The 144,179-nt window shown below is 43.5% G+C and overlaps 1 protein-coding gene across 4 annotated transcripts; it reads left to right on the top strand.

Annotated features, from left to right (window-relative positions):
• Positions 1–24,190: 24,190 nt before the first annotated feature.
• TSC22D1 (TSC22 domain family member 1) lies at positions 24,191–104,553 on the top strand. 4 transcript variants are annotated; one of them, XM_048933408.1, is made up of 4 exons: positions 24,191–24,619; positions 25,097–27,960; positions 102,567–102,618; positions 103,181–104,553. In XM_048933408.1, the coding sequence occupies exons 2-4, from the start codon at positions 25,130–25,132 to the stop codon at positions 103,436–103,438; spliced, it is 3,141 nt and encodes a 1,046-aa protein (XP_048789365.1). In that variant the 5' UTR covers positions 24,191–24,619; positions 25,097–25,129; the 3' UTR covers positions 103,439–104,553. The 4 variants fall into 4 exon arrangements, with proteins under 4 accessions (XP_048789365.1, XP_048789367.1, XP_048789366.1 ...); XM_048933410.1 differs by lacking the exons at positions 24,191–24,619; positions 25,097–27,960 and adding an exon at positions 92,417–93,433; XM_048933409.1 differs by lacking the exons at positions 24,191–24,619; positions 25,097–27,960 and adding an exon at positions 102,205–102,436.
• The last annotated feature ends 39,626 nt before the right edge of the window (positions 104,554–144,179 follow it).

The raw sequence follows: 144,179 nt of genomic DNA, 5'->3' as shown, positions 1-144,179 counted from the left end.
ATAGATAGATGATAGATAGATAGACAGACAGACAGACAGACAGACAGATAGATAGATAGATGCATGCCCACGGGTGAAGTCATTTTCTCTAACCTAAACAGCCAAGAATTGAGTGTTCTAAGTTACCTAGCCAGGGTATTTTCAGACATGTGAACTTTGCATGTGAACTGCCCCTCCACTCGGCTCCTGTGAGACACCACAGTTCTGGAGCCTTCAACACAAGAAGGACATGGAGATGTTGAAGCAGGTCCAGAGGAGGGCCATGAAGATGATCAGAGGGCTGGAGCACCTCCACTATGAGGACAGGCTGAGAGAGCTGTGGCTTGTCAGACTGGCGAAGAGATGGCTCCGAGGAGACCTTATAGCAGCCTTCCAGTAGTGAAGGGTGCTTAGAGGAAAGCTGAGGAGGAACTTTTTATAAGAACATGTAGCGACAGGATGAGGGGAAGTGGTTTTAAACTGGAAGAGGGTAGATTTAGATTGGATATTAGGAAGAAATTCTTTATTGTGAGGGTGGTGAGACACTGGAACAGGTTGCTCAGAGAGGCTGTGGATGTGCCTTCCCTGGAAGCATTCAAGGCCAGGCTGGATGGGGCTTTGAGAAACCTGGTCTAGAGGGAGGTGTCCCTGCCTATAGCAGGGGGTTGGAACTACATGATCTTAAAGGTCCCTCCCAACCCAAACCATTCTATGATTTCATGATAATTAGCACTGACTTAAGCCACAGAAATCTCACAGCACTGCGTGAGAGCAGTGCTGCAAAAGGGAGGAACTGTGCTGAAAGTTTGATGTTTACTGGTGTGGGTTGCTTTGGTCTCATTCCAGTCTCATCCCATTGTCACATCAGATATGTCTCCAGGGAACATCTTTTGGTTTAGCTTCATCAGCAAAGTATTCAGCTGGTGGCTCTGAGGCCGCTCCATGGCGTGAACCATAGCATAGTCAACAGGGGTGACAGGGAGATGTATTCCAGGAGTACTCCATCACTCCAAACAAAAAATATGCCATAGACATATCCTGAGATGAGTAATTTTTGTACAACTAAAATAGCTACCATTATACCTATCTCCCAGTCTGAGTAGTCCAGCACAACTGTGAGATCTGAGACAAAAGCAAGGAGATCAATGCCACATTGGAAATCTGAAAAATATGTAGGTTTTCCCTGTCATATTTTCAAAGGAATACAGAGAACATTTATTTCACAAGAGATCATCTGTAATTCTTTTTTCTATTTTTACACTTGCAGGTAATTAAAATAGCTGGCTATTTTGCTTGAGGCAGATAATCAACATGAAGAAAATCTGCATTGTAACCACTGTCACAATTTTATTTAATGAGAAGTCTTGGGCAAGCTTAACAACAGATGGATCTCCCAGACTAATGTAATGCAATACAGTATAAATGACCAGAAAGTGTGCATTTAAATACATCTCCTCTTGGGTATATTAAATTGGCTATTTACATTAATTATGAGTTTAATTGCGAAAGATCACCAGCTAATTTAACGAGGAGTTTAATCTAGCTTGTCACATATAAGGAAGAAGCACAGCAGTTGTGCAGGTGCTGTGCCCTGTTAGTTGGTTTGGGTGGATCTGCTTGGCAGCTGGAAAGGCTTCTTTGAGAAGCTGCTGCACAGGTGGGCATCAGGAGGAAATGCTGGGACAGCCAGCACATTTCCTCCTAGCCCAGCTCCTGGTTGAAAACACTGACAGCGTCCTGCAGCCAGGATCCTTCCAGCTCATGACAGTCTATTGTTTCAGGATTCCACGATTTACTGCTTGATCCCATGAATGATCACACTGGTGCAAATAGGGGACAGTGAGTGGTGGCCTGGGTTAGGTGTCACCGAAACCAGCCTCGTTGCACAAGGACCTGGGGAAGCGAAGCAGTGATGAGGTGAGAAACATCCTTTGCTGAGGCTGGAGCTGGAAAGGCACCACTAGTCCTTCAGCAGCTTGTTTAGCAGTCTTCCTGCGCACCAAAAGGATTTGCTGACTTTTGGAGCACATGGAATAAATAATTGATACCTCATGAAGGGGACTATAAGGTCTCAGCATCAAGATAGGAATTATCCTCTTTGCAGGCCAAGGCCAGGCTGAATGCAATTCTGCTGCTCTGTGTCTGACTGTGACGTAACGCAGGAGTTAATGATGTGTCAATATTTTCATATACCATTTTACTGTCTCCTCTTCATTAAACCCTTTTAGCGTCTGAAAAATCATTTCTCCCCAGTCACTATGGAACTTGGTAGAGCTTTCCATTCAGGGCTCATTCTTGGAGAGGCTCTCCAGATTTTACTGCTGGAACAAAGCAGTGTCTGTGCAGGCAAGAGGGATCCAGCAAAGGCCACCTCCAGCTCTGCTGTGAAGCTTCTCAGACTTCATAGTGTTTGGGAATGCAAAGACTGTTGCCTAGCAGTTGCAGATGAAAGCCTGTATCACAGAGGCTTCTTCATCTCAGTTAGTCTGGGGAGGCGCTGACCCCTGTGAGGTATGTGAAAATAATCTGTGAACACCACACAAACTGCAGGGAACAGCTGTGATCCACTGGGGCCAAAGCTCGGCGACGAGGGGCAGAATGCCTTGAACCACCATCTTGAGGGCCGAGCAGTCCCAGCACCTCTCATTCACATCTCATGAGCCACTGCTGCAGCTCTTTGCTGTGAAAAGCACCCCAGTCATCCGCCGCACCTGGAGTGTGCCCCAGGGCTTGGCCCTGCATGCCATGCGTGCCTTCGATCCCAGCAGGGGCGGCTGCAGGGGAACCAAGGGTCAAGCCCGTCCCATGAACTGCTAATGAGCAAACAGGCAAAGAGAGGGGCGTTTTTTGGCTTCCTCCCGTGTCGTGTAACTAGATATGAGGATAAAGGTGACAAGGTCACTCCTTCTTTTAGTGGAGACCCGGTCAGCCTCGAGTCACAACTCTTTCCATTGGCAGCCGGTGCAGGAGGGAGAGCCTGGTTAAATCCCTGCATTTGCCTCATGTCAATCACAGGAGGGGCAGAGAAAGGCCATGCAGTCCTCTATGCCATGGGTGCTGGGTTCCCTGTGGTGCTGCTCATCATTGACAGCAATGCTTAGGTGAGCTCCAAAGAGAGCTGGAATCTGAGAGTCATAGAATCGTTAAGGTTGGAAAAGATCACTAAGATCACCTAGTCCAACCATCAGCCCATCACCACCGTGCCTGTTAACCACATCCCTCAGTGCCACATCTCCTTGTTTCTTGAACACCTCCACAGATGGTGACCCCAGCACCACCCTGGGCAGTCTGTTCCAATTCATTACCAGTCTTTCTGAGAAGAAATTCTTCCTAATATCCAACCTGAAACTTTTCTGGTTCAACTTAAGGCTGTTACCTCTCGTTCTGAGATTTTGGATTCAGGGAGATGTGTGTAAAAAGCTGTACCACATCAGGAAACTGTGCCTCTCCTGAAACACTGTCCAGCACCCTCATAGTGACATTAATTGTTATTCCGACCTGGGCTGGGCTGTCTGGGATGGATTTAGTCTGTGATGGAGAATGTTTGCATTTCACAATCTGCCTCCAAATTCTTCCAATAATCCACTATAACCGCTGTAATAGACTCTTCAAATTAAAATGCTGTTTAACAGGAAAATGAAGTTCTAGAAATGTATTGCAAAATTAGAATTACCCACAAAATGAAATAATTTTGACATGACATATCTGGCTGTAAATTTGCCTTGCAACAGAAATATTCATAATTACAGTAATTTGCAGCTCAGCCTCTTACTGTAGTTATATGATCCCGTAATTGCTGAGTTGTCTGCAAAGTGCTGGTTGTGCTAGCTAAACCAGTTTGCAGCTTTGAAAGAACAGACAGCGAGCCACTCCAGAGCATCCTGAAGCCATGAAAAACTTCCCAGCAACTGCAATGAGCAGCAGGCTGGACCCCAGCTGGAAAGGGAGATGCCAGCCTCCTGCAGAATGGTGCTTGGAAGGCCAAAACACTGGGATGGAGGCAGGAACTGCTTAAAATGTACACTGAATCTACTGTGATTTGCTCCACCGTCTGAGTAATTCTGGGTTTATACTAATACAAATGGAGAATACTCTGATAGGCATCACGAATTAACCGGCCTGTAGTTAGGATACAACAAAGCTGTTTCCTCAAATTGAGAACTGAATGTTCACTTCCTAGAAACTGAAATTAGAAGAGATATAATTCAAGTAAATCCTTCGAGCTTAGAGGAAGATGCCCAGCACAATCATGAATGTTCTGGTTCTGCTGTAATTAATGGCCTTGAGAAGAAAGTTTTTCTGTTTCTGACCGTATGTGAAATGGTGTATCTCACAGAGCTACATTCTGAATAACACAGTGAAGAAGGAAAGCATAGGAAAGGAGAGCCTGAGGTTTGAGTCCTTGATGCCAGAGCAGCATCCGCATTTAATGCTGGGTAAAGCAGAACAGCTAACACCTCTGCTCCTAAACCCCAAGTCTTCAGAGCCACCCTTCAGCACTCACTATCATCTTGGCTCCATGAATCTCTATGGCGGAGTGATTCATACTCAGCTAGAATCCTGCAGTCTCTTTGGACATGGACACAATGGCTGTGAACTTCTCTAGATTGAGGTGCAAAAAGATTTAATACACAATGCTGGAAAGACCATAAATAACAGATAGTTGGTGATGGATTCTTTTTTCCTTTTTTTTTTTTTTTTTAATAAAGCATGAAGAATTTTGAGTAGTACTATTCAAGCTACTTTTTGTTCTGGTATAGAAAATAAATCCTGATTACACTCGTTCTCATATTTTATAATATTAGGCAAGAAAATACATGTTTTTATATTTACACCAATGTTATAGCCATCCTTGTTCGGTTATCTTTATGGAGTGCAGTGTTTAAATGATAACTCCTCTACTGAAACATATTGGATAATAAAGATCACCCACTTACAAAGCATTTTTCCTTGTAGCCAACAGCACGAGATGTCTTAGATAAAGTTCTGTGACCAGGGCTGGCAACGTACCAACCTAATTCAGCTAAGAGACATACCCAATAAGAACTGTCTGCTGTGCCTGGGGAAGAGGCAATAACAAGCTAATTTATCAGTGAGTTTAGGTGAGCATCAAGATCCAGTGCCGCCATGCCTGCTGGCAGCCTGAATCTTCCTGCTGATGGGCTGCCTCCCTCCAAGTGCCTTCTCAGTCCTGGCTCACATGTTACAACATTTCATTACATTAATTGTAACTTCATACATCTTGCACTAAGCAGGCTCCCAGCACACAAAAACATAATTGACTTGCATGGACTCTACTGCTACGATGAACCCTGGATAAAGTGCATACTACGCAGTTTATGGCAGTTGGGTACAAATACTAATACCATCAGAGAAATAAAGTATGGCCTCTTCAGATTGTGGAAATCCTCTCAAAACACTGTTTCAGCATGTGACCTCTGAAAGAAGAGTCAGGTGCAGGCATTGCACATCCTCCCTTGCAGTCAGCCAAGCAGGGAATTTGCCAGTCAGGCTTTGTCCGAAGTGTTTTAGAAACACGTTCCTTTCTCTGATCAGTCCCACCAAGCTTTTCTCATCATTTAACCAGGTCTTCTGCTACCACAGCTTGCAATACTTGCAAGATTTGCAAGTGCTGACCTTTCTGTCCAGGGAGCAGTCCAACCTTGGAAGTCAACACATTTGGGATTGTTCACCCACACTCTGCAATGCACTCCTTGCTCCCCAGTCTGCACTGAGAGCTGCATGCCCTTCTCCCTGTTATCCCTTTTCTTCTGGAAACATGTCTTCTGAAATTTCTTCAGGAAGCAATGGTCTTTATTAGGACTCCAGTGCAGGAATGTGTGGGCCTGGGGCACTCCTGCAAGCTACAGTAAGGCAAATCTTCCCACCCTGTTCTTTCCTCCCTGCATGCCCACCATCCCACGTAGTGATGCCAACAGCAATCAGAGCACCATCAAGAGCTGCAGCCTCACCACTCCAACAGAAAACCCTTTTAGAGTATGACCTAACTCAACCCTCATTATCTCTTGTTGGTTTTGTTTTGCCTCTGTTAAGTCTTTGTGATAGCAGGAATCCAGATTCTTCATTTAGGACATTTCCTTCCTCCTCTTCCCCATTTTTTAAAAAAATTTTTTCTTAAGCCACCATTACATCTACAGTTTTTAACTGTAAGAACCTTTCTCCACATGAAGACCCGTGGGTACTGATTCCTGGTGCCTAATACCATGTTGCCTACATGGGGACACACTGGTGCCTGCAGAGACAGAGCTCATTGCACAGCTGGGCTTTGCGATGGGTCCCATGACGACCTGCAGCACGTGACACCAAGGATCTGTCTTCTCAGCAGTTGTCTTGGCTTTATTCCAAATCCCGGCTCAAGTTTATGCTTCTCCATGGACAACCAGCAATCACTGCATTAAGTTATCATCCTGTATCATCTCTGGTTTCCACCCTCTTAAAAAAAAAAAAAAAAAAGAATAAAGAAGAGAAAAGCTACATGACAAGAGGGTTGTTATATCAATAAGGAAAGCAATAAAAACATTGACTTTATGGAGTCTCCTGCCCTGGGGTGTATGTTTTGCAAAGCACTTTTTCAGTCGGTGCCAGGCTGGGATTACTAAATGTGATAACCAGATTCTGATAATCTGTATGTACAATAAGCTGAATAGCTGGATAGTGCAAATTGCACTGATTTTTGTCATACTTAATGAAAGTTATTATTCTGTCCTTAACGCTTCCTTAACTTTCAAAGCAATGTGTGGTGCTTTAGCCTGGCTCCATGCTGTTCCTGTTCAAGACAGTACAAATTTCATCTTTGATTTCAAAGGGAACAAGCTCAGAGCAATGGAGCCAATAGCAACTGCACTACAAGGCTATTCTCCTCGTGGAAAAATAGGCTACTATATCATATTACTTCTAACTGTGAAGCACCACGGTGATGGTACCATTCAAATATTTGCCCTGTGACACACCGTGCAGCTCAACGCACTTCCAGCTGGTGCTGGAGGCTTCCCAGCTAGCATGGTGCAGAGTAGGTGCCCAATTGGGCTCGTTTTCAGGTGCCCATTTCCTCTAGGTCATAGCCAAAGTCCAACTCTGTTGGCAGTGACTCCATAGAATGTCAGTAGAGCTTGCTCTGCTGTGGTCAAAGGTAAATTGAGTCATTCTTGATGAAGTATTCCTTAATTTCCTTTATTTCACTGAATAGCACAGTAAACAAACCATACATTTCAAAAAGAGATTATAGAGAAGGAAAGTTGCCAATGCAATTTGCAAATGCTAAACCTGAAATTGCCTTTTGTTGGCTGCTTTATAGCGCATCTTTTCTTCATGCCCTCTAGAGCTGACAGAACAGCACTTGTTTAAAAAATATGTGACAGAAAATACCATGGGAAGAAATGTATTGTTAAATCTCAGCCAACCCGCAAGAAGGCTCAAGCCGGGACTGTCCCGGCTTGATACAATCCCGATTTAATGTCTGCTCTTTGCAGCAAAAGAAGGCAGGGTAGCTAAGCAGAAATTAATTAAAAGACTGAAAGGAAAGAACAGAGCAAATTTTATTCTTTTCTAATCCCAACCCAAATGCAGTTGGCAAATATCTATCTAGTGCACAGGGAAGTGGCTTCATTCTGTAGTCCCTACCTAGTGAAAGCTATAACCCAGTTTATGGTGGAATCATCATTTTATTTGCAGTCACAAACAAAACTCCTGCTGATTTCAGTGGAGCTAGGCTTTCATTTGAGAAGTTTATCTTGTGCTGTTTCAGCACTTCCAAGAAACCAGTATTAGTATTTTTTTTCAGAATCATGTATTTCTTGGTCCGTATATTTCAAGCAACTCATCATGATCACGCTGCACATACAGTGTGACAATATTTATTTCTCAGAGCTGCAGGATGCCGTTTTACTGCTTGGCCCTCATTTGAAACACACTACATCAGCCAGGCAAAAGACTCTGGCACTTAAACTGACCTTTCCAAGAAGAGATGTGCTCAGGCTCTTGGGATTGCCAAACTCCTCGATGGCTGAAGGTACCCACACTATTGGTCTGCAAATGCCTCTTTGTTTGGCTTGGTTCCACCAGCGAAAATAACATGTGTCACACCTGGTCAGAATCACTTGAATCCATTCTGGACACTCTGGACATTTGCCAAATGAAAGCAGCTAGTTTCACTATAGCAAAGCAGAGGTTTGAACTTGTGGATTGAAAACACTGCAGTGGAAGCAATGAACAAAACCAAAACCAAAACAAGCAAACAAACAAAAAAGCACATTGAAAGTTAAAGGATGTTTGATAGCCACCTCTGCCCATGCCATCACTTAAACCTCCTCTGAAGCATCACTGAGCACTGGAGAATAAGCCCAAAGCAGTGAGAAGTCAGTTTTAGAGGTGCTTTTTTTTTTTGCACTTCAATATTCCAAGATTGCCACTGAACCCAACTGTTTCACAATCTCAGAGTTCACAGGTTCCTTTCTTCTACTGAGCAACTGAAGGAAACCTATGTTGTTTCTGTGAGAATAAAGCATGCTTTAGTAGTGTTCTGGATGGAGGATGTTAGTGCCAGGCTAATGTTCCTGATCCAGAAGTTAAGCTCACCCTAGATTGCCCTTCACTGATGACATGACTTGCCCAGAGAATTTCTGATAGCGTCACAGCAATGTACACTCTGCTTATCATAGAAAGAATTACACACCGTGTTTTGAAAGCCTCTTGGATTTGTAGGAGACTAGTGCTGGCTTTCCATGGACACTGTATGATGTTATGGTAGGTGTGGAGTTGGCTTGTCACCTCCGCACCCACCTTACGTCAGTATTACAGAGCCATCGTAACATGTGCTACTGTACCAGCAATGGCTGTACAGTCACCTTCTGCAGCTGGTGCTGTGCAGGGCTGCAGTCAGTCTGCAGCAGGCTAGGAAAGCCTGGTCCCCTGCAGTTGTGTGTCTTCCAGCTGCAAAACTCCAGAGAGCTTTAATTATAGGGTTTTCATGCAATATCCTTGCCTTTTCTCCCTGTCTTCGACTCGTCTCCATCCTCACGCCGTATCAGAACAAAATGTTGCACTGTAACCCTTTTCCTTTGCACTAAGCTTGTACAAAACAAATATGATTGGGATCTCTATGTTTTTGACAAAAATTGTAGAAATCGCATGTAGCTCAGAAATAGGAGGAAAAAATGGAAAAAAAATATGCATTTATAGAAGACAACTATCCAAATTGAAAGACCTATGGAGAGTAGGTTAAAAAAGTAATATTCTAGAAGCGAGGCTTTCACTTTCTACCATACTGCTGAACAAAGGGAGTAAAATGGTAACAGCACTTTCTTTATAGCCAGTGCTAGGGCAGTGGTGTTCTGTAGAGCACAAGGGACACTTGTGCTCTACAGAAAAACATCAGTGGAAAGCTGATCTTCATCATTTCCCAACAATCCTATTTATTGGACACACCAGAAGCAAGAGGCACAGGACTGTAGTATGTTGCCACCAAAACTTGCATATTGCCATAGCCCACCTTAATAGCTCTATGAAGTTATTCAAGTGTCTGTCTGAATGATGGGCTTTTGCACAAGGCAGGACATTGTACTTGTTCAGATGTGACTTGTTCAGACGAGTGGAGGCAGAGGCTCTAAGTTGCCAAGTGTTCCCAAAGAACTGTGGATACCCCAGGAGTTGCTGCCTACACTTTTTGGTTTTGCTGTCTTATCTACTAGCTACCCAGGTGAGCAGGTAGTCTGCACAGAGTCTGGTGCATCTGAGCAAACAAAAGCCCTCACACAGCAGGAATGGAGCCTGAGGGTTTTGTTTGTTTGTTTGTTTTCTAAATACACACTTTTTTTGTCCATCAGGAATTCAACAACTGATTATGTGGCTTTCTAACAAGTTACTGGCTCAAAAAATATCCAAAGAAGTATCAACAGAACAGACTTCAAGTCCTCTAAGACTCTATGATCTTTGCCAAAGTAGGTCAAAGTGTTGCACGTCAATTTTAGCAAAACTCCTGGAAGAGACCTGAAAGAGGTAAGAAACTGAAAACATTTTATTTCTTGCTGACTTTGCAATCTGCTTTGCCTTACTTAAAGAAGCAGTTAAAAATACACTGTAATAACAATTATGGCAACTGAGGCAATAGCAGTTGTGTTGAAGAGAGAAGCAACACGTTCATATAATTATGCAAAGGTCTAAATTATTTTTCCAGTAGATTGCAAATGCTTCTGATTTAGTCCCAGATGTTTCTTGCATTCATTACAAACTTTTGCCTGAAGATCCAACAGATTATGAGAAATTTCAAAAGCCAACAGTAACACCAACTGCTCTAGAAAAAAATATTTGGTTTACCTGAAATGTCCTCAAACAACAAGAAGAAACCAGAAAACTTCTAAGACGTTTAGTGAAAGATGCGCTGATCCAAATTCCAGTCTGAATCTAGGAGCATTTTCTGCATCCTAAATACACTAAAGACTGGATGTAAAGCACCTGATAAAATACTGTTATACTCCAGCATACTGTGCAAATTCTCCAGTGCCTTCATATTTTTCTCACAAACTTGTATACTTTCTACATAGACTCCTAAATTTACTTCTGCTTTCCCATTCTCCTGCAGCTAAATTTAATACCTTACCTATTTTTTTTTTCGAACTCTGTTAAACAGCTGCAACTCATAGACTGTTATAATTGTTAAGCTGTGTTTTTTAGCTGAAGAGATGGATTTGGGGCTCTGGAATGTGAAAACTCAACCAGGGCATTTGTATCACACATGATTGCAAGCCTTCCCTATAAATAGCTGGTGCAGGAGAGCACCTGTGCTTTTTCCTCCTAGCATTCTGATGGTTAGCATTGTTAGCATCTCTGCAATTGACACTACACTAAATTCAAAAAAGAGGCTGAGTCAGTCCTAAGTAATGGAATGTGTCCAAATTCTCCTTGGCTTTGATTCTAACAGAGAAAGATTTAATTTTCTTGCATCCTTCCAGATTAAACTCCATTCCATTTTCTGCTGCCCTCAAAGATCACTCCTGAAAATCCCACAGATGCATTAACATTCAGTCAATGAGACATTTCTAGCAGTTGGACTACTATGATGTTTAGGTTTTTCTGTAGTTTCAAGGCCTTCATTTTACCCTGTCCTTGCAATGGAAAATTTGTCTTTAATCTTAGCAGTCCATAATGTCTTGTACCCTTGCTGGCTGCACCATCCTTTTAATGCTGTCACTTTGATCTGATGTTGTTTCCTGAACAGAGGTTTCTTAAAAAAAAACCCAACAAATAAACAGAATCACTGTTGCAGTCATAAGGAACCTGGATTTTCATGACTGGTCACGGAAATTCATGAGGAATCTTTCCTTTTTCAAGAGCAGATTGTTTGGAAATTACTCGGAATGCAGCTGAAAAATCACAGTGTTGATGTGTTCTTTCTTTCTCTTTGGGCATGATAAAGAAACCAGACCCAGCAGGCATCAGGGGAAGCAGATGAAAAGAGGGAGAGTGTATCAAGGGAAGCGTGAGAATCGGGTTCAGACCATGAGCAGAAGCCGTATCTGACGAAGAGCCCAGATATGAACCACCTAACATGGCTGACCTTTTAAATCCTCCTTTTGAGGATTCATGTTCTCATGCTACAGAAAGTACAAACTATTCTCCTGATGCTTGAAACCTTTGCTTCAGCTGCCTGCAGACTTGGGAAGATTTGCTGCACAAGGTTGCAGCAGGACAAGGCTTTTCTTTGCAAGGTTTTCTTTTCAAAAAGCAGGAGGGTACTTCAGGCTGCAAATGGACAGCAGCAACAGCGCAAGCTCTGCACTGTGCGGAGGGCTGCTGCTGTCCTGGTGCAGCTCTTTCAGACACTGCAACAGTTCTGCCTTAACTCTGTGTTTGCCATTCTGCATATGCTAACGTATGCATTCACTTGAGCCTGGGACAGGCGTACCAGACAAGAAATTATCCCAACATTCAAGAGTCTTCTACTCCTAGTGCTCGGCTTTAGATTTCTACACTCCTAAGGGCCCCCAAGCTGATTTGGTAGTAGCAGCTCGCACACATGCACATACCCACCGCCGTAGGGATTGTTTTGCTACATAACATAAACAGCACACATGTTCAAAAGCCTGTGTTAGTTCTTAGTGACCTTCTTTCTGCTTAAGATTCAGTTCAATTGATATCATTCAAGGGGCTAGGTGCCATGAGAAATGGCAGCACACCTTAAGCCTGACCTTAACATTCCTACTTCAAACTTTCCCAAGACTGGCACTAAAGTCAGCTGGCAGTGAACAGCCCATGCCACATACTTATAAAAGCTCTTGTTCTCCAGACAAGTCCCCAAATACGGGCTGCCTGTTGGAAGTGGCTTTGACCTAAGCTTCTTCCTAAGCTGTGCTCAGGAATCATTTGGGAGATTGCTGACGAACAGAGGCCAGAACAGTGCCAAGAATCACTTGGACATCTTAATAGCACAGATGACTGAACTTCAGTGGCCAGCAAAGTTCTCTGGGACTATTCAACTTAGTACACTGGCAGAGAAACTCTCCAGGAAAGAAGTAAGGTGGGCCCCATCCACAAGAAAAGCTTGGCTCAAGGTTGGTTCCATATTGGACAATGGAGAACCCAAGTATGAAGTGCAAATCCCCAGGAAATAGGCCTCATTAAAGCTGTAGCTGACAGAATGACTTGTTTGGCTGATGGCACCTTATTTAGAATTCACTCCCACTAGCAACCCACTTTGGATATAATATAGCAACTCTCAGCCCTGGATGCCAGATGCATGAGCCACATTTAGCTGTTCATATTTTGTTCCCCGGTTTCATTTGTATTAGTTGCTACCACAACTGGTGTTTCAGACACTGCAATTATGTGAACCTTTATTGCTTAACATGTGAATCAGATGATTTATCGTATTTGCTATTTGTGGCCATGACTGAGAATTCAGACCGTGACCTCCAAAGCTAAAGCACAAAGATGTTAAAATCTTAGACTATGAAATCTGTTAACCAGCAGCTGCAAAGTCTCATCTTCCACAGCACAAAGGAAGACAGAGGACAAATATTGAGTATCTGGACACTGGATATCTGGATACTAGCCTGTTGCAAGAATAAACAGCTGAAAATTGTTTCAGTGCTGAGCAGAAGATTAAGAGTTAGAGGAGATGGAAACTTGAATGCCCAGGAGGACTCTGAAAATTGCAAGCAGTAGGCAACTTCTCTTGGATACCAAAGGACAGAGTCTAACACTCCTCCTGCAATATTATTAACATCTCATGTTTTTATTTCAGAGGCACCTAGTGACCCAGATCCCAGACTGAGCCATTCAGCTGAAAAATGAATACATACACACACTGTGAGTCTATTACACGCACACACTCTTTCCAAGAAAAGAAAGACTCCTATTTAAAAAAAAACCCTTCTAGCAAGCTTTTTTTCTTTGTCATAAATACATACATTTCACAAACAGCAGCAATAACGAAGCTCAACTGCCTACACAACTTTGTACCCCATACTGAGTAGGTCTCCTTCCTTCCCAGTTTGTTGGTGTTTTTCCATTCTGCAGCAGAATTCCCCTCTTGAAGCTCCTCGTTCCTAGGGAAGGGATGTGTGGTGGCTGACCAGAGCCAACAGCACCGACTGTGAGACCATGGTTGCTGCTGCCCAGAATGGCCGCAGGGATGCCACAAAAGCAGGGTGTTAGGACTTTGTCCACTGCCAAACTGTAAAAGTGCATGAACTTTAGGGTGAGCATACCTTTATGATCTCTCTCTATCCCAGGCTGAAATCAGCCAACAGGTTCAAAGTTATTAAAGAGAAGCTGACAGACAAGCAGATGGACAGCCAGGCAGAACAGTTGTGTAAGCTTTGTTTTCTTAGGAAAGCAGGCTAAAAAAAGAAACAAAATGCAGTATTCACTCATCATTGTCTACAAAAACACTGAAATCAGCTATTTAACACTTTGTAATGAGTGTAATGGCTCAGCAGAGTTATTTATTCTGCTCGAAAAACCTGTTTCTAGGCCTCAGAGGATTAGCTGAGAAGCAGAGAGGCAGCATAACCTCTCTGTGACCCTCTCTGAGAAGAAGCTGGTCTGACTGGAAGTCTGAAAGCAGCACTCTGAAAGTGGTGGCAGCTACGGGTACATGAGGTACAGCTGATCTAAACTGGGGTGAAGTTTTACAAAGAAAGAAAATAACCCAAGCATCAAAAAAGAGAAAAAGAAAAAGTAGGATAGAAGACAAATGAGAAAAAGAAGAAACTAACAGCACAGCAATGAACGCATTTCAGTGTGCTTGGGAACACAGCAAATAATGTAAATGACAGGTAAAATGTATGTTAGGATAGTAGATACAAACTGAGCAATGAAGAAGTTTGCAGAATTCAGATTCAGTCTTGTACAGTCTTTAAATCAACACAAAGCAGCACCTTATTCAAACACAGCGGACGAATAGCAGAGAAGAACAGGCAATGCCACTGAAGCCAGAGCCCAGCCCACAAGTCTGTGTTCATCTACCTGCCAGTGTTTGCTTTGGGAGGTCGTCTTTATGCGGATGGTAGTGAGTTTAGCGTGAATGAGGACAAAAAACAGAGGAAGGAGCTCTCAGGTGTCCAGGAGAGTCTGATCCTGACTCAGAGAAGATGTTTATGACATCTGACAGCACGTGGATTTAGAAGTGTCAGTGAGCTGGTGCTCAAAGCACCACCAAATTGTAGTTAGGAAATTAAAAGTAGGTATCTTTATTATTTATGCAACATTAAAAACACCTTTTTATGTATATAAAATGCGTATGTTTATACATATATATGTTACTGTGTATAAAGAATGTGATTTCATTTCTCAGCACTATGCTGGGGGAATAAAACCACAGTATTTCCTGCACTGGCTAATCACCTGTAATCCTGGTATCAGGCAAGCACCTTTAATTACAGATTATTGTTCTTTCCCAAATAAGATTATTGTATTTATTAATAATATAAATAATTTTACAGGTTATGCAAGATCTCTCAGCACAGGATTGTTCTCTACAGGAACAGGATTATTCTCTACAGCCAGGTATATTCTGGCTGATTTTGGGTGCCTCCATAGTTGATTTTCTATCACTTTCATACAGGCTGTGTTTCACTGTGAGCATCTCTAATGTATTTTCAAAACTCTTTGTTCTGATGTCCAGTTTAAATGCCTCCCACCTTATCTAGGTCCCTGCTTAGATACATACAGGAAGCACCTAATTAGACTGGGATCTCCTAGCAGCTGATGGAGAGAAATGAGCAGTTTCAGAAGATTAGAGGTTGCAGGTGAAGGTTCCTGTCCCTTACCACACATTTTACAGCAACACTGCTCAATTACTTTACTGGGGATGTGGGGCAGCTGAATCTGGGTCTGAAATATTTTCCTGCTTCGACAGATCTCCCCTCTTCTTTCAACAGCCAGAGATTATTATCATGTGGTTGAATGCTTCGACCTGCAGCCACATGCAACACAAACACAGATTATCCCCAGAAAACTCCAGCATTCTCCAACATTGCTTTTACTGCATTTCTCTGGACACCTAGTACCACTATGTCCTTAAATTATTACAATTTATAGGTATACTAGCAACAGCATCTTTGCAGATGTCATCAAACATTATTCTTTAATATAAAATCATATCTAATCTCATGTTTACTAAATGTGTGAACTAAGCAATTGAAATATTTTCCTGGAAATATTAAGTGCCCATGTTTTATCCTGCACCTGTCTGGTTTCCAAACTGCCTCAGCTTCATGTCTGTGAATATCATTTATATCCTATTAACTCCTTCTATCCACAAAGTAAAAAAGTACTGCAACCAACCTGATGGAGAGCTGCTAAAACCCATCTCACCAAGGATTCCCCTTTGATGATCTTCAGTAGCTGCTGGAAAGACACCTACAATTCAAAGGGAAGCACTCTGGGTGCTTCTGAATGAGATTTACCGTGCAAATTGTTCATGTTTGTCTCATTTCTTACAGAAGGTTTGAATGAGACAACTGAGTCACTGGGAGACACCAGGCAGGGAATGATAGCTGCAGAAACAATGCCCTCAGTTAGGGCAATGCAGTATTTTGTCCCACAGGGTAGGTGCAGTAGCATAAAAGTAGGATAGGTTCCTTGATCAGCACAGTTTGAAGCCCCTTTTGACGTCATTTCTTGCTTTTCTCATTTATTATCTAAGAATTCACCTTGCAGAAAGATGTGACAAGTAAGGCTGATGGGTTTCAAACTCTCATCAGTGCTTCTACACTGAACTAGAGGAGGTATTACATACAAGTTGCATACAAATTACATGCAAGTAGGAATAAAGCATTCTCTAATCAACAGGAACACACTTCTTAGTGTGATACTCCATTTAAAAAAGTTGATTTTCAAGCAGTTAGAACACCTTAGTGATTGGTAAAACTGGCAGTGAGGTAATGTGACTTGATGCTAAAGCAGTGAAATATTCAGGGCTGGTTGTTAAGCTAATACACAAAGCTTATATAAAACAAAGAGCTAACATCTTTCAAAAACAGTGGAGAATCCCTGAGCTAAGCAGTACCTCAAGTAACTTAAAAAAGGACTCAGTGCTGTTACCAGCCAAAGATCAGCATAATCCTAAGGCTACAAAAGGCCACACCTAGGCAAATACTTCATCTTTTTGTCTTCTGAGTCTGCAAATATTTACATATTTTATGTTAAGCTTTTAGGGGTTTGGTGACTAAAAATTAATAGTCAGAGACTTCACCTGACTGAAGTTAAGCCTTTGACTACAATGTTTGAATCATCTGGATTTTTTTTTTTCCCTACTGGAGGTAGAGTCAAGTTTTTTTGGTGCTTGAATTGGGAATCCCAAACCTACTCCTCACTAATTTTTATTACAAGAGCATTTAATTCAGCTTTTCAGTGCATGTCAGTGAATATGTGCAGAGGCAAAAATGTCACAGCAATTTAAAATGCGGGAATAATCCAAGAGAAAATGCCTAAACAATTATAAAATAGGGAAGAAAATCAAAGACCTCAGATAAGCAGAGGAATCCAATAGTCTGCTTTTACTATTACTGTGAACAAGGTTGTTTGTCCTTCAATAGTGAAATAACAGTTCAGAAATAGATGATTTTTATTACTTTATGCCCACAAAAATAATATTTATTTCTTCTGTGCTCATGACCAGCCTCTGCTTGCTTTCAGTTAGCTGTCCAGTTATGCTATGACTAATGCATATACAAAATAAATTCTAATTCTCATTCTAATTGAAAATTGTAGATTTGCACAAACAAATATTTGCTTCCACAGAATATATTTTATGTGGGAAGATGTAGTGTTGGCCCAGTAGAAAGGGAGATGAAGATACACAAGTCTCAATTAAATGAGTTCAAGAAGAACTGTTCTGTACCCTTTACAACTAGGAATTATTATTTGCCTCCAGTTACTATATTATGACAGCAAAAATTACGTGACTGTGCTAAATACCAACTGGCATCACATTCTGCTTTTGTAAAGAATTCTGTATCGAACAAGCCTGGTGTTTGAGGGAAAAAATAATAATTCAAAAATCTACTTATTTACTCCTAAGATTTCTGCCTCATTGAAATGGATACACTCACCTCTGATCATTCATCAAGAAGATCACACAGAACCATAAATCATAGAATGGCTTGGTTTGGGAAGGACATCAAGGACCACCAAGCTCCAACCCCCTGCTGCAGGCAGGGCCACCAACCTCAACCATTTAACACTCCACCAGGCTGCCCAGGGCCCCATCCAACCTGGCCTTGAGCACCTGCACGGTTGGGGCATCCACAACCTCTCTGGGCAGCCTGTTCCAGCACCTCACCACTCTCTCTGTAAAGAACTTCCCCCTGACATCCAACCTAAGTCTTCCCTCCTTCAACTTAAAACCATTTCCCCTTGTTCTGCTGTTATCTACCCTTATTACCTTACCAGAAACTGCAGAACTTTTACACATCACAGAATTTCTAGTGCAATCAGTGGAAATGAGCATGTTCTTAAATTAATCATTTTTTTCTGAAATGCTTTCCTCTATCAGTTAGGACCTGCAAGAAGAACAACTGTGCACAGTCTTTGTCACAGAGACCTAAAAGGGCTCCACTTTCCAATACTATTAAATAATCTTGTGAAAAAAAAATCTTTCTGATTAACTCATGAAAACTAACAATAACAAAAAAAAAAACATACCAAAAAACTACAAACCCAACAAACCAAACCTGTTGGACTTTCCACTTTGCACACAGATTTTGCAGAGGTAAAAAAGGGGAGGGCCTATTTAGCAACAGGACAATGTTTCAATTATTTGGTCACTGTTCTATTTGATCTTCAGTTTAATTACATGTACCACTTGGCTGACAAATCAAATATCAAACAGTTAACAATCTACAAACTACATTTTGCAAAAATCTAATTAAATGACCTCAGACTACCATAGAACTGCACTATTACAGTTACAGGTTGAAGTACCTGAGAGAGACGTCCCAGAACTTGGCTCAGCTGACTACAAATACAGGTGGAAATGGAGAAGGAAAGGAAGACAGTAACAGTGATGAAACCACGGCGTTGGTTTGGTTGGTAATGCATCAGACACGGAATGGCAGAGGATTTAATTTATCCATTGTTTCTGTACTGTGTTGCTATGCATGTGGTCTGTACAGTTTCAAGTGATGATAAAAGCTTCTGTAAGTGCTGGAAGAACCCCACGCACCTGTACAGGCTGGGAGGAGTGGTCCTTGAGAGCAGCTCGGCAGAGAAGGACCTGGGGGTCCTGATGGACGAGAGACTGAACATGAGCCAGCAGTGCGCTCTGGCAGCTCGAAAGGCAAATGGGATCCTGGGCTCCATCAGGAGAGGGGTGGCCAGCAGGGACAGGGAGGTGATTGTCCCTCTCTACTCGGCTCTTGTGAGGCCCCATCTGGAGTACTGTGTCCAGGTGTGGAGCCCTCAGTACAAGAAAGACATTGAGATTTTGGAAAGGGTCCAGAGGAGGGCGACTAAGATGATCAGGGGGCTGGAGCACCTCCCCTATGAGGACAGGCTGAGGGAGTTGGGCTTGTTCAGCCTGGAGAAGAGAAGGCTGCGGGGTGACCTCATTGCAGCCTATCAATACCTGAAGGGAACCTACACCCAGGAGGGGAGTAAACTCTTCAAAAGGGCTGACAACAGCAGGACTAGGGGAAATGGTTTTAAGTTGAAGGAGGGAAGATTTAGGTTGGATGTTAGGGGGAAGTTCTTTACTAGGAGAGTGGTTAGGCCCTGGAACGGGCTGCCCAGGGAGGTTGTGGATGCCCCGTCCTTGGACGTGTTTAAGGCCAGGTTGGACGGGGTCCTGGGCAACCTGATCTGAATATGTATGTTTGGTGGCCCTGCTAGGCAGGGGGGTTGGAACTACATGATCCTTGGGGTCCCTTCCAACCCGGGTGATTCTGTGATTCTGTGATTCTGTGTGATTCTGTGTGTAAGTCTTCAATAAAGGCTGAATTTGAATGCAATCCTTAATTAAAATAGAAAGGGACTACTGACTTAGCTTCATTCCCCAAGGGCAGGTATAATGACTGTTTTTAAATGACTTCTCCAGATGATCTACAAAGACACGATTTTGAGGATACTGGCATTGGAACGAACCAACATAAGGGAAATCAATCAATTTAAAAAAAAAAAAAAAGTGCTAAAATTATCAATTTCTGTGATCATTTAATAGGAACTTGTGAGAAAACTTCCCGTTCCAAAAGGTTTGACATTATTTCATAAGAATTAAAATAAAGACTGAAAAACATCTCAGTAGGTGTTTTGGAACCAGTCAATAAACCCAATCAACCAATTAATCAGCCAGCTGAAAACAAAACAAGAAAGGAAGATCAAGATTTGACCTGAACTTTCCAAGAAGACACAGAAAACAGAACTACATCTTTTTCAACAGAAAGGTGAGTTTTCTTATGAATACTACTCTAAGAAGGAAGAAAATAGTTGCACACACCTATGCAAATCAATCAACTTAGGAGACTATAGTCAGCAATATTAATGAACACAGAAAAGCTTTCTGTTTAAAATAACAGTAGATTCATATAATAAAAATTTCTTTGCATTAAAGTTAAAAAAAATACTTATGAGCGGCTACACTTGATTTTAAATGCTTGTCAGATTGATTTGCTGTGATTCTAATTTTATCTTGAGTTAAAAAACCACAGTATTATTCCTGTTTGCTGGTTTTGTAACTACATACAAAAATATAAAACACTGCACACAGCTGGAAGAACACACAACTGCGTCACATAGTAAAGGAGCCAAAGAAAGGAAATATTAAAACACTGCTTCTTCTGGTATCCTTGAAGAATCTGTGGTGGCAACAAGGCTTGTTGTTTCCCGCCTAAAGAAATATTGCATATTTGGAACGCTGAGTTGTAAATATCTACCCTGCGAAGATCTTGCTTTCTTGAACTAACCTCAATTACAAGATTTTAACATTGAAACAGAGTTCTTCCAGACACTCACTCTCCCAGTCTGGCAGCAAGGACTCCATCAGTCCCACCTGCGCTTGCTCATTTGCAAAGTGCATACACGGGAGATGCAATCAGAGGGGATTCCTCTATACTCGCAACCAGCAGTCTTCAGTCTCCAGATGAGTTAATGAAGGCAATGCAGGGCTGCCCTGTAGTCACCAGCACTGACCATGGTGGACAAGGTGCTGGATCCACCAAGCGATGGAGCACCTCTGCTTCCAAAATTAGACTGATAACAGCCTATTAAAAAACAGCAGGTGGACTTCTTTGGAATAACTGCAGAGTAATTTCACTAACAGCCCAACACCCCCTGATTGAAGGTGGTTAATTTTGTTGTTGCCTGATTTTGAACTATCTGGTCTTTTAAATTAGAAACTTCTTTTCCCACTTCGAACAACTGAACAAAATTTATAACAGACAAATTATGAATTTCAACAGTTTATTTTCAATTTCACAATTCCTAATGAATGTGAAAATAAATCTTTTGAACTGAGAAATCCATTTTTAAACAGGTTTGCACAAAAATAGTATACTTGTAAGCGTGTACCCAGATGAAAAATGATAAGCAAGGAAAAAAAAATGTCTTACGTGACATTAATTCTTATGAATAACATTTATAAAATATTTCCATCAGGCTACTTCAGATGAGCTTTGTCTAGTCTAAACTGATATTTGGATTGTTAACTGACCATTGATCATATAATGCAAGTTACTTAACACTTGTCTAAATACCATTTTCTATTTCTTCAGTTCCTCTTGTGGAATAAAATAACTATGTAGAGCTAATCTAAAGATGTTTCACATGCTGTACTAAGAAGCATGTAACCCAAAACGATGACAGGTAACTTACTTGAATAAGCTTTTGCAAGCTTATTGATGTCCACTAGACGCATACGAACTCCATACCTCAATCTGAGTAACTTCTGCACAGATTTTGAAGGTTAAAAAGAGATTTATCCATCTTCATAAACCACGTGCTTTTAGTTGGCCTTTGTTCAAACATTCAAAAATATCATCTTTGAGCTGAGACTAATCATAGAAGGCTTAATCCCTCAAGGAAATTGTTCTGGGAAAGTTGTAAGCAGACAGAACAGGAATTTATAATGGTAGCTGGCTTGCAACCTCAGGCTCTCATCCCAAAAATGTTTACACACACTTAGCATCTCAAAAACTTGTAAGTCCTCAGTGTTGCATCAATTTCCATGTAGATAGACTGTGGGCACCTTTGTGACTTTTCCTGAAATCCGTGAGGGTTACATGAAAATGCCTTCCTGTATGCAACTCACAACATGTTCAGGTAGTTCAATCTGTTCTGATTATCATCTTTAAAAAATAATATTGCCTTGTTCTCAGAAAAGGAAGAATCTTATCTAATTACATGCCAAGTGCTTCAAAGAGTGCACTACTGTCTGTAAATAGGCAGCATGCTAGAGGCATGGAGAGAGCAAGGGCTACAGGTCTACCTTTTAGGCACCTAGAGACATGAGCTGAACATCTGCACAGATATAAAAGCAATTGGGCTGCAAAAGGTGGGATATTCTCAGAACTACATGTCTTCCACTCTGACTGAGAACTGAATAATCTACTTGACAGAGATAGCCAAGACGGAAGGCTGAAATTCAGGAAGGGACAGCAAAAAGCTCCCACTGTGTGTGACCTTGAATCCTCACCCTTTTCATGAAATAGAGCTAGAAAAACAGCTTTTTTTAGTATCTTGGTGATTAAGCACCACGCAGTGAACATGGGAGACTCAAATCTCGTCTCTGCCTGAAGGAATGCACATTTACATCTCCCACAAGAACTCTACTGACTCAGCTATGTGATATCATAGTTTGGACTCTCCCAACTTCTCCCGTTAAAGCCCTACTACTCCTCACAATGTATTTACATATTCACTTGCAATAAACACTAAATTCTTGCCTTTTTCCAATTGTCCCGTTGACTGTCAGGTTATAGAATTAGCCCGAGTCAGTCAAGCTCTGCCCTTCATGAAAGCTAAACAATTTCAAAGCCGTGACTGAGACAATACCAGCTCATGAAAATCTACAATTGAAAATGAGGATGTGCTGCCAGAAGGTGGGAAACATGAGCACCTCTCCTGGCACGGATGTACACTCCATCCACCTCGAGAACAAGAGAATCTTAGATCATAGAGCATCCTGAGTTGGAAGTGAACCAAAAGGATCACTGAGTCCAACTTTGACAAAAATAATCTGCCAAGCCCTTCCACTCCTAAGTGGTCCCCAGTAGCACAGACTCAGATGGGGTAAGCCTAAACCTGCATGCTTTTAAAGGATATCTATCTTCAACTCCCACCTGCAGCCAAGGTGCAGAGCTTTCCCTCTCTGTAGGAAAGCAGAACACCCAATCTATGAAGCTCTGAAAGTGCTCCTGGAGATAGTCCTGCTGAAGAGAGGTGGAGCAGTGACTGGGGTGTGAATTCATTGTGCTTGTGTTGCAACAAGATACCTACCTACCTGCTGGGCACTCACTAGAGCACACTAGCAGCCATGTTGATGCTAAAGGAAACCTCAAGGCCAATACACAAGCACTCAGTGTCTTCAGAGATTTGATGGCAGTCATGTCAGGTTGAGTTTTGGACAGGAGAAGACTAAAGCAGCACCAATGTGACAAGATGCAGGTAGCCCAGGCCCATGTCAAGCTTCATCACCTGACTCCGGGATGGAATAGGAGCTCTTTCTTCCCTGCTGAGACACCATCACTGAAACAGAGACCGCGTATCAGTTGGATGTCACCTCAATTTTATCGAGCAATTTAAAAATATCCTAAGGAGGTGTCATTTTATTTTGAAACATTCCCTCTCGTGCTCTTTTCAGAAGCTCCTGTATACACACTGCTTAAAAAATTTAGGAAGATTAGGAATTCAGGATTTTTTTTTCTCAGAGTGGTGAGGCATTGGAACAGGCTGCCCAGGGAGGTGGTGGAGTCACTGTCCCTGCAGCTGTGCTCGAGAACCGTGTGGATGTGGCACCGATGGTCATGGTCAGTGGGCACGGTGGGGATGGGCTGATGGTTGGACCAGAAGATCTTAGCAGTCTTTCCCAACCTTAATAATTCTATGATCGATTCTACAAAGCCACAGGCGCAATTTCACCCAGAATAGCAGCCTCCAGCTACCCGGCACAAGGCTCACCCCATCAGCCCCGGGGGCACCGAGACACCGTCCCCACGGCAGCCGTTTCGGGGGGCGGGGGACGCTCCGCCAGGGGGATGCGCGGCGGCACAAAGGGAGCGCGGCCCCGAGCAAGGCGGCTCTAGCTTCCCCGTGCACGGGAGGGAGGAGGATGGAGGAATATTCTGGACCGAGGGAGGGGAGGAAGACGAAGGTGATGAATAACTTGAATAAATCTGCGGCGGAGGGGGGGGGCGGGCGCGTCATGTGAGGCAGAGTCATGCTGCGGGACGGAGGAGAGAAGCACCTGGGGCGCGAGGCGCCCGCCCGCCATTTCCACAGCGCGCGCCCCCCCGTCCACCTCACGCCCCCTCCCCACTCAGGAGCGCCGCCACGCGGGGACACCCCCGCCCTTCCTCCTCCTCCCGCACGGGGCTCGGCGCCGCTCGGCAATTTCCGCCACGCGAGCCGAGCCTATTTCCGTCAGCCCGAGCCAGACGGGCTTTATGTCTGCCAGCGGGGCGCGCATGCGCGGCCGCCGCCATCTTACGTTGTCTCTCGCCTGCCCTCCCCTTTGGCGAGCTTTCCCCTCCCCCCCGCAGCCCCGCGCAGCGCCCTCCTCCTCCTCAGCGCTCCGCGAGGAGACGGGGCCGGGCGGGGAGAGACCCGCGGCGGCCGGGGAGCCGCGAGAGCCCGAGGGAAAGAAGAAAGGAAGGCAAGGGCAGGCCGGGCGTTGCGGAGGAAGAGCGGTACCGCCTGTTATAAAGGGGAGGAGGCGGAGGGGGAAGGAAGAGCGTGCGGAGCGGAGCCGCCTCCAGAGACAGCCAGACACAGGGAGGAGAGCGGCTGCCCGCCCGGCTCCCCCTCCCTCCTCCTTTTCATGGACTCTCTCGTCGGGCTGCCGTCGCTTTTCTTCCCTCCTCGCTCTGTCTCTCTCCTACCCAAAATGATTCAGCTCCATGGCTGCCACTGACGGGGATGTCCCTGCCCGGCTCAGCCCGCCGCTGCCGCCCCGCTGTGCGCCAGTCCCGTACGTATCTCCGCCGCGCTCCGGCCGCGCTGCCCCGAGGCCCGCCGGCTGCTCTCGCTCCGCTGAGGCGGCGGCCCCGGCGCGGGGAGGGCGGTTCTGCCGGTTGCCGGCTTGGGGAGGGCAGAGGCTCGGCCCCGGGCTAACGCGGGCATTTCCTCCGGCCTCAGCCCACCCCGCGGAGAGGCGCCGGCGGGGGGTGGGGAGGTGAGGAGGGGGGAGCGAAAAGGGGGTGGGGGATGGCGGGGGGGGGGGGGGAGTGGGGTTGGAGAGGGAGAAAGAAAGTGAATGGCGGAGGATTGGAAGTGTGACATTCAGAGGCGGTGGAGGAAAGCTCCTCGCCCCCTCCCTGTCTCGGAGGAGGGGGGTGGCGGCGGTGCCGGGGTGCTGCGTGGCTCCGCGCCCCGCTAACTGTGTGCGTGTCTGTCTCTCTCCATGCCGGGGGATCGCTCTTAAAATACGCCTGATACAATGCACCAGCCTGACTCAGCCGCAGACATTAGTGCTAGGAAGATGGCGCACCCGGCAATGTTTCCTAGAAGGGGCAGCAGCAGTAGCAGCGGCAGCAGCTGCGTTACTGCTCCCACTGCACCAGGTACCGGCGTTGGGAGCGCTGCCCTCTCCGCCGAGGATTACCAGCCGCCCCTGCTGGTCCAGCCGCCGCCTCCATCTCCTGCAGCATCCTCATCGGCGGGCCTGCAGCCGACACCCCCTCCTCCACAAAGCCTGAACCTCCTCTCGCAGTCTCAGCTCCAGCCGCAGCCTCTCGCGCAGACCGGAGCACAGATGAAAAAGAAAAGTGGCTTCCAGATTACCAGCGTGACCCCTGCTCAAATATCTGCCAGTATGAGCTCTAATAACAGCATAGCTGAAGATACGGAAAGCTACGATGACCTGGATGAGTCTCACACGGAAGACCTGTCTTCTTCAGAAATCTTGGATGTTTCTTTATCCAGGGCCACTGACTTGGGTGAACCTGAGAGGAGCTCTTCTGAAGAGACTTTAAATAACTTCCAAGAGGCAGAGACTCCCGGGGCTGTTTCTCCGAACCAGCCTCATCTTCCTCAGCAGCACCCTTCTCTGCCTCATCATCCGCAGCAGAGTGTTGTGATCAACGGAAGCGTTCACCCCCATCACGTCCATCACCACCATCATCTTCACCACCACCATCATGGACACCATCACCCATCGCATCCTGGGGTGGGCAGCGCCCCAGTTTCTGGAGGACCACCACCCAGCCCATCGTTTAGAAAGCTATCGACAACTGGAAGCTCTGACAATGTTATATCAGCTGCGCCAGGTTCTGCTGCATCATCCACCGGTCCCCCTGCATCTGTCGTGTCTAATATCCGCACTACAAGTACACCTGGCAGTCTAGGTGTAAGTTCTGCTACTGGAACTAGTACCTTGAATAATATGGGCGGAGGTAGTTCTAGTGTGGCAAGCAGCGTGCTTGGTACTATGAATTTAAGCAACATCACAAGTACTGGTAATGTAAATGCTTTGTCTGGAACTAGTGGCAATGTTAATGTGAATATCTTGAGTGGTGTTGGCAATGGTACGAGTGCTTCCTCTAGTGTCGTTAACAATGTTACTAATCCGAGTGCAGGAGTGGCCGCGGGATCCAGCCAACAGCAGCCCGCATCTGGCACCTCAAGGTTTAGGGTTGTAAAATTAGATTCTAGTTCTGAACCTTTCAAAAAAGGTAGATGGACATGCACTGAGTTCTATGATAAAGAAAACACTGTTGCAGCTTCAGAAGGAGTAGCAGTAAACAAAGCAGTAGAGACGATAAAACAAAACCCGCTTGAAGCGACTTCTGAAAGGGAGAGCACCAGTGGGAGTTCTGTTAGCAGCAATGTAAGCACACTGAGTCACTATACAGAAAGTGTGGGAAGTGGAGAAATGGGAGCACCTACTGTGGTACAGCAGCAAGCCTTTCAAGGTGTGGGTCCTCAGCAGATGGATTTTAGCGGCGCTGCTCCTCCAGCAATTCCAGCATCTAGTATACCACAGAGTGTTTCCCAATCACAGCTTGCACAAGTCCAGCTGCATTCTCAAGAGATAAACTATCCGCAGCAGAAGCCAGGGGTCCAACCTCCTGCACAGGCCAGTCTAACCACTGTTACTGGGGTTCAGCCAGCCCCGGTTAATCTACTAGGTGTATCCCCAGCTCTGGGCCACCAGCAGCCTGCCATTCAAAGTATGGCTCAACAGCAGTTACCTTATTCTCAGCCGGCGCAGCCTGTGCAGACTCTGCCAGTTGTACAACAGCAGCAGTTGCAGTACGGACAGCAGCAGCAGCAGCAGCAGCAAGCAGTTCCTACGCAGATGGCCACAGGTCACGTTAAGTCGGTGAACCAAAACGCTGTCACGGGGGCTGTGCCAGAGTATATTCAGCATCAGCAGATCCTTCAGCCCCCGGCACCTGCTATGCAGCCCAGTCCTGCAGGAGTAGGGGCAGGGCCGCCGGTTCCTGTTGCCCAGGTCCCGAGCATGCAGCCTGCGGTCCCGGCGCACCCAGCCGCTGCCCCGGCTCAGCCTGCTGCGCACGCCCCGGCAGCGATACCAGGTGTGGGTACCAGTGGGCAGATGTTGAGCGTTGGGCAGCAAGCAAACGTGGCCACTGTGGTGCAACCACCACCTGCTGCAAGCCAAATTCCACCTCCAGTTATGCCATCAACCGCTGCTCCTCCATCTTCGCAAGTGGTGCAGCCTGTGCAGACAGGAATAATGCAGCAGGGATTACAGGCTAGCGCTTCAGGCCTTCCTCAGCAAATGGTTATTGCTCAGCAAAACACTTTGTTACCTGTACAGCCGCAGGCACAAGCGGTGGAATCAGTGGTGCAAGGAATGACTGGCCAGCAGCTGCCTGCAGTTAGCCCCATACCTTCTGCTAGTACTGTTGCCGCACCGAGTCAAGCTGGTTCGGCTGTGCCCCCTGGCATACCTTCTGCTTCTATAGGTTTGGGACAGCCACAGAGCATAGCCCAGGCTTCAGCTGTGCAGAATGGGAATCTGGCTCAGAACGTTAGTCAGCCTCCTTTGGTATCAACAAGTATAGGTATGCCGGTGGCACCCAGCGTGCCGCAGCAGATACCGCTGAGCTCTACCCAGTTCCCAGCACAATCACTAGCCCAGCCAGTTGTAAGCCAAATGGAAGATGGCAGGCGCCCTACAGAACCTTCCCTCGTTGGTTTACCTCAAGCTGCCAGCGGGGAGAGCGGCGTTGGAGCATCGGCCATTGCTGATGGCAGTAGCAGTAACGTGCCAGCCTCGGCCTCCCTCTTCCCACTGAAGGTGCTGCCCTTGGCGACGCCCCTCGTAGATGGGGAAGATGAGAGGTAAGGCCACCTGTAACTTTATTTCAGTGATGAACAGTTTGATGTGCGCTAACTTGCAGCTTTCATTACAGCTGTTCTGTGAGGTGGAGCGGTGCAGTGGTTTTGTCTGACTAGAAATGGTGTTTGTCAGGTCCCTGCGTATGCAGGTACCCTATGAAAATGCTTCTATTTCTCATGAGGGGGTGGGTTGTATTGATTATGTTCTGAAACTACTGCGTGGGTAAATTGTGTTTAACAATCTGACAGTGTGTATATTCCCATTGTACAGAGGAAGACAAAAGAACACCTTGGAACGTGGGTATGCTGGTGGTGATTGTAGTTCAGATTATTTATCATAATGACATAATTAATATTTATTCTCAGGTAGATTTCCTTTTTTTTTTCTTTTTTTTCTCTCCCCCAAACCTGGACTTCATTCTGCCTCAGCTTCTCTTTTCAAGTATTGCCTTCACTCAGGTTGAACTTGTTATGAAGCTGTGGTGTGCCTTCTCTTTGACATCCAAGAGGTGCTGTAGGAGAGTGAGTATGGTGGGAGAAGGAAGGTCAGCAATGCTGCTGTGGCTCTTCCAGTTGAACTTGGGGCAATTTTGGTCTCAGTGGTTTTGCTTCGAAGCATTCATGCATTGTGGGAGCAGCTCAGGCCTGCGAGGGGCGGTGAGCCTGTGAAGTCAGTGACAAACTGTGCGCCTTCCCCCACCTCCACTTCTCTGATAAATGAGGGCTGGTTGGTCCTACTGGTACGTGCTTGTGAATATTCTTATTTCTTTGACAGTGTGTGCGAAGGAGCTGTGTCAGTGGTGAAAGGCCCTCAAGTCTGCAGGATCAAGTGATCTTAGCAGCAGATCTGCAGTGTGATTGTTTAATATTAATTATGTCTGGAAATTCCTAACTCTCTCGGGGGCCTCTTGTGATAGTGCTTACAAGTGGACAGGAAGGCTGTGGTGGTTTTCCAAAAACCTTGTTTAAGAAGAAACTGTGCTAATGGGAGAAGGAGATAAGTTTAAAATAAATAGCCTGCCTTGAAGATGGGGGAGAGGACAAAAAGGAGCACTGAAAGGAAGGAGGAAAAAAAAAAAAAAGCTGAGACTTGAGGAAGGAGACAAAACAAAGAGCCCAATGCATACAAGGTGAGAAAGAACTGCTATGGTGATGGGAGGCGAGGTAATGTTTAAATATTTTCTTGGTGCCGTAGCTTAAATCAGAAGAAATAGCAGTGGCCAAACTCTGTTTTTAAAAGTATTAATAAACAGGTTTCTGGGAGAGGCTGGGTTCTTAATATTGAAAATACTAACTCTATCAGCAGTCTCTGATTATGTTGATCATGAGGTGTTGACTGTCTTAGTGGCTTTCATCACGTCTTCCTGAGATGCCAGAGAGTTCTAATGAGTAGCAGCTTGTCTTTGAGGAGTGCTGGAAGACAAGTTCCAACACTGCTTCATTTTGATTATATTTTTTAGTCAATACATACGTGAAGGTGGTAGAAGACAGATGGAGGTATTGCAGCTCACAGTGTCACCATTGTGCTGTTAGCAGTCAATTTTCTCAGGAACTTTTTATTTGCTTTTCTTTCCTCTGACCTTTCTAAACTCGGACACTGATCCTTCTCTTTGCTGGTCCTGTTTTTTTTTTTTTTTGTTTTTTTTTTTTTTAATTAATACCAACCAATGAAAAAAAAACAAAACCCAAACCCTAAGCTTTCAGGGGATCCCAGCTAAATAAGAATTTTAAGCTCATTGATACTCAGTGTTTTGGAAAATCACATCTACCACGTGACTGTACCCTGATTTTAAGAGCATATGTTGGCTGTTCGTCAGGATGGGCAGTTTTTCCCAGCCTGTTTAAATCCCTCTGGGTAACAATAGCCAGAAATACCTCCTTCCTCTGTTATTTGGCCAGCTAAAGATCATATCCTTTCTTCTCCCATACACGTTGTGTCTTTGTTTCTATCTGTCATCTCCAGGTAGACTGTACTTTTGTTTAGCTGCAGTTGGAAAATCATTTAGATGCTTTACATGGAGCAGGATATGGCTATCAAATGGATACCAAAAATAATTATTCTGCGTGGCAGCAGCGGTCAGTTGGCTTGGATAACAGGCAGTGGTGTTTCTCCCTGTATATCTGCCTGTAAAATTAAAAACATTGTGAGATTTGCTTCTGTTTCTACTGCCAAAGTGTCTCTGGACAGGGGATCGTGTTGTCTCGACCGTGGCATTTCTTTAGCTGTGGAGCTCAGAGCTCATCCCTCCCTGAAGGCAGTGCAGGGTTTGCTGCTGCTGCTCCCTTGCTCCTCACTTGTATCTCTGGCCAGTGAACATCTCTAACTAGAGCTCTCTTGGGAATTTTGTGCTGATTAGTTACATTATTCCCTCTCTTTTACAGGAAATGAAGGGGTAGTGTGTTGTAAAATTGTACACAATTATGTAAAATTGTTGGAAGTACGTAAGCATTTAAGGAAATGTACTGTAAATATATATGCAAGTGTGTGCATATAAAATGTCTCTCTTGCACACACATGCGTGCACATATTTATATCATTTAAGATCTTATCAATACATCCCAAGTGATTCTGAGCCTCGCAAGGGAAGATCTGGGAGGAAAAAGCAAGTGATGACATAATTGGGCCAGTGAAGAAGCTGTAAAATTCCATGTAGTGTGCCTTTGAAGAAACATCTGACCCATGTAATACCTTGTTTAGATTAACTCCCGGCTTTCCTTAAACCTGTGTGTAATTGCATTTAAAGACCAGTATCTAAGTCGTTAGCCCCGTTTGATTTTAGAATACCGTTTGCAGCTCTTTCTGTGCCTGTTATCAGGATGTGTCCTTTTAATTATAGGCACTGTGGAGCCTGTCTGCTTTGAAAAACACTAACCTTTATTTCCCCTGTACGGATCAGGGTTTTTTTTTCCCTCCTCACCGCTGTGACTTGAAGAGATATTAAAAATGAACTACTTGGCAGAGCGTGCCATGGAAAATTAATTTGCAAACTTCATTTATGAAAGAGGATACAAATAAGAGTTGGTGTCTGTATTTAAAAAATGAATTCGGCCCTGTGTTTCCTCAGCCTGGCAGGTGTGCCATCATGGTCATATATTGGTGTTGCTCTTCTAATATTTCAGTCTATAAAAATGCCAGCCCTTTTTTGGGGTATTAAATGTCTTTTTTGCTTTTTAGCTTGAATCCTGGTATGAGCTCCTTTTAATGCATGATTCTCATCTGGTTCCTCCCTTAAATTTACTGCAGTTACCTGAATTTATTCAGTTATTATCTCTTCTCAATTTTAGACGTGGTAATTTGAGATCAGTATTTCATCTTAAAACCAGAGAAATCTAGTTCAAATTTCAGTGCTTTTGAAATCTTTTGAAGTATGGAAACATATGCATTCGTGTTGCAGCAGATTCTTTTGTGTATTTATTCTGTATTGCAAAACTGATTAATTTTGCATCTTTGTAGAGAATGCTCAGTGATGCTATATGTACTTGCAATGAGGATTTGCATGGATTTTGCACAATTCTTTAACTGGAAAGGGAAAACTTCTTTTTAAAAGCATATTTACAGCACTTATATGGGCTGCTGTAAATGAGGTTTAAAATGACTTCATCTGAGTACCTTTACTCAAAAGCAGATTTTATGAATGAAAGATGAGAGAGCTGTCTCCCTGTCCTTGATGCTTTCTGTAGAATTGCTTTCAGTCTTTCATCTGATGTAAGTTGTTTTCACCTGTTTATGCATTTCATCGCAGAGTAAAGCAAAAGAGGAAGGAGAAAAAGATGATAAACACGTCAAAGTGGTACAGAGACTTGAAGTATCCTTTATTATCTGACAGCCTCTCCTACAGTTCCCTTTCTAAAGGGAAATTTTAAGCAGAAGATCTCTTTATCACTGGACAGGTAGCAAAACAAATTTTTGGAGGATGTTGTTCTGTGTAGTTTGTGTTCTGACAGTGGAGCAATGGCTGGGAGCTTGTAGCTGAAAGCAAGAATTGAAAGGCTTGTGAACAGTATTGTGAGACTCTGGGAGCAGTAACTAGGAGCAGCAGCTTGTAAAGCAAGTTCACAGGAGATGGGATGGAGTTTCATGCACACGAGTGTACAGTAGGAGGGTTGGTTGGATTTTTACAGATGTAATTTAATACTTGTTGAAGATGTTAGCAGCAAAGTGAGCGTGCTGCAGTAAAGCTGGGAGCTGCAAATAAGTGTCATTTTTGATGCAGTAATTAATTTGCATGCCTTTTTATTTTGTAAGCTGTTTTGGTGCTTATGTGGAATTCGTTATTGGCTGTTAATTTTGCTTCTGTGTATTTAAGGAAAAGAGAGGAAGATACTTTCAGAAGATACTTTCCAGCTAATGATTTGGATGGATGTATGGAGGGTTTCCTAGGTGCATCCTAATCACTGTCTTCCATTTCTCAGATGTTAAAGCTTGCTTTAAAGTCTTACCACCCATTTGAAAATGGCATAACTTGATTTCCAGAAATACCGACTCCGTAAAAAGTCTCTTCATATCTTCAACTTGGCTATTTTTGGAGCTTGAAAAAATAGTTACCCTCAGTAAATGGCAAATCACATGAGTGAAAAGAGTGATTTGGCAAAGCAAATGTGGTTGCTGCCACGTGGTGCCGACAAGTTCAGCTTCTCATTTCAGCTGAGGAAATAAAACAGCCTCCGTTGGCAGAATTGAGTTTGATAGTTCTCTGCTGGAAGGCAAGAAGAGTGAGGGATGTAAAGTCTGCAGGAGGTGTCTGCTGGCCAGCTGCAAGCAGAAGAGTGCTGCTCTCCCTGCTGCCTGCGACTCATCAGCTGAGTTTGGTGACACTTGGGCTATGGTTATCCCAAACCACAGCTTGGGATAGTTAGCACTGTTGTGTGTGTAACGACAGCAGATGCTTTGCCTTTGTGTGGTTGGAAAGGTGAACTCAGTGCAGGCAGGAAAGTGGTGACCTTTCTTTGGATGCACCTCTTTCAGGTGCCTCTTTATAGGTGCATTTTCTGCATGCTTGGTGTTATGTTGTATTTAAAGGCAGGAAGGACGGATAGGTTAAAGGGGGTTGTAAAAGCAGTAATGGAATGCTGAGGTGCTGTGATTTCCAGAAGATGTTTGTTATCTCTGTAATTTTGTCTGCTCTCTGGAAATTGTTAGTGTACATGCAGGCTAAATAGCTGTGGATGTGGAAACAAAGAAAAGATTCTTAATTCAATACTGAAAAGCAATTGTTACTTTCAGATGCATTCCTTAAGCTACAGGCTGAACCAGAAATTAGATCCGTCAGTATCTCTTGGTAGTTTCAACCTTGACAAGTTACTGTGGTCTGGATAGGATAATGCTATAGCGGAGCAATGTCTGTCTTGTTCTTGGTAAGCTAGCAAAGTTTTGAAGACAAGGGGGTGACCATGAGAATACACCTTGCTTTAATGCAAGAAGATGTATGGATAGCACACCTATGCTAAGACAACAGCTGTAACAATGCTGTTCAGTTTACAAAGAGTAATAAAGAATATGAGCTATTAGACAGCTCTGAGAGGTGTAGGAAATAGATCAGCTGTAAATAGTAGTGCTGCAAGTGTAGTGTCGTAGAAGAAAGGAAATGTCAGTATAATAATAAGTGTGTTCTTGGTGTGATCAGTGTATGCAGCTCCGTTTACATAAGCAGGAATTGAACAGTGTGTTTTTGTTCTCATTGATTTTTATGAGCTATTTCCCTTCTGTTGATTAATATATGAGAAGAAAATGTGCCGTGTGTGTAATAAGTCAGCATTAAACTTTAACAAATACTGGAAACTTTTTAAAAAATGGGCCTTCTTTTGCTTAGTGCATGTGGGCCACCCAAGGGGGTGCTGTTAAGCAATGGCAGATTACTGAGCATAGGCTGTGGGTACAGTCAGTCATTTCATGGCAATGATCACTGTAAATAAGGAACTATTTTCTTCTCAGTGTGCTCATGTAAGAAACTGTAGCCTAAAAGTCAGATGGAAAGAGCTCCTGAGTGACTGGAGGTATCTCTATTTTAGTCTATTCTAAAACATTCGTAGACTTATGATTGGAATGATGGAAGTGCAGAATAAAATACGGTGTCATGCTGGGCTCCTCTTCCTTCTGGTCTTGATGTCTTACCAAAATTTAACTCTTGGCCTGTATCAGGAAATTAACTAACAAAAATAGAAGTCATGCTATTGTCTTTTGTGGTGTAGGAGCCTTTATCAGCTCGTTTTGTGCAAGCTTTTTAGCACCTGCCCTGAATTACCAGCATTAGAAGCAGGATTTGGTTTGTGGTTGCAGTTGTATGCAAAAGTCTCAATCTTCCTTTGAAGCCTGGCTTTGCTAAGGGAGAGATTGAGTAGTTACTGCTGTTGGACTGGCATGGATTGTAACAATCCTTTCCATGCAAATGCGGTGATATTTTGGATATTCTATCTATCGTTGCTGGTTACCTTCTGGATACCTTCTGGATGGAATGATTTGTTAGCACCTACTGAATGAGGATTTCCCACTTTGGTACTGTGCAGACATTAAGAATGACTTGTCACAGCTCAAATGCAGCACCTGTGCTAATATTGTTCAATTTCATGAAAATGTACCTGCAAAGCAAATGGCAAAACACTCGGTTAGTGTTGAAGAATCTGAAGAATCACTGTAAACTTATTTACCGTTTTTCTTTGGACAAACAACTTCTTTGTTCTTTACATTTCTTGTATTTCAGAAGGGACTCCTGATCTCTTCTTACTCCAGTCTTAGTGGTTTTTACTCTGAGTTGTTTGAATGCTGCTGGTAGTTTCCCATGATTGCTCAGCGATTCCTTTAGCCTGGTGTGTGGTCTTAAAATGTTTGGGAGTGTTTATTATACTGTTATCATGAGATGCACGGTGTTGAGGAGAGTTGATAGAAGCAAGAAGATGGATGTGGATGCCGTTTCTGGTAAGGTACAGATTCAATACTGGCTGGAGGTTGTTTGTAGAGTATTTTCTCATGTGCTGTTTTGTGCACTAACTCGTTTGGCCAAGCAAGCTGCTCAAGCTTTTGTGTGACTTGTCCAACCTCCTGTTTGTAGGCCTATTGTTGTAGCTTTAATTAGCATGGATATCCAGCAGGAACCTTTCAGAACTTTTCAGGTTTCTTCGTGTGCAATGGAGATTTGAACTTCTCTATCAGTTGCTTAAGCAACAGTGCTAAATAATAAGGACAGCACTTAAAGCAGCTGAAAATGTGGATACGCATTCAGCAGTGCCCTGTTTTCGAGCCCTTAATAATTGCTTTTTGTTGTTTTTTATTGCTATACTGTAGCACAGCTCTTAAAGATGAGTTAGGAGGGTAAAGTTATTTCAGTGCTTGTGTTAGCTCAGCAGCCCTTTTTAATGCCATGAAATGTGAAGTTCTTAGCCCCAGTGGTGAGTTTTGTGCTCGGTTTATGAATGGTATTTTCCTTTACGTTGCTATAAACAAATGTATGGCATAGAAAAACCTGTTAATGTTCATCCAGCAACTGTGAACTCCCCGTGCACTGCAGAGGGCTGAAATCCCTGTCAAGATGAGAGAGAACTTAAAAGCCTTTTAAGCTTCCTCTGACCTTCTCTTCACCCGGCTCTGTCACAGTTGTGTATAGATAGAAGAGGGATGATGACTGGCAGCCATAACTGATGTGTAAGAAACAGAAGAAATCCGTGTTAGGAACTTAAACACGTGCTTCTAAACATTGAGTCCTGTTAGTAGGAGAGTTTTGTGATAAAACCCAATCACTTGTGTGATTGCTCTGACTTCCCTTGTGACTGCAGTTTTGAAATCTTTTTTTCTTTTCTCTCTCAAGATCAAAAAGACTTTTCAGGCAGAGTCAAAATTGGGCATGACTTGTTTGGCATGTATTGCAGCCAAATGAGGATAAACCTAGTGAAAAAATGAATGTCCATAGGTTTCCTGAAAGATGATTTCCCACATGGTAATTTTACTGAATGCATGAATGTGGAGCAGTCTCATAACATGGTGCTGTGCCTTCTTTCTCCAAGGAAGTCAGGTGGCAAGCTCTGGGCATTGCCTTAAGGTAGAAGTAGAGGAGTTGGGTCTGGTCTCAGTTCTTGTGAGGCTTCATCATGCCTGCCCCATGGAAAGCAGAGCAGCTCGGGGTCCTTAATTATTGTACTTGTGTGTATGGGAACGTGGCAAGGGAATAACTGACATTGTCCCTCAGTGTCACTTGCAGTTCCAGATTCTCATGAACTCTGAGCATCTCTGATATCTGGCAAGGAAGGATTTGGTAATAGTAATAAGTAAAACCAAAACCAAATAAAACCACACAACAGAAGTACCAGCGGGAGAGAAATGGAGAGATTGCTGCTCTTACAGTTTCGTTTCTTGCATTCGTACAAAATGAGACCAAATGAAAATAAAAGCAACCGTGAGTTAATGACTGCATATTTTAAGTTCTTCTTAAATAATTTACTGTACTGCTTGAATTCAAGGCATAAGTGTACCTCTTTAATCTATTGAATGAGGTTATTATGTTAAGAATGGATCGGTCTATTGCGCTGCCAAGTGTTCCTTTAGTAGGCCTAATATCCTAAATTAGGTGAAATGGCAAGTTACTCATAAATGCTCAGGGAATGGGGCAGGATGTGCGTGTGCCTCCATGTTCTTTTCTTTCTTTCCAAGTTTTTAGGGTTTTTTCCAATTCCGTAATTGCTTGTAAAAGAGGAGTTCCCGAGCGTGGATTTGATTGGAGAGAGAGGAGGGAGGAAAGAAGGTGTGAAATGTTTATGATGGTTTTGGTTTTCTTCTTTTCTTAGTGGGGAAGGAGATTTCAATCTTGTGAAACTGTGTCAGCCTTTATGTGTTTGAGCCAAGTGCACGCAGTTGTTGGCAACACGGCTTCTTACTGGTGGGATAGGAGCTGAAAGGCCCTGTCATTTGGGATTCCACACTGCTGGCTGCTTTATAAGCAAGAGTGAGGAAAAGGATCATAAAAGACTTGCTGTCTGATGTCTGTGTTCGCTTTGAAATGATTTTAAGATAGCGATGCTTTAAAGCTGGGAAAAGAGTTTGCTGTGGTTTGTGAAGAAACAGCAGCAATGCAGGATCGTGATCTGTCTATTCCTGTCGAGGTGTATCCTGCCAGCAGTGAAGGACACACTGTAATACTGCTGCACCAGAACTGGATTATTTCAGTTGTCATTATGTCCTGAAAGCATGGGTTAGCCTCTTCTGTAAGGTTGCACTGCCTCGGCTCTCGGGATGTGTGCTCTTTGTGCTGAGGCACAGCAGTGTGATTGAGCAGTCTTCTTATTTTGTTGGAAATTAACATGTAAATGGATGATGATGACTTGCACGAAGATATTTTCAGCTTCTGAAGAGAACTGTGATCTGCAGATGAGGAAAAATAAATATTAACAAGTTGTAGCAGACAGTTGTGGCTAGCAGTAGTTCTCTTTTGCATTCGTTTGACTGATAATCTGCTTGCTGAGAGTTTTCAGTGTACGTGTAATTTACTGTCAAAATACTTGAGCGACTTAGAACATGCATTTCTAATAGTGTGCAGCTATTGGATGGAAACGTTTTGCCCAAAGGTGTCCTCTGAAGAATTCTTTGAGGGGCTTATGAGCATTTCCAGTACAATTTCAGTCTGCTGCCAAATATTGTGGCAAGGTTTATGAACAAAACAGTGTTTAAGAAAGCCATGCAACCTTCTCTTTTAATACCCTTTAATTGAATAGCTGTGGAAGGAAGCTTTTGTAGCTTTTAGGAAGTTACTCCAGCCTATAAACAAGACAGTCTTAAACCATCCTTCATATTTCATGAACATAAAACATAAAAGTGAATAGAATATGTTAGATAATTGTTGCTGTACATTTTATAAACTGAGCATTGGGGTAACTCTTTAAATGCACTGTGCATGTTATATTTGACTATAGATAGAAGATCAGCTTAAATCAAGGTAAAACACATGCAGTTATTCAAGCTCTCAAACATTTTCTTCCTTACTGCACTTTAGCTTTTAAAAATCCTATAACTCTGTGACATAAGTGCCCTTTAATGTTGCTTTCTCAAAGTTGCTTCCATAGTTTTGTTGCTCTGGTTGCAAGAACAGTAACACAGACTGTGCTTGCCTATTAATATTGCCTTGAAGCTTTGCACAGTTTGGCATGGATAGGTTGGCAGTGTGAGATCAGTGTTCAGAAATGGTCAAATGCATGTTTTAGTTTTCTGTAGTATGTCTGTGTAGAGCTCTTGTAAGTTACGCTAGAACTTCTCACACCATGCTACTTCTACTAAAGATTCGCTTTCTTGTACATCCTTAAAAGATGACTGTAACAAGGAAAGAACTAAGAATTAGAAGTATTAACTACCACAAGCAATCTAATCTACCTGAAGTGACCACAAAAGAAATGTACCAAATGTAATTGCTGGTAAGAATAAGTGGTTTTTTTCTTAATGAAAGAAAAGCCAGCCTTATCTAAATACTATGTAATTATAGTGTTTGTGAATGTGACCAGTTTCTGTGGGGCTGTCATTAGGTAGTTAACAAAGGTTGGTATTAATCTTGGCTACTATGGAAATTAAGACCATCTCTGGCATCCTGGCTCTTCTGAAAGCTAAAATAAAACACAAAAATGTTTGTAACTAAGGCAATGGGCACCTATAATGTCAGGATGGCTGCTGTTAATGTGGCAGCTTTGTCTTGAAGTTAAACTTGTGTTAATAAGTTGGATTTGACAACATTAATAGAACAGACTTCCAAAAGTGGCACGTAGGCCTGTGAGGTGGTGAGGTTGCCAGCCCTCTGTTCAGACCCATGTTCTGGAGGAGTTTGTGCAGTGGGAATTTCTGAGCCTGTTGCCTTCTACAAGAAAGGCATTGAGAGATGTATGTGCTTTTTTTTTTTTTCTTTCAGTATTGTTCACAGAATCACAGAATGGCCAGGGTTGGAAGGGACCTCAAGGATCATGAATCTCCAACCCCCCTGTCACATGCATGGCCACCAACCTCCACATTTAATACTGACTAGACCAGGCTGCCCAGGGCCCCATCCAACCTGGCCTTGAATGCCTCCAGGGATTGGGCATCCACAACCTCCTTGGGCAACCTGTTCCAGTGCATCACCACCCTCTGTGTGAAAAACTTCCTTCTAGTATCTAACCTAAACCTTCCCTGTCTTATTTTAAAACCATTTCCCCTTCTCCTATCTCTATCCACCCTTGTAAACAGCTGTTCCCCCTCCTGTTTATATGCTCCCATCAAGTACTGGAAGGCCACGATGAGGTCTCCTTGGAGTCTTCTCTTTTCCAAGCTAAACAAGCCCAGTTTCCTCAACCTTTTTTCATAGGAGAGGTGCTTCAGCCCTCTGATTATTTTAGTAGCCCTCCTCTGGACTTCCTAGTTTGTATTTCTTCATATATAATCTGTGGTAGCTCCAATGTATTGCTTGGAATACATACTGAATGCTGGCATGCAGCCTTTTGTCCCTTCCCTTGTATCACTGACAAAATGTAACACTTGTAGAGCTGGATTATGCTGCTTGTGGGAACTCATTACGAAAAATCAAGTCCTCACCACGCTATTCTTAAGCCTGGAATAGTGTCTTGCAGTACATCAGCACTGTGTGCTTTTTCTTTTGGGATTTCATTCAGCATCTCTTGTTCTTTGCTAGGGAATTCTCAAAGTAGAATAATGAATACTTTGGTTCAGGAAAACTAGGCTCTCTGGTCTTTTACAGCAGAAGCAATGAAAAGAGTTAGAAGAAAGGATAATGTTTGTGATTAAGCGAATGATATGTTTGTGTCAGTTAGCTTGTCTTTTCAGACAGTGGGAAGGCTTCCTTTTGTATTGTTTTCCCTTCTTTGTTTTCATAGAGTCACTTTTACCTAATCAGAAATCCTTTGTCTTGTCCTTATGGGGTAGGCTTGCTTGCTCCTGACTCAAGAGCAGAAAGCTGGAGAGTTGCTGTAGTTTACTAGAACACTGCAGAATTCACTTAGTGTTGTAGTTCGTTTTAATGATTGAGTGTGATCTACTGGGATTAGAAAGAATTCAAAATAACATAAAATAAAACCTGAAACAAGAAATGTAAATCTTTAAAGCTGAATAGTAAACTTGTGTCAGACTTCTGGTTGAGTGGTAACTCCAAAGGAACCTCAAGCTGTCATAACATACTTCTTTTATACTTTAAATTATAAATAAACTAGTTTAGAGCAAGATCTGGATCTTATGTTTCAGGAATGAGAGGATGTAGGTGAAATTACCTTGGCTAATTCCAAGTCTGAAGTAAAGGGCCATACGTTTTTTTTTTTGCCTGTGGAACTCATTGCCACAAGATGCTGTGCAGGCCCAGCAACTAGTAGTGCTAGAGAATATGTGTGTATGTAGGTATGGTTGCAGAGGGAGGTATGCAAAACTGTGAATAGCATATGGGAAGGTGTGTGACTTGGGGCTTATGCTCCTGTGACTACTTGCAGCTCATTCGGGGAAAGGAAATGTATTTATCTGAGTCAGGTTAGCCATGGCTGCCTTCTGCAGCAGCGTCAGAAGCATCTGGTGCTGTCAGTTGCTGATGACAGGATACTTCTTCATGCCTTCATATGTTTTGCTTTTTAATTGAAGCTTCGTATTGAGGATAGGTTGAAGCATGAGGAGGGCAGAAGAGGAAACTGATAGAGTCAAATGGAAAAAGAGGTGCAGAAGAAGGCCGTACCTGTGACTGCTTACAGAAAAGTGAATGATCACAATTGCTGTGGCTTCTAAGAGGTAGCTGGGATGCAAGGATGTGTTGATGACTTCATGGAGTAGTGAAAGCTGTGAGGTTGTGGTACCTTTGAAGCAGGGAAAGGTGTAACAACTGCCATGCCATTTCAAAGCATCGCTCAGAAATTGAGATGTCATGTAAGCATGAAGTAGGATATTTACGGTTTCATTAACAACAAAAGCACTCATTCACAATCGTTATTTTTCAGGAAGCTGTTCTCGTGCTTGAAAAATGTAATGGTCAGCACAGCAATGACTTAAAATAGCACTTGGTGTGATACAGCACTGGCCTTAGAGCCCCATTGGCAAGCATCCAAGAGGCCTGTAAAAGAGGAAAAATGTTTTAAGTCTCAGAAGGCAATTGGTGATGTGTAATTTCTCAAAAACAATGAAATTATGTGCACACTTAACAAAAATACTGCTGATTTTAAAATCCTGTGAACAACCACTATATAGAAACCATTCTTATTGGCAAAATGAAAATAGCTTGACCATAGATAGGTAGAGTAGGTAGGGAACTAACTGCAAAGGAATCACAGAATCACAGAATCACAGAATTGTAGGGGTTGGAAGGGACCTCCAGAGATCATCGAGTCCAACCCCCCTGCCAAAGCAGGTTCCCTACACCAGGTAGCACAGGTCGGCATCCAGGCAGGTCTTGAACATCTCCAGAGAAGGAGACTCCACCACCTCCCTGGGCAGCCTGTTCCAGTGCTCCGTTGTTGAACAACTGGAGTTGTTCAGAGTGAAGTGATACCTGCACCTGTAAGGAAGGTCAAAAGAAGTAAAGTTCATCTGTTATGTTTCTTTGTTTTCCCTCTTTGCATATATTCCAAGCACTTGGTTGTCTTATCAGGATATGCTGTAGGCATTTCTAGGCAAATTCGTCATCTTGGAAGTATATTTAGTGCTTATATTATGGAATTGAAGTGTGCTATTTGTCATTCTGTGTATCAGGAGAAGGGAAATCCTTCCACAACCTTCCTTTCTCCTGTCCCACGAGGGGAGGGAAAGATGCCTTCTGTTGGTTGATAGCCCTTTTTCAATCTTCTGTGAATAACTCTGGTAGCTGTTGCTAATGCATAAATAGGCTGCTAGCGAGCATGTAAAATTGCCTATTTCTCAATTCTACTGCTGCACATGGAGGACTTTAAATAGGAGATCAAATGCTTCCCCTGCTTTCCTTCCTGATTCTGCCAGGTAAGTGCTGTTACTAAAGCTGCTGTGGGCTGTGTCTGCAGAGTGAGAAAGAGGACAGGCTGTCTCCATTCGGTTCATGACTGCTTGCTGTGGGAAATGGGGTGCTAATAGTTACTTTGAGAGCACTACAAGGATGCCGTGGCCTGGCAGAATTTATTCAAAATGTTTCCTCATCACAGTGTTTCTTTTTTAGATGCATTTATTACTGCTTCAGAAAGAAAGACATGCTAGAATAAGGCATAATAAGAACACACAAGTACCTTTACTAGTAACTTCTCAAACATGTTTTTCAGGACTTCTAGATTTCCAGGATAGCTGGTGTGTCAGGTGCTCTGCGGATCAGTGCAATGTCAGAGATTGCTAAATCCTAGAGGAGACAAGTAATCGACTTAAGCTTTTTATGATTTTATTTAGAGCACCTACATTTCTGATATTTTGACAGTAACTTTCTTTTTGTTGCATTTGCTCCATTCAACAGCAGAGTAGATTTATGTGTCTTGTCCAGTCATTCTGTGCAAGTTAGTTTTCTGCATAATAAACTTGTTTAGGTGAGACCTGGGTACGCTCCGTAAAGGAGTACCACTGTGGGGAGGACTTGAGTCAAAGCCTGGGTGAAGGCAGACCCCAACTACCATCCCAGTCCCTCTTTGTATCTTCACACGGCTACCAGCTGCTTTGCTGTGTGGTATTTGATTACACCTGTCCCACTAGCAGAGAACTCCTACTTTAGAAGCAGGAGAGTTTTGCAAACTTACCCCAGCGACTGTGTTTGGTGTTTGAAAAAGGTACTTGATTTCACTTCCGTGTGATGTTGGATATGCAAAAATAATGCAATTACTTTGCAAGTTAACAGTAAAATGAGTGGTAACTTCTGAAATTTTGGAAGCCTGTTGATCTAATCATAATTCTTATGTCAGTGCTTTCCACATACAATGTCTTCTTAGCAACTACAGGAAGAGGAACAGATGTGAACATAATACATTGTGCAAGATAAAATATGCCCAAAGGATTGGGAGAGGGATGTGACCAACTGTATGAACTTTTGTGTGGCCTGCTCTCAAGGAACTATACCTGACCCTCTTTGTCTGATACAACTTTACTTATCTCTGTAAAACATCCTGGCAGAAGGAGTCTGAAGATGTTGTTGACTTCATTAATCAGTGTTTTGATGACCTGATCTGTGCCATAGAAAAGGCAGCGATTTTATTTAATGTTGCTGAGCAGTGCAAGACAGGGCCTTTGAAGATCAGAAGTAAAATCATTTGACCAAAGGGTCTTCCTGAGGATGATTAAATAGACAAAATAAAGATGAGGAAGGGGTGTTGATGATCTGGTATGTTCTTACAAATTTTCTGGCAAGGTAAGGAGGGGTGGGTTGGAAGATTGAGCATGTCCATTGGCTGTGAATATATCATCTTTGTCCAAATATTACTTTGTAGGAGTAAGCTTTGTTTTTAACCCTTTAAGCTGTGATACCTATGCAGTGTGTTTCGATCTCACAAGCTTCGATCCATCAAATTAGATTGACAAGCTCCTTTTCAAGAAGTATTTTCCATTGCAGCATTGACTGCAGGCTTTTTTTCCTGATGTTAAAAGCTTCAATCTTTAATATTTATGATTGGAAACATTTTTAAGATATGCATGTAAGGATTGTACATACATATTCCTGTGTGAAGTGAACAGTTCCAAAGTAAAAATGGGCTGAACTGCTCTGATGTGTGCTTTACAGCACAGAATGAGTTCCTTCTTCCTTTAGCCAAGTAGTTCTGTAGGTCATTGTCTGCTGGGCTGGATAAGTTTATATGTCTAATTAGCCTAATTAATGCAGTGCCAATAATGTTAATAGGTGGCTTTTGCAGAAACTCCTATTACCCAATCAGTTACGATTTCATCAGATGTGATTGCCTGAAGGATGCAGGATGGTTGTGGAGATGAACGGAATGTTATTCCTGCTGCATGAGGCAAGGTGCACCTGACACACTTAGTTTAAGTCATTAAGAAGAAAAATAACAGTGTGGTGACTCTGTTTTGCCATTGAAAAAGAATTGTCACAGCTGTTTGCATTTGGGAAACAATCCTAATCTTGTTGTCATGAACTTGAGCCTAAGAGAAGAAAGCAGTAGAATCACTGAGTCTTTAAACATTTTGGTTTGGTTAGTTGGTATGGCTTAGACACTTCTAGAAACTATCTATGTGGAATGGACATAATGGGTGTAGGTGGAGCCAGGGGAGGTTCAGGTTGGGTATTAGGAAGAATTTCATCTCAGAAGGAGTGGTAATGCTTTGGAACATGCTGCTGTCACCATCCATGGAGGTAGCTGACATCTACTGTGCCGTGTAGATGTGACACTGAGCGATGTGGTTTAGTGGGCATGGTGCAATGGGTCAGTGGCTTGACTTGATGATTTTAGTGGTCTTCTCCAATCTTAATGATTCTGTAATTCTGTAGTTGTTGAAATGAGACTGAAATGCAAATATTTTTCGCGTTGTTTGAAACTTGTATGGGAAATGTGAACTGTTCTAAGGACTGTTGAACCTGAATCAGGTTGTTGTGTGCTACATTTTCCATTCGTGTTTGGATCATCTGATCTCCCATATTATGTGAGCTTTTCAGTTGCTGCACAAAAGAGCCTTACATCATGTTCCAACATCAGGAGAGTTGTTAAATTCTTAGTACTAATAGTTTGTGTCCTTTTAAGGTTAATACAATCAGTTCAAATAATTAACTATGTAAAAAAGAAAAAAAAAAATTAAAATCCTAGCAACTGAGGTTTTGGAAGTTTGCTTTGGAAAGAGATCAACAAACAAACCTGTTGCTTAACTTTTTAATCGATACTCTGTCATTCTTGCAATCCTGCATCTGTGCAGGAAAAGGGTTGCTAACATATTTCGGATATGATGCGATGGTTATTTCTGTGCTGTGCCGATGCAGGGTTAATTTCAAAGGCCCTGGCACATGCTTATTGTTTCTAGATATATTGGACCCATTTTTCTCTGGAGGATAAGGAAGAGTGACGTAGCCAGGGAAGAATTTTCAACTGGAATTTGTTCATAGCTGTCTGAAAAGTCATAAAGCTTTTGTACCGCAACTGCCTGTTTCTGCTTTTATCTAGGGGAGTGTTAGCAGAAAGGTGAAGAAAAATGTGAATTGCCATAGTTTGACACTGAGCTGATTATATTTGTTCTTTGAACCTTATGTGTTTACCTTTTGTACCAATCAACTCTAGGAACAAGAAGTTGAATGCCTTTCTTTAGGGGCTTCTCATTTTTCACAATTTTCACCATTATTTTGCATTGTTTCTCATTGCTGTTCTCTCTACTTAGCTAACATTTCATTTTTAAAACAAATTGTGTATCCTGAAGTTTTTTAATGACGTGGCTTTAGCTTAAATAACAACTGTACCCATTGAGTTTCTGATGAAGTCAGTGGAGTGATTTGTTGGTTGTGTTATGTCTCTTCCACGTTTGCAGTATTTGTTTTCTCTATCATTAATAAGACCATGAGCTTTATAAAAGCTAAAACAGACTTCATGGTATTGTCTCCAGATCTTTGATGTTTAAAGCGTTATTTTATAGCAGTACAAAAATGGAATATGAAATGTGTGTGTTAATTTCAGCCTCTTCAAAGGGTCCCAAGAACCGGTGAGCATTTACTTAAGAAGAGGGATGAGCAATGTAGTCATCTGTTTTCGATAATCCTTTTAATTCTGCTGATGGACTTTAATTAACAATAATTAAAAACACAACACTTCAGTATGAGATACTGTTAATATTCATACTTCAACAGGGATTATGTTATTTGCTTTCTTTTCTCTTTTAGTTTATTTAGTGTTCTTGGCACGTTTTTTTTTCTAAAAACAGTGAGGCCCGGAGCCATCCTGCTGAAAATCAACCAAAGTCTCTGAATATTACTTGCTATCTTTTGCTCTTTCTGGAACTGGCTCTTGAAAGCTTCTTTTTCTGTTCCCTTTTGTCATGTATTTTGATGCTTCCTGAGTTAAGCCATACAGATGGGTAAAAGATTCAAATGTTTTCTATAATTGCCTCTTTGGCTCTCTTCAAAACAGGTAGTTAGCAATTAAAAAAAGTTACTGGAGGAGGGTTTATAGTCTTCACTATAAATCTTACATTCCTAGAATAAAAGCTTTAAGATGCAGCTTTTTGTGTAAGGCCTTGGACTTGCTGGGTATAGATTTGTGAGATACAAATCAATAATAGCTTTTCCCATCAGTTAAGGTCTGACATGTTGCCTGGAAGAGGTTCTCAGCAAATAGAAAGAGGCTTCACGTAAATTGGGAAATACCAAATTGTGACACTTGTATAAACAAGAAAGTTTGCTGATTTGATAATCAGGTGTCAGAAAGAGATGTTAAATACAGTTACTTATATAGTTGACCTTGTGACACACTGTACTTCACTGAATGTGTGCTCATCCCTGTAAAGGAAAAGCCTCCTTTTCCAAAGATGGAGATGCACATCTCCTACCTGCAATTTCTGCTTTTGTTAATGGATTACTGTTGTTTTAATAGGAAGGAGGAGAGGAAGGTAGGGGCTAAGTTAGCTCCTCGCCATACTTGTTTCTCAGTCTTAGGGATCAGTATGGTGGGGTATCTTCAGGTTGGATATTTGGAGAAATTTCTTCTCAGAAAGGGATGAAGCTTTGGCCCAGGCTGCCGGGAGGTGGTAGAATCACCATCCCTGGAGGTGTAGCTGTGGCACTGAGGGATGTGGTTGGTGGGCACGGTGGGGATGGGGTAACTGCTGGGCTAGGTGATCCTAGTGGTCTTACTGAACCTTAATGATTCTGTGAAACAGAGATGCCATTCTTTCTCCATCAGGTTGAAACTGGAAGTCTTAAATAACTTAACTTGGTGTGCAGATGGCAGTTTGGAATGAATTTGGTTTACTGCTTAGTTTGAGCAAGGGAGAGTATCTAGTGTTCAGTAAACAAAACTTTCCTAAAGGGCCATAAGAAACCCAACCGTTTTGTCTGCTGTCCATAATTCTCTCTTTCTTGTTGGAGCCTTTGCGTCCTTAGAGCCATATCGTGTTCCCCTTCCTGGCTCCTTCAGTCTTGGAATCTGCAGTGCAATCAACAAAGCTGCCTTCAGCTCAGCTCCTTGGGATGGAGGGGCTTCAGTGTTTTTATGCTGACTTTTTGGGAGGCATCTTTTGGGACGGACAGCCTTGGCTTTACTTTCTTGCATTCTAAACTCTTTCACTGGTGCTTACAGAGGGCGGAAGCCTGAAGTAAAACTTGACAGAATTATCAAAAGAGAACCAGTTGTCCTGGCTTTGTCTGCATGCCAACTTTTTTTATTGCGTGGCATGCTGTTATCCTGTTGGTTCAGGCTGCAGCCTGCAAGTTTCTGTGCAAGTTTCTAGGCAGCTTTCAACCTATGCAACTACAAAATTCCTTGCAGAGGAAGGCTGCAGCTGGGTGTATGTACATGAGTTACAGGAACAGTGAGATGTATTTGCTGGACTTGCCATATGCATCTAAGTGAAGTCCTAGGATGACCAGTGACTTCATCTAACAGCTGTTTCAAGCTTGAGATATTTTAGCATTGGAATGCACCTATTTACTGCTTTCCTGTTCTCACTTTGCACCTTCTGAATTTGTAGAGCATGTATTGCACTGGGTGCTAGGGTGAAAATGACATGTTCAGACTTCAGTTATAGTAGTAATTCAGAATTGGTGAGGATTTTTTTTGTGGTTTGACTTTGGCCAGTGAGCAGACCAGAGCTGGGTGTATTGGAGCCAAGAAAATGAGATATGCTATTGAATCCTTGTTTGGATTTATTCAAACTATTTTATTGCCTGCTTATGAAATAACTAAATGACTTTGGCAGATAACTCAAGGCACAATAAAGGTGGGAGGGCTGGCAATTGCTTGCCCTCTTCATACATTCTGCGTAGAGCCTGATGATTACCTTTTCACGAACTTCTGTGAAGCTTTTTGGAAATGCTAGAATGCTGAATATTAAAATAAATGAGGGAGAGCAGATATCTGCAACTCTTGCCAGGTCCTGTATTTTGTATCTTGTAATATCACCATGACAGCAGGAGTTTCATAAATGATAAATCTGGTTTTCTCCCATGATACTTTTTTTTAAGATACATTGATGTTATGACTGAGAAATTTCTTATACTTAAATGTCATCTTGCATGTAACAAGGTGAAAGTGAGTCTCAGGATAAAGTCAGCTTGAAAAGCAAAGCAGTGATTATAGCAGTTGCATTACCCAACAAACCAAACTGTCTGAAAACCAAAGGAGGGCCCCTTTTTGATACGCTGCTTAGAAAGCTGTGGAAAGCTTTCATAAATATTAGTATAAATGGGATTTTGCTTCTGTAGAAATATTTTGAGCTTTGATTTGTGTTAGGTGCATAAACATAAGGTAATAGTGAGGGGCACTTGTTCCCCTTGACTGAAAGATTGCCAAGAAACTTTTCTTCAGCGTAGTTCTCATTTGTACTTTTGACTCATTTGTTGCATTCCATTTTATCACAGCTTCATGTTCTCATAAAACCTTCTTTGTTTTTAGCTAATTGTTTTTCATGCTGCCTCTAAGTAGTAGTAATTCTAGCGCAGAACAGTTCTCACTTCATATTTTTCTAAAGTGCACTTCTATTGGTGGTCTCAAAGGAGGAATGCTTCTGAAACTGAGCCAAGGATACTTCAAACTGGGCACTCAAAACCATTTGCAGTTGGAGGGATGCTTTCAAAATATTTGTCTGTGCTTTGGTTGATTGAGGGTGAGGGGATTCATGAAAATTTAGGTACTTAAATTCAGATATTAGTGGCCTTCTCCCCCAGCACATGCTGTTAAAGTAGCATGGAAGTTCTCTGGCAATCCCACTAATGTGGTATGTTTTAATTCTTGTTAATGATTTTCTTTTTTCACTGTTTCTGTTGTAAATAGCCATGCTTTTTATTTGTTGAGTGTGTTATTCTATGTTGGAAAGCATCAGGGTTTGGTTGCTATGATGCCTTTTATGTTTTTTGTAACATGATGCATGACTTTCCATACTGTTATTCATGCAGCCTGAAGAAGTAAAATGGGAGTAATAACAAAAAAAAAGTTTTCTTAAATGTATCCTGTTAAGGAATATATAAAGTTAATGTTAGTATCTCTCTTGTCAAGCGTAACAATCACAGCTTTTAATGAATTATTCCAGCAATTGGCATTGCTACATGAAATTTGTCTCCAAACCATTTGGCAAATGAGTCGAACAAACTGCACTTGAGCAGTGTTATTTAAAAAAAGAAAACATTCCCTTCCCCCCCCCCCAAAAAAAAAAAGTAGGCTTGAAAGAAAAGCTGAATTGTGCTTAAAAATAGTAAGGGTGATGCAATGCTCAGGTTCGTGCTCAAGCCTGAGTACCATACCTGTAACTCGGGCTGCATCCTCCAAGTGGCTTAACAAACGGAGGTGGACACTGTTGCACTGTTGCTCTTGTGGCTGTAGCTCAGTAAGTTTCAGTTGGTGGCTGTGCTTCAGGGGGGAGCACAGGATGCAGGGACCCAAACGAAAGGATTCGACTTCCGTGTGCCTGCTTCTCCCTTCCCTTTGCCCCCCATAGTTTCCCTTGCATCCCTTTCCCCTTCCTTCCCCGCTGCGGTTTCCCTCTGGCGCTCTGTGCCTCTTGGCTCGCAGCTGCCCAATGCAGGCAGGCTGTGCTGCTCTCAGCTCAGGGCACGTTGCCCAGCTGCTGCGTGCTGTCACGCAGGAGGAGTGCTGCCCTGCTCCTTGCCCTTCTTTGCTGCAGCGGAGACCTGCTTGTCTGCTCTGCTGTCATGCTTCCTGCGGCTCCCCTTTTCTTTGGGACTACCCAACTGGATGTAAATTGAACCCTGGATTCAAAAGTAGCTGTTCTGTGGCAAAGATGCAGCAGAAATAGTTTTGTTCTTTTATGACCCTGTTAAGACTATGGTAGAGTGACACCAGTGATAATCTTGTGGAGTCTGGAATGGTTTATTGCTTGTGTGCAATACATGCAAGTGTGGTAGCTGGTAATTTGCAAGTTCATTGAGTTTTGAACTGTGTGTGTGAACTAAACTCCTGGTAATGTTTAGTCCCTGGCTAAATAAAATGAGCAATCCTAATAAAATCTGTAGAAGGGTTTATAGCTACAAGAGCTTTGAGCCCACTCTTCCTAAGATCGTTTATTTATGTATTTAGAGGGAGGTGTCCCTGCCTATAGCAGGGAGTTGGAACTAGATGGCCTTAAGGGTCCCTTCCAACCCAAACCATTCTATGATTCTGTGATATTTAAAATTAGCTGCAGTTCTGAAGTGGGCTGTCAGGCTTGTTGGAGTTCATTTTCCTCCCAGTAACTGAGCTTCTTCCCATTGAGTTGTGTCCATTGAGTTGTGTGCTTTCTGTCTCATCTGTGTGTGTGGGGATGGATTTACTTTCACTGACATCTGTGTCCATGGTGTCGTGTCTCTTACCTAACACTGTTTAGCCCTGCCTGTGGCTTGGGGCTTGGAACTTGATGATCATTGGGGTCCATTCCAACCTAAGCCGTTCTATGATTTTTCACACTTATGCTCTGAATTAATAATAGTTTAAATTTAGTTTACAATAGGTAGAAAGAAGGAGAGTCAGATTTCACTGGCATCTCTGATTGTTGGCTGCTAAATAGGCTTAATTGTGTTTTACATCAGTATGTAGGACATTGCTCAAATAGCCATTTGCTGTGGTAGGTCTTAGGTGAGAAAGAAGAAGGAAGGAATATGCATTGCATCAATGCATGCTGGGGAATGGGTGAGGGAAGAAGACATGGAACAGTTGTCTGTAGTGGGAATTTAGACGTTGATCCTCCCTCTTGACCTTCCTTTTAAAATGCTCATACATCAGTACCACCTCTTGCTACCCATGAAGCTGCAGCTAGATTCGTCATATGTTGATATAATTTTTTTGGCTTTAATTGATATTATGAAAGCTAAAGCAGCTCTTTGTAGAGCTCGGAAATCTATGCACCCCGTTTAATGATCCCTTTCTATAGAGAGCAGGGTTGTTGTGTTTAAATTGCTTGCTCTTTGACAATGCAACACTCTGCTAGCATGCATGCTGCTGGAGGGGGGTGAAGTGCTTCTTTTGCAGTAGTGGAGTACTGCTCCCTTCACCTTCCTTCTCTTCCCTCCTTCCCCAGTCCTTTTCCTCCATTTCAGAGATAGGAGCCATCCTCCTCCTTGTTTTGTTGAATTCAAAATATGCTTCACTGCATGGTGTTTTTTTTTTTTTTTGGTAACAATCTGCAGAAAGTATGAAAACAAATTCTTACTTGCTCGTGGTGGTGAGAGACTATCAATATTTTGTTAGTGCTTTTGTTTTTGCTAACACACCCTTCTTTTCAGTCTACATATTTTCAATGTACAAGAAGAGGGGAAAAACTGAATCAAAATATTGAGTCATAATATCAAGATACATTGCCTGAAAACCAGACTTCTGCTCAGTGCAGGCTCGAGTATGCCGTGTTTCTGAAAGCTACATTCAGTTCATGTAAAGTCTGTTTTAATCCTGTATTGTAGCTTGGCGCTTAGTTCTCACCAAATACTTCCTACAGCTCCCCTTCAACAAAATTACACAGTTGCCTATGCAAGTACCATTTAAAAGGCTTTTTATTGGGTGCTTTGTGTGAGTCTTCTGTCCTACAGACTGCTGGAATACGTGTGCGTGCTGTGTTTTAGGAAATAGAGTGCAAAAATTTGACTGGTAGAAGGCACTTCCCTGATGACTTTGGGGGGTGGGGGAAGACTAGAGCTCAGACAGAGTGCAGTTGCCTTTAAGCTGGCTGTGTTGAGCTTTGTCACGTGCACTGTGCTTTCCTTTTTGCAGTTTTGGCAAACTAGAAGATGGAGTTCTATTTAAGTAATGCTTTAAGAGTCTGTAGGATTAGATCTGATACAAACTTTCTTGTATGTAGAAATAATTGCATCATGCAATACTTGAGATTTTGGCTTTTACTTGCTAGCTGGGAAGCCCTTCAGCTGAAAATAAGCTATTTTGTTCACGTACAGCATACAGCTAAAATCTGGTATCTTCAATGCAGACCTTTTTCCATCCTGGTGCAGACTAATTTTAGAATCTTGCCTTAAAAAGAAAACGTGATGGAAGGAAGAGAGTCTTGCTGGTCTTTTATAGGAGAACTGACCTTAGGAACTTAAAGACAGAAGCATTTTATTAAACTTAACAGCTAATTTGGAGAAACACCGATTTTTCTTTTTTTTTATCTCTTTGTACACAAAGAAATAAGTGATCAGACAACTAATTTTATGCTAAAAATGAACCTCCTGTCCAGAATTTCTGCTGTATGTGGTTGTCAAACTTACTTTCAAAATAAGCTTTGCACGTTGTATGTCTTACTCATATACAGAGGTGTTTGGTAATGATGTTTTGCTGTCAAAATGGCTGATAGTCTCTACGTATTTGCCTGAGTGTGTGGGAAGCTCTTTTTATCTGTCCCGGATTGTATTTTTTTTTGTGTGTCAATGAAGTCTTAAATGAAGAAAGGAGGATCCTGAGAGGTTCGGGGTGTGGTTAAACATCTCCAGCCCAGGTCAGTCAGTGGGGTAAGTTTCTGCTTTGGTATGGACGTTTGGTGTCTGTTTTCCATGCTCTGTATGATTCTGTGCAAGCAGTGAGCCTGGCCTAGGAACAGATCTTTATGTTCATCTCTGCTTTATCGTTACACGTGACTTGACACTGTTTTTCTTTCTTTCACGCAACCTAAAACAAGTGCTAATATTTCAGCAGATACAGAATGACAGGCACTGCACACTCGTATGCCTGTGAAGAAGCACTGGCAAAGTTAATGGTGTCTAGTGCAAAAGCTGGGAGTTGTGGCTGATGAAAGCAGGTAGGTGTGAAGGTGCTTGTGTGAAGAAGAGACAGGGGAAATGAGTGAAAACACAACTCTACTGAAACAGAGACAATATGTTTCAGGTGTCCTTCATTTCAGCTGTACAATGCATGTTTTGTTATGAAGCATGTGGTGGTCTTCAAGTAACAATTAGAGAGAATGAGACAGTTTTAACTTGATATTAAGATAGGGGTGAATTTTGGGCACTGGTCTAGTAAGGAAAGTAATCGTCAGCAAACCTTTAGAGAGGGTGTTTTTGTGTGGTGGTAGCAGTACAAGATAATCAAGAACACATTTTCCATGTACAGCTAGCAGTTGCTAGAGGGAAAAAAAAAAAAGTAATGTAGTTGTAATGTAAGTCACAATTGCCATGGGACATTTTTGGTTGAATTTTGACCTGAATGGCCAGGCTTCACATTGTGGAAGTATTATGGTATGCTTGCGCATTGTTTGCAAGTAAGGACTCGAAATTGGTGTCTGTCTCCACTGTCACTAGCTCATGTTAAACAAAAAATAAGCCTTAGTTACATCACACTGCTTCTCAGTACTGGAGAGCAAACACAGCTTACAATAACATTTAGCATCAGGTTGTGCCTCAGCAGTAGGAGTGTTTGTAGGACACGCAGTCCAGTTTTGGCTGTGGAGTTCTTTCAGCTGCTAAAAAAGAGAAGATCAAGCCTGCTGATCAGATTGTAAGATTCTGCATTTGTAAGAGCTGCAGAATGCATTTGTAAGATCAAGAGTTAGGAGCATCTAACAGCAAAAGATGTAGCAATTATTATTTGATGTGGAAAGTAACATAGTAAGGATTCAGTTCTGAAATAGGTTCTTTGAATGGTTTTCATTGTAGAACTTCTTAAAAATGAGGACTTCATATTAAAAAAAAAAAAAAAGCAAATTACTTATTCAGCTTTCATTTTTTTTCCCTAGCACATGCATGTTGCCATTTACTAACATTAACTCATAAAATTTCTGTATGTGTTTGAGTAAATACTTGTGTGAAAGGAATTTCATATTTGCTGTATTGGAGTTCTCCAGAGATCATCCCTATCAGGGGAGAATTGTGAAGAAGAGCAAGGGCCAAAACGTATAGAAAAAGCCTTGAGCCATTTTCACCTGAAAATTCAGTTTAGGGAAAAGTAAAAACCCAACCCAGCAAATAATCAGTCCAAAACCAGCACCAGCGTTCAGTCTGGTGTGGCTGTTGAGCAGTATTGGGATCTTTCCTCTCCACATTAATTGCATGTAGTATTTCAGCTTCCAAGTCTCACAGGAATGCTTCTCTGGTCGGTCTTTCAACCAGCCCAGGAGTTATATGAAGACAGAAAACTAAGAAAAAGAATGCTCTAAAATAATTGTGCAGTGTACTTGTATGAGTTTGTAGCATTTAAATTGAAACAAATTTAAATTGAAACCCATGTATTTAGTGCTGAGAAAGAAAACACAAAGATAGATAACATTAAGAAATACTTCATATTATTTCTTCAAATAAATTCAATGTATGTAGTATCTAGATTACTGTAACCTGTATCACTATAGTTAGCTTTCTTATTCTTGCAATGTAAAGAGTTTTTTTTTAAATGGAAATATTTATGTCATTGTTTAACAAATGGCTCATTTTAATTTTGCAGAATTGACACATGTGTTAAAGGAAATGATTTTTACCAAGTGTTATTTTTCTGAAATCAACCAATCATTTGACTTTCCTGCTCTTACATGTGCTGGATGAAATGCAGAGAGCATTTCTCAAATGTGTGGTGCTTTGACAGCTGCATGCAATTCTGGAATTCTGTCATGCTGAATTTGGAGAAGCCACAGCTTCTTACTGCTCTTTAAAATGGAAAACAGGAAAGGTCTGTCAGTGAATGTCACCTGCGTGGATCTCAAATAGGTCGGAACCCCTTTGGTGATAACCTAGGCAGAACTGTGGCCCTTAGTGGTGTGTAGCATGCTGTTAAAGAAGTTAAACCCAAAGTATTTCTGGAAGAAAGCCAAATACTATAAAAAGAAACTCTGAAATTTTGCAAGTCATGATTCCGGTAATTCCAGTTGCCTGGAGGTTTAGCTTTTAATGATGGGTTGCATGATAATTTTGTTTTTAAATCAACACTTTGATAAATTGTGTTTGCCCACTTCTCTCTTTCCTGAGGCTTGATAGCAATGTTTCCTGATGCAATAGTTGTAATCTTCAATGACATCTTCCTTTCTGTCCCCTCAGTTTCCCCCTCCCGTTCTCCCAAACTGAAATTCAGCAGGAAGCTTTGGGAAACCAGTCTTTCGTTTTCCTCAGTGTTGTGCTTGAAATTTAGACAGATAACACCAGTGATGTAAAGCTGCTGTTTCAGTATCTGTGTCATGTTGGTGCTATTTGCCAGAGAAAGGTACTTTGCTAAAATTTGTTGTTGTAATGTTCATTTTGTGTAACAGTTCAACCAGTTGTTGGTGTGTAGATCCTGCTGCGGGTTTGCAGCCTGCATGTTTTTAGAGATAGGACCAAGCCAATGAATAGTAACAGAGCAGTGATGACTCTTCAACCAAGAAGGCTCTGTTTTTGCAGTTGCAAGTATTCCATGTGACCAGCACCACTTCAAATTTAAAACATTTGCATGATAATAAATATAAAACTTGTATACATCTTGTTTTGGGACTGAGACGTAGTTGATTGAGGTGCAAGTATCTTGAGTAAGGTAAGGCAGTTTGCTTTTTGATTCCATGCTCTTTCACTTAGGTCTTGGAGTTGTTGAAGCTGCAGTGTTAGAACAAAAAATGTGTTGCTGTTTCTGCTCTGTGCCACTTAACAAATGCATGGATTCTGTGTTTCCTGATAGGTAACCAGTGTTATCTTGGGGTCTCTATCAACAGTTAGGTCACTGTGGAAAGGCAAAGACCCTGCAAAGATCCCTTTCTTCCCTCAGAGAAGATGGAAACATTTGTTGTAACTGCATTCTGTATGCTCACGTGTGAACACATAAAGGCCTTTCCCAACTTCATCTTCTGGGGATTATCTGCATAAGTTGTTCCTGTGTCATCCCAGCCAGAATTTTGCCTTTTCCAACAGGAAGGATCCCATCACTTGAGGTGGGCCAGTAAACAACAGACTGAGAAGAGCCATGTCTGTTCAGCTCCTTATGCTGGCCTAACATCCCATTGCTGTAGCAGGAATCAATTATGATTGCTGAGGCAGCAAAAAACCTCTCCCAGAATTCCTGTAACAGGGGATTCACGTGTTTTTGGATGATCTGTTCAAGATTTGTTCTGCTCTTCTTAATCTTAGAAGAACAAAGGAGCATTTATTAGCATTTATCTCTTCAAAATGCAGAGTGATGCAGTGGTTTCGGCGTGAAGTTTGTGTTTGTATAGACATTGGGCTGGTATTTTTCAAAGCTACAACACAAACATGACCAATCTTTAGAGTTCAGTGCAAGTCTGTGTGGAAAGAAAAATATGCAAAAAGATAAAAAAGAAAAAATAAAGGTTTGGCCCTTTGTAGAAAAAAGAAATACTGTGACCTTGATGCAAGGAAGGAGCTTACAAACAAGTTATTCCTAGTAGCTCAGTTCAGGATGATCTCCCAGAAACTGTTCTGCTGCTTATCTGTTTTCATGAGGAAAACAGCAGTGCACGATGTTCTCATGGGTGCCTTTTTTCCTTCAGTGTTGTCTTGGATTTTTGTATCCTCTACTGAACTACTGCATGAATTGAATTAGGTGAAGTAATATCTTCTGCACCCCTGAAGCCTGAGTACATGATTTCATAGCAGCCTGTATACCAGAGGTTTTCTGGAGTTGTCTTTTCCCGGTGAATGAGATCTTTCATTATAGAGGATCCTTCAAAAGGCAGCCTTTTGATCACACTGGGACGTGGACAGATTCCTGTTTCAAGCAGCCTCCACAAAGCTGGGTCATGCCACTTCATTTGAGTTGTCTCTGATATCTTCTGTTGCTTTGAGCTGGAAAGGAATCTTAAGAGTATTACTAGCGTTTCCAACTTTGGCACCTATCATCTGAGATTAAGCCTGTAATGCTGTATATGGCATTGTGCTTGCACAAAGTGTGTTGGCAAGTAAGTAGTAAGGGTCAGCAACTTGAAAAGTTACTGAGTCAAGGTACTTGCAACCTAAGAAGAAAGAACCTTGTTATTCACTATTTTGTCTGGGAGGAGAATTGTATTGTCCTGTTGTTTTTTCAGTCAGAGAGTAGATAGCAGTAGAAATTCTTTCTTTGAGCACATCCTGTGCATTATATTTTTCTCTCTTGTTTTTATCTTGTACCACCTGCCTTACTGGAAGAAGAGCATAAATATAATCCTAGGGACATCTAATGGCCAATTACATTTATGTTTTGGTCGGTTCCTCTTCTTTGCAGACAAACTGTCACAGAAATATGCATGTGGAATGAGAGGACTGAACCCAACTCTCTAACCTTTTGAAAGCTGATCTTAATAGAAAAGTCAGTATCTTGTCAAATTGAAAGATGTAGGAACACATGGTCTCATGTTAAAAATGGAAATAGCTAAGCAGATGTCATGGAGTTCTACTAAAAGATAATTAATCCTACTTTTTTTTTTTTTTAAATAAAATAGTCTATTGAGAGCAAAAACTTCAGCCTTAAATTGAAATAATATCACCGTGTTTGTTGTCCTTGGAGGAATCAAGAGGCAGAATATCTTTCTGTGTACCCAAGTAGTATATTTGGAACTAATTTACTGATTCTTTTTATGTTGTTGTTGTTGTAATTAGTGTGGGATACCAGATTCTGTTAGTTTTTAAGAACATCTCCCATGATGCACTCCTGTTTACTACTCTAACTGCAAAAGCTTAAAGATGCCCCTTTGAGAATATATTATTGAAGCTATTTGAATCACAAAACCTGTCTTTTGTTCCAACTTCTTTTTTATATTATTTGTAGCAGAATGATGACTTGTTTTTTGAGGATGGGAGGGCAGTTTGGGTATCTAACTATACAGAATGTTTTGGTTAGATATATAGTCTGAAAGAGAGAATGGGGGGAGGAAAAAAAGAAGCACAGTAAACCTTCCCTGAGATGATAATTGAAATTGCAGCAAGCATGAGTAGATTGCCTTCTTTAACTATTGGATCGCATTTTACCTGGTGTCCTGCAAGCACTGCAGATAAAACAGAAGATGTGCAGCTCAACAATTACCCTGTATACAAACACCAGGCACTACTGCTGCTGTTTGAAAGCTTATTGCAATGAGTAATAACCAGTAAGCAAATACAAAGCTGTACATGCAGTTGTTTTAAGTCCTGCCACTTCCACTTCTCTACTATTCTATTGCTCATTGGCTCCACGCTACTGATAATATTTCACTGGAGTCTATCAGTTTTCAGGGTTTGTGAAGAGGAAAATTTCTGCTTTTATTCATTAATATTTTGTATATAAAAGTTAACTCCTAGGGCAGCTAGATCCTCAGGAAAAGGGGAATATCCTACAAATTGAGAAGCTCAGTGAGAAATTGGGGTAGTTTATCAGCTTCTACAGCAATATCGTGAGGCACCGATGTTGAGTAGAGAAGTTGAAATTGGAATAAGGCCTTTTCCAGAGGAGGTGGAAGTAGGGTTAGGAAGTTGTTGATAAGGGAAACATCCAGGTAAGTATGATTGCTTCTTAAGGAGCCTTCTGTCTGCGATCACGGGGAGGTGTTCTCCACATTGCAGTAGATGCCATTTTTCACTTTCTTGAGAGAACAGAGGAGAAATTTGGAAATTTTTTCCCAGAAATAATCTCATAAATTTTTTTGCCCACCTTACATCTTGTAACAAAGGAGAGAACTTTCTGGACAAAAAAAATCTTATTGTTCTCATCTATTGGTAGATGTCTTAACAGTCTTGAAAGTTAACAATTCAGCTTTGGGGTGGGTTTTTTTTTTAATTTATTTTTTGCATCAGAGCATGAAAAAACTGCATGCCTAGTCCTCATCTCTTGTCATCCTTCCCTATTGCAGTGACGCTGTGTATGTCTCTGTGTGGCCAAGAATGAGGGAATGCAGGTCATTATTCAAGTAGTTACCAACTAGCCTTTTCCTTCCCCTCCAGTCTTTCTGCCTCCCTATCCTGGAAGTATGGAGTCCCTGCTTCAGCCTTCGGCTTCATTCTTTTTCCAGCTGCCCACAAAAGTAAAGAACCAGTGTGAAAGTTTGAAGAAAGAAACCACTCAGAGGACTGAGTTTCAAGCAAAGGCTCCAGGTTGCAGACTCAGAAAGAAACTTCCTTTGGGGAAGGATCTGCTTCCAGGATTTGCTCGTCTCTTTTTCCTTGGGCAAACAGAGTTCTTGAAGCAAACAACAGGGTTGCAGGTAGGTAGGGCCCCTTTAAACTGCCATCCACTCAGGTGTGGAGGATGAACTTTATACTGTTTCTTTATGCTTTCTTTGTTGATGTTGTCTTCTACTTCTCTAGGCTGCTGAGAGGAGAGAGAGTGAGGGTTTAAAGAAAAAAACGTGGGGGAGAGAGAGAGAGAGGAGAAAAAAAAAAATCCCTGGGTGCTTGGAAAGAATGTTTTTACACCTCTGAATAATTTTCCTGTACGTGGGGTCATATTTGCACAGGAGTTCTTTAAGGCTCTGATAATGATCTTCTTCTGTCCCTTTCCTATGCAGGGGACAAAGTTGCAGAAATTGGTGGCGAGGGCATAAATAAGGCCAGTGATTGTATATGACCCCATGCCACGTAACTTTCGTCTCCTCCCTGTCTCTTTACACCAGCGTTAGCTTTGGATGCACAGTGAGGTGGAGGTCACCAAGAGGATTTGAAATCCTGCTTGATTCCCAATGGTGACAGCGATCCCCATTTTTGAATGTGTAAATATGCTCTTCCTTCAGAGAAGTCTTTGGCTGTTGGGCCTAAGTCCTGTTTCTTTGTGAAGGAAACAGACTGGGATGCTCTGAGTAGGGAAGGGGATGTGCTGCTAACCGACTCGATCGGCAATTCCTGAGGCCCACATAAGGGATATCAGTAAAGTCAGCTTTGGGAAAACTCTGCCTTCCTTGCTTCATGCTGTGCAGAGCAACAGCCTCTTCCTTGCAAACATCAGCAGCCCGAAGTCAGATTTTTCTTTCTCCAGCCATGTCATTGCTGACAAAGGAAGTTTATTCTAAATTTTTGATTTTCAGCAAATGATGTCACCTGAAAACTGGCAGTGAAGTTTAAGGAGTTTTTCAGGTCCTCTTTCATGCTGAATGAAGTCATTTGGAATTATGTTACGTGCATTATTACTTTGGTGCATCTTATGACTATTCTCTTCTTCTTCATTCCCTCCAACTTGCTTCAGGACACCTTGTAACCTTTATACTGCTTCACAAGCCTTCGGCAGAAGATTATGAGAGCCATTTATGTTGCTGGAAGATGACTGGGTTTGGATCTTGGCCTTCCTTAAGCAGGATCTCCTGACAAAAATGGGATTGGGAAAGAAATGACTCCTTTTTCCATCATACAGAGCCACCCTAGAAATGGAAGCGTAGGCAGAATGTTTCTTCTAATACGTGATTCTGTAGGGCGTGCGTTTGGCTTCCCATGGTCCTTTTGATACGACATCATAAAGATGTTTTTACAAAAACCTAAAGCTGGCATCTTGCTATCTGATGAAGATCAAATGGGTAAATCCAACCTGAGGAGTTTACAGGTCTCATAACGTGATGAGATCTTGCTAATTTCTGTATAGGAGATGCCATGTGAAACTGGGTTCTGCTGTGGTTCAGATTGATATTTTTGTAAAGCCTTTTCTACTTACGGTCTATTTAAATGATTGCAAAGCATATTGATGAGGAATTATGGAAATTGTATTTAATTAGGCTTCTACCTCTTCAATTTTATTTAAAAAAAAAAAAAAAAAAGGACAAATGTCCATGGCTATATAAAAAGCATTGGGTCTTTTGAGGTTCTGTGTTACTTCTGTAGAAAAAAGGTATATTGGAAGTGCTGAAAGTGGAAAAACATAGATTTTTCTTCAAGATGGAAAAGTTGTTAGAAAGCAGAATGCTTTAATTTTTTTCCCTCAGGGATTCTGTAGTCAAACTTGAATGTCTTGCGAGATCTCAAATAAAAACCTGATGTTTGGCAGTAGCGTACGACACATTCGTGTGTGTCTACTCTTGTTCTTTTCACTGTAGGAAATTAATCGTGAACAATAGGACATTTTAACGTTTTAACTAGGAAAGAGGAAAGCTTTGTTCTGACTCCGGAGTTGAAGAAGGGCTGGCAGGTAAAGAGCTCTTCTATTTTTCTGTTTTCTGCTTCTGGCAGTTGGAGTAAAGTAGACACTTGTGCCTGAATCCAATTAATTTCTTACATCGGTTACTGTGCTAACACTGTTTTTAACTACTGCCTGGATCTTTCATTAAATGCACCAGCGTGCTTACATTGTTGAGTGGTCTTAACGTAGCCCTGAGGCTACTGCTTCATGGCACTTGTGACTTCTTAATATGCTGGAATGCATCGCAGCTTTAGTACATTCTAAAAATAATTGTTCAGATGGTGCTGTTTAAGTACATTCTTATGTAGTGAGCCATTTTCACTGGACTTGCTGAAGTTTGGCTGTCAGTTGGATGCCTTTAATATCTTTATTTCTTTTTCCATGAATATCAGAGTACTTTGTCTTGCTTCTTCTGTGGTTATCAAGAGAAATGCTAAATTTATGACCTGATGTTATTAGGAAACAGTCTGATACATGTGTTAAACTATGCAACTGCAGGAACACTTGTGCACTTTGAAGTTTGAAGGAACTGTTTTCATGTGACAAATGTTTCTTTAAAAAAACAAAGTGGAAGTGTGTGTGTATGCATATGGTGACTTCAGAATGGAGCAGTTGTCATAGGTACAGATCTTTGGGCATAAACTGCGTGCTTAACAGGAGCAATCTGGAGGTTATAAGCTGAAGATCTGTGAGTCTTAGAAATAAATACTAACATCTGTGGCTTGAGATCTGTGCCAGCACTTCTCTTAGTTGAAAATACCTGTGTGTTTCTGGCTTCTAGTCTGCTGAAGGTTTGATATGGTTTGTGCCTTCCTTAAAAGGTGCATCTCCTCAGCCGCAGTTCTTGGTCGTTTTGTTCTGCAGTGTAACACAAATTTAAGACCATTAAACACTTGTGAAAACTGAATACTTCTAGTAAAATAACAGAGGTACTGAGAGCTTACTAATGTTATTGTCCCAATCCCTGTCTCTAGGGAAACAAAATGATTTCACTCATCCCCCTCCCTTCCATAGTAACAATTAAAGAACAAGAAAGAAAAAAACAGACAACAACAACCAAAAGATCCAACCAAAAACCACACACAGAGAAAACTCTCCAAAATCTGTTGTTTTTATTAAGTCAGCATTTTAATCCTACTTGTGTATCAGCATTGTTAGCGTACCACTGTTGTGCTCTGGGCTTTGCAGCTGGCATCTTGGATTCTTAATAAGTTGTTTAGAGTGATAACTCCTGCCTTTGTGTTTATTAAATAATAAAGATGTCTAAAACCATTTTCTTCTTGTTTATATTGTACCTAATATAATTGTATGAGTATTGAGTGACGCTTTTCTGATCTGCCCCATAATGTCAGGAAACATGGCAAAGCATGGTGTGGTTTTAGAGTGCATGGTTTTAGAGGTTTTGTAATCCCAGCTACTAATGGAATTTCAGAAGATAGGCTTGCAGTATTTCTGTTTTTCCTCTTTCTGCTCCCTTTAAGATTCCTTGTGCATTAGAGCTTCCTGACTCGTTTTGTGTAATCTTTTACATCTTCTTTACCAGATGCCAGCTCCTCACTGTTTTATATCCAGTGAATAAAATCCTGGCTGTTGACATGTCATTTTTTTTCTGTCTCAGAAAAGCTATCTTGTTTAACATGAAAGATTTGCTTTCTTCTTCCCGTCTTCCATCTCCACTCTTGGTGACTCTGTGTTGCAACTCTGCTATGGGATGCTTTGAAAGCAGTGGAGCCTTCTGTAAAGATTGAGAAATTCCAGGAAGAAACTTACTAATACTGCTGCTTCTGCCAGAGCTGAACCTGTTTCTTTATGTGTGTGTGTGTGTGTGTGTGTGTGAGTGATGAGCTGCCAATCCAGGGTATCTTTTTCAAAGGAAGGACCAAAAGCATTATTCCTATATAACAAAACCAGAATAAACAGCATGGATTCTGGGGTGTTTTTCCTTGCTTTGCAGTGAGGGAGATGCATAACAAACCATCAGCAGACTGACTCTGTCAGTAGTAGCATACTGTGAACTGGATTAGATTCTCACTCTCATCTCTCCAGCCCTGTCTGCAGAGCATTGGGATTTGGTCAAGTAGAAATGATCAAAATGTTGCTTTCTTTTTTTTTTTTTTTTTTCCTAGCTTCTTTTTTGCCTATTGAGAAAAGCAGATACCTTGATTTGCTTGTTGGTGATCCCTGAAGGAATGAATATGATTTGAGGGTTAGCTGAGAAAAGTGTTTCTCATTGAAAATTGAAAAAGGCATAATCTGAACAACAGTGCTAACAGCTGAAACTGTCCCAGGTTTGTTTGTTACATGGATTTTCTGAAGAACTGGAATCAGCACAGCTCTTAGGCCAAGGCCCATAAATGATACAGGTTGATATCAACAGTGTGAGGTGAGTTGATGGGTTGGTTCAGGAACTGTCGCGCTTTGCTGCTTAAGAAATTGCCTTGTCAAAATGGCATGCAAGTAATTACAAACCAGCTCTTGGAAACATGGCTTTGAAGACCTTAATAAGTTTGGTTTTTCTTTTTCTAATGACAGTGAGACTTCCTTGATCCCTCCCAACACCTTTTTTTGAAGGGTATGACGTTACTGTTCTGACAGACTGTCCTGTTATTTCATTCCTGTGGTCTGCTCTCACAAGTGGTTGGTTTGCCTCTTCTCACCAGCAGAAATGGACGTTTCTGCTTTTTCTATGTGTTGAGTGGATGCCAGGAAAAGATGTGGGTTCGGGGCTTCTGTCACAGAACAGTAAATGAAGAAATCTGTCTTACACAAACAGGTATCACCTTTATGGGGAGAAATGATTTTGTTTCTTCTAATGGAACATTATAAGAGTTTGCTCCAGTGACTGCAGAGGCATATGGATGGTGTGGTACTTTTCTTAGTTCTGTTGCTTTAATACTGTTAAAAATATGTTGGAATTTAATGCAGCTTCTGCATATGTTGGAGATGTTACTCTGATTATAACTGTCTAGGTAGTTGAATTTTGCAAACCTTTTGGTTTTTGTTGTTGGAAAGATTTTTTTAATACAAAGTGAGCTATACTTGTTTCCCCCCTTCTAGGTGGGGCTGCAGAAAGATTGGAAAGACTGAGTATCAGATTTTACAGAAATTACTGTTAAGCTGGAGAGTTCTGTCTGTTCTTCTCATTTGATTCCTATTCTGTATTGCTATAAGTCTGATGGCCAGGTCGTTAGGTTCTTCGGTGCTTAATAAAGTATGCTGGCACTGTTTTCCTTGAGTGTTTTGGGGAGCAATAGCACTTCCTTGTATTATGCTGAGGAGCATTCCAGCAAGAGTTTTCTATATTGAAATTTGTTTATCTTATGCTGGTACTGATAATATCTTCGTTCCCCTGTATTAATGCTAAATTTTATCTAATTACTTTCAGTTATTTTTAGGAGGAAGTTTTTCACCCAGAGGGTGGTGATGCACTGGAACAGGTTGCCCAAGGAGGCTGTGGATGCCCCATCCCTGGAGGCATTCAAGGCCAGGCTGGATGTGGCTCTGGGCAGCCTGGTCTGGTGGTAGGCGGCCCTGCTCATAGCAGGGGGTTGAAACAAATGATCATTGTGGTCCTTTTCAACCCAGGCCATTCCATGATTCTGTGATTATCTTCTTTCCCCCATACTTGTGGTTGCAGACTTTTCCCATCTGTCCTCCTTTAATAAGAGGATGCTAGTCAGGTCTTGTACTTCCCCCAACCAGTTCAAAATGGTTGTTTCACTTCTTATTAAATTTGAATGGGATTGAATGTAATACATTTTTCCTGAGAATAAATGCTTAAGAAAAATCTAGGGAACTTCTACCTGATATCCTTTCCTTTGTATTTTTGGAGAACACCCAACTTAGAAGACCAGAGCATCTCCCTGTGGCTAGCAGTCAAACCAGTGCTTCCAGTGTGGAGTGCTTTGACTGCAGGGCATTCTGCTTCCCTTCCCAGGTAATCTTAGCACCCCGATTCCTGCTTGTTGTTGGTCTCACATGACTGCTTCACATCAATTTTGTCTCCTTAAGAAGCTTTTTAAAAAATTCTAAACTTGGAGGCCACGTGACAGTGCTAAAAAGGGCTGTGCTCCTGTTATTCCTTCTGACTTTACTGCAAATGAAACATTTTTCTAAGGTCTTGTACACCATATATGGATCAGAGATAAATCCAGGATCTTCACTTGCCTGTACACTTAAGCAAATGAATGGTTTTATGTTGCCACACTTTGTTCCCCTGAACTACCATCTGTTTCCCCCCTCCTCCCCCTCTTGGAACTCCTGCTGTTTCAAAGTCAGGCTTACTCTGTGATTCGGTGTACTTCAGAGAGAATTTTTCCTGTCTGCCTTTATGGAAATACTGAAATGTATGCAAGATGTTGTGACTTGAGCTGTTTATATTTGTTTCTTTGCACAGAGTGTAGTTGTAAGTTGGGGATGCTTGAGAACCAGGTATGTGTAAGGGCTGTGCTCAGTGATCAGTCTCACCAGTTTGATGGGCATGTGATACTCTGGAGTAGTCGGTATACTGACTGACTGCCTTCTAGCAGGGCAAGGTGCCTTCTTGCCCAAAGCTTTTTGCTTTCTTCAGCTAAAAGCAATTACAGCAGTACTGCCTGAGCCTCTTATTTCTTCTGCCTATCTTCCTTCTTCTGTTTGCTCTTCAATTTTTGTCATGATGAAGAGATGATTTACCTAGCAAAATCTCCCTGCTCTTCTGTGAGTCTGAACAGGTTGGTTAAGTCTTTGATTGTATGGAATTTTATTTAATGACAATATTTATGAAATACAGTAATGCTGATGCTCAGAACAAAACAAAACCCCTCATCGTACAAGAATTTAACTTCTAGAATTACAGTGACTATAATGTACTGGGAGTGCTGTTTCCATCTCTCCCCAAAAATCTACAGTTACATTTAGTCTGTATAAAGTGACTAAGGCATGTTGTTTCTCCCCCCACCCCCCCTTCATTGCATGATGCCAAAAAGAATGAGGTTTTGCTTATTAAATGAGCCTAGGGGTGGTATTTCAGTACAAATTTGAACAGCTTGGTTTATAAGGCAAGAGTTTATCTGCTTTCTGGACAAACTCATGTTTCCTTATACCTGAAGTTGGAAATTGTTCCCTTGAAGCTCTGGTTTAGGTCAGACAGCACAACAGACTGTTGTACAGGCACTTCTTCTGAACAAAAATCATACCAGGGTGACAGCAGACACCTAAAATATAGAATAAAATATGATAGATTTCTTTTTCTTTTTAACATGACTAAGAATAGTCTTTGAAAATTGGGGATTTTCTATTGTATCCAGTAGCTGAGATTTTAAAGAAGGAATAATTAGTGCTTGTGAGTGTTGTGAAGCTTTGCTAATGAAGACCTGCTTAAAATAGGCTGCCTCCCCTTGTTGCCTATCTTGTCTGTTCATCACACCGATCTTATTTATTTGACTAGGTTTGTGGTATTCTTTCTTGCTCCTTTCAGGCAGCAGAAAACCTTTTAGATAAACATTTGAAAGCTAATATATATATATATATATATATATATATATATATATATATATATATATATATATATATATATATATATATAAAAATATATTTTTTTCCTCTGCTGTGCTGTCTGTGACAGCTCTGTCTAATTTCAGATATTCATGCGGGTAAAAGAACTGCATATTATTGTAGTCTTCTACGTAACATTTTATACTCTTGTCTGCAGAGCAGGACGGTATCTTTGTAGCCCATGAATACTGTGCTGGGTTGTGCATACTGGCACACGTGCACAAGTATGTGTGGATGAGGTTCTGAAAGGATCTGCAGTTGAGTAACACTGTGTAGTATATGATGTTACCCTGCAGAGTTCTGGCAATGAGGCAGTACAGTGTGTAGGACTTACACTGAAGGGCAGTGTACACGTCATCCATGTAAGATGTCCTAAAAGCTGCTGTGGCATTGTACTAGATGCTGATGCTTGTGATGACCATTAAAACAGAAGCTAAATGCAACAAAAGCCCATGCTAAGTCGACTAATGTGAGTAGTTGCAGAAAGCTGACTGAGAGAATGTTCTGCTGTGAGGATTCCTGCTGAAGTTGCACCTCAGCTTATAGGTAAGGCAAGCTAAGGATGTGGATGACTGTTTTTAAAGTGAGGGCATTGTGAGAGAGATGATTGCCTCCTGCAGCTTCAGAATCTTTTTTTCTGTGTATACTTCTGATTGCTCAAAAGTGAAGAACGTGAATTGATAGCAACTTCAAACTCCTACAAGATCATATTGGTGTGTCAGCTATATTTTGTGTGCATATGTAGTGCTGGTGCAGACTGTTTTATGGGCAGCTCTGAAGATTCAACTTGTAGTTCTTCTTTCTGACTTTTAAAGTCCACCAAAGCCAGGATGAATTTTTAAATAGAACCTTTAAAGTAACTGATTTCTGTCTTCCTGCACTGATACTGTGCTGCATCTCTCTGTTTAATGAATCTGCAGTAATGTTTAATGGCTCCGTCCCTGCAAGGAGCTGTGCTGTCGCTGCAGCGGTGGCACTCCTTTGTCATTAGATAGGGCTGTAGGAAGCTTCTTTGTGCCATCTGTCACTCCTATGTGCTGCTTTTTTGACTTGACCTGAATGCTCTTGCCCTGTCAAGGTTTAAATGCTGAGCACAGACTGATTAACAGGCATTAAGTCATTTAATTCTTTCATTTTTAAATAAAGTATTAACGTAGTTCTGGTAGTCTCTGATTTGCATTTTAAGGAAAAGAGATGGCTTATGTAAGCAGTATGGCTTTTTAACCTGCTCGTGATGGTTGGTAGTTTGCAGTTCTGTGCTGAATCTGCTTGCTCATTGTAACTGAAGAAAAAGCAGAAATTCTACTAATTTTAAACACAAAACACTTGTTAATGTATATGCAGAAGTGCAAGCATGGTTCGTAGTGAGTATTCATAAATTTGTGGGGTTTTATCTAAAAGATAAGGTTATGAAGCAACTCAGTATGTATTATCAAGTGTTGGCCTTGCCACTCCTGTGGCTGAGTACCTCATACCTAAGCCAGCTCAGTGGAAACTGAAATAGAGTGTGTTCAGACTCCGAGGAAGATGGTGCCTGCTGGAAATGGTAACAAAATGAGTTATGTGTGGCCTGGAGCTTGTTTCTTTAGCAGTTTATAAAATTCAAATGCAGCAGAGTGGGTATTTCATGGTCACAACCACAGCAGACTGTAAGGTTGAAGGTCCCTCTGGGGGGGAAGGGGGAATGAAAGTATTGAAATCCTTCTGAGTTAGAAGTGGGTTTGAATGCTGAAGTGGCTCTTCTACTTGTATGTTATATTTACAAGAGTATCAACTCGGTTTCTATTTTGAGGTGATTTTTTTGAATCCTGAAGCTACCTATATAAAGACTTTCATAAAGGATCTTTCCTTCCTCTAAGATCTCAAGAGGATTCGTTAATACCACTGTAATTTCCTGTTCATGGCAGGGCCATAAGAGCAGCTAAACCTCTTGCCCCCTGCAGGGCTCAGCCAAGGACCATTCCTGCAGCGCAGCCTGGCTCTGGGAGATGGCTGCTCCCTTCTCACCCTCACCTTTGGTCTTCGTGGACTAGCAGATTCTCTCTAACACTGCAACCAACCCATGGGATCTCATGGGCTTCAGTTCTTACTTTATGAACTGATGTGCTCTCGAAAGGTGTGTTGGTGTGCCTTGGTAGTCATAGAATCGTAGAGTTGTTAAGGTTGGAGAATGCCTCTAACATTAACAAGTCCAACTGTTGACCTGTCCCCACCATGCCACTAACCCATGTCCCTCAGTGCCTCATACACTCTTCTCTTGAAAACCTCCAAGAGCAGTGACTCCACCACTTCCCTGGACTGGCTGTTGTGTTTTGCACCCAGGTTCTCAGGTACGTGTTGGCCCCAAATGTGCTGATCTGAAACAGTTTGGTCAGCTCCTTTACTCAGGTGCTTTGCTGAGCAGTTCTGCCACGGCTGTTCTGGCAGCTCAGCTGGAGATGCCAGGCCTCTTCTCTCTTGTGGTGTGTTTCAGCTTCTGTTTCATACTGAAGTTTTTGTTTCAACGTGTCAGAGTAGAGATGGTGTGGTTAGAGCATGTGTGAGAACAAGCAAGGCACAAGTTTCCAGGAGAGGCTTTCCGTGAGAGATCTTCTTAAAGATCGTTCAGGGCTTGATACTGTAAACACAAGTACACCAGCTTCACTCTCCCCTCCCTGGCTTGCGTTCCGTGTATGCAGAGCCATTATTCATGTTCCAAGAGGCCTGAAGGAGATATGGAAGCTTATTGCTTGCAGGTGGTGGGTAACATGCAGAAGTACACGCTTTCTGCTTTTACATGTGCATCTTACTCTGCCTAATTGTGACTTCTTAATTGCTGTAGCACATGTCTAAGGTTGGAGTTCTTGTTTCTTTACTAAAGCTTTGACTAGAGCTTATTTTGATGTTGTGTAAGCCAAATGAAAGTTTTTACTACAGTGGCTGCTAAGATAAATGAACTACAGTTCACTGAAGTTGACTCATTCATTGTCTTTTAAATTAAAACTGAAAGTATAAGTGAAACCAGGGAATGATCCTTGGGCCATAAAGACTTTGCTGTTGCATTTTATATGTGTGTAATTTGGACTAAGAACTGTACCTATGATTTTATGTGAAAGGAGAAGCTGCATGCAGAACAATTAAAAGGATGTTGCCCCAAGTATATGGGATACTTGCTCTTGTTGCATTAGTTGTTTCTTTTGTAAGATGGCTGATGAAATGAGAAGTTGGATTAGGGATTTTTAAGTTCATGTTTCTCTGATGAACAACATTAACTTCGGTGACATTTGCTTACTTCCTTTTATAACGCTTCATTCTGAGAACTGTAGGCCATATATAACCGCTTTGTGAATCTTGAAGCATCTTGAGAGGCTTCTTTTCATGCCTTCATATTTTTCTGGGATATCCAAGTCCCATCCTAACTGTATGTGCCAAAATTTGTTGTTTGCAATAGGATCAAACCTGTACAAATCTAACACACTCTTTCAAATATTAAAATCACCCTTGAACCGTCAGTATGTGAGCTGTTCTCCGCTGACACTGATAGCAGGAGCTTTGTTTTCCTCCTTTCTTACTGTTATACTGAAAAAGAATGTGATGATTTCAAAGGCTCTTATGATCTAAGTAAACATATGCATTGAAAAGGATCTTGTAGCACTTCCTTCTGTATTCCTTGTGATCCCTGGAAAAGTTCAGAGATATCTTCATACTTCACATTTTCACATGCAAATACAGAATTGATGTGTGCACTATTAACAGGCTTAATTCCCCTGTGACTCCAGGTGCTGTTATAATATATACTGTGTATGTGTATTTAGTACATCTGTTGAAACTGTGAGTGATCAATTCATTGTACTGGGCAGTTCTTTAACTTACACACTGTATGTTGAATAGAGGTTCTAGGGGTGGCATAGTAGGTGGTTGTCTTTTCTAAGCCTTTGTCTGGTTCCAGTTCTTGCCATTACCTGTACCTTTTGAAACTTGAAAAGCCTTTTTTCTTCCCTTTTTAATGAGTGTAGGAATATTCTTCTGTTTGGCTATCCACTTCCACTTGGTGGCTATGACATTTTTTTGCCATTTGCCTCCCTCTTGCTCTGCTGTTGCAGTGTTGACTTTACTGGTGAACTAGAACTTCCTCTCTCACGTTAGGTATGAAAACCACATTCACTTAGCATTGTTTCTGTGATGCTTCTAACAGGGCAGCATTTGCAGAAAAGTGGCTCAAGTCTGTTGTGTATCCTCTTGCATGGTCTGTGTGTGTGATTCTTTGCGTTGCTGCTGTCCATGTTGAGCTGTAGGCTGCTAGTGGTGGTGTGGTGCCACAGCTTCCCCAATCCTAGTTACAGGTGAAAATTCAGTAGCGATGAGAGAAGGATCAATCCAAAGGAAAGGCATTTTATATTGGAAATATCTGATGTAAGCTAAGCATATGGTTGTGTGGGTGGTGTCGGCTTTCTGAAGCTCCAAGCTTAGAAAACTTGCCTAACTAATATTTGGGTTAATCTCTAGCTAGTAGAGCATTCAATTCCAGACGCTTGGTAATCAGAATTTTTGCAGTCTCACCCACCGCTCCAGATCAGTATCATTCATCTGTCTATTTTAAATGCCTCTCTCATGGAGTAGTTCTAAAATTACCCACTGTTTTGACCTGATGGTAACAGAAACAAGTGAGCTCCTCCTGCTGCTGTTCAGCCAGCGAATGGCTGCTTGCACCATTCATCAGTGATGGTACTTGTGCACAGAAATACAGGGCATTTAACATCCTGGGCTGACTCCTGGTGTATATTTCACTTTTCCTTTGATGTGACCGATGGGGTTTCAATTTACCATTGCAGTGACAAAAACATATCTTGTCTGGTACGTTGGATACTCAGCGCCCCTCACCAAAATTTGGATGTTGACGCTTTGCTCCCTATGTAAGCCCTGTGAGAAATGAGCTTGTTCATTGCTCTCAGTGAATTTTACTAGAATTTCTTGAACGTAAGTGAAGGAAGGAGTGTTGGAGTACAGTTCCGTAACAGTAGCTGTCTTGCCAGTGTTTGTAAGTCAGTCAGCATTGAAGTTGTAATAGAAATAAAAATGAAAATGAATCTCTGCTTTTCAGAACAGAAATGTGGAAATGGAGAGGATATGGAAGAACCATCACTCCTTGCATGACTAGAAAAGGACAGTGTTAGGGTTTCTGGAGAAAGTAAGATATGGGAGGTAATGGAACAGTTTTTCACTTGTGACATAAGTGCTGCCGTTGTTCCTCTTTGCGTGTTCCGTTTCCATTTTCTGATTAATTTTTTTCTTTCCTTTGCGTGTGAACAGATTTGCACCTTTGTAGCTGCTTTAACAGCTACTAAGGCAAGCAAGAGACCCCTCACTTTCAATGTGTAAAATTTTGCTTTGCTAATGCCTTTGATTTTGTTTCTTCTACCTTGCAGAGCTGCTGTATAATTAAAACTTCAGCTGTCATCTCCCATGCAACTCAAACTTCCCATCCTTTAAAATCTTTACAGTCCCAACCTTTTAAATGCTAGCAGTGAATGAGTTTTTGTGAGATGATTTAGATAACTTATCAGAGTCCAAGAACAAACAAACATCTGCCTAGTGGTAGTTACACGTAATGCTGTTGTGAATTGTGAGTTAGAACAGTTCAAAACCATTTGTTTGCTGATACAGCACTGCACAATTGGTGCGTGTTACGTAGTCCAGTTGCTTAGCAATAACGTTAACAGTCATGAGTGTTTATAAAGCAAATATAATGTGATATGTTTAACAAGGTATGTGGTGCTTTTGTATTGCTTAAGTGTCCTGATAACTGTTGGAAAACGTTTATTGGGATTACACATGAGCAAGCACCTGACACTTAAGAGCAACAACTTGAGTAAGTAAATCCGATAGATGATGTGCTTGTGGCTTTTTCACCTCCCGCCCCCAACATAAGGCAAGTGGTGAGCATGGTGATTTTCCAAACACACTAGCTTTGAACTTTGAAGTGTTACTTTCAGGGCATTGATAAATGCTCTTGGAATAGCTTTGGATGTTCAGGCTGGGAACACTAAGAGTGGTGGGCTATGTGATGAATAGGCTCATCTCCAGGCATGCACAAACCCAGAGCGCAAACACACACAAACCCAGAGGCACGGTGGTGGTAGGGATGATCCCACCCCCCCATAACCTCACTTAAGAAGGATCCCCCTGACCTGGTTCCCATCAAGGCTGTCCCTGGAGCTTAAGATCCCGGGCACCTGGGCAGCAGCCACTTGATTTGAGGAGTCCACAAGGCTCTTCTGGCCAACCTGCAGCCTGGGACGGGCAGATGAGACCACACAGGACTTACTGTGGGATGATAGGAAGAGTGTTTGGGACTACAGTCAAGTCAGCATGGGATACTTAGGGGAAGGACCAAAGTGAGGTGGGAAAGGGCAGGATCCCTTGGGTGATTTTGTGGATAAGGAACAGCTGGCTTTCAGGGGAATGAAGTGTGGAATTTGTGCATGCTGGGAACAAGAATCTCCAGGGCCACCTCGGCCTCACTTTTGGGTCAGACTATGGGATGTGAAGTTGTGGTTGCCTTGCCTCTGTCAGGCTGCTAAGTTCGGCAGCTCCTAGCAAAGGGCTCTGATGCTGAGGCTCCTTGAAAAGTCTATCCTATTACATCTCAAAGTAATGTTTGAGACCATTTACTTCAGAAGGTTCTGACTGTGGCTTTCCAATAGGCTATGCTGATGAAAAGCAGGGGAAGGATAAGAAGCTTGGTAATAGTATTATAAATATTACACAAATAGAGCAATGGAAAAATGGCTTAAATGTAAAGATATGCAGCTGCTGTGGCTTTTGAGAAGTCAGCAGTATGAGGTGATGCTGTTTACAACTGACTGTCTTCCAAATAATCTGTGTTCACAGCTTGATTTAAAATATCACTCTAAATGGGCGTACTGAGTTCAACAGCATCATTCCTCTGCTGCTCCTCTCCTAAGTGGATTTTCAACTTGCTCAGGAGATATTTTTGGTATTGTCACTTGTGTGTTATTATTAAACTCAGGTTTTCTTGTATTTTTTTTTTTTTTAGACTACTTAGGTGAAGCTCAAGGTCCCAAATTTGACCTGAGGCTTTCTCCCTTCACTCTTGTTCTAAACAAAAATACAGGTATGCTGATGGGAGAAGCACTGCAATTAAGTGTCATCAGTTTCTGGGATAGTCTTCTGCTCTGATTTAGTGGAAATTGCAAACCATATTTGACCTGTAGCAAACCATTAGTCATAAAACCTAAATGCTTAAACTATTTATAAGTAATTTTTATGTTTAATTTTATAGAAGTTGACAGCATTTCAAATGTATTTTACCTTGGTGCATTCTCTCAGCCACCTCTTTGGCTTGGAGGACTGAAGAAAAAAGTGGGAGGCTACATGCAGTAAGTATGTGAACATATGATGCTGTTGTGCTGCATGGAGCCTTGGATGTTTTGCTGCAAGGCTGTTTCCAGATGTTGCAGGTACTGTGTAAATAGGTTGCTATTGTATTTAACCATACTCTTGTCACCTTCAACAAGCACATTTTTTATCTTTAAAACATGGTCAGTTCTCTAGAGAAGCTCAAGGTGGGTGCTGACACATTGTTTTAAAGTCTCAACTATTTCAGAGCTGCTAATGTAGGGGAAAAATGGGGAGCACTGTTTGATTCACGTGAGAGGAAAAAAAAGCCCTAAAGCCCTGAATGACTCGTGCTATTTGGGGAATGGTATGCAGCCCAATGACTGCATACTGATGAAGCACTAGAAAAGAGTTAAAGGTCTCTGATTGCTTAATGTGCAGCGTGGAATAAATAAGTCAATGGGGTATATAGAAGGTGAGAGCAATCCTGAATCTGGGAAGAATTGGCTTCAGACAAAATGTTTAGGGTGGAAGGATGTTTGCATGCCGTGTAAAAATGGAAGGGTTATCTTCTGAATTTAAGATGAAAAAATTAAATTGAATTTTGGAAACTGAAAGCCAACAGCCTTATCTTTAATAAAAGAAAAACCCATATATTTATTTCAGCAGACGAATCTTTGGAAAAGAATGTGTTACACAAACCAAGTTTCCAAGGAGTCTGTAGACAAAACAGACTTTAGAGCTGGAATACACAAGATAGCTTGTCTTCTAGTGTAGTTATTGGGGCAGATGTGCATTGTCAGTAAGTTAATGTGAAGGATTATGTGAATCTTGGAAAAATCATTTTGAATGCTTAGAAAGAGTGGCGTTTGACCTTGTGTGACACAGTGGATTGTGAGTAAGGTGATGATGTGGTTCAGATGGCTGGTGAAGTTCTGTGTCTTTGGAATATGGAGAGGATCTTCGAGTGCTTTGGGAAGGCCTTGATTCTAGACAGTAGTGAGCTACTGAAATAATTCTGATAGCCAATCTTGTGTTGGTTTGCTGAGAATCCTAGGGGTGTGCATCCCTTTGGTCTTTCTGCACATTTTTCCTCTATGGGTACATGGCATGTCTTGATTTGGTGTTGTTTCCTGGCTTGCTTAGCACATGAATTGCCGAGATGAATCCTGCTTGTCCTTAAAACTGAACATTAGAGGATTAAATTTTGATTCAGAAGTCATTAGCTTCATCCTCTTTGACCGCAAAGTACCGAAATAAATATTTTCCATTGTGTATTGTTATCTTCTACAAGATACAACTTGCCTTCTAAGGCATCTTAACATTTAATCATCACTTGAATAAAAAAAGTAAATCCCTTACCTGAATATTTAGATAAGGACCTTTTCTTTTTGTCAGTGTAGTGTCTGCTTACTCATTACTTTAAAGTACAAAACATCGCAGTATGGGAACGATTGTCTGCAATGGTTCTGGATTCCATTCCATGATAATATTTTCCCTTCTACTTGTTAAGATACCTGCATGTCTATTCCTGCCTTCACTGGTGTTATATAAAAGCTATCGGTTCTTTCCTATTCTTGCTTGCCAAAAAGTCTTAAACTAAATTAGCTGATGAAAATGTCTCTATTCTACTGATGCTGAGTCAGAAGTGTTTATTTAAAGATGATGAATTTAGTAATCATCAGACCATGTTTAAATCATCAGGAATGCTAATTATAGATAGGCTAACCTATATTTCTGAAATATTTAATGACCTGACGCCCAAATCCTTCCCTCTTGTGTTAATAAATGAATCAGTTTCAGTTGGAAATGGGTGACACTGTTATTCACACAAAAATTGAAGTAGTTATGTAGAAGAAAGCATGAAACTTGCATCCCATGAAACTGGAGGAGAGAATCCAAATGAGATTCTCTCTCCTGTAGGTTCTTTAGAATAAGAAAAGAAGAAAAGTCTTTTGAGATTTTCTTCATGCTATAAACACAACTTTGAATATTTTATGTTGATTGGTGCTTTTCTCCGTTTTGGTGTATTCTGCCTGCTTTTACAGCTGTATTTCTCCAACTTTGTTATCTTTTATTTTCTTAACACTAACAAAATCACAAAAATAATTAGCTAATCTGTGAGGATCGTAGTGCTTATTATAGTTACTGTATTGAGAATCAAGTAATCGGGTAGCTAATAAGGAAGAAAACCAGTTTTCCATCTAGTTTAACAATTAATTTGACATCTCATTTTCAGTAACTCTAGTGCTGGTATCCATCACTTACTAACTTAACTTTGCAGTGAAATAAAGTCAGAGCTGAAGTTGTTTTAGAGAAGTCTTCAGTTTCTTTTAGGTGCACAGTATGAGATGGTTTTTGAGGTGAAGCCTCTGAAATGCTGATCTCTTGCGTACCACCATATAAATCCTGTGTTTGGTCTGCATATTCCAGGTGTTTGTCTGGAGGATCCATTTTCTTGATGGTTGTGCAACGTAATGATGATGTAATAGACTTCCATATTGGTGTGGAACTGCTTTATTTTATTGAAAATAGGAACAGCTTGTGTTGTCTGGGATGATTTTTGTTTTCAGAAAATATTTTGTTTTCTGAAGTACTTTTTGGTACGGTAACATTTCAACTGAACGGACTTCTCCGCATTAGGCAACCTGGTGGTAAATAAAATGTGGAGCAGGTGCAATCACTCTTAGTTAAATCACTGTTAGTGTCTGTATTCAGGGTGTCTGTGCATGTTTGTACATGAGTTTCTAAGCTGAAATGTGTGACAGGCTGTACAAGTACAGGCAAGACCTAAGGTGAGGGGTCTGAAGCGCAGGTCTGATGAGGAGTGGGTGAAGGAGCTGGGATTGTTCAGTCTGGAGAAGAGGAGGCTCAGGGGAGACTTTATTGCACTCTACAAATGGCTGCAGGGAGGTTGTGGTGAGGAGGGGTTTGGCCTCTTCTCCCAGGCAGCAAACAGGACCTGAGGAAATGGCCACGAGTTGTGCCAGAGGAGATTTAGATTAGACGTAAGGAAAACTTTTTCCTCTCAGAGTGGTCAGGCACTGCAATGGCTGCCCAGGGAGGTGGTGGAGTCGCCGTCCCTGGCAATGTTTAAGAGGCGCCTGGATGAGGAGCTGTGAGATTTGGTTTAGTGCTTGTGGTAGCAATGGTGATGGGAGGATGGTTGGACCAGATGATCTTGTAGGTCCTTTCCAACCTTGCAATTCTCTGATTGTGCAGTGGGAAATTCTGTGGTTGTAATGGAGATGGGTTCAGTATGCCAGACGTATTGGTGAAAGGCAGGCCAATACAATCACTGTCGCCCATCTCACACGCATTGCTGCGCCTCTCCTTTCCCTACCACCCTATCCCCTTCACATGCAATATGGTTTATGGCTTACATGTAAGTGTTAAGACTTGCTTTGTGACAATTCTAGCTTTTCAAGTCTTCAGGAGAAAACTTGTGTGGGATGACTGTCCTGAAAAGAGTGGGTGAACTTGAGCTTTTCTTTAAATCCTTCCAATGATTCAAGAATCAAATTTATAAGACTTGTCTGACACCAAGTACAAGCTCTCTCTTCTAATGTTTATTTTAAATAAAATTAGTTTTTTATCTTGATTGGGGATAAAAAATCCCAGCTCCCACCACCTGTTATTTAAGACCCTTCCCGTTGTGTAAAATAATGTGTTTTTATTTTTCTTCTGTGGCCTGAATCTCTCAGAACTTTGTGACAACAGAGGATTGTCACCTCATTAAACTTTTGCATGGCTTTGGAGCCAGGACAGTCAGTGTTTGAGAACAAATGAGTCTGAGCATCAGAAGAATGTTTTGTGCCTGTGTACAGTACCAGTTCATTACTGCCAAGTTTAGGCAAGTGCTTATCTTTGGGCTATTCTTAACCTCTGCAAACATGTATTGCAAACATTTCTAGCACAGCTTTAACCTTGCTGTAAAGAGTTCAGGCCACGGTACGATTTCTGGCATTAAATGAAGCTCCGTCATAACTTTTCTGACCATAGAATTACCAAAAGTGTGGAAACTTCAATCTCTAACCAGTAAAAGTGGCAGGAAGCTAGATTCAGTTAAGCAAATGGCTGTTGTCTGTCCATGCAGGCAGGAGTGTGTGGTGCACAAAAGGTAACTGCATCTTGCACTGTAACAAACTGTTAATGGTGGCTTAATTTCGGCAGCCTTAATCCAAACACTCGGTCTGAAGCAGCAGTTCTAACAGATGATGAACAAAGTAGTCCCGAATTGTGCAGCTGTTGAACTTTGTGAAAGTTCTGTAATGGCAAAATGACTGCTTCTGCAAAGTGTGTAAGATTTATATATGTCTCATATAGATTTTGAATGTTAAGACCAAAGAAATCTAATTTCTGCCTGCTAAACAAGACGGTAATATTACCTATAGTTCCCTGTTAATCAGTCAGTGGGTTTTTGTATGTTGTATTAAGTCTGCAGTCCTCAAAGCATTAAGCTTTTAGATCAGTTTCTTCAGGTTGTTTTTCTTTTTTTTAATAAGATATCTCTTCCTGATTTGGACAGTCCTTTAATGCTGTGTGAGCTCCAGAAACTGTGCCTGTTTTTAAACAGGTGATTGGACCTTGTTAGCATGATCCGATGCTGCAGTTGTGTTGTTGGGTTTTTGAGGTCTCAGGGTTACTTGGAGCTAGAATTGAGTTGGATTTCCATTTGCAAGGCACACGAGCAGAGCATCACCTGGGGCAGTACTCCAATGTAAGTTCTGTTTGATGGGTCTGTTTGGTACTTGTCATCTTTCACTTCAGTTCTGTCTGCAGCTCAAATCCCACTTGTGTCTTTCTGAAAAGCTTGCATGAGCTGAGCATCTTCTCTTCAGCTGCTGGCTCACCAGTGGAGGACCTAGGGAATGTGAAGCAGCCAGGAGAAAGCTGTGTGTGCTCCCTTTTTTCAGACTGTTACGATCTCTTAGCTTGAACAGGTTTAAGAAAATGAGTGCCACAGACTGAAGGCTACTGCAGTTGAAGAGCTAAGTTTGTGGCTTGGATTTCACCCAGGAGTGCAAAAATCAAATAGGTGAAGTAATTTTTAAAATAGAACTTCAATGTAAGGAGTGTTGTGAGGAGTTGCTTGCTGTACCTCTGAACTGCTTTTCATGAGCCATATGATTTCTCCTGTGTCCTCGTGTCTTGGAGCTGTAACATTTTGGGGACTGATTGCAACTGTCTGATGTTCTTTCTTTCAGTGGTTTCAGAAAATTGCTTGTTCTGTTCAGTTGGTGAGTGGCTTTTGTTCACCTAAACTACATACAGGTCCATACAGAGTTGTGACCAGTTTTCTCTTGGCTGCACTTGAGCATTCCCAAGGATGTGTCTTTTAGATGGCACCTTCCAGCCGTGGCGATCTGCTGGGGCACTAGCACTTGTGAATTTTGTGTTGTCTGTTGAATTGCTTCAGAAGGCCATAAGTGACCAATACGATTTTGAACTTGGCCATCATCTGAGCAGGCGTAGGTCTAGATGAACTCCAAAGAAACCTTCCAACCCAAGTTTTTCTTACTCTGTGGTTTGCAGCGGCACGCGATTGTGCATTGAGTTGCACTTCACTAAGTGGTTTCTAAGGCTTCAGTGTTAGCTAATCTTCTTGGTAGTTTTTTTCTTTAATTTGCCTGCTGTGTCATTACTGGCTCTCATACCTTAAAGTTGTACACTGCAGTTGTCCCAGCCTATAGCAAAAGGCACTTGGTCAGCTAAGAATACTTGCTCTTCAGTATTCCTCTTACTGCAGCCCATATGTTCTTGTGTGTTCCAGTCAAAGTCTATTTTCAGAGTGTTCTTGTAACTTCACGTGAAGTGGACAGTAGTAGAGAGCTTGACTGCTTGAGTAATTAAGAAAGCCAAGGCAATTCTTTTAGATGAGTAAAATACTGCTGTGATAATTAAAATCATAAATGTTCTTGCTGGGAAAACTCATGGAGTCTGTGCAGTATTGAAACAACAGTAGACAAAGCTCTGGCTTAGCACAGTAACAAAAGATCCAAACTCTTGTGTCAGCTCCTGTTATGATAGTTGATTCATTACTAAATTTGGAGTGTAGATTTCATAAAACCCCTCTTTTTTGTTGAGTTCAAAATCTTATAGGGCCAAACTTTCTGCAGGGCACCATGTTCGTGTAGGTAAATCAAGTGTAGGTGTGTAGGTAAATCAGTGGGGGGGAGGGTGTCCAGGAGCCCCAGAAAGTGAAGGTTTCATCCCTTTTGTCTGTTGACCTCCTCAAGGTTCATACACGTTCTGTGAATTGGATTCCTCATCTTTGGAAGTGAGCCGGTGTGATGAGGTTTTAGGTGATCCCAGACCTTTTCTGATGCTGTCTTGTTTTACAAGCTTTCCCGCTGCTGGGCTGAGTAAACTAACAATAGTTTAATTAACGCTTGACCTGGCAAAGTGTACGTTCTGCCTCTTCCGAGGGAAGGCCAGCTCCCGAACAAAACAGTGCTGACATCACTTCTGCACTAGGGATGCTTTTGGCAATTGAAGAACAAGTCTTTGCCATGTTGGCTGATGGTGGTTTTTTTTGTTTTTGTTTTTAAAAGAGCAAGGGGGGAGGAATCCAAAACAAAACTCAATACCTCAAGTGTTTCAGTGTTTGTGAAGGAAGAACGCAGAATAGTACTCACTAGCGTGGTGAAAATGATGGTGTGTTGGAGGGGAAGCTTTTTAGGAAAAAGCCGATGTGAAATCTGATTTGAAACAATTCTAGTATTGTCAGCAAACACTCCTAGATTTTAGGGAAAGTGAATTTCTGGCCTTTTTGGTGTCCCAGACCCGTGTGTTTCCATCAGGTAGGTTCCATGCGAATCTCTTTTCCCCGTGCTGTCCCCGGCCCTAGGGGAGGCTTAGGGAAGCCGCGGCCGGTCCCGGAGCGCCCCCTGGCGGCGCGGCGGACAGCAGGGATCGGCTGCGGCTTCTCTCCTGCTGCGGCCGCCAGGTGGCGGGGTGGGACCGCGGCCCGGCTGCGTGCGGGGAGCTGCGCCGGGAGCACGGCGATCCTTTGCCTCGGGTATCGAGGCCCCGCGCTGCGGCTTTGTCAGGGAGCGCGAGCAGGGTAATCCTGCTTAACCGAAATGGTGCTCCTGTGGAAGTGGCGCCTTCAGGAATCGTGAGAAACTCCGTTATTCGAGGTTTTATGTGGTGTAAACTTAAGAGTGCAGTTACAACCCAGTGGGCTGTCGGAGGAATGGCACTGTACAAGAGAAGATGAAGCCATAGGTTTCTTGGGGGAAAAAGTAGGCTGTGGAGCTCAGAAATCACAGCACAAAGTGTGCAGAAAATACTGTGATTTTGCACACCTTGGGTTCTTGGTTTTAATGTTTTACTAAGCCCAGTTTAGCAAGGAGTGGGATGGGGGAAGGATGGCCGTGATCCTATAGGATGTCAGCCTGACAGAGTTCAGGAAGCACTGGGACAGTGCTCATACATAGGGTTGGATTTTCAGTGGCTCAGTGAGCAGCCAGGTTTTGGGCTCAGTGATTTTTGTGGGTCTGTCCAGCTCGAGACATGCTGTGATGCAGGCTCTGCTGTGTATGGCACCGTGGTGTAACGTTGCTTGAGGGGCATTTGAGCTTTTGGATGACTGCATACGTGTGCTTCTGTGCTGTTAGTTTATAGAAGTAGGTGCTGGCTGCTTTAGTGCTGTTGTTTTGGGCAGCAAATCTGTCTGTTTTGCACTTCTGTGCGATGATGGTGATTGTTTGACCTTATTAGGGATTGATTCTTCAGAGTCCTGCTTCAGGATTTTCTGTTTAAATTTCATTTATGCCTGGCTTTTCCCTTTGAAACTGCTTAGCGTTGGACCTCCAGGAAGAGCGGTGCCTCCCCAAGCCCCCAGACCCCAACAGGAGGGAGAGAAGCAGCAGAGAGGGGGCAGGCACTGCTCTGACAAGGCAGGGCTGGCTTATTTATAGCTCAGGTTGCAGTACCAGCAGCATAGCGTATTTGAACAGAATTCTCTTAGGTATGATAGTGTTGAAGCAGTCTTAATTATTACTGCAGTTGAATAACACTCCCAAATGATACGATGCTTGGGGGAAAAATAGGTGAGTGATCTTATTTGTGCTGATACGGCTTTATTTCTCTTGTTTCAGGTTCCTGGCTGTAAGCAAGGAGGCTTTGCTGACATAGTGTGCTTGTAGAAGTGAATTACAGGATGTCAGGAGGCCTTCGGGGGCGGCTCAGTGCGGGCAGAGCTCAGCTGTGCTGCAGTGAGACCAAGGGCTCGCTGCTTACATAAGCTCTGTGCACTGCTGATTCCTGTATTTGTGCCTTGTGCTGGATGGGGAGCATGACAATATGCACCTTACCTCTTTGGTTCTCCTCAAACATTGTGCACGTGGTCAGAGGGGACAGGCTCTTGTTTTAGTATTTAAAAGGCGTGGGGTTATTTTATGTGCTTAGTGAGATTGGAGGCAATTTTATCGTGCTGCAAAATGTAGCTGGTGCAGAAGTAAAGAATAACACTCCCCCTTCCCCAGTTCCCCCTCCCCCCCAGAAAAAGCTGGCTTTGTACATTTTGTGGATTGTTCATCTGCAGCAAAAATAGATATTTTTTTCTTGCTTTTTTTTGGATGGTGATGTGTGATGTTCTGCAGGCAGCCAAGCTGTTACATAACGTGGGCCTCGAAGGAGAAAGCAGCAGCCACTCGCCATCAAAAACAGTGAGAATGGGTTTTATGGAATAGCATTTAGTTCTAGAAGAAGCTTTCTTTTAAACACATCAGCAGCAGTTTTTGACTGAAGGCTATCTAATTTCCTCTTAATTTGGGTTTGGCAAGGAAATAATTGAGACTAATTATGAAACAGAACAAGGACTACAAGGTAGTTTCTTCAAATACTTTTTGCTACTTGATTTAGCAAAGGTCTGGGTCTTTAAAAGAACAGTATCCAACTCTTTGGAGCACTTCTTGGAGCGTCTGAGACTGCTGTTGAGTTGAGTGTAAAAAAGATCTGAGCCTGAAATGGCTTTGGACTTAGGATAACAAGGAATTATTTTTGTTTTCTCCTTCTCTTGTTACCTTTGGCTTTTTTAAGAGTGAAATGGATCTGTTCTTGCAGGCTCTGTGCCTCAGCCCTTCACACAGTGGTTGTGTTTAAAAACAACAACAACAAAAACACACAGAACAAAATTTTTCTCCATGCTCAGGACGTATCAGCAACTCAAGTGATTTATGCATGCTTGGTATCCATTGCCCTCCCCTCTTCTCTTTGCCTTTTGCTTCCTTCATGGTAGCAAGGTGACTGCTGAATGTCTCCTGGGGTGGGAGGGAACACCTGGGAAATTCAGTAAGTGCCAGACCACAAAATGGGGGGGAAAGGACATAGAGAAGAGAGTGGAGAAGAGGAGGATGGGCTGACAGCCAGGAGAACAAAGCAGAGGAACAGCAAAGGTGTGACTCAGCTCCTTCCCAAAAAGGGCATCATCCTTAGTTACCTTGCAGAGTGCCATTAGATACTGTGCCTGATGGCTTTGCCTGTTAGAGGTTTCATTTTATCCATTGATTTTATTTTTTTGGTATTAGTTTAAGAGCTTCCCGTTCAGAGTTTGAATTATACTGGACAATGGGGGGGGGAGCTGCTTTATACAAGGGGAGGTTTTCTTTTTATTGGGCTGCTTCCATGTCTAGTGAGGAGAACAGCAGGGACAAGTGCCTCAGGCTGGGCTCAGCGCTCTGGACATCTGACCTTGCCTGTGCTGAAGGAAGCTTTGGGAAACACTGCTATCAGTGTATTAATTTACTTCAGTAATATCGAAAGCAGACTTTTTTCTTTTAACTATGGGATTGTCTTGTCCTTGATAGGACAAGATGGAATGGTTTTAAACTGAGACAGGGGAGGTTCAGGTTAGATATTAGGGGGAGGTTTTTCACACAGAGGGTGGTGATGCACTGGAACAGGTTGCCCAAGGAGGCTGTGGATGCCCCATCCCTGCAGGCATTCAAGGCCAGGCTGGATGTGGCTCTGGGCAGCCTGGTCTGCTGGTTGGTGACCCTGCACATAGCAGGGGGTTGAAACTGGATGAGCATTGTGGTCCTTTTCAACCCAGGCCATTCCATGATTTTATGATGTTGACAAATCACAGAACTCTTAAGGTTGGAAAAGACCTCTAAGATCATCCAGTCTGTCAGCCCATCACCACCATGCCCACCAAACTATGTTCTTAAAGGGCTCCTTTAGATGGACCAGACAGTGTAGCAGTTTAAAAAAAAAAAAAAAAATTGGATAATATTAACGTCAATATGTCTTTGTTTGGGAAGGCAGAGATGATTCAGTCACTTGTCAAATAACCTTGAAATAGTCAGCAGGCTTAATTTTACTCATACTGTTTTGTTTCTGTTAATATGACAGCTTTGGTTATAATTCTGTTTTTGCTCTCTTCTGCTGTTCCTTCTGCCTATTTTTCTACTTACCTTCTTTGGAATGTGGCTCTTAACTGTCCTGATAATCTTCTGACATACGTAAATATTAGTCTGTTGATACCGATATTTACTGAGCATATCTGCTGCTTGGCAGTGTGCAGTGAATCTTTAATCAGATGTTGCATGCATTTAGCTGCAGACTGGGAAAGGGCAATCCCCCTGCCATGATGAGCATCCTCAGAAGAGATTAGTCAGGGAGATGCCCTGAATGTTTCCTTCCTTATCTGCTTTTCTTTTTCCTCTTTCTAACTTCCTTCCCCCGCCCCCTCCTTTCAAAAACATCTGATGTGCTCTGGAAGACTTTACCCTGACAGTATCGATGGTGTAAATGTGAGGAAGAGGAAACCAAACCTGCCTGGAATGAATAATGTTGATGTGTTTGCTCTTTCCCTCTGTCAGCCTCATTTCTGCCTTTGCTGCTGTCCCATCCACGTGGTATGCAGCACGAAGTACTTTTGGTAGGCTAGTTTTGCCATTGGATCCAGTACAAAGGAGAAGGCAAGAACACCTCAGCAGGAGAAGCTTTCATATGCAACAAATTCGAGCCCATTGAGAAATACAATAGCGCAATACATTGACAGAGCGAGAGGAAAAGAATGTTATTTAACTTGTCTTGTTAGCTGTGTTCTTGTCTCTTACTAAAACATGGAGTTCAGCTTCTGTCAATGGGAAGCTTGTTGACATGAATGCCTGAGCAGATTGCTTCCTTGGCCTTGGGTCTGTATGTGTGTACCTCCAGGGATCACTGCAGATGCTGAATGGGATATCGAGCAGTTCAGTGAAGGAGAAAATAATAAACTTGGAAACAAGAACTCTCAGTCCTTACAACTTGATAAATTGATATTCAGAAGCCAGAAGCACAGAGGCTTTTGGAATGTGTTTAGAACATATAATCCTTACGTCAGGCTTTACTTTTGTTGAGTGTTATAAAGTGATAGCCGTTATTAACTTAAACCAGAATGCAGATGTGTTTGTAAGCTTTGTTTTTTTGTCTTGCCTTCCCATGGAAACGCCTGCTCTCTCCCTCCCACCCCATGGAATTAAGATGATGCTGTATTATGTGGAGCTCACACAGTGCTGTTCTCTTGAAAATCCTCCTGCTTGCTGTGCCTAAATGGGTTGTGATTGTGAAAAGACAAGTGTAGGCTGGCTTTTAACTTCTAATTGCTGCCCTCTGTAAGCCACCTCCACTGAAGGACAGCAGCTGCAGTGTTAAGGCCAGGTCTGCTGGTGTGGGGCTGACCTGCACCTCCAGGCTGCCAAAATAGGCTGTGGGAAGGGTTTATGTGTGTGGCTGTGCAGTGCTGGACAGCTTGGGCAGAGCTCTGTGAAGCATTTTGGGATGGGCTGTGCAAGCATTAGCCCTTTCTGGTGGGATAAGCAGAGCGATCCTGGCTGACATAACCTGAGGTATCAGAAATATAATGGCTGAAGTGAGTTTTTAGGATTGGAGCATGAACTGAGGAGTCATAGCAGGCTTCCATGTTCCTGCTCACTTAGAGAAGGGCGACAGAGTAGCATACTTGTGTTTCTGTTTAGCTCTCACTGTAAGACAGTGATGTCATGGTGCTGGGTAATGAATTGAAGCCCTGCTCTGCCAGGGGAAATTGCAGGGCTTTGGCAACCGCTTATCGTAGATTCAGTTTCTTAATCCTTCCTTTCCTATATTTTGCCTTTCCCAGAAAAATCTGGAGTTTTCAGAAGTGTTCTATTTTTTTCCTGCTGTTGTATTAAATGTACTAAAAAATAACATCCCCTGTTACCTTTCTTTTGGGTATTTTTAGCCCGTAATTCCTTTATCCTCTTCACTCCCACATACAGTTCCTGACCCTTCTGTCTTTAATGCCTTGCTCTCCTTGCTATTTTCTCTGTCTACATTTTCTCCCTATTCCTTCTCTGCTTCCATTTGCCTTTTTATTTCTATTTTCTTGTCTCGTTGTTACGTCTTTCTTTAGTTCATTGGCATGTTTTTCTCATCTGTATTTTTCTATTGTACTATTACTTAATATTTAATTTCTTCATAAATACAACCTTTCATTTTGCAGTCTCATTCATAATAGTGCATATAATCTCTCATCCTCTGTGAGATACAGTAAATACCCTTGCAAATCTTTATGCATTCAGCTCCCCAGAATGACCTCCATGGAATCACAGATTACCCCAAATGGGAAGGGACCCATGAGGATCTTCGAGTCCAACTCCTGTGTTTGCACTAAAGTCATAGCTCTGATTTACCTGCTTAGAGAGATTTTCAGAGTTTCTGTTTAAGCAGTGAGTTACACCCTTCTTCCTTCGTGTGGTGCTTTGGTTGTGCTGTAGGAAAGCCTGACTGCAACACCTGCACTGCTGCTGCGTGGGTTCCTGGAGGTGAAAGGCAGCACTTAACTCTGGTTTAGGCAGCTTGTTTTGTGAGCTTATTTTAGCTGCATCACACCTTGCAGAGCCTCTGTCCTAAATGAGGAAGGATCAGGGTGGCAGAGCTATAAGGAGAGGCTACTAACAGCTCCCAGCCTGTGAAGGCAGCATGAGAGGGGGCAGAGATCCCCCCTCTGGTCTCAGCAGCTTCTTTGGAATATCAGAGGTCGCTCTGCAGCTTGCCGTACTGGAGGGGGATTACTGCTGTAGGAACTTGTGCCTGTGTGGTGGCTCGGAGGTGATGCTGCACTGCTTGGCCTTTGTAAGGTTGGCTTCTTGAAAATGTGTTGCCAACATCCCAGAGCCTCAGCAGTTTGGGCCTGAACTGCAGTCTGAGCAGGGTCTGAAGGAAAGGGAAAGCAGTGGTGCTGTGAGTTCTACCAAGTGCTCAAGTAATGTCAGATCCTATTTAGTTTCACAAACCTCCTGGCATCCAGGAATATTTGTCACTGGTTACCACTAGCTCACATCTAGTGATGCGCCTGGGTTAGAGGCATGAATGTTTTGGGTACTGAGATCCAGCCTTTGCTTCCTCATAGATCAAAAAGCAAATATGCACATTTTGTTAGGGGATTGCCTACTCCAGCCTAGCCGGTATCCGTAAATCCTTCATTATTGGTTTTGTATTCAGCTGATGTAAGATGCCAAATAAATTGACTATCCCCTGCAGCAGAAAGTGCTGTGTCAGTCTGTTAATCATGGTCCTTGTTAATCAGAGATGCTGCTGGCTTGAGTTTCACTGGTGCCAGGGACAGCTGATCTCCTGGGGTAGATGGGGTTTGATAAAAATATAAAGCATGCCTAGCAGAGCAGATTAATTCTGTGCTATTGTAATGCTCATCTTTAACTCAAAGCCTTACCTTATCACTTGGTGGCTATCAAGGAGTTAAAAGACTATTGCTAACATCCACAACTGGGCTGTTAGTAGCCAAAGACACAGTTCTTTGGGGGGGAAGGGCTGCTTAGTTGTGAACTGAAATAAGTCTCTAACTGCAGTTTATAACATCAGCTCGAAACACAAAGGGTGGCAAAGGTGCAGCCGTGAATGTTGCTGCTGGCATTTGAAACGAGGCACTGCCCAAACTTGGCATCCACACGCTTGTCTTTCACTTCAGTGCCAATGTACAGCCTCTTGTGCTTTTTCAGTTCTTCTCATCAGCTTCATTTCCCTTGGTATTTCTGCGTGCATCTTTTCACTGCTGGGTACTAATGAATGTTTTCTGAAGTCAGGTTTGTTTGTGTGCTGCTGTCTCTGCTGAGCAGCCTTGCGGAACGCACCGTGCCGAAGTGCACCATGAGAATTGATTGAGGTGTGTAGTGGGAACCAAGCATAAAAAATGCATAAATTGTGATGCAAATGGTATCTAGAACACCTCTTACAACAGCAAGCACTGCAAGTTCATTGCATTGTGTTTTTCTAGCTTCTAAAATAGTGTTCTCTGGAAACTGTTGTAATCACAACAGACTTCAGAGATCCTAAGTAGTGGCTTCTATCAGTCTTCCATCACTGTTTTTATAATCGTTAACACTCTCAAATATTAAGGATTGTAGGTTTGTAATTTTAAAACTTTGAGAAGAGCTGGAATGCTTTGTTAGGTGTACGTTCTGCTTGAACAAGCACCAGTGTTCACATCAGAATTTGAAATTCCTCCTTACTTTACTGTTTCATATCAAAACTAATATATATATATTTTAACTGTAGTGCTGCAGTGTAAAGATTAGCTGGCAGTTAGTTAGTTTTGCATTTTCCTTTGGTAAAGTCTGGATCATCGGGGCTCTCTCAAAGCACTCCCTGCTACATGGAAGATAAACCAAACCTGCAGTGTTTACTCCCTGGCGTGGGGCAGCTAGCTCACTGATGTGTGACACGCGCAGGGATCGGTGCCTGAGTGCTGAACTTCATTCAGACTGACAGAAACGGTAAATGTTGCTGGCTGAAGGCCAGATTAATTCACTTAGGTTGAATCCAAACTGAAGCTGCTGTATTTTCTTTTTTTTTTTTTTAAAAGCAAAACTGTTGAGTATAGCAAGCGAAATACCTTGAAATGCTCTGCCTCCTCCCCTTTGGGTATTGCAGCTGCTGGGGGGAGGCTAGGTACCCCGATGCGATCACGCATGAAATCTTGTTGTTTTTTGTTTCATTAAATGCTAAAACTTATCCATATCTGACATCCTGGTGTACCCACAGTGATAATTCATCTGTGCGCAATCTGTCACTTTATATAACAGCCAGAATGGTTCAGGACAAAGGAAGGAAAGCATAGCTTGGTGCTGAATTCTTGAATGTGACAGGAGAAGAAAGAAGATCCTTGTACTTTGGGCTTTTTTTTTCAGTTGCAGCTAGAGGCTGTTTTTCAAAGCAGTAAAAATGTTCCATCACTTAGTTAATCCAGTTGACTTACGATTTTTTTGTGGTTTCTATTACCTGTAAGTTGTTGACCTACACGTAACTGAGCAATATTTTTAATTAGTTGTGTAACCAGAATCGGGAAATTTATGGGAACGATTGCAAGAGAAATCAGTTATTGGAATACCTCCCTCTGAAGCAGTTATGTTTTAAAATTTAATTTGGTCTCAGTCCAGTAACTGACAAAGCAAATCCTTTGCTATTTTTCGTGGAGGTGATGAATCGAACCGATAAAACTCCTTTGGGTCACAAATGCCCCGAATAAAAAGGGTGATGCCTCGGGATGATGAATTTGTGCTTTTGAATCGGGAACGAAGAAACAATTTTGTTTGTAAGAACTGGAGAATTAGTGTCAAATGGAGCTTGTGAGTGCTGCTGTACTGTGAAGTTGTCAGCACAAATAGGGCTGAAGCATGAGGGAAGGCACGCAGCATTGCTGGAGCTGCCTGTGACTCCTCTTTGTGAGCCCAGCAGCACAGCTGCCTTTCTGCTGGACAAAGCAGCTGAATTTATTCAGTAGTCCTGCATCATATGTGTGCATATCTTGTATCTATATAAAGATACATTATCTATATATAAAAACCTGTATCTTTACGTGTGTATCTAACATCTATTTTTCACCTTTTTTCAAACTGACTCTGCAGTGACTTTTAACAATCAGAGCAAATTTTAACATAAGCTCACGAGGAGGAGGATGATGAAAAGATAACATTTACGGTATCCTTTTATTTCTGTGGGCATTAGTTGATAGTACATATGGCTGTGTATATTTCATGAATTATATTTAGTGCGTAAAGGTTGGTTTCTGAAAAATGGATTTTTCAGAGGTAACATGTCGTGTTCCTTCTGGCTACTGAGGAAACCCAGGTTTGAGGCAGAGCTGCAGAGGAGCTAAGCAGTATCTAGGTGAGATGTGCATAACTTACTGGACCTGGTTTGTAGTGGTCTTTGTGTAGCCCTAGGATGATGGAGCTCCTGTTCAGAAAAACATCTTGGAATAGGAAAGGGAGAAGCAGAGACCATTCAAGAAACAGGCTAAGAACACTGCGTTCATCTCTTTTCCATGCCAACATACTTGTAATGTGTGTTTCTTTGTTTAGACGTTCTGAAGAACATCTGTGACCACAGTGCTTATAGAGATGGGCTGTCTTCCTTGCTGGTATCAACAGTGCGACTTTAGAGAGAGGAATGCAGGCAGCACAGATGGCAAGAAGAGTGTTGAAGTTTGTAAGAAGGGCAGCTTGAAATCTGAAGCCTTTGAGTCTTGATGCAGTTCTGTGGGGTATGGCTTCAGCCAATCCTACCCTAAGCTGTGTGGGTCACGGAATTGGGAATGGAGGCTGTAGGATAATTGCTCAGAGATGTGATGGATGCTCCGTAGAGTCATTAAAGCTGGAAAAGACCCCTAAGATTATCTAGTCCAATCGTGCACCTACCACCAACATTGCCCACTAAACTGTGGTTCTTAGTACTATCCATGGAGGCACTCAGCATCAGACTGGAGTGGGCTCTGAGCAACCTGATCTAACTGTTTATTGCAGGGAATTGGACTAGAGGACCTTCAAGGATCCCTTTGAACTTGAATAATCCTATGATTCTGTTCTATTCAGCTTGATGTTTCAGCTTATTAAAGAAAGAAATACTTCCTCTTGATTTTTGAAGTAATTCAACAATCCTAAGTCAGACTTTCTCATCCTCATAGTTGTTGATGTCAATCATTGTTGACTCCTTTGTTTCCAGTTTACTGCTGAAAGTCCTGCTACTTCTAAAAATTATTCCATCTCTTTTTTTATGCACTTGTAGCATGTTCTCATTTGAAGCTTTTGAAGGTATATTTGTGCTTTCAAAGCAAGGAGCATCTTGGTAGTGCCTTTATACCTTATTGCTGCTTCTCTAGGGATCGAGGTACAATGCCCTGCAATCTGACTGACCCTACCAAATCGAGTTTTGGTGGGAATGCAGGGAGGAAGCTCAAGTTTGCCTTAGCTATTCCCATCTAAGTGCTGTGGTGAGGGAGACAGACTTGGTATAATGAGAGAAAAACAAATATTTTGAAGTGTGACTTGCCTGTTTCAATCTGCTTGGCATGCTTTGAAAGAAACATGATGCCCTGTCCTTACAAGCAAGGCTTACCAGGTTCTGGGAAGACCAATTAGAAATATTCTGCACTGTTTCACACGACAGCTCTGATGCCAGTTTAACTTATCTGAGCTCCCTCTTGGCTTTGGGAACAAGCAGCTAATCCCCCTTCTGGCCAGACCAAGATGTTATTTCTGTTGATTTGCTTCCTTTCTGGTTCCTAGCCAAAATACTGCCTTTACATGATGGCTGGTTTGGTTGGTGCAGATAGGTTGGGTTGGGCTTCCCCCTTCCTGTCGTTCCCTCCCCTGAGCTGGGCAAGGTTTTGTTTTTATCATGTAGTACCTGGCTCTGTTGCCATCAGTCATCTCTTCAGTGTCACAACAAGGCAGAGCAGAAAGGCAGCTAAATAACAGATAGCCATGCCCTGAGTCAATTTGCTTGGTCTTTCTTTTTAGTTTATTTGCAATTTTGTCTTACAAGACAAACATACTGGAAACACATCTGATATTGATTTAGCAATCAGAGGTGAGCCCAAGTAACACTTGCTAGGTTTGATTTCTGTTGTTGCCCCTCCATTTTTGTGACTTCCATCTGATTGAGGTGTGTAATCAATGCCCGCTGTCCCTGTGCTATGGGGGTTCTTGCTGTCGTGCCTTCAGTAGCCTGTGACCTCTTCACGGAGGGTAATTTCTGGCAGTAAACTTGTTTGCAGCACAAGCTCTCACTGTGACAGAGGATGGAGAATGCTAAATGTCCCTGTTCAGTGCAGGGGAGTTGGACTGGATGGCTTTCAGAGGTCCCTTCCAGCTCTTAGGATTCTATGACTATGAATCAGGGTTAGATGGTGGTAGGTGTGTAAGTAAGTTTGTAGTCAGCTTGGTGTTACATTTGTGCTAGAAGGCACTGACATTCCTTATGGCCGTGTGTTTCTGTGAGGAGGAATATACAGTATTCAGTTGTGTCCAGGTCTGGAGCCCTCAGTACTAGAAAGCTGTTGGAGAAGGTTCAGAGGAGAGATACAAAGATGACCAGGGGGCTGGAGCACCTCCCCTACGAAGACAGGCTGAGGGAGCTGGGCTCGTTCAGCCTGGAGAGGAGAAAGCTGTGGGGTGACCTCATTGCAGCCTTTCAGTACCTAAAGGGTGTTGAACAGGGTACCTACAAACAGGAGGGGAGTCAACTCTTTCAAAGAATTAATAACAGCAGGACAAGGGGAAGTGGTTTTATGTTGAGGGAGGGGCGATTTAGGTTGGATGTCAGGGGGAAATTTTTACTGTGAGAGTGGTGAGATGCTGGCACAGGCTGCCCGGAGAGGCTGTGGATGCCCCGTCCCTGGAGGTGTTCAAGGCCAGGATGGATGGGGCCATGGGCAGCCTGGTCTAGTATTAAATGGGGAAGTTTGTGGCCCTGCATGTGGCAGCGGGATTGGAGATCCATGAATTTTTGAGGTCCTTTCCAACCTGGGCCATTCTTTAAACCTGTGATTCAGTTGCGTGTTGAAGCAATACACAGCTTGGCCCAACTGATGAGTCGTCTTAATGTGGTCTGCAGAAGGCTCAGTCGCATCGTGTCTGCAGTTGTCATCTATAGTGCTTGTGGTGATAGCAGCAGGGCTGGGATTTGCCTGGGTAACACATTTTTTTGGAGGGGCTGACCCAGTACTGTTAGTTCCATGACTAATTACTGTTGTCATTAAGTGCTGGATCTTTGAGAAATGGTGTAGCTCAGCTCTTTCTCTACGCAGTGTTAGCAACCTGTAGCAATTACCGTCTGCTTTACGGAACGTGGGAGCTGGCTGCATTAGAGAAATTGGCACTGCTGCAAGCAGATGCGTTGCTCTGAGATGTGAAAACCTAATCGAGAAGATTTTAATCGCTCTTGATGCTTTATGTAACAAAATCACATGATCTTGAGAGCTGCGGTGTCGTCACCATTTGCCCTTCTTGTTTTTGTTGATCGTGACCAACTGCTATTAAACTGTGCCAACTTTGAATAGAAGCAGGTGGATAATCTTTAACGGGCAAGGCTTTGTGATTCTTGAAAGTGCTGCAGAGCTCAGCACTTGCGGTTAATAGTGGAATGCTAATGCTAATCTCATGGCTGCCAAGGATTGAAAGGTATTTCTTCAGGCTGTGGCTCTGGGAAAGCTAATCAGCAGGTACTAAATAGATACATCAATGAAAGTGACATTTCTCCAGAAACGGGGCTGTGGCAGAATAACCATGAAGGTGTTGTTCTTGGAACTGCAGCAACACCTAAAGAGGTATTTATGATGTTTTTAGATGCTTGGTTTACTTGTCTCTTTTATTGTTTCAGTGGTTTCTTAAGCAATCTTCTTTGAGCAAGTACGTAGAAATGCTTCTAAACTTTAGTTTAGACTTTAAGTTCAGACTTTAACAAGTTTGACACTTGTTAAAACCATTTCCAACTACCTTAATGGCTGAGAGTACTGTGCCATACAGAGTGGCTTACTTATTTACCAGCCTTGAAATATCTTTACTGTCACATACTCTAAGTTTAGTTGTCAGCCTTCTTAAATGCTTGGAAAGGTGATAAAATGCAGCTTGCTCTTCTGCAGCTGACATTTGTTAACCTTCTTTTGCACGTAATGAAATGTGCAGTGCATGTTTTATTTTGACCTGATGCCTTTCTAACATTTAAAAGAAATATCATGCAACTCGGTGAATGGGAAGGGCTGCTTTACGCTGCTGATTTAAAATACATTTTGCAGGACGAAATACCTCACTTTGCACATTGCACAGTTGTGTGCACAAAAGGCAAACAGCCTGTGGTGGGAGGAAACACAGAATGTGTTCCTCATAGCTTCAGACCTCCGCACTGGTGCTCTTGTTATGCCACACCTTGGGATAGTTAATGCGTTTCGCCTTGTCACGCTGTTTGTGTGAGTGCCTGCAGAGAATGGTTTTCCCCTGTGAGTGCTGCCTTCTTAAAAAGATAGAGATTCATACCTTGGAAAGCCTTCTTTTTAAGTTTTAATACTGTAATGTGGCTGACAGTTTCTGAAAATACGCATGAGCTTTCAAATGAATGTTCAGCTATGCTACATTAATTCATCTGGATGTCTGTGGAACCAGTGTAATGGAAATCTTTTATAATAGCAATTGAAAATAATGACGAGTCTTTTATATTTGAGCAACGCGTGTGTGCAGTCACAAACTGTCCCTGTGTTACAGAACGAGAAATGTAGTACTGAGAAGGTGGTTTCCTACCAGAAGTCGTTGTATCACACAGCATGTAGTGAAAACATGATGACCAGGCTGGATGTGGCTCTGGGCAGCCTGGTCTAGCAGTTGGCCACCCTGCCCATGGCAGGGGGGTTGAAACTATGTGGTCACTGTGGTCCTTTTCAACCCAGGCCATTGTGTGATTCTATAGGGTGGAATAGAGGGGTGTGATGTTTTGTTTTGTTTTGTATCAGCTTTGCTGTGTTGTTGAAGTGCTTTACCTAATTTTCACTGATAGAGATAGCAGTATGCTGTGACACCTCTGAAGCATGCTGGCTTCATACAGGGAGTTTGGATGCTCTGTTATTTTTCAGCAAGCCATTTCCTGTTTGCTTCTCATGGTGTTGTTGACTTTATTTCTCTTGCAGAGGCGCTCTGATTGTTTTTCTGAGTTAAGACTGTGACTGTCAACATTGGTTGCAAATGAAGGAAAAACTCCCTAACCACTTCAGCAGTTGTTCTTGGCTAATATTGCCAAGTACAGTTATTTTCCTTCCTAGACTGACCCTACTGAATGTGTAGGCCAAATCCAAGGAAGCATTTGGCCTTCTCCAAGTTACGTGCAGCAACTTCTGGGAGGCTGAAGTTGTGTACATCTTGCTAAGAAAGAGCAACGAATCCCAGGTCTTATTTTGAGTTCTCAGGGTGCAACACTCGGTGGTTTTTGGGTGAAGGGAATGCTGAGTGCAGGAGCCAACGCCTGGGTTTGCTAAGGTGTTGGCTTGGTTACAATACATACAAAAAAACCCTGAAGGCAGGATCAAAAGCTTCCGTATGTCTTGTACTGTTGTATTTCGATTGCTATTGTCTGGACTTGAGGATCTTCAGTTTGTTTAAAGTGTACCTCAGTGAAGGGCATTCAGGCTTTGTGGTGATAGGCCCTGTCACATACACTGGATAGAAATCCCACCATGCTCCTGGCCTGCTCCTTCCTACTGGTTTTAGAAGGAAGGCTTTAATTCATCATTAGACAGATACTAAGTGGATGCCCTCTAATATGTAAACATAAACCCAAAGATCTGACAGCCCCTTAAACTTCTCTGTTTAGAGGAAATTGTTCCCTCTACCTGAACCAGATCTCAGTCCTTCCCAGGATTGTTTCAGGCACACTGACATCTTTCTGTCCATCGGTGTAAGTCAGTTCCCTCAACTCCAATCTCTGATTCATTTCAGTGATTCTTCTTCAGTGGCATGTTTCAGAATGCTGAGCTCTGCAGAAACAGAGCTGAGAAACAGGTTTTGGCAAATGAACTGAAGGCAGGAGCCTACTCAGCTGCACCAGTGCTGCCCTGTGACTCAAACATTCACTTACAAATATTTTTGTTTGTAACTTGTCATGCCTGCTTGTACTCAACATATACTGATTGATGGATCCTTTTGCCCGCCCAGAGCCTCCAGCATTGGGCAGCAGTAGGGAAGAGACAGAGGAATTCCCCTGCTCTGCACCTTGCAGGGCATGAGTGGTGCATAAGATTGAGGAAATTGGATCTGGGAGCAGTTTTGGACTCTCATGCATGACTAAGTGGGTTGCTCATCTCACCCTTCTGATGCTGGAGTTGGTTTTGTTTTCGTGGGGTTTTTGTTTGGAGGTTTGTTTTTTCAGCCATAAAGATTCAAGGTGTCATCTCAGTGACTGGTTTCTGGAGGATTATGTAATTGCTTCATGCCTGGTGCTGTATAGGAAGGAATTCAAACCTTGCTTTTTGCATAAGGCTCTTCAAATAGCTTACAAAGTATACTTTAGGCAGGTATATACCAGAAGAGTGTCATCAGCAGTGTTGAGGGAATGGAGTGGACTGCTTCATAAGCAGGACACCATTCATAAACTCAGCCAAAGACGATTACCCAGGTGTTGAATATGCATGAAATAATATGCTGTAGTCTTTCCTTCGCAAGTTGTGTATTAAAAGATTATCTTCCGCTGTCTGCAGAATGTCTGGCTCAAGGGTGGCTAAATGTTAGTGCTCAGGGTGCTTCCACAGGTCTCCATCTTCCAGTCTGTAAACTGAGAGCTTTGTAGGAAATCCCTCTGTTCCTCTGGTGTAGCTGTAGGGTACTGGGGGATGCTGAGCCCCCAGCTGAAGGAAAGTGAGGTCTGTGTGTTCTACAGGCTTTGTTCTGCAGGTGACGTGGATCTGTGCCAGCTTCTTGCACTCTGGCCTGGAAGGGGGCTACAGGGGCACATTCAAGATACGCTGAACTTGCACATCTGTGTTCTGGCTCCTTTTTGGTACACATGGGACAGAACCGCAGGGAAGAAATGCTGCGATAGAGTGAGCAGCCCCAAGGCAAAGTCAGGTTGGATCAAAAAACTTATTTGTCTGTCTTCACTTTGTTCAGGTCTTGCAGGTATTTTGCATTCTTCTAAATCGGTATTGCTTCAGAATTTCTTCCTTAAGCACGGAAAACTGAAATGGAAGTACCGTGAGGTTTCTTGCAGTTGTGAATCAGTGGGACTTGTGCTTCTGAGCCCCTGAAGGTGTGCCCGGAGCACTTTCCCTGTGCTGGCTGTAGCTGTGCACCCTGATCCTCAGCACTCAGTTCTTCTTGTCCTCATTCCCACAGGAAAGGAAAACAAAAGCATGGGCTGGGCAGGAAAAAGGCATCGTTCAGCAGATGCCTGACTCAGTGATTGATGAGGAGAGCAAGACTTCAGGCTGCACTGCACTGCACAGTAAAGCTGATATTTCTTGCATGTTTGTGGGAATTCCCTCCTGCTTCCTGAATGGGTGGAGGTACTTGGTTTTTGGTTCCTGTAAATGAAAGTTTCCATTCAGGTATGAGCACACCAGAGGCTGAAGTTGTGGGAGTGCTGGACATCTGGAGAGAAGCCCTATCCGTGTATCTGCTGAGGAAGAAAGGCAGCATTGAATTCACCTTTTCTTCCACACATGATTTCTGAAGATACAAGTCTGTCAGTGTGCAAGTTGCAGGAAGAACTGTAATCATCTCTACAACTAACTTTGGTTTCCAGAAGGTATCATAAGATATCTCTGTGTGAAATATGGGCTTGGTTTCAAGTATTGAGTTGAAGTGTCACCATCAAAGGAAAAACAGTGTTCTGTGAGAAGTATATGCTGGCTGTTAGACCAAATAACTTCTTGATGAGCGTGACTGAATTATTAACTTGTCCAGGATTTCCAATATAGCTTCAGAGGGCATAATTAGAAAAAAAAAGGACAGGAGGTGGAAGAAAGAGGAAGGAAAGGATTAGTGGTATTAAAAAAAGTGTAAGGGACACAGGCTTTAGAGGGCTTAGGGACAAGGGAGGTGGAAGGAATAAGGTCTGTGCCCCCCCCTCTGCTCAGCACCAGCAAGTGCTCCCACAGGTGTGACTTGGCTGTGACCAGGTGACTTTAAAAACAGACAAACACAATACAGTGGCACTTCTCAGTCCCAGGTGAAATAGGATGGTTTTGAAGGTGGTGATGAAATCGCAGCGTGCTGTGCCAGCTGGGGTCAGGGGATGTCACACTGTTCTGGGGACCTGGCCATTCCCCAGCCAGCCCTTCCTGGCTGTTAAGCATGGAGACCTTGGGCTTTCCAAGCACTCCTTGTGTCACTGCCAAACCACTTGCTATAGTAGTGAAACCTAAAATTGTGACATTTTCTGACTTTTCCGTGTATGCTGCTTTACAGCACAAAATATGTTTCTTCTCTGCCGTTGAAAGGATTGCAGCAGCAAGGTGTGAGGTTGTGTGCAGCTTTTTTGGTGGTGGGAGAAACAATTCCTAGATATGTATACTTGTAAGGTGCTGGAGTGGTGGATGTATTTCTGCTGCAGGCTCTGGTCAAGATCAGGACTAAGGAGGGCTTCTAGTTAAAGCAAATATTTTACACTTTGTCATTTTAAGCTTGGATTACACAGTTAGTGAAGCCTGTGATTCCCAGACTGTGTGTTCTTGCAGACATGTACTTTCTGAAAGATAGGTGGTGAGTAGCAACTGACTCCAGTTTCAGGATTTGGATTGTGATAAACCTTGCTTGATTCTGAGACAGTGAAACAGAACCCACTGGATGTATATGGGACAGAGCCCTTATCCCAGCTGTGCTGCTAGTAAGTTATCTGTGGGTGAGCTCATAAAATATCCCAAGTCCCTCTCCCAGCACCAGAGTTGCTGTAAGGTGGATCGTATTTTCTTGCAGAGTGCTCTCAGAGCAGTAGGAGTGGATTCTCTGTCTATATCCAAGTATAATACAAACCTTATATTTTATTTTGCCAACATTAAAATGAGTAGATTCATTACACTTCTCTCATTAAAACAACTGGGTTTGACTTTGCAATTAGTTCCCTGTCAAAAAGAAAGATGATATCCTCAGAGGAGCCAAGTGAGCACCACTCCTTGTTCATCTTTTGATCTTCTATGGCTTTCTCCTTGCTTCTGAATGCACCCCGCTGCCTCCCATGCGGTGTGCACAGCAGGATGCCTCTGTGTGTGTACTGCAATCAGAGATGCTGCCGGGTTATTTCCAGAATCCCAGTGGGGCATATGTATTCTTTCCTCTGAATATTTATTTAGCTTTGCTTGCACATCAGGCAACAACAAAACAAAGCAAGCACACACGGAGTACATCACTTTACTAGCAGAAGATCCTGCGTAGCTTTCCCCCCTTTTTGTGTTTTTTTTTCTTAGGTGTAAAACCAACTTCCTCAGAAACTAATAGATGCCAATATCTTTATCGCTTTGTGGGAGAAAAAACAGTTGGAAAAGGGAAAGAACTGCTTAGTATTCGGTGCTGTTTTGTTTAGAGAGATGAATGTAGCAATCTGCAGAAGTCAAACCAGAAGATAAAGTATCTGTTGGCCATTGGAGCTGAGCAGTAAGTTCTCCTCGGCTTGATGTCGTTAAAGAAAAATCATAGCTGCAAGTTGGAGGCTGGAAGAGGAAGCTGGCTGAGATTTTGTGTTCTTAATTTAGACTCTCTGAATGTTTTTGCTTTTTTTTCATGGTCCTTAGTGTTTAAAAAAAAAAATCTGACTTACTGAGGGGAAAACCTTTCTGTGCAGCTTCTTCACTCTTTTATCCTCACTGAAACGGGGAAAATGTCATGGCCTATGAGATAAATAACCCTTGATTTTAACTGCAGCCAGCCTGTCCTCCAAGTTGCTACTTTGAGCAGTTTCTGAAAGTTTAATACTGAAGGGGTTGCTGCTAACACAAGGCTTTGAATCGTTGAATATTACAGCAGAACACTGCTGTGTCATTTACTGTCCTGCAGAATCTAATCAATGTGGTCTTCTCTTGAGTAATTTAACCTTATGAATTTTTCTGTTGCTTTAGTTGAAAGCTGCAGTCTGCAGGATGTCAGCCTGTCTGTGTAGCATAAGATGAAGGTGTGTTGTGATGGTATTGCTTGTGTGATTCCTGGTGTGGTTTCTGTGGCATAATTTGAAGATGAGGTGCAGTTGGAGTTCAGGAGGCGCTTGCATGGGATGTTTAGAGGTGGCACTTGAAGGAAGCATCCATTGATAAGGTACTTGCAAGGTAAAGCGCTTTGTAATGAGCAGCCAGGTTGTGCCAAAGCAGAGCTGTGTAGAGACAAAGTCATTCTGTGCTGCACCTCATAATACGCTTACAATGAAAAGCACTTCACACGGAGTGCTTAGCGTGATTAAATTGAGACAAGAGGAAATAACTTAATGGGAGCAACAGAGCTAAAACACTGCGAGTGGTGAAGTTTGCTAAGAAAGAAGAAAATCTTTGGCTGTGGCATATGTTTCAATGTGAGCAGTTAGTTTCTTTCTGAAGTGTGCCTATGGGCTCCTTGCTGAGTGCTCTGCTGAGCACACGTCTGTCAGTGTGTGCCCTGGGATGTGCATCAGGGTGGCCTGGCTGTGCATGGGACAGGAGCTCTGCTGAAGGAGCAGGGGCAGCCTGTGGGAGTCTGTCTAAAATGCTGCCTCGTGTCCCTGAGTGAGGCGTTGGAGATGGTGAGAAGGCTTTGGGTGATACCACGGTCACCTCCCTGCCTCTCTTCTGATGCTGTGGGATAGCAAGCGAGTCCAAATGGCAGCAGTGTGTGTGCAGCATAGTGCAGTGTGTGCTGATACCATGGTGGGATGGCAGGACGGGAGGCAAATCGCTGAACAGGTAAGGAGAAAGGGGAGTTTGGAGGAGTCTTTGGAGGGGTTAGGGAAAAGTTCTGCCCCAGAGGGCAGTGGACATGGAACAGGCTGCATAGGGCAGTGGGCACAGCCCCGAGTGCCAGAGTTCAAAGAGCATTTGGATAATGCTCTCAGGCATAGGGTTTCAGTTTTGAGTGATTCCATGTGCAGCCAGGAGTTGGGCTTATTGGTCCTTGTGGGTCCCAATATCCCAAATTGGGATATTCTATGATTCTCTCAGTGCTGTCTTGCTCCTCCTCCCCACTAGATGTTTGGGATGGAGGCAGCACGTGTCGTGTTTGCTGTTGCCTGGCTGATTTGAGAGCTTGCTGCTTTTCCCAGCCATAAAGGGACACTTGAGGCTGCCTTTTCTATGGGGTGGGACAAGCAGAACATGCGTGTGGGTACACAGTCCTGCTTGCGCAGCTGACAGCTTTGTTGAATCACAGCTCAGGCTTGTAGGCAGCTAAAAATAAAGGCAGGAATTTGCTGAAAGCTATCTGAAGTTAATGGAATATGGTTAATGCCTCTAAGTGGGGATGGGACTGAGAATCGTATCTCTCTTGTTCGTGAGGATTTTTTAATATAGATTAGAAGGGGGCAGTGTTGTTTGTTGTTAATTTAGCCCGAGGATGATGTCATTTTGCTGTCATTATTAAATGGCATCATTCCACTTATTTCATAACGATCAATCATTGTGGCAGCAGCAGCAATCATCTTAGAATGCAGCCACTGCTCTATTTTTACATGTGCCAATGAAGGTGCATGCAAATGCCTGCTGATGTCCTGCAGCAGGACAGTGATAATTCACTTATCATTTGTGCCAATCTCAGAGCAGCAGTCGCTGCAGATGCCGGCGCGGGCAGTAATCTGGGGTGGATGATGTAGCTACGCAAGTGCTATATTTGGCCTTAAGGTGATTATTGGGTGCCTTCAGCTTCCCACTGAGAGCAGCACCTGCGATACGCAAGGGACTGGAGGTCTTGCCCTCTAACCACCCGAAGTGGGTTTTTTTCTTTGGCTTTAGTTTTCCTGAGTTATCGATGCTTGGTGTGATGTGATGTGCATGTGTGTGTGTGTATATAAGGCGGGCAGCGCGGGCGCTACGCGGGCGTGCAGCAGCCCCGCACGCGTGCCCGGGGGAGCGGCCGTGCGGCAGCGGGCCGATAGGTGGCGCTGTCGGAGCGGGAAGGAGCCCGGCCACCACCGCACGGGCCGGGCCGCCGGGCGGGCATCCCCGCGCCTCCTTACTGTTGATTATTTGGTATTTCTCTAATGATTACGAGTAATACTTCGGTTGTTTTTCTTAATTCCTTCCATTCTCGCGGGTGGGAGAATGGAAGGGATTAAGGGCTTCTCTCGCACGAAGCCGCGCTCCTCTTCCCGATTGCTCCCGGCGTGGGCACGGCCCCCGCTCCCCCTCCGTCTGCATCTCCGCGCCCCCCACGCGTGCGGGGTCGTCCCGCGTGGGCGCCGCGGGGCGCTGCCGGCCGAAGCGGGGGGCGGAGGGGGGGCTGGGGGGGGGGGACGACTCTGCCGGTAGGCGGTGCGACGGGCTAATGAGATGCCCGGGGGGGCGGGCCCGCGCGGCGGCTCAGCCAATAGGCGGCGGCGGCCCCGCATAAATTATAGGGGGGGCCGGGATGGCCAGGTTTTGTGCGGCGCGGCGGAGCGCTGACCCCGGAGCTCGCCCAGCGCAGCCCCGCCGCCGGCCGCCCCGCGCAGCCCCGCCGCCGCCCCGCCCAGCGCGTGTGCCCGGGGAGCAGGGCAGCGCTCCCGGCCGCGGTCGCATGAATGCCCAATGTTGTAGACCGGTGGCAATGGATCTAGGAGTTTATCAACTGAGGCATTTCTCCATTTCTTTCCTCTCGTCCCTGTTGGGTACCGACAGCTCCTCCCTGAGGCTCGACAGTAGGTAAATACGCGCCGCGGGCGGGCGGGTGCCTTTGTCCGCGGGGCCGCAGCATCCCGCAGCCCGCGCCCGGATCCGCGTCCCCGCGCCGCCGCTAACGCGCCCCGTGCGCTTCTCTCTGTGTCTCCCGCAGCTCCTCCGGTGCGAGCGTGGTAGCCATCGACAACAAGATCGAGCAGGCCATGGTACGTACCGCCGGGGGTCGCGGGCTGTGGGGAGCGGTGCCTTCACTTATTGTGGGTTTTTTTTTCCCCCCCCCTGATTTTTACTTTATTTTCATTCTTTTTATTATGATCGCTTCTCGGCCCTTTAACGCTTTCACGGCTGTTATTTTTTGAACTCGCCCGCAGCATCGCGCATCCCCCCGCCCTAACGCGGAGCACAGCGGAGCGCCCCGGCCCGGCCGCCCTTTGTTGGCGGAGCGCAGCCCGGAGCCGTTCTCACGGGAGCCTCCGCCGACTGTTGCTAGGCAAACTCCGAGCCTTTAACTCCCGGCTATAAATAACTCGGCCGCTTATTGGTCGCCCCGCGCTCTGACGTCACTCGCGGCCTGCACGGCCGGCGGGAGGGAGGGAAATGCGGCAACCTGCGCCCAGAACTGGCTGCAGCCGGTGCGCGGGGGGCGGGGCTCGGGGCGGGGCTGCGGGCGGTGGGGGCGGGGCCTGCGCGTCCCCCCGAGGCGCACGTGTGCGGCGGGACCCGCGCCCCCGGGCCGCCCCCTGACGCCTTGCCCGCCCGTTCCCGCAGGACCTGGTGAAGAGCCACCTGATGTACGCCGTGAGGGAGGAGGTGGAGGTCCTGAAGGAGCAGATCAAGGAGCTGATAGAGAAGAACTCGCAGCTGGAACAAGAGAACACGCTGCTCAAAACGCTCGCAAGCCCGGAGCAGCTCGCTCAGTTCCAGGCGCAGCTGCAGACTGGTTCCCCGCCGTCCTCCGGCCAGGCGCAGGGCACGGCACAGCAGCCCGCCCAGCCGGCCTCACAGGGCTCGGGGCCCTCGGTGTAGCCATGGGTGGCACCGCCACCCCACCGGCCTCTGGACTGCCTGCAGAAGGGCTGGTGGCGTGCGGCCCATCCCCGGCACCTTGCAGGACTCCGCACCCCGCATCGCAGCGAGGGGCTCCCCGCACTCGTCTGCCTCCCTCCTGCCTCCCTCCCCTCTGGTTCGAAGGAGGCTCCGTTCTTAGGTTGATCGAGTGAAACAAACTTCTTCCAGACAATTAGCACGAGGACGCTGGGACGCGAGCAGCTTCCGCAGGTGGCCGAGAAACGAAGCTGCATGCCTGAATTTTTTTTTGTTTGTTTGTTTTTAAATCTGCTCATCCAGTGACGCGACCCATACAAGTGCTTTTCCAGCTTGGAAACGTGAAGAAATAGACTGGAGTGAAAAACCAAAAGTGATGGCTCAACCCCCATAGTGCACCTGAGTTCTGAGTGAGGACCGGTGCATTAGGACCTCAGAGGAAGAGGGAGAAAGGTAAACTCAGTGTTTAACACTTAACTGTCACCTGAAACCTTAAGTGCAAATATTTGCACCGTTTTCTGAAGCAGTGGACAGGTGCATAAAGCTGTATTATATATAGAAGGCAGGTAGGTGACGTACAGCTGGGTCATAGGAGAATTACAATGAAGGTTATTTGCCTACTGTATATTTGTGTATTTAGTGTAATTACTTTGTAAAATAGCAAACTGTAACTATTTAGGTTGTACAGATTGAGGTTTAGTTGTTTCATTGGCTGATCTGAAGAAGTTTGGGAAGTTTTTTTTTTTTTAATGCTACATAAATAAGAATGCACCTACGCAACTGTTCAGAATTTGGCAGATTTATGCTGTTTGTGTAACTTCTGAAGTTCCCTGATTGCTGATTATCTTGAAGTAAATCTTTGTTCATTGTAGTTTGGTTCAAGACAGAAAAAACCACTCCAAAAATTACCAAGCCCCGCTAGCAAAGAATTAAAAAAAGAAAAAAAAAATTGATTTCCCAGTATGAATTTTTGCATATGATCTGTATAGTAGTATGCATATGTTTTTGTGCATGTTCTCTAAACAGTTGTAACACGTCAATGTATTTAACTGTTGCACTTGTCAACTTTCAATAAAGCATACAATGTTGATAAATCACTGTTTGCATATTGTAATAATGTTAATTGCAGTCATTTCAACATGTTGCAATTGGGCTTGGCATGAGCAGACCAGGAAGCAATGCTGAAATGCCAGGAGCCTTGAGTGCTTTCCCCAAGCTGTGAGCAGAAGAGCGCAAGCAGCACCCATGCTGGCAGCCATCCTGCAGCTCAGCGTGGCTGGTGTGGGGGCATTACATCTACAGCACCATGAGACCGGGCTGAAGCTTGTGGACGTCCAAGGATACCTCATTTCCACACCCACAGCTCTTACCTTGATTCTTTGTTGTTGTTTGTGAGCTGAAATTGTGTGAACTTGACGCATGGTGCGACATCTACATTTTGGGGTTTTGGAGGAGGACTTGAGCTCTGCACGAAGATAAACAGAGTTTTCCTCCATTTTGGAAAAAAACAAAACAAAACTTCTTTCCTCTTTGGTAGTCATGATTATAACATGGCCAAATTTAAACCTACAAGTGAAAGGCTGCAGGTATGGCATAGCAGTAGCCTGCAGCTGGGGTAGTGGAGGGGTTTGCACTTTTACAGTGGGTCCTATTCAGTGGTGTTAAGGACACGAATCCCAGGTACTTGCAGTGTTCATCGCTGATGAAATTAAATATAAAGTGATCACTCCTTGTTGGAGGCACTTGAAAGCATCCAACTTGTAGGATGGTGCTGGAATTTGACTTCAAATGTAAAGGTTAATTATAAAGTTGTTGGAGAGTTTTCTACACGGTAGCGTATAGAAGTATGAAGGGATGCATTTCTTGGGTTTGCATTTCTTGGGATGCATTTCTCCCATCTTTGAGAATAAGTAGGTGTAGCAGAGGAAATGAGAAGGCAGTGGGTTCAAAGTCAGGGTAGACCTTTTTTTTTCTGTGACTTAAAGCTAAATTCTTGTGCTGGGTTCAGGTCATGCACTGTTCTGCTGTGCTGCTGCACCAGTGGTGTTACCCTCCCTGGGATCAGCATATCAAAGCAACTGCATGAGCATGTCCCTGTGGGAATGTGAGCTTTAATTCGTAGTTTGCATTCTCAAGGTTTCAGTATGTAATTTAAAAGGATTCTTAATGAGCAAACAACAGAGGGAAAGGCTAGATGCTTTTTTTTTCTGAGGGATTAAGCTAAAATTAGAAATTGATGATAGCCTTTGTGGCAGAACAGCACTTGAATTATCTGAATCTGACAAAAGGAATGCTAATTCTGGTGCTTTGTAAGTGGTTTAATTGTCTCCAGTTGCCTTTATATTCTGAATGTCTCAAGCACTTCCAGGCAGTAATGTTGAGTACATAAGAAGTTGATGTTAATGTGCAGATAGGCCTTTTCACCCTCGCTCACCAAAATTTGCCAACAATGTTTTACGTTCAGAAATGAGATCGAGCTCTGGGTTTATTTCTCCATTTAAAAAACAGCCTGAGTGTATTCAGGATTTTTTTTTGTGTGTCGTCTGTTCTTTAATACAGTGTCCAAAAGCTTGAAGGCTTTATGTTAGATAACACATCGATAATCTTAGTACGCTGTGCTTCACTGTTGGCAAATCTGGGCATTTGTTCTTTGCAGGATTGTTTTAATTGCCTTAAAACCACGGAGCCAGCTTCTGGAGCTGGTTATTAAGTTGCTAAAGTTAGGCAGCAGAACTTTGTGCAGAGATGATGTTAGCAATCACTGTCAAAACTGAAGCCTCTCAGTGAAACAGACTCTGTTTGACCAAAATTTCACTTGAGACCAAAACAAAGAGTGGACTTCTCAGCTTGTTGTGTTGTAATACTGCTGGAATGAATTGTTTTGATTTTTGCTTTTGTTCTACAACAAGTCATTTTTCAGAGCACTTTAAATCAAGTGGCCTCAGTAGCCAAGATCTGGCAAGTAATCCTAAGTCCAGATTGCCTGCATTCTGAAGGCTTTGGAAATGCTTCAGAAAGAGAAGTCTGAAGCTGTCCGGAGAGCATGGAGACCAAACCTGCAATACTGCAGCAAGCACAGTGCCTTAGAGATGCCTCTCCCTAATTCTTTTGGAAGAAATCAGTGCCTGGAAGGCAGCTTCCTATCCTCCAGCTGGAGGAAAAAACCCAATGAGGCTATTTGGGAATTACCGCCCTTGGTTTCTGTAGCTCCAGCAAATGTATTGAGATTAATACAAACAAGTTTAATTACTATTTATTCTTTGTGGGGTGGAATAGCAGTACTCAGCTTGCTGGCTGCAGGCATGCTTGTTTAGCGTGACATAGCATCTTGAGTAGTAACAACAGTTCATGTCTTAGGTGTTGAAATACTTCTCGCTTTTTTCCCTTGGATGATGCTTTTTAACATTCTGGAGAGTTTTCTGCTGGAATGGACCTGAAGCAAATTGCAAGTCTGAGGCATGAGCCTGCCCAGCTCCAGACCTGCGGGTCAGCGTGGTTTCAGATGTATGGAACTGAGCTGAGCAAGAGTGACTGCAGGAGGGAGCTCTGGGGAGGCCTGGAACAAGCTGTGGAGCTGCAAGTGCGTGTTTGAGGAGACCGAAAAACACTTGCCACTGGCCAAACTCTTCTGCTGTGATGAGTAAGCAGGAGACTTCCGACTGCATTTACTTTGTACCGAGCTAGGCCAATAAACAGCATGGCTGAAAATCCCATGGCAAGGAGTTTCCAGCAGACACTGGCAACTGCCCTCCTGAATCAGGGTCCGTATTCCAACAGGAGCAAAGCCAAGCTCAACAATGAAGTTAAAAGCCAAGCTGAGGAGAAACTAGCTTCCTTACATTGGAAATACATAAAAAAGGGCAGCAGTTCAAAAGGGAAAATGAGCAAATCTGCAAAGACTTTCCTTGAAGCTCAGCCCCAGCTTGCTGTTCCTTGAGATGACCCCAGGAGAGCTGAGTGAGAACAAGAAGCAGTGAGACTTGGCCAAGGGGCCCCCAAAAGCTGCTTGGGTGCAGCCAGCTGAGCATAGGGATAGCAGCTCTCTGAAACCTTATTCTTGGGCTGAGCCAGATTTTTAGGTCATCCTGAAGTTTGATTCTTCAGCTGCCTTGGGTGGCGGTGTTTTTTTCAGTGATGTGTGCAGTAATACATATTGGACGTGGTTCAAGTTGTCATGAGGTGGACGGGGAAAAAAAAAAGGTCACAAAGCTCTGATTCAGTCTTCTAGTCTGGATGGGCTGAGAGCTCCTCCCCCTTAGGAGCTCTGAAGGCACCATGAAATCTGAAGGGGCTCCATGAGATCCAGCACGTACAAGCTCAGGACAAATCCATCTGAATCTTGGGAATAACCGATGGCTTTAAACTGGAAGAGGGTAGATTTAAAATAGTTATTAGGAAGAAATTCCTTACTGAGTGTGGTGAGACACTGGAACAGGTTGCCCAGTGAGGCTGTGGATGCCCCTTTCCTGGTGGCATTCAAGGCCAGGCTGGATGGGGCTTTGAGCAACTTGGTCTAGAGGGAGGTGTCCCTGCCTATGGCTGTGGGCTGGAGGTGGATGATCTTCAAGGTCCCTTCCAGCCCAAACCATTCTATGAGTCTGTAAGGACAGAGAATAAAAATGGTCAGCCTTTAAAAACAAAGAAGAAACCTATCTGACCTTCCAGAAGTGTAGCAGATCTGTTGTTGGTCAAGGAGTATGGGAAGGGGGTGGGGAGAAGAGTTTGTGGATTATTTAAATCATTTAAGTCAGCTGCTATCTAGCCCTACAAATTCAGGATCTTCAGGAGCTGGAAGCTGGGTATTGGTGCCAAGCTTTTGAATCTCAAGAAGAAAGTCTTGTTTAGAGTATCTGCTTGCTTTATGCTCCCTGAGGAGGCCACAGTAAGTGGTCATTCTTCCTTCCATTAGTTTTATTACCCAGAGCAAGCCTGTTCTGCCTCTCTGTTGCTGCTGCTTTAATCAAAGCCTTGTTCCCAGATAGCCATCAGAAGAGACATCTGCAATTCAATTAGATCTGTACACTCACAGTCTCTGTGAAGCCAACTGCTGCCGGAGCGCCATGCCCTCCACCTTGTGCTCGCTGTGGCTGCAGCCTGTGGGGCTCAGCTCTGATGCTCAGCCCTTTCTGCCTCCTCCATGGGTTCATTTTCCTGCTGGGCCTCTGGCCTGCATGGAAACTGTGGTGGCATGCAGGGGCTTGAGACAAGGACCTGTGTCTCATAGGATACTTTTAGGAGCGCTTCCTCCATACCAGCACTCCTTTCTTCTCATGGACTTCAGCCTGTAAAAGCATATCCTCTGTTGGTGGCTGCCTTGATCTTCTACAGGATCACCAGACTCAAAAGCTGAGCATCTGTAAGGAGTGACTCTTCCGAAATACTTCCTTGACCTCCTCTGTAAGCTGCTGACCCAGAGATGAAGATGTCCTCACGATGGTGTCAGGCTGTCCCCACACACATATCACAGCCTTGTGTAAAAGCGCTCTGAAGGGTTATTGAGTGATTTAATGGTCTCATTTAAAGTGTTTCTTAGAGCTGGTTATAAAGGCTCAGAAAATCACAAGTGAAAGGGCTCAGAAGAGAGGTTTGTGTGGGTTTTTGTTTAGAAAAGATACAGCCAAAAACCCCAGACCAGGAGAAGAGAAACGCAAAGGTGAGTAGTGGGAGTGGATGTGGTTTGCAGCTTGCTGCCGGCTTTGCCTCCTTCAGTTTATTGCTTGATGGAGAGGCAGATGGAATGCTTCCTTGGGAGAAAAAGCAGATGTGGCTCAGACCAACAGAGCTGACCTCACCACTGATGGATCAGGGTTGCTGTGCCTGGATCTGGGGGCAGAACGGAGATTGTACCTCACCATGGTCATGCCAGGAGATTGGATGTGTCTGCTTTGAATTTGAGGACACATTTGTCATTTCCTTCAAATAGAATTGTGACATTAATTCTCTTGGCTGCAGTAAACATAGCTCCATTTAAGACTTCCCACAAAGCACATGGTCCAACTTCAGAAGAGGACAAGGGAGTGTGCAGCAGTGAAAATACTCAGCAGCGCCTTGGTCAGGAGGCTGCTACCATTCTCCATCTGCTCTTTATAAGGGATTCACTCCAATTTGGACAAAAAAAGTGCTTTGGGACAGTCTGGATGAGATGAGGAGAGGATGGAAATGTAGATACTCATAGGTGGAGTAGGAAAATGTGCCCCAGTCCTTCTTCCTATCTCCATAGGCTTCACCTTCAAACCTGATTGGGAATGGTGGTGGGTCAGGTTCAGTCATGCTCTTAATGAATGCCAGCTATCGGTTTAATGGATTTGTGTGGAGGACCTGAGCCAGGACAGCCTGTTTTCTGAGAAGGCCGTTATTCCTGTTTACTTCTTAAGGCCCACGAACAAACTCAGGCTTTTCAAGGAATGCCAGAATATGTAGGGAAAGCTGAAGCAGCTCCAGCCTATGATAAACATGAGTAAAACATGGCTGGGGATGTGAAGGCAGATTTAGGGTACAGGGTGACTATAAGAGCCATTGTATGTGACCCGTGTTGGAAAAGTCATAGCTGAACAATCTTTATTGCAGCTCTGAACTGCTACTGGCATTTGATGGCCTTGGTAGCCAGCAAGGTCCCCTTCCTCAGGGAGGCACGGTTGGGGGACAGGATCCTGAAATGCCACCTGGCTTAATGAGAGCAGGTTTCTGGAGCTGCTCTGAGCTCTTGGTATTTAGATTGCCTGGGGCAAGTGAGGATGCAGCTTCATCTACTCCAGGATTGGCTCCCAAATCCCTGTGGGATAAAGGGATCTTAACATTCTTATTACATTTTTACTGCCTGGACATGGCCGTGGGCATTCTGCTCTGGGTGTCCTTGCTGGAGCAGAGGTTGGACCACATAGATCCAGAGGGCCGCTGCCAGCTTCAGCTGTGCTGTGAGTCTGTGGCTTTTAATAAATGAAGAGGAATGTCAGTGGGGAAGGGAAGTCTTCTATGGGCCTCTATTTGTTTCACAAGGCTGCCATTGGAGGTCTGGGGATATTTCTGGGACACGTTTCCTGGCTCACAGCTGTAGTCTATGTATCTACAACAAGCCTTCCCCTTGCCTGCCTATTGGAAAGCCCCATGGAATATAGGAGTGTATTTGAGTAGCCTAGGTAAAGTGACATCTGCATTTTTGAGTGGTGTTGGTGCTGCTGTCTTCCATCCTATTGCTGAAGTACTGTTTCTGGCATTGGGGACAGAAGCAACAGCACTGGCACTTCCATGATGGAAGTGGAATTTAGCAGGCTGCTAAAGGATGTTGTTTGCAGCAGAGCTGGATCCTTTTTCCCCAAATAAACTTAAGGTAGGCATTTGAATTAGTTGGGAGGAATGCAAAATGTAAACAAACAAACAAACAAACGAAAAAGAACAAAACAAAACAACAAGCAACCCCAAACCAGGAACCCACCAAACCATTCCACCCAAACCAAAATAAACAAAAAACACTCTGCAGAAGGCAAGGGCAGTGCTGCCCATAGTGATTTTTGTTTGCTCTGGTCATGAAAATGTATTTCAGTAGTGGCTGTCCCTATTAATCTGTCTGCAATCACTGATGTTGCTACAGTTGAAGCAATGCTTTCTGCTCTTTTCATCCACAGCACCCTTACTTGGGTTATTGGTGAGGGCTGACTTAGCCCATCTATCTCAGCACATCCAACTGATTGGGATCAGCAGCAGGTTATGGATGAAGGTGCAGAGCTGTCCTTGATTCTGAGCATCTTCTCACCTTCCAACAGCCAGCAATTAAAGGATTACCCCAAGTGGAACACTGCACCAAGATGTTAAATAATTGCCATTGGACATATCTTCCAGTCATGCATTAAAGCTCATTTCCACCCTTGTATTTTGGGATATTCTGTGAAGAAACAGTGCAGCCCCGGCCTCCTTGTGTGATAGCCAGTGCCATGCTTGCCTTGTTGTCCTATCCCAGCCTGTCTCTCCGGCCCCTGCAGGGTGTACAGGCTGCTCCACTTTTGGAACAGGAGAGAACTTTGGGTATTGGCGCTCCTTATTGACATTGATTTGCTCTGCTTTTGTGGGCAAGATAGCAGATGAGATATTGTTAAACGGGTCACTTTCATTTCTGGTTAAAGTTTTACTTCCTCTTTCTGATGAGAATGTAATCCTGACAGGGCTGAGAGAAAAGCCCAGCAAAGAAAACACCCACCCTTTTGAGATGATGCATGTGAACCTCATAGACATCAATTTCCCTTTTCTTTCTCAAAGGAAGGAGAAGAAAAACACCCTCGCTTTTGATCTAAGCTTTCACCAAATGCAATTTCTACCTCTACTTACCTCCAAAATGTGCTGCTGAGGCTCCAGGTGATGTCAGTACAGACAGATACATATCAGCTATCAGATCTGTGTTAGAAGGACACCCAGGGTGTGCCTTTGGTGTTGCTAATTTCTGATGGCCTTATCACAATGCCAGGTGCATTTGATGTTCCCATGATAGTCTGAGCTCCTGAAATCATGTTGCTCCTAGCAGGCTTTTATACTTTCTATTAAGAGTGAGTCAGCTTTCAGCCTCTGGCTGCTGAGTAGAAAATATAAATGACCTGCAATGTACAGAGCCAGAAACCTGAAAAGGAAAAAAAGAAAAAAAAATCCCAAATTGTTTTTTAATATTAAATGACACATCAGGCCTGATTTATGAATTTTTTTTTGATGCTTTGAAAGCACTGGTGCTATAATGGGACTAAGTTTCTCCCCTGTCCCCTGACAGTTGCACAAGCTACCTTTGCTGTTATGGTGCTCTGATCTGGCAACAAATTAATCAAGGGCTTGAGGTTAAACAGAACTACAAGGTTAGTCTTTCCTGCTCACAAAGCGAAGCTGTAGGGTTTTTCTTGATCAGTGATAGCTTTGTGGTATAAGATCATAGAATCATTAGGGTTGGAAAAGAGCACTAAGATCAACCAGTCCAACCATCAGGCCGTCCCCACCATGCCCACTGACCACGTCCCTCAGTGCCACATCTGCACGGTTCTTGAACACCTCCAGGGACGGTGACTCCACCACTTCCACCGTATCCTTATGCTTCAATATGTTCTATCAATTTCTCTATGAAGGAGCATACCCACAATATTTTGTCCCGTGCCTCATATGCACATAATCATGCCAAAACACAAACTGCTTTTGTAGAGGGAACATAGGATCATAAAAAGCGATTCAGTTTCTTCCTCGAGGAAGGAATAAAGAGTGCAATCTATTTCCCACAAAATTTGAAGGGAAAAACAGCCTGTTGCTTTTAGCTGTGCTAACAGGTAAGGAAAGCAATATTCAAGGGGGTATTTCACAATACTGCAATTGTACTGAGCATCACAAGATTAGACTCCACTTTTGCTTCAGAAGTGATGGCATTTGTTCCTTAACCCCTAAACACTCTCCAAAGCACTTTTATTCCAGCATCTGTAATCTGAGCAGTGTACAGGACCAACCATTCCCATCAGATGGCTTCCTTGCAGAAAGGGCTCTCACAAAGCAGGCTCAGGCAGCTGGGGCTGGTGTCCCTCTGTCCCCAGCGGGATGATAGCCATGATGTCCTCAGTGTTCTCTCGTGCCACGAATGGCAAGGGCAGCCAGAACCTTCTGACCACAAGTTTCTGAAATCTCAGGTTGTGTTTCACAATAAAAGATCGAGAGAAGGCACTGTTTTGGTTTGGGTTTTTTTTGTTCTCTTGAAACCCACTGGCTAAATCAACAGGATGGAAAAATAGCAACAGCCATTTCCAACAAAAATAACCAGCCACAGCAAGAACTCCATCTTGAGTCCTCTCTGCATGCTATAGGCTTTGAAGGACAACATCAGGAGCATTTTGAATGAGGGAAAGCTATTTTTTGAAGACACAGAACTTAGACCTCTTTTTTCCCTATAAAACTTCTCTCTATCATGAGCAGGCCAGGAGATTTGGTTTATCTTGAGTGTCCTCAAATGTGTGGACAGGGAGGTTTCCAAGGGGACAGCCCTTTAGGCAGCTGTATTCTACTGTCATCAGAATAATTAAGCAAAGCAGCCCAACCCTATGATCCCATGTAGGCATTTCTCATGCACCACGTTACATCTGGCAACTGCTAACAAAGGTCCACATTCACATGGGGCTGCTCCATCTGGAAGGTGGCTGTTTAGGCAGCCTATTTCCTCAAACCATGCAAATAGAGAGGCAGAACATGCCGCACGTTACCACTTGGCAGATGCCTCCCAACCCAGACAAAGTGCTTTGCTGGAGCGTGTGAACAAGAAACGCTTCCTCCCCTGTTTGCTTAGGGGGCAAGGCACTTCAAAGGGAGCAGTGGAATGATAGACCAGTCCTTCTAGGGATGTCTTTTGTTCTGGGAAAAGCACAAACATTGTATGAGAAGGTGTTCTAGCAACAGATAAGTGACACAAAGACCTGCAGACCTCAGGGTGCTGAGTTTTATCTGTGACTCCCATTCCTATGATGGCTGTAACTCCACGACCATGTTTAGTCCTCTCTGGCTTGGAGGACAGGCAGGATTAGGAGCTCTTAGATGGAAGCTGAGGAACATGGGGTGGTTTGGAGCTGGTAAACACTCATTCTCTTTTGGCCACAGCTTCAAAATACTTTCATTTGGGAAGAGATGGGATCTTCAGAAGCTGTAGTTGTCTTTTCCAGGTTTCAGTCTTCTGGTGAGGAGGGAAGCCCTTGGGCACACTGGACTCAGTAATCTTCTGGGTCTTTCAGCACACAGGATGCTTGGAGGGATGGCACAAGCTAATGGATAACCCTATGGGGTAAGAGAGCATCACGGGCACTGAGAAATGCTGTGATTTTTACCTAGAGAAGGAGAGGGTAATAGGAAGAGATTCCTGCAGGCAAGCAGTAACAATAAACAGCCCATGAAAGGTGAGTCCTCTTTATAGGGGAGAAAATACTGAATTCATAGCTTTCCAAAATGAAGTAAAACTTTGCTTAGTGCTGATGAACTTTTGAAAGCAATCTTGTGTGAAGAAAAGCATGGAAGTGGTGAGCCCTAGGGAATGAAATACCCGACTTGAATTCCTTCTGGTTGGACCTACACGCCTAGCCTCCCAGTCTGGATTTCTGTCTTTTTCTCTCAATAATGATTTATGGCATACTAAAATACTACTATTGACTTGAAATGGCAATTGTACGCGATACTACAGCTTTTGTTTCTAAATAGCCTGTTAAAAAGGGGAGAAGATGAGCTAAGACTCAACACTTCTTGAGCAACAAGTGCTATGCAGATGCTGGAGTCACCCTCGGGACAGTGACCTCCCTGACCCAAAGCATCAGGGGAGGAAAGTAGATCTAAATGTGGAGTGTCCATGCTTGGCCTCTGTTTATAATGCACATACTGACACAAAACCCTGGGGTGTGGAGTCAGGGCTGTGTGCTGGACATGCTCTGAGTGTTGATGCTGCACCAGCATGTGGCTTTATTGCTACAAACACTTCCAGCAATGAAATCCCTGAAGATCAGCACTCTGCCTGTGGTCTCTGTGTGACCTTATGCTGTGTGATGTGAGTCCTTCAAGCCAAGGGTGGTTCCAGTATGTGTTTGAAATTATGCTATCTGAGCAACCAAGGACTTTGTTTCAGAAGGGTTGAGTGCTGTTCCTTGAATGACGTATCAGACATTGGATGCAGAAATTCACATGGCCACCGGTACAGCCTACATCATTGCTGTAATGAGATGTGGACAGGGACATGAGCCCAAGGTCAGGCACACCTCAAACCTGTTATCTCCTGAGCTGGAATCCATCCCACTTACATTTAGGTGTTTCCTAATGCAGATGTAGAATAACCGAAGCTGTCAGGGAGACCTGTGGAGACCATCTGATTCAACAACCCACTCAGAGCCAGGCTAACTTGAATTAACTTCAGGCTAACTTGAACTAATTGATATTAGAACAAGCCACTTAGGGCCATATATGGTAGATCTGGTCATCCCTCCAAGGACAGAGATCCCACAGCCCCTCTATGCAGCTAGTGTTTGTGAAGGTTTCTTTCCTAATACCCAACTGAACTTCTTTTTGATGCAACTTCTGTCCAATTTCTCCAACAGAGTCATATTGGAGAACAAAACTTAGGACATCTGCAGTTCCTCACCTCTGTTAGGGTGTGCTAAGTGGATGTCTGAAGAACCAGTGCCCATCTCTCCTTGCTGGTGAAACAAGCTCTCCTTGTTCACACTGTTGCCTTTCTGCTACCATTTTTCTGGGCTATGGAGGCCCATAGGAGACAGCCAGCCCTTCCAGCTGTGCTTGTCCCCAGGAAAAGCTAAACAGTACCTATTGACAGGCCAGGAGATGACCTGCATTCAGGAGAAGGGAGCGGAGCTGATCATCTCCACCTGCTCCCCACGCAGCTCCCATGTTCAGGGCCATGTACCCACACTCACGCATAGCCTCTCTTTGGTGCCCAGGTGCTTGGTGCCTTGCAAAGGGGCAGGAGACATACATGGCTATGGAAGAGCCCTTGTCAGCATGCAAATTAAGACAGAAATGACAACGTGCAAGGTTTTTTCCTCGGTGTGTAGCTTCAGCAGTTTGTTATTCCAGAGCCAGGGGCTCTCTGTAAAGAGAAGCATGGCAGCATATAAGGAAAACAGTGTATGAGGGCCAGTGGGGAGTGTCTGTTTGGGAAACACTGATGGGATAATCCTAAAGCAATTAGTTTATTTAGGAATGACAGAAAAGCCAGCAGGTGATTGTTTTGTTCTCTGACAGGGGCAACAATCTTTCGTGTATGAAAAGGCTTTCGGGAAAAGCTTTTTAAGTTGAATACATCAGAATTTTTTCAGTGGAACATTTTTGACAGAAGATACTGTTTGGTTGGGTTTTTTTTTCTTTGTTTTTGGGTTTTTTAAAGGAGATGGATTAAAAATGGTTAAAAATGCTAACAAAAAGTCAAAGTTATGTGAAAGCAAAAGGCACACTTTCAATTAATGCATTGCTTGTTTTAAAGAAATCTGGAATTTCACGTTATATGCTATGCAGGGCTTTTTTTTTTTTACATTACTGCTGACATGTAATGAAATCATCACAGTGCATAATAACATCTTATCATTTCTAGCTCAGAGTGTTGCCTGTTTGTTGTAGTGAAACAGTTTGGCACCTGATCAAAGTGTCTCCTGACTGTCTTGTAAAAAAAATAATGTCAAACTTCCACTACAACACAGACAGGAGACACTTTGATCTAGAAAAGAAAATATGTTAGTGTTTACTAAGTGGCAGATGGTTTTAATAGTTTTCAAATGAAACAGAATAGAAAGAAAAAAAAACAGAAATAGTACAATATTCTTATATAATGTGCAATACTAATGAAATGCCATGAAATACTGTGAAAATAAAACAAAGGAAAAGCGAGGCACTGGCACAGGTTGTTCCAGAGAAGCTGTGGATGCCCCATCCCTAGAGGTGCTCAAGGCCAGGCTGGATGAAGCCCTGGGCAGCCTGAGGTAGTGGGTGGTAACCCTGCCCACAGCAGGGGTTTGGAACTAGATGGTCTTTAAGGTCTTTTCCAACCCAAACTGTTCTATAGTTCTGTGATTCTATGGTTCTATAATTCTGTGAAGCAAAAGAATGAAAGAACATTTCTAGAGAGAGCTTCTCTGGACATGCCTTGACATTTTCCAAGTAACTCAAAACCACACTTTTCCTTCCACATCGTCATGGATCATAGAATCATAGAATCCTAGAGCTATTAAGCTTGGAAAAGACCACTAAGATCACCTAGTCCAACCGTCAGCCCATCCCCACGTCTCTCAGTGCCACATCTCCAGTACTCCTGAACATGGTGACTCCACCTCCCTGGGCAGCCTGCACCACTGCATCACCACTCCTGAGAAAAAAACGTTTCCTAATATCCGACCTGAACCTCCCCTTTGCAACTTAAGTCCATCACTTCTCATCTTATCACTGTTACCTGGGAGAAGAAGCTGACCTCTACCTCACCACAGCCTCCTTTCAGGTGTTGTGGAGAGTGATCAAGTCTTCCCTGAGCTCCTCTTATTCAGACTGAACAATCCCCCACAGCACTGCTTTGTCTGCCAGGGAGCCACCAGCCTAGTCTTCGTCCCCACCACTAGGCAGTGAGACCTGCTCTAGAGTATGTGGCCTTTCCTTCAGGATGCCCCTGGAGGGGACACCTCTCCTGGTCCTGATGGCAGGCAAGGCCAGAGAGCAGGACTTAAATTCAGTTCTTCAGGAGACCTGAATGCTAGGCACTGCGAAATATTGCTCCTCAACTTTGAAATGGAAGAGGGTTTGTTTGTTTGTTTTGTAAAGTGTGCAGGGGATGTAGTCTCCATGGGACTGCTCCTGGAGTGGGGCTGGTAACCACCATGTTTGGGAGGTGTTTAAAAAGAGAAGAGGTCCACCAGTCCAACTGGGGTGACTCTTGCTACTGGTTTGTTTAACATTCAAAAACAAGAAACAAAACAAAAAATCCAGATAAGCAAGAGCATATTTTTGGTGCACACATTTCTCAAGCAAAAAAAAATACCTCAAAGAGGTGCCTGGTCTGCTGTTTACGAGCACGAACTTGAGATTACTAACCGTGGCCCATTGAGGTCTGTTCCAGTAGGTGCCTGAATCAGCAGACTGACTCAAGCCATCAGGCACCGACTATCTGGGAAGCGGACGCAGACGTCACAGGGCTGTGCATGGGCATTCCTTTGTAATAACAATAATATTTTTAAAAGCACCAGCGTCAAACAGAATGGTGTTGTTGTGTACACACAGCGTCATCAACACAGCCCACGGGAGCGGGGGGAAATCGGAGCAGTGCTGGGACAGAATGCAAGCCTGTGATGCACGAAGGGTTACTGCAGGAGGAAGCTTGGGGAAGAGGAAAAGCAGATTTCAAGCCCAGCATCAGCCAAAAAGCTGAGACTGAAGGAAGCTGCACTGGAAAGAAAGAAAATAAAGGGGAATTGAATAGATCCAAGCCTGCTGAGAGGGATGGAGAAGGAGAAAAGCTCTGCAGGAATGAAACCGTTCCAGTACTTTCTGCAGACAGAACAGGGCAAATCTGTCACAGGAAAAGAACAGAGAAAGGGACTGTGAAGGGGACAGGAAAGAGCATGATGAGGGGATGCCCCCAGGGTGCTTCCAGCCCCCTCAACGTGTCAAGCTGAACTCTGGCTGCAGCCAGACGTGGATTTCGAGTTCTTGTGGGGATACGCAGTGGGGATGCTGATGTGATGGGGTCAGGTGGAGACAGCTGATGGGGCATCACACCGCAGCATGACATCCCCTAGGCACTGGCAGTGAAAACTGCTAAAGGAATAGACCTGAGAGAAGCTGAGACAGGAGTGGATCTGGCTATCTGGCCTGACGCCTGCAGTCCTTGAATGTGCCATGCCCCCTGTGAGCATCTGGGAAAAAGATGCTCCTCATTCCTTGATGCAGAACATGATGTAAGAGCTGTCAATCCCTCCCTTTGTGTGATAGCTAAATTAGCAAATAAAACAAATGGAAAGGGAGACGTCACTGGATTCCCTCAACAGCTTCAGTTCACTGAGTTGGGCTTTGGTGTCCCACTACTGTCTGGGCAGTTGGGAACTCATTTAGCTATCATGATGTTGTGCACCCACAGGCTGATATTCACTCCTGGGCAATTTCATAAAATCATAGAATCATAGCACCATTAAGGTTGGAAAAGACCATTAAGATCATATAGTCCAACCATCAGCCCATCCTGACCATGCCCACTAACCACATCTATGCGATTCCCGAACACCTCCAGGGATGGCATCTCCACCACTTCCCTGGGCAGCCTGTTCTAATGCATTACCACTCTTTCTGAGAATAATTTCTTCTAATATCCAGCCTGAACCTCCCTTGAGCAGCTGAAGGACATCATCTCTCATCCCTGTTACCTGGGAGAAGAAGCTGATCCCCACCTCATCACAGCCTCCTTTCAGGCAGCTGAAGAGGACAGTAAGGTGAACAATCCCACTTCCCTCAACCACTAGCCATAAGATTTGTGCTGCAGATCCTTCACAGCTTTATTGCCCTTTTCTAGACATGCTCCAGGGCTTCCACATCTTTCCCGTAACAAGGGGCCCTTTGCTTTTTAGGAAAGACACATGAAAACTAGTTCAGATGCATAGAAGACTGACACACATAATTTTTTAGTGACATGAAGGGCCCTTTTTGGGAATAAAGGAGGAAAACAGGATGAGGGAAGTTCTAGTGACAGGTACTGGTGGAAATAAAGGAAGGAAATTACTCTGCTGGTGGATGAAGAGCGGTGGCAGAAGAAACATTAGTCAGGTTATACTTTGCAATAAAGCTCTTGGAAGGTCAGTGGCTGGGAGAAGTCCTGGCAGAGGAGATGGGCTCCTAGTTGAGAAGCTTGCAAGAACCAGGTGGAGACTTGTTCTGCAAAACACAGGGTTCAGCTGGTGTTGCCTAAGTGGAGTTCCCCACCTATACCATAAGCTTTGTGCCCTGTGTCCCTGCACAAAGCACCAGGACAGCTCTGCTGAGGTGGGGGCCCAGCAGGCACCATGGCACTTGAGCCATTTGAGAAGGCAAGGGCCGGATTGAGGTTGGCTGGGGTCACAGAACTCAACGTGCAATTCAGAAAGTGTTTCCATGAGAGGGAAGTGTTTGTCCAAACACAGCCCCTGTGGCTATTTTGCTCAAGAGTGAAGTCTGATTTTCTGAGAGCCAGAGCTAAACAGAGGCAATTATTAGCTCTGTGTTTTTGAGATGAGCCTCAAGATAATGAAACTAATTCAGCTTCTCATGCGAAATTCCCATGTAACTCACTGTCAGCTGAGTGCGAATAATGAGCACCTCTTGTGGTTCGATGCTACACATGTTTTCACTCAGAAATCAATCCATTGATGAAGGCCATCATTTACCACTCGGACAGTCGTGTCATCTCGCTCCTACATCTGGATGTGAGTTTTAGGAGATGAGGCTGCCTTTTTGGCTGTGCTGGGGACTTCTTTGAGCCACAACATGCTCCTGCTGCCCCTGCGTCCCTCTCCTCTACCTCTCAGTTCTCAAGTGCTATGGGGTGGGTTTTGAGCCAGTCATCCCTATGGGTCATGGTGGTGGTTCCAGCACTACCAATGGAACCAGTGCCAGTGGATGATACGGTGGACACACAGGAGGCAATGTTTAATCTTCTTAAGTGCTTGAAATGGCCATATGACTTGTCATGGAAAGGAACAACTGCTTGGAGATAAACAGAAAGGACCAGATGTACCTAAGAAGCTGCTTTTTTTTTTTCTTCTTTTCCTTTTTCTTTCTCTGCTTAGTTGAAAGTCACAGGGACAGAAATCCATGGAAGACCAAGTATGGCAGCTGTTAAAAGCAAAGACTAATCACTGAACCTGCCTTTGTTGAACCCAAGCAATTCTGAGAGATACAAAGAGGTGTTGGGGTATATCCAACACGACTACTGGAGCACGTGGTAAAAATTGCCTATAAAACACACTTCAAGGCTTCTGAAGATGTGGGTTGGAAAGGTCCATAGGTACCATCAGTGCATGGTACAACCTGGAAAGGTGACCCTGTTCACCCAATTAGAAGGGTCTTCTCCCAGATGTGCCTCAACTAAAATTGAATCTCAGAAGCACATTTTGTTACTTTTTCTCACGCCAAGGTCTGCTTCCCAAGGGTTACCAGAGCTGCTGCAGGCTGTGATGCAGCAAACTCCCACCTGCAGCCCCATGCCCTGCAGTGGGCAGCTGGAACAATTTGCTAGCAAAACTTGACAGCAATAAAACAGCAAGTGCTAAAGTGGACTTTTTGCCTTTTTCTAGATCTTTTCCCAAGCAACAGACACAGGTTTCAGTGGAACCATGCCAGGTGGTGACTGCTTTCCATCCATCTCCCAGCTCAGCCCCTGCCTGCAGCCCTTCAGAGGTCAGACCACGCTTGGTTTGCAGGCAGCAGAACCTGCAGCTGGGACCTGCAGGGCTCTTCTCCTCCCATGGTCTTGGTGATATGGATGGGAGAACAACAAAAGGAGATTTCAGTTGTTAGCTCTTTGCTCTTTTGCCCTGCTAGCTCATTCGAAAACAGACGCGGAAAGACAAGATAAGAAACTGTGGTTTCAGCTTCTAACCTCAAACAGCAAACACTCCTCAAAAACAGTTTACTATGCGGTCACGTTGCTTCAAAGAAAGGATGAGGAGCCCAACTGAAAAAAATAAAATATAGTAATTGGAAAATAGTGTTTAGTCACAGAGGAGCTGTGAATACAATAGAGGATGCTCCGAGATCGGAAAGCCTCTGTGGTTCAATAAGCTTTCTCTCCTGGGAGTTTTCTTCTTTTTCTGTCGTTGAGGTGCCACAGTCACTGTCAATACGGGCACCTCCTGCTGACTTCTACTTCCAGCCAACAGCCAAATTGGTAAACCCCTCCCTCAGACCTCATTACAATAATTCTTTCTTTCTTTCTTTTTTTCTTTTTTTTCAGCCTTTGCCAGGAATATCTTCATGTGGAATTTGCTGAGATGTTGCAACTTCTATTCAGTTCATTTCAAGTCAGGACAATGAAAAAGTGCAGGGCAGGGTGCTGAAGCTGGAGAGGATCACAGAAGGGAGAAGTTCATACATTTATGGTCACTTCGGACTGCTGAATTTCACTTTCACACATATTGCAGCACAGTACTCGTGGAACAGGTTTGAGATTTTAAAAAAGAGGAATTAACTACTAATGCCTCCTTGTATTATTAAGTATTCAGTTTAAGTTTTAAATAATTTATTAAATATTAATTAAGAATAGATACAATTAACATGAATCCATGTAACTGTCATAGTGGTTACAACTCAGAGAAAGAGACAGATGTTCTCTAAATGCGGATGTTGCCAGGATTGTGAGCTAAAAGTTTACTTATACCAATAGCTACTTGTGATACTCAAGGCTGTGTATGAAGGGTGGAATTTCCCCTTTTTTTCCCCTTTCTTTCTGTTCTTCATTGGAGTGAGCAGTGAGGCAGTGGCACAGGCTGCCCACGGAGGTGGTGGAGTGACTGTCCCTGGAGGTGTCCAAGAACTGTGTAGAGGTGGCACTGAGGGATATAGTTAGTGGGCATGGTGGGGATGGGTTAATGGCTGGACTAGGTGATCTTAGTGGTCTTTACTTTTAAGGCAGCATTTCAGGTCGTCTTTAGAGCTGTGAGAGTGAAGTGGCATTGAAGCTTTTGGTGGCCAAGGGCTGCTGAGGAGATCCCTTCTGCTGGGGGCTTTGCTTCAGTGGCCCTGGGAGACTACACCAACTGCCTGTCTGTGAGCTCCTGTGCCGTATCACAGCCTTAATGAACAGCAGGGACAAAAATACACATGTGCACGTATATACAAAATGTATATAGGCATACATACTCGTTTGCTTTTTTTTTTCATTCCCCAAAGCAGGTCTGACACTTCCTCTGCAGGCTTTGCTGAGGAAAATGCACGCTATGCAGTGAACAGGCAGCTTTCCCCCTCCCAAAGAGTGTCATGGAAAAGAGCACAGCTGAGAAACCCTGTGCGTTGCTTCTTCATCACACCTGCCAACCCCTAGATGTCCCCCACTTGTCCTCCATGCACCCACATGTCCCTTATGCCATCACAGAATCACAGAAGCACAGAATTGTAGGGGTTGGAAGGGACCTCCAGAGATCATTGAGTCCAACCCCCTGCCAAAGCAGGTTCCCTACAGCAGGTCGCACAGGTAGGCATCCAGGCAGGTCTTGAACATCTCCAGAGAAGGAGACTCCACCACCTCCCTGGGCAGCCTGTTCCAGTGCTCCATCACCTCACTGTAAAGAAGTTCTTGCACATGTTTGTGCGGAACTTCCTATGCTCCAGTTTCTGGCCATTTCCCCTTGTCCTGTCTCCACTCACCACTGAAAACAGTCCGGCCTCGCCATTCTGCCCCCCACACCTTAGATATTAGATATTAGATATTACACCTTAGCCATCCTGTCTTGCTGCATCCCCTTGTGTTCTGTGTCTTCCCACACCACCCCCCACGCTCTTCTGCATGTCCTTCCATGCTCCTGTGTCCCACCACATGGGTGTCCATCTTCACCCTCATGCCTCCCGTGCCCCAACATGCACCTTCTATATGTGCTGCCACACCCTGTCCCCCAGCACCTTCATTTGTGTCCCCATGTGCCCCGCACATCCTCTGCACTGACAAGTATCCCACCAAACCACACACCTCACCAAACCCCATGCATGACTCACCAGAACCCATGCGTGTATCCAGGATGGGAAACTGGAGTGTTTTGGTGTAACTGGCTCCTTGTGACACGCTGAAATGTTCTTGAAATGAGAGTGAAGGTGGCTCTGCAGATCTCTCAATACAGACTATCTCAGCTTTCAGGATCTAACACGTCTCCAGGAATTATTTCAAGCTGTAGTGAGAAAACCACATGGTGAACTGTTCAGATGCTGGCAGTAGCCCTGCAATAACATCTGTGTCATAAAAGGCAGAGAGTACCCAATGGCATAGTTGCGTGGCCAGGTGACTTCTGCCATAGCCTGAAAATCAGTTGCAAGTAACAATCTAAAGGCAACAAGCCTATTGCTAAATGCTTCAAAAAATCAGCTTTCATCTTACAAACAAAGTGACAGACCCTCCCAGGTCAATGTTCTGATGTTTGGTTTGGGTATGGGTATTCTAAAGAATGTCCTTACGGGCTGGGGAAAACTTAGGCCATTGGTTGGGGTTGTTCTGTCTTTGTGGAAAAACATACTTGAAAAATTTCCTCTTTTACGGGCCATGGAGAGACAAAGCCCATGACCATGATGCTGCGTGGTGCAGGGTCACCCCACCATAGGCATGAGCCAAGGTGACACTGCAGCCACACGGGTTGAACCCTGCTGCATCCTGTGGCCAGATATTTCAGGAGAAGGGAGAACAGGGCTCATGATGCTTCCCCCTCCCTCCCCTGGGATCCTATCCCCAAGGCTCCTGCTTTACTCTTGTGACTGCTGCTGAGTCCTGAGCCCACGTGTTGGTGGGCACCAAGGGCAGGACCCAGCTGTTGGATGGCAGTTGTCTGTGCAGAGCCTGTAGGAGCTAGGGCTGCTCCCTACCCTCCAGCCCAATTTTGCAGTTCTCTGTTGACCTTCTCTCTCTCACTGTGGTTCCCACAGCACGTCCTTACCCTTAGCTAACTTCTTATCAGCAGCAGCCTCTGACTCCTCACCCCTCACCCTTTTTAGGCACTTTGCAAAGATGCTGAGCTGCAGATCCCTGTGGAAGGTCACTGCTGTCACCCTGTGCTGTGAGAAACGCTGTTTACTCCTGACCCCACTTCCTGTTTTTCAGCCTATTATCTGCACACAGCAGGACCCACTTTCTGGTGCCTGAAGGGCTGCGTTTCCGGAGGAGCTCTCTCTGCAGAGTCACCTCGTCCTGCACTGCTGGAGCTGTTGTGCCCACAGGCATGGATGCACCGGTCCAGAGTCACTCCAGCTGGTTGGGGACACCTCACAGCTGCCTATGTAGGAGCACATCAGTTTTAGGTTCTCTCTCTAGTCAAGGAGGGTAACTCTGTACCCTCAAAGGGGCCGAATTTCACCCCTTTCAGTGCTGCTGTTTTGTTTTCCATGGAGCTGCGAGTCAAGTCCAAAACCTTTTCTGGCTTTGTTCCTACCGTGACCGGTTCCTGCTGGCCACCATTAACTTCTCAAGGCACAGAAGCAGCAGCTGCATTAAGTTGCTCCACAATAACAGCATGAGAAATCTGTGCAGCACCTATAATAGCATCAGACTTTTGTTCACATAACACATACTGGAGAAGCCCGGCTTATTTCTCTTCACTCAGCTTTGGAAGACAAAAATAACATGAAATGGCAACAATCCTCTTATTGTTTTACTTAATGATCATTTTCTTCTCCCTCGTCTCCCTGCCCCTGTGAGGGACATTTTGGCAGTTTGAAAACATCCCCCTGTTCACATTCAGTGAGTGTTACTGCAGGCATTTCTTTCATGTGACAGCTTGAAAAAAGGGATGTGAAAGCTTTCCTTCTTGTCTTCCTGGCCTTTCCCTCCATCATCTGACCCTCGTGAATGCTATCCAGCAAACAGTTTGCCTTTCTTACACGGTAAGATCTGGAAATAATTGCCTGCCACAGCACTTATTTCCATCAGTGAATAAGCTTGTGTAATCACACTGTGGTCTTTGCTCCACAATTCATTTTCTTAAATCAAAAATGTGCTTTTATTTTTCTTTTTGTACCATTGCATGTATGTGGTTTATGCAAACATTTCACCTTTGACAATAAAGCAGGAAAATAAGGGATAATCTATCAAACACTTCAGGTATTTCTTCACCATCTCTGGAGGTGTTCAAGAACTCTGTAGATGTGGCACTGAGGGACATGGTCAGCAGGCGTGGTGGGGATGAGCTGGATGGTTGCACTGGATGATCTTGGTGGTCTTTTCCAACCTTAATGGTTCTGTGATTCCAAACCAATGCCATGCATGGGGGAGAAATCCCAAAGCAAAGGAAAAGTCCTAGCATCCTCAAAAGAATACACAAAGATTGGTTGTACTCTAGCTGAAGTGCCCAGTTTGTCTGATGGATATCAGTACTCAGGGCCCTGACAACCTGATAAGCCACCTTTTGTTTCACCAAATCTCCAGCCACAGATCAAAGGTTGGCTCAGTTAAGAAGCTATCTGGTTATGGTTCTTCCTGATTATTTGTTTGTATCTGATACAGCAAACTCTGGGAATGTCATAATTTTGTGTCATTATAAAACTCCAAGGAGTTAATAAATACAATAAATACATACAATAAAAAATAATAATAATATACACAGATATGATAAACAGAGATGGTAGCCAAACAAGAGAATAACTGCTGTCTTGATGGAGCTTGTTAACATCAATTAAGCAGAAACAAGTTTTGGGGTAGATTCCATCTTCTTTAATTTCCTGAAAATACAAGGGCCAGTATATGTATTTCAAAATTTGTGCCCTGAGGAATTTGTTTCCCATCACAGGGAAAGGGCTGTGCATTTGCATGTGCTTTCTTTGATGGGTTCCAGTATCTGACCCAGGACCAACCCCTGGAGAAGAAAAGTTTATGAGGAGACCTCATTGCAGCCTTCCAGTATTTAAAAGGGAATTATAAAAAGGAGGGGAATCAACTTTTTACAAGGGTATACAGTGATAAGACAAGGGGGAATGTTTTTAAGCTCAAGGAAGGAAGATTTAGATTGGATGTCAGGGGGAAGTTCTTTACAGAAAGAGTGGTGAGGTGCTGGAACAGGCTGCCCAGAGAGGTTGTGGATGCTCTGTCCCTGGAGGTGTTCAAGGCCAGGTTGGATGGGGCCCTGGGCAGCCTGGTCTAGTGCCAGATTTGGAGGTTGGTGGCCCTGCCTGTGGCAGGGTGATTGGAACCTGATGATCCTTGAGGTCCCTTCCAACCCAAAGCATTCTATGATTATAAGCCTGAAAGAAAAAGGTGAAGTCTTGATTACACTGAAACTTAAGAGTTTTTTTTTTTTAAGTTTTCTCCCCTGCTTTCCTGCAATTCCTGTCTGAGACTCAACACCAAGCCCTTAGGTTAATCTCTCCAGGTGCTAGAGCTCAGTTAATCACAGCCGAAGCTCATCTCAGGTTGACAACTGTCAAGGCAGGCTGCGAGTCAGATTTTGATCTCTATTAGCTGGTGTGAGTGTGAAGTCAGAGGAGCTGTTCATAGTACATAGGTTTAATTGAAATGAATCAAATCCTCCATGACTGGAAATCAGCAAAGGGGGAAGTGTTAGGGAATTCCTTGCTATTGAGCTGCATAGAGATGTATGCAGCAGAGGGATCCCCAGCTCCCTGTTGGGCTGATGAGGTCTGCACATGGACCAGGTCCTGTGACACCACCACGGGACAGTCCATACAACCTGAAGCCACAAGCCTGGGCCTGAAGTGCTCCCACACCGTGGTTTGCATCGTCTCCCTTTGCAAGTTAATAATGAACACAGCCCAGTGAAATGATATACGGGACACGTTTATTACCATGTCCTTTAAAAGTAATTTCCTTTCTGCTCTGTTTTCTCACAGGCAGTGTAATTACCGAGTTAAGGAGAACAGGGGGAAAAAAAAAATAATCCAGATTTGATCCTTTCCAGATGAAACGACAAAAATTAATGAACCGGTGTATCCTCTTCAGAGATGTAAGGAGATATACCTTGGGGTTAACAGCTGCATTTCAGCAAGTCTTCAAATGCACGGACGCAGCAAAATCAACTCCACAAAGGTGTGGTTTAGCAACACGAGATTTGTGACTGATGATATCCAAAGCCACTGCCTTGTGCTTACATGGGAAGCAGGCATTGTGGCATATCCAGCCCTGCTTTGCTTAACAAACCCAGTCACCACCATTTCTCACATAACAGTATACCCATGTTTCATACAGAAGTGTAAAGACAGAGTCACAACCCTAACAGTACTGAAGCTAGCTGCCCTTTAGCTTTACCCTAGCTAGGATTGCCCCGTTGCTGCCTTGATGTGTGTTGTGCAGGGAAATGCCATGCGTTTTGTGTTGCATGTCTGCATAGCCCCATCTCCAGGGGGTCTGTTTAACAGAGAATAACCCCTTCTGCAAATCACTCATCAGCAGGTGCCTTAAACTGCATTAATAATCACAGAAGCCAGAAGGCTGAGAGAAGTGTAAGTGAGGGTGTGCAGGCGGAAAGCATGGGACCATAGGATTTCTCCACACCAATGTACCCAGTGAGAAATAGTTTCCATGCATGCTTTCAAACTCTTCTGCTTGGAAAGAAAGGACGCAGCCTTAAGGCACGATCCTTACAATGGGCTCTGTGTAAGATGCTGCTTATACGCATTTGTCAAGCTGCAGCGAGTGCAGGACGGCATGGCAACGTGTCCTCATTCAGCAGCGCTTCCCATGGGCAGTGGGTCATGCTGGGAGCTGGGCAGGCTGCTGCTTGGCGCTGGCAGAGGAAGCAATCTAAGGAGCACCCCGTGACTCTGAGAGCCCTGTTACGTGGCCCTTTTTGGCCTAACCAGCTGGCCGTTCGGCCCAGTGCACGGCTTCTGCTTTTCACTGCGGCGGTGGTGTTGTGAATGGGGATGTTTACTACAGCTGAGGGGAGAGATGGGTGCCCTCGGGTTGGTGCTGGTGCTGCTGGGACATCCTCACTCTGCGGGTCGGGCATAGAGAAGTAATTAAGCTTTGTCCTTCCGATCAGGTCAGATTTCAGCTGGTGTAAATCAGCACGGCTCTGCTGGGGTCCATGGAACAAGCCTTGCCTGTGCCAGTGCGGGCGCTGGACCAGTGCCTCCCATTGTGCGCAGTCACAAACACCACTGAGTGCCATGAAATAAGAATGAAAGTTTAATAAAATCATATTTTGCATTGTCCTCAGTGCGGGCAGGCCATGGGGAATGGCACAGCAGCCACGTATTGCCTATGGCTCTGCCCCATGTTGTTTTCAAATCTCACTAGAGTGTACAGAAATTAATATTAATGTGGCTCGGTGATGAAAAGTATTATTCTCTGAGCTATTCATTATTTTAGCCTTATGGCTAAGCAATTCACTCAATTTAGCCTTATAGTTTTTATCTTAATTTGCACATGGCACTTCCGACTGCCTCTCAAGCTGAGCTGCTCTCCGTTTGGCCTTCCTGGGAACCCAGGAGCTGCTGCCCTTCCTCTCCTCTGCTGTCCCCACAGGGTGCATCCTCATCCACAATTGCTCTGAGCTAACGACTCATTACAATTCATGATAACTGTGTTCACTTGGCAAATTCTAGTCCTCTCCTTTGCTTTTACACATTGATCCAGTGGAATATTTAGCATGTAGATTGTTTTATGAAGCAACCCCTCAGGATTCTGTACTAGCCTGATCCTTTTTCCCCTATATATATACATATATTTTTTCTTTTTTTCCTGAGATCCAGTCATTTGCAGCTTGAAGTTTAGACTCCTGTCCCAAAATTGTAATTAAATGTTGCAAGTTCTATCATCTCAAACGCAGATGGCTTGGTGCAGCTTGAGATATTACCTTAAAAACAGTAACGGTAGATTTGATAATTAATCATATTAGACGTCTGATTTTTAACAGAAGCAATTTTGTGGTCCAACCGAATATTAGAGATGAGAAAAAAGCAAATTAAATTCTATTTCTTGAAAACGTAATTGCCTTTTCTCTTGCAATTAGTCACCTATGTCTTCTTGGATTAGAGTTAATTGCTGAAAAAGATAAGCTGTTCTTGCTTTTGCTGCTACAGATTGGACAATGCTGGGTCAGGAAGACATGGTGCATGTTCGTTATCCTTAGAAAGACACATTCTCAAGTGAAAATTGACAGAACAATTTCAGCAGCCATAAAGCCTTTTCCTGAAGCTGAACAAAGGCCTGCAGATGCTGCTGCTGCAGAGTAAGTTTTTGCTGTATTTTCTTTAAAGATGGATCAGCAGAATTGAGGGAGTGATGTTGTCTTGAGAATGCATTGGTGCTCAAATGCTCTAGCACTTCAATTTATGTCCTTTACAGGCTTCAAGGTGGCTCACTCTGTATTTCCATGTACAAAACAAGCCTTGCAAGGCCAAGTGGATGACAACAGGCACCTTAACAGGCACGCCTGGGACCTGCTAAGGGGTTGTCAGGCATCTACAGTACTCAGGATCCCAGTTTGATTTATCCCAAGCTTGCAAAGATCTCCCAAACTAAGGGGTTTCCAAGCAGCTGTTGCTGGAACACAAGTTTTGCCCCCTGTATTGCAAAGAGCACCTTCATAACTCAGATTGGAAAACCATGAGGTCTTCCCATTCCATGTCTTACAAAGTAAGAAGGGTATCTAGTGTTTGGGCCACTGAGTCTGAACTGCACAGATTATCCCTATCCCAGCAGGTGTGTGAAGATGAAGCATGAATCCCTTTGGCAAGATTAACGCCTGCACTTCAAGAGGTTACTCCCTGATCTTAAGGAGCCCAGTGTCTCTTTTTTCACACAGGAAGAATGGGAGGTAAAAAAATGGTCAGAAGGGGAGCAAAGATGCCCACATCCCCTCTCTGTTGACCCATGTGGAGCAGAGCTTTCACCCAGCTTTGTAAAACCTCTCCTGCCATAGGTGGACAGCACTGCCCGGGCATTTCTATATGGATTATCACCCCAATGTGCTTGGCTTCCCTCCTGTCTTCATTTAAATCCCCCTTGAACACTCACTCCTTCCAAGAGGCCTATAAATGCTAACCTATGTCAAGATAATGTCATTATCACTACCATCTATGGAGTAACTCATCAACTGCTGAAATAAATCACTTTCCCCAGGGATTACTGCCTAAAAGCCAAATGTAATCAGTAAAGCTTGGGTTTGACAAGGCTGTCACAGATAGAATTCATTTACTAATGAGTTGCAGCCTGAAGTCCACATTGGTTATGTGGCTGTGGTTCTGATGAAACATTAGAGAGACCTTCTTCTGAGCATTTGTTGCTTGTTAGAAGTGCTGTTCGTCAGATCTCCTTCCCCCTTGATGGGAAAGTTTTTTTTCCTCCTGTTCACCCAACAGAACGATAGGGCTCTGAACACTGCACTGCTAAATACTGCTTTCTAAAATAATTTTTGGCCCTTTGGAATAACGTACCTCTCCTGCCTAAATCAACATGGCAGCTCAACTATTGCTTGTCTGGGGAGGGATGCTCCCTACTGCAGTGCTTTTTTTTTAATAAAGTAGTTTATCCTGACAACTGCTTGGAGAAAAATAAAGGTGTTCTCCTTTTACGATGCCGTAAGGAGAAAACTTGAATCATCGATAAGGATGGTTCCTAAGCAACCAAATGCAGACTACAGCCATAATAACAGCACTTTGAAAGTAAATCACTTATTCTGGTACACGTGAAGCCCCACTCTCCAATTAATGGTGAATTTCTATCAGCTCCACTGTCTGGCAGACGCACATTAACAGCCCTGGGGTGATTCTAGAGCATCACTTTAAGCACAGAACAAAACTCAGATACATTTGGATTTCCCAAAGACTAACTGTTCAAAACAGATTTTGCAGTAAATGTCCAAAAGGATTTAAAGGAAAAGAACGTTTGTTACGTTTATCTACCCTGCAGAATACCATAGTGAGTTGTGTCACCATTCAGGGAGAACTCCTAAAAGCTGTTTTAAGTTTTTTTAACATTTTGCCTAAGTTTCCCAATAGAAAATTGGCTTAAATACCATTAAGTGGTGTGTTTATTATGGTGTGGCATTTTTCTGAAGAAAATTCACTCTTTGTAACAGAACCATATACTGCAGCATTGTTCTGCTGAAGTAGAAGCAAAGGTGAAAAAGGGTGAAAAGTGATGTTTTTGAGTAGAGAATAAGTTAACCCGTGAAAAATATATTTCCCTGTCACAGCTCACTGCCCAAAGCCATCACTCCTCAGCTCTGCTCCTTGACATGAATCTTCTTTTCTCATCTGCTCCTCTCCTCCTGTGTCATGTCTGAGAACGGCTGAGCTGAGAGCAGCTCCAGGAGGAGATCCTGGAGGAGGTTCTGTGTGTGACTGTGGATGGAGGCAGAAACAGTTTCTCTTAGCTGGAGAAAGATCTAAGGAGTTTTACGTGTTCTTTCTCACACTCCTGCTGCACATTATTCACAGAGAGGGATGGTTGGACTTGGGAAACCTGATGGGCCATGAACATGAGCCAGCAGTGTGCCCAGCTGGCCAAGAAGGACAGTGGCATCTTGGCTTGTTTCGGAAATAGCGTTACCAGCAGGAGCAGGGAGGTAACCGTCCCTTTGAACTCAGCACTGGTGAGGCTGCACCTCAAGTACTGTGTTCAGTTTTGGGTCCCTCAGTACAAGAAAGACAAAAATCTGAAAGGGGGTTGTGGCAAGGTGGGGGTCGGCCTCTCCTCGCAGGTAACAGTGATAGGATGAGAGGAAATAGGCTCAAGTTGTATGAGGGGAGATTCAGGTTGGATATTAGGAAACATTTCTTCTCAGAATGAGTGGTGAGGCAGTGGCACAGGCTGCACAGGGAGGTGGTGCAGTCGCTGTCCCTGGAGATATTCAAGAACCGTGTGGACGCGGCACAGAGGGATGCGGTCAGTGGGCATGGTGGGGATGGGCTGATGGTTGGACTAAATGATCTCAGTACTCCTTTCCAACCTTAATGATTCTATGATTCTCTGGTTCTGTAAGAGAAAGGCAACATTTGAAAATGCCCTGCAGATGAGAGCATCCTCCAAGCCAGTCATACTTCCTCATGCTTTGTGTGGAGAGGACACGGGATGCAGTGGACACGTCACTGAGGACTGGACTCTGCCACCACAGGGCATTGGAAATGGGGCATCCTGCAAGCAGCCCAGGAATTCTGCTCCCTCCCTTGTGTGCAGCACTCACAAGGTCACAGCCACGCAGCCCACGTGGCAACAAGGAACAGGGCTTCAAAACACTGGAAGATGTTTGCTGGGAAACACACAGGCCCTGTGGCCACCCAGGAATTCCAGCAGCTTACAAAGAGCTTTTCATGCTGCAGTTTGGGGCCTTTTAAGTGATGTGCTAAGAACTCCCCGTAATTTCTCTCTGCCTAGCCGTGAAACGGGGGTGGAAACATTACAGGCGCCCTTTCTTTGTTAGGCAGAGTCTGACACAGTGATCGTTCTGAATACCACCAAAATACAAATAATACCAAGTAAGCCAAGCTAGAGAAGTTGTAAAAGCTGAAGGATACAGCAAACAAGAGTGGAAATCTAGGTCTGGCAATGAGGGGAAAGAATGACTGTCACTCTGCAAGTTTTAGGTGCAGACTCATCTCAGCTAACACAGCAACGACAAATACTCAAAAATGGATGATGGCATTACAGGCTCTGTCCATCTTTAAGGGTGCAATAGGTCCTTGAGCTCACAGGAAGGTGCTCATGGAGGAATCAGAGATTTGGTGGAAATATCAGAAGAGGAGGAAGGCAGTGAGGACTCCTTTCACAGCAGAGCTGATGCCATCCTTAGCTGAACGTCCTTTAGTGCAAACTGAGACAGAACAGATTTGGAGACTTGAAGAGAAGCCAGAGGTTTCAAAAAGAAGATTTTGAATACCAGTATGTGTTTTTCCTTCTTAGATCTGTGCATTTCTCATACTGCCTGAATAAAGAGCATATTCTGAGTTACAGACCAAAGTGAATCATGTGGGCACTACCTGTCCTGAAAGAAAGGAGCCTGAGGAATGTTTGCATTTGTGTAGGGATTATATCATGGCTGATTTCTCATGGCTGTATGAAAAAAGGAAGCTATTTAGTGTTGTCCATGAACATTAAGGTACAAAGGACACAGGCAAGCCCATTCAAATGCCGCTCATGAACTCAAGGGCAAGATATTCTTCAGATGAAACTCAAGAAAGAACTTGTAAGAGTGATTTTTCTGTTACTTCTGCAGCTATATCTGGGCCATAAAATCCAGCCTGGAGGTGAGTTTTGGCCCTGGGCCATCTCCTGTCCTGCTCTCTGCTGGAGGAACTCCTGAGCGTAGGAGTAGGTTAGAAATCTGTGATTACCAGCTGCGCTGGGAGCAAGGAAGAGGACCAAAGGGGCTGCTCAGAAAATCAAATGGTATCCCTGGACTTATAGCAGAGGAGGGGCTGTAGGAGATGCTAGGGTAGGAGACTCTAGCATTGCAGACCCATCTCTGCTGTCCCAGACCAACCATAGTGATGCAAATCCATGCGAGGAGTGGCTGCTATTTGCCTATTCCTTATCTGCTGTGAAGGTGTTCTCATGGCACAGGACCAAAACCAAATAGCATCTGGGCTGTGGAGAGGCCACAAAGAGAGGAAAGCTCTCACTCCTACACCCCCATCACTGTCGTTGGTGTTATTAATGACCTGCAAATAGGGAATTCAAAAGTGCAGACATAAGAGATCTCTGGGGTGTCCACAGCTCTTGCACAAGCAGAGTTAAAAAGCCCAGAACATCTTTCTTGGGGCAGCTTCAGAGGTTTCTTTCTTAAAAAAAAAAAAAATCTATGTCAGCTTCTCAGCTGTACTTGCATATGTGGTACATATGGAGGGGGAAAAAAAGAAATGTCTGGCGCCAAATGGGGCCTGCTGCAGTTTTTAACAGTCCTCTCCACTTACTATTAAAATGCAGCTTTGCCCAGTGAAAATGCTGCTTTATTGCTGCAAAAATACTTACCAAAGGCACAGCCCTTGGAGCACAGCCCTCATGTCAGCAGGGAAATACACCACAAAGCAGACGGCTTTGTGCTGTCCCTGGTGTCCCAGAGGCACTGAGCCCCACTTTGCAGCCTGGGAACACAGTGGCAATGGATGGGCTTAGGCTGTTTTAGGAGAAAGTTATGGGATGCAAGGTGTGCATGCTGAGGTTTTCCTGATCTAAGTGCCTGGAGAATGCTTAAATCTTGGGGCTGGATGATCCTCACCATGGCCTGTATGCTGCATGAATTACATTTTAAAAGCAATCTGGGAGAACGATGTGATTATGATCATTGCTTGACCTTCCCTGCTGCCCAGGAAGGGTGCCGGTGTCACTTTTGGTGCTCAGGTGGGCACTGCAGTAGGGAGCTGCTCTGCATCCCCCACGTCCCACCCGGTGGGGTGTCCCCATTTACAAAGGTGCCATCTGCTCTCCCTCCCTCTCTGCTGCCTGGAGGTCTCACCCGTCTTCAACACTAGCAGTGGGAGTAGGAAGCGGCTGGCAGCTCCTTTGAAGCCTCCTGCCCCATCTGCCTGCCAGCTGCCCTCCCACCAAGCAGTGGTGGTGAGAGGCACAGCAGGGCGATGCTGCAGCCCAGCTCCAGCGGCACTGAGATGGGGTTTGCCGAGTGGCCGCTTGGGCCTTCATCCCTGCTCCCACTGTGACTGGTAGAGAGCCAAATCTTGTGTCAACTACAGCAAATGGCAGACGGGTGGGATGCTTCAACTATTGCACAGAGGATGTCTGGCTTGGAGGTGCACCAGGGCAGTGCTGGTCACAACCTGCGTTGTGTTAGAGAGGTGTCCAGCAGCAGGCAGCAAGGTGGGACTGGTGGTGAGCAGTGGGGTTACTCCCATCAGCCATATGCATCTCACCTCCCTGACGGCATCCTCAGTGCATTCCCTCCTGAAACACAACAGGAGGCTGTGAGGTGCCTCATTATCAAAGCTCAACCTTCTGGCTGCACCGCAGCTGTGACCAATACCCATTTTAAGGCATCCTTCATGGCCCTATGGAGTTTTCTTCACTGAACAGGATGCAAAGTAGATGGGAAACGGTGCACTATTTTTTCTTTTACAATTTGCTTGACTTCTGTGTTGTTTCAGCACGTGTATTTTTTGCATTCTCCATTTTAAATGTACACAGTGAAGCTTCTTCTCCTATAGCAAGCCTTTGGTGAAGAGATGAACTTTTTAATGGTCACAGTCAGCTAAGGTACTTTTTTTCTGAAGTTGTTTCAAAAATGGAAAATGAAATTAGAAGTCAGATTTAACTGGGGAAGCACTAATTGCAAAGCACCAAGTAAAAATAGGGAAAGAAAATAACGAGTTTCAGGAAAACTTTTTATTTTCTCGCCAGCATTGCCAAGCTTTCAGAGCATTTTGCCCATGCTGGAGAGCAGGAAAGGATCCACTCTTTTTGGAACAGTCTCTGGGAAACTGTGAGAAATCATATATTTGGTCACCCAGGGCACACTGAGATTTCTGTGGCAACCGCAGGCAGAGGAAGAGGTGAAAAACAAGTTGGAATGGAAGGGAGTGACTGACTGCTCTCAGGGTATCAGAAAATAACACAGGTGTTAAAGTGCCCACCGGCGCCAACCCAAACAAAGGGTGGTCTGGTCTTAATTTTCCTTACAGTTCCAAGGGTGTCGTTTCTAGCTATCAGATGATTTCTTTCCATAAAATTTAGCTTAGGAATCGAGATGATGGTGAATTTTTCAGCTGAAAAATTAACAAGTCCAAGGATTTCTGGGCTCACACACTTGGCAAATGAGGTCGGTTTTAATGGCATTAGCACTGAGTGGACAAATGGGACTAATTTGCAGTATACTGGATTCCAGATATGTAAAAAAAAACTTGCTGGTGATAAAGATTTATGAATTCTGTGTTCATGCTGATGAAGTGCCTGGTTGTTGCTACTTATAATTTAATATTAGTTCCTCTTGCATATAACTTTTTTTTTTTTTTTTTTTCATTCCATTGCCTTTTTGGAGGCAGGAAAAGAAGGGGAAGAGAGCAAAGGGATTTAAAGAATGCCTGTGGGGTCAGGCTCTGCTTGTGCTAAAGAAATAACAAATTGTTTGAGGTCACAGACGTTGTTAAATCATGCTCAAGATGTCCAGTACTTCTGTCCTAGCTCATATCATCAAGCAGATGTTGGGTTGTTTATTAAAGGCTCAGATAAAGCTGAGCTCGCACAGGGGGACCGCACCAGCCAACAAAGCTTGCTAGTCTCCAGCAATTCTCTGGGTAAGATTTGGCAAGTTCTTAGCTCCTCCAAGCACAATTCCATCATCAGTCTATACCAGGCAATGGCAATGGCTGCCCATTGCTTCAAGCAGCATCTTGGGAGCCAAGCACCCTTCTGGGTCACTCTGCCTCCAGGAACCTCTTGCTATGTTGGAACAAGTTGTTTAGGAGGAATTTTTGTGGCTCTTGAAATATCCTGACCTTGAAGGAGGCCTTGTTCATGCACCAGTGACTCTGGGTTTCTTATCTGACTGCTTTTTTTTTTTTGGTAGTCACTTTTGGGATCCAGAACGAGGCAGCTGTTCCAAATTGACAACGTTTCTTTAGGCTTATCAAAATACACTGGGAGGAAAGGCAAGCAAGAAATGTCAGAGGAAAGATTGACTGGGCAAGTAGATTCTTTTGCTCGATGTAATATTCCCTTTGAAATGTAGGTTTGCAATTTCATCTTGTACCATAGATAGATAGCTTATGTGCCCCCTGAAGGCTACTTTACTCATGTAAATCTGTGTTTCATGCCCTGTGTTCAGTCTTTAACCTTTTGTCCTTTTTTCCTCGCTTTTTCTTCACACACATTTTTACACATAAAGATTTTTGGCATAGTTTTCTTGAAATTTTACATAAAAATATTTAAGGACTATGCCAGTTGTTCAAACTCTAACCCCAAAGCCACAAATGTCCCTGTTCATTGCAGAGGAGTTGGCCTAAAGAGGTCCCTACCAACTCTAAGGATTCTTTGATTCTATGATTCCATGATTCCAATGTAGAACTACCCATTACCTCTAAGAGGAGGTGATTTCCCAGCTTTAAAGTCTGGATGATCCTTACGTAGCATCTGGTGAAATAAAGTCCAGGAGAGAATAAGCTGGCAAAGCAGGCAGAGACAAGGGTGAAAACAGACATCCAGTGCCTTTTTCCATTCATCTGTAGGCACCGTCCACCACCACACTTGCTTCATGACTGCCATCTGATGAGATAATTTGAGGGATTCATCCTGGTAGGCTTAGTTAAATATTTTGAGGCTACATGCTGGATCCATGGCTGCATTTATCCTCTACCTTCAGCATCAAATGTAAACACGCTGTTGACAAATTTCCCTGGTCTTTCAAAATCGAGCACCAGCAGAAATTAGTTCACATGTTAGATGGGGTGTATCTCTACCTTTTCAAAACAGACTTAGGCCAGATTTGCAAAATAGTTGTTTTCATCACAGCGATATTTGTTGAAATAAGGAAATTCAAGAAACCTTGTAGTGCAAAATGATCTCCAACTCACCATCCCAAGAGGAGCTAGGTGGAGAACACATTTTTGCACTTTACTTAGTGAGAAAGATATGAAGTCAATTTAGAAAAGCATCTTCAAATCAGATTGTAAAGGTGTTCTATACCTGTGAAGGTGGAGGTGGGTGCTTAGTAAGACTGTCAGGCTCCAACAGGTGATGCATTTCCATTAAAGTCAGTAGCAGCTGGCAATACAATGCTTCTGTAAAGTCTGCTAAGCAGAAACTCCTTTCCCAAGCTGGCCCTTAAATGCTCAAGAATCTAAATCTCCCTGAAAATCCCATTCCTAAGAAGCTAAGTTGCTTTTCAAAATGGTATTTGGGAGCCTCAGTCATTTTCCAAAATGCCTTTTTGAAAAATGTTACAGTAGTAGATCCTCTTAGATGCCGCATGTGGCCAAAAAGTGTTGGGGAGGGGTTTGACATCAAATTAAATTTGATTATGGATTCGTTGAGAATGTTCTAAGGCAGATCGAGTGCAAAGAGTAATTTTGTTTAGCTTGAAGTATCTGGTAAACATAAAGAGAAAAAGGGCTGTGTGGTTGGACAAGTCTTATCTCAGTATCTTTATTTACATTTTCAAAGAACACTGACGCAATAGAGCTACCAAAAGAACTGCTTTCCATCAGCCTGAGAACAGAAACAAATTAGTGTTTAATAGTGTTGTGTGAAAACTGCAGCAAATGTTATGTAAAACTGTGCAAACAGAATGTTTGTGTTCTGGTTCCAGGTCATTTAGTGGGCAAAAAAAAGGAGACATTTTCTGTGAAATAGTCATGAAATGGCTTGCTGTTATATAAGGATAGGAACTGCTAGATCAGACTAATGGTGACATGCCCAGAACCAGATGCTTAAAAGGAAAATGCAAAACATCCTGGCGTGGATAATTACGAAATAGTCTGACCACGGGAGAAATTTCTGCATAAACGACTGTAGTCCTAAAACGCTAAATATTTATATTTCTTCCAAAAAGGCATCAGTGCAATTTCCCATGGACACAGGACTTATGCAACCAATGTGCTGCCTGGCCGTGCAGATCTCCGACTCCTTCCCTCTCTGTCCACCCTCCTGCCTCCAGCAATCCCTGAACACATCTAATCTCTGCCACCAGGAGCACAGGTCTCACAAACACCCCACGGCTTTCAGGAGCACGAGTTGCTCCTTGGTGAGGAGAGGCAGCTAGTTGTGCCAGCCCAGGGTGAGCTTACACCTCATTAGAAACCAGAGAAACCGCATGGGAGGTGATCTCACAAATGCTCCAGCTGTGGGAAAAGATTCAGCTGTGGCTTCTCCATCAACATGAGATGCAAATCCCAGGTAATCAGTCATTTCTGGCACTACCTCTTTTTCTTATGGATTAGAACTTTGGATATCCTTAAGATCTGATGTAAATGCTTAATACTTTGTGACCGAGCATATTCTTGGCTTTAATAGCATCCGGAAGCAGTGAGCACTAAGCTACAAGTTGAATAATGTGCAGATAGGACATTTCCTTTTGGTACCTGTAATCTACAGATCTCATTGCATCTTTTCCCATAAAGCAGCTGGGCTTAATTAGCGCATGATGCTCTTTATGGGCCAGCAGGCTAATTTGTAAATTAATTAAAAATAAGTTGAAGGCAGTCTCTCTCCCCTTGGGAACACTAGAATTAATTGTTTCAAGGTGTTGAAACCGTACCTTTTTGCCATGCTGGGCTACTTAATTGTTCTACGGAGTTAAAAACATCTTAGAATACATACACTGTCCTTCTCAGGCCAAGGTGGCCCGTTCTTTTCATACTGAACTTCTACACTCAGGACGGATGTATTGAGTCTCTCCAGAGCTTGGCCATCTTCTCAAGGACCTGGACCACCAGTGAGCCGCCCTGTACCAATCCACTCCCCTTGAACTGCCAAACCCCACACCTTCCACCACTCCCTCATAACCTTCACAGCAGCCTGAGTTATGGAAAGCCACATTGAAGGAGATTCATGGTAGAGTCCTTGCCATAGTGGCTGCATGGGATGCTGTTTAGACATCGTAACAAAATTTGTGGTTGGAAACTCTAAGGTGGAAAGGTCAGTCTCCTAGAACAGGAGATATGTATGTGTTTCCCACAAAGTTCAGCTTCTGGTGTGACATTGCTAATGGGAAAATGTATTTGCAGATGTTTTGGCAACTTCTCAAAGTTGTCTCATTTCAATTGCAAGTATCTTTCTTTACTTTTCATTAACACTCGTGCAAGGAATGTATTGTTTCTAGAAGCAGCATTGGGAAGGCACTTGGACACACCCAGCTGTGGGTTGCTTGCTCCTAATATAAAGTAAGTAAAATAAAATTGGTGAAGGCCAAATGATTTATAAGTTGAATCAAACTGACAGGGACAGATAGGGCTGGCAAAAAATATGTCTTAGACAATATATTACAGACTTTACCTGCTTAACTGTAAACCTCAAATACGTAGGGAAACAGAGTGGTGGAGTCTGTTCGTGCAAGATATTATTTGAACTAATTCAGACATTTACGCTGTGTTCATTTCTCCCCTTAGGGACCTGAGCTTTATTTTCATTTAGGTTCCTGGAGAGGTGGCCATAATTTTCACTGAAGAAGAAGCAATAGAAGGACTCAGAAGATTGGTGGCCTGGAAGAAGAGAAGCAAGAAGACTCTGCATGTCCAGTGGACCGGAGACCCTATAAGTCTAAGGGACAGAGACATGGCAAGTCCAAAGGGACTGGCAGCCATTCTTACTGATTTCTTGCTGAAATGTGGCTCTGGAAAGTTTTGTGAAGCTGGAGAGCATTATGTGTTTTTGACTGGACCTCATACTCTAACATCTTGCTTCCCTGAGCTGCCGTATCAACACGTTATTTTCTATACCTTTCCCTTGCACTTTAGATATTTATTTTGTGTTCCAATCTCCTCCTCCATGTCTACAACACATCCTTAACCCTCATTTCCACACTCCCACATAATCTACTGGAAGGGTGATTTTTTTGGCATTTGCGAGTGGTGTTAACAAGGATCAGATGCTGCCATTGTTTATGAAAGAACTAGGTTTCCTTTACCAGCTGTGGCATGCACCAGTAAAAAAAATCCAGCAGTGCGGACTTTACAGTGGAGTTCTTGTATTTAGCAGGTGAAAAGTCAATACTCTACCTGTAATGAGATTTGGTCATGGAAAACCCCTTGAAGTTGTTTTTAGCAAGGAGGCATTAGTCACCCTTGGACAGCTGCTGGCCACTCGACGCTTCTGGCTCGCACCGCGCCGCATGCAAGGGCTGTTTTGAAGGCTGCTCAGTGTTAACGGTGACTCTTGCTACGCCTCAGGTGTTGAGTTTAAGCACATGGTTCCTGGCTATTTTAGGAAAACATTAGCTCACGTTCCAAGCAGCCTTCCCTCCTGTGAGAAGCTCATTGCAGCCCATTCCCGTGTATGGGACTGAGGATGATATCTTTGGGGAACTAGTGTGCCTTGGATTGTCTTCCAGTTTTAGAGATATGAGATGGAGAGGTGATGAAATGGCGAGATGATGCAGCACCATGATGGGGCTGTGCTGGGAGCACCTCCAAAAGTGTAACCAGAAGCCTGATGGCCACCCAAAGTATTTCGCTGCACCCAGTGCCCTTCTGGGTGATAACCTGCCCACAGTGGGGAACTGAGGGTGTGTTTGGAAAATATGGAGAGGTTGGTCAGGAAACTCATGGAAATGCAAGTGCAAGGGCTGAGGAAAAGGTGTTTTCTGTGTCAGACATAGGTTAGGCGAAGAGGAGACAGCGGAGAGGTGAGATCATGGAGCAAGGTCTGAGGAGTGGAATCTATTAGAGCATCAAAAGTGCTGGATTAAGTCATACCATGTGAAGGCAGCTCCTAAAGAAAGGGAAAATACAGGTGATGAAGGAAGAAGTCAGTTTAATAGACTTGAAATCTGGCTTGCCTGCAGAAATGTGGGCTTGGAGCCTTCCTAGGAAATAAAAGAAGAAGCTGCTGCCCTGTGGATGCTTACCCATTTCCTTCACCCCATGGCTTCCCCCAGTCTCCAGCACTGGCTAAGCAGGAAGGAACTTCTGCTCAAGGAGAGTGCTGGATTTTCTGGCTAGTGGACAAGGGCAAGGAAGGCCCAGTGAGGGCAGTTCTTGCACTAAATATAGAGAGTGGGGATCCATATTGATGCATGGCAGGAATTAGTGAAGGGGAACCACAAAAAATGGTCAACAAGGGTCCTTTCTCTGGGACCAGCCAACCCTTTCCTCAGGCAGAGTTTGCAGAGAAGAAAGTCTGATGATATCTTGAAACAATACATGCAGCTTTTGCTGATATCTTTATCATAGCGCAATCTAAGAGTGTACATAGCTTGGATCTGACAAGCAGATCTGAGAAAACTTTTTATGATAGAGAGTACATTTAAATGTAGCTCTGGAGACGACAAGGAGAATTTGAAATTCAATTTCTTCTATAGATATGACCAAAAAAAAAAAAAAAAGCAAATGTGAAAGTGTTAGAAAAGATACAGAATTTCATTTAGACATCTTGTGTTGATGTCTTCCTTTGATAACTTTCAGGGCCACAGTACCCTTCATTTAAGACACCTAGAAAAAATAGGACATGAAAAGAGCAGAAACCAGGCAGAACAGAGTCTTGTTTGGTACGAGGCTTCTTGAGAGAGGAAAAGTGGCTGTTTCAGCTGTTGAATTATTCTTTCAGTTTTACTGCTCAGGTTCTCCTGAGTCGCTCCAATGGCACAATGGAGTCTTAAATCTTAAATCTAACGAAGGGATTCTCTTGGTGCAGGGAAACCCCTGTGCGGCCTCCAGCCAAGGAAGCTGTTTAAGTGAGGCTATGGTTGTATTTAGACCAGGAATGGTTCTCTGTGCAGGGCGGAAGCATGTGGAAAGTCACAATGCAACTGAGAAGTTCCCTCCTCTGTTTCCATTTTGTGGCTTCTGCAATAATCTGTCAAAGGAACCTTATAAACCCTTAAGTAGTGGTTTTTTTAAAACATGGCTGTTATGGTAATGATTTAATGCTGCCTCCTTTGTTATGTGTTAATGGTGCCTTCCTCTTAAGTCTACTAATAAAAGAAACTTAAACCTCAATGTGAAAGTCCTTGTAAAATTACAAATCAAACACATTTGTGCTGTTTTACCTGATAGGCAAGACACTGGCATGCCTCTGTGTGGGATTTAGCATCAGGCCTTAACCAGGGAGCTGCACACCCACTGCTGTGCATTTGGGGTCACCTGTTCCACAGATGGGGCAGAGCTGTAAAGGAGTGTTTTACACAGTGAAAAGTCTCTTAAACTAGGTGAAAAGGGGAGGAAAGGGAAGGGATGGGGAAAGTTTAGGCAAATGAGGAATAGTAGAGATGAATCCGGATAGAATGATTCATCATCTCTATCACACTTTGATGATCTCCTTAATAGAACTTTTGAATCAGACTATGGAATATATTCACAGAGAAGTTTTTTCCTTGTAAGTGAATTCTCCAGACTTATTCGTGGGTCTATGGAAAACTCTCAGTTACACTCTAATTCTATAGCTCTCCATAAATAAATTAGTAAAAGAGGGGTGTGAATAGTTTTCCAAAATTGGCCAGGGTTTCACAATACATGCTGCACAGGACAGCCCTGTACTCAAAGCACTAGACTGCTGCTATCTTCATAAGGAGGTGATGAGTGCATGAAGATAACTACAGAGTCTGAGCACTTCTGGAAAAATCAGTGCTTCGGATGACATCTTCAGAAGGCTCCCAGCTTTATTTCCTATGGTATTTATGAGCAGTTACTTATTAGGGAAGTAAAAGTAAGAAAAATATAAAGGAGTGTCAAATGTGGACTGATTTCTGGAGAGAAATGCAGTGAAAAGGACAGGAAGGCTGGATTTAGACAGACCTAGAAAAAATACAAAAATTAAGACAGTCACACCTTTCCTATTGCCAAAACACTGTACTTTATATATAGAGAGAATGAGGGTCCCTGTAACCTCACTGAGTCATGAAGAGGTGATGGCTTGGCTCACCTAATATTGTCTTTATGTGTGCAAAAGTGAGGACCATCCCTTGTGAACACTGTG

This window comes from Lagopus muta, chromosome 1, assembly GCF_023343835.1.
Source record: "Lagopus muta isolate bLagMut1 chromosome 1, bLagMut1 primary, whole genome shotgun sequence".
Taxonomy (NCBI): domain Eukaryota; kingdom Metazoa; phylum Chordata; class Aves; order Galliformes; family Phasianidae; genus Lagopus; species Lagopus muta.
This window is presented reverse-complemented; position numbering and strand designations above follow the sequence as displayed.

Excerpts from the sequence above, each read along its gene's own strand:
- TSC22D1 (XM_048933408.1), top strand. The coding sequence starts at position 25,130 with ATGGCGCACCCGGCAATGTTTCCTAGAAGGGGCAGCAGCAGTAGCAGC. Across the intron at positions 27,961-102,566 it reads GTAGATGGGGAAGATGAGAG|CTCCTCCGGTGCGAGCGTGG; the intron begins GTAAGGCCACCT and ends TGTCTCCCGCAG. Across the intron at positions 102,619-103,180 it reads ACAAGATCGAGCAGGCCATG|GACCTGGTGAAGAGCCACCT; the intron begins GTACGTACCGCC and ends CCGTTCCCGCAG.